This window comes from Pteropus medius, unplaced genomic scaffold (assembly GCF_902729225.1).
Source record: "Pteropus medius unplaced genomic scaffold, Ma_sr-lr_union100, whole genome shotgun sequence".
Classification (NCBI taxonomy): Eukaryota; Metazoa; Chordata; class Mammalia; order Chiroptera; family Pteropodidae; genus Pteropus; species Pteropus medius.
In genome coordinates, this window is record NW_024349797.1 from 5,055,439 (window position 1) to 5,199,617 (window position 144,179).

General features: G+C 40.4%; 4 protein-coding genes, 1 long non-coding RNA gene, 1 other non-coding gene and 3 pseudogenes across 9 annotated transcripts in view; 4 read left to right on the forward strand and 5 right to left on the reverse strand.

Annotated features, from left to right (window-relative positions):
• Positions 1–383: 383 nt before the first annotated feature.
• LOC120619559 (translationally-controlled tumor protein-like) lies at positions 384–16,438 on the reverse strand (annotated as a pseudogene).
• A 4,549-nt stretch (positions 16,439–20,987) lies between these two features.
• Positions 20,988–21,106, reverse strand: LOC120619805 (5S ribosomal RNA). Its single transcript, XR_005657667.1, has one exon. It is a non-coding gene; the product is annotated as a 5S ribosomal RNA (ribosomal RNA).
• Positions 21,107–39,816: 18,710 nt separating this feature from the next.
• Positions 39,817–45,069, reverse strand: ALKBH1 (alkB homolog 1, histone H2A dioxygenase). Its single transcript, XM_039884348.1, has 4 exons — positions 45,062–45,069; positions 44,689–44,779; positions 41,902–42,095; positions 39,817–40,246 (listed from the first exon to the last, which is right to left on the reverse strand). Exons 1-4 carry the CDS (start codon positions 45,067–45,069, stop codon positions 39,817–39,819), a joined length of 723 nt encoding a protein of 240 aa, XP_039740282.1.
• A 14,512-nt stretch (positions 45,070–59,581) lies between these two features.
• SLIRP (SRA stem-loop interacting RNA binding protein) lies at positions 59,582–66,090 on the forward strand. The gene is made up of 4 exons (XM_039883930.1): positions 59,582–60,023; positions 62,736–62,794; positions 65,410–65,517; positions 65,983–66,090. The coding sequence occupies exons 1-4, from the start codon at positions 59,927–59,929 to the stop codon at positions 66,052–66,054; spliced, it is 336 nt and encodes a 111-aa protein (XP_039739864.1). The 5' UTR covers positions 59,582–59,926; the 3' UTR covers positions 66,055–66,090.
• Positions 66,087–92,978, reverse strand: SNW1 (SNW domain containing 1). Its single transcript, XM_039883929.1, has 14 exons — positions 92,876–92,978; positions 88,582–88,735; positions 85,016–85,177; positions 77,399–77,494; positions 77,201–77,307; positions 76,023–76,127; positions 75,167–75,236; positions 74,433–74,498; positions 72,565–72,681; positions 71,772–71,913; positions 69,367–69,463; positions 67,569–67,686; positions 66,841–67,004; positions 66,087–66,761 (listed from the first exon to the last, which is right to left on the reverse strand). The coding sequence occupies exons 1-14, from the start codon at positions 92,887–92,889 to the stop codon at positions 66,563–66,565; spliced, it is 1,611 nt and encodes a 536-aa protein (XP_039739863.1). The 5' UTR covers positions 92,890–92,978; the 3' UTR covers positions 66,087–66,562.
• On the reverse strand, positions 73,647–73,765 carry LOC120619899 (uncharacterized; annotated as a pseudogene).
• Positions 83,916–84,034, forward strand: LOC120619794 (uncharacterized; annotated as a pseudogene).
• LOC120619561 (uncharacterized) lies at positions 92,022–102,867 on the forward strand. Its single transcript, XR_005657551.1, has 4 exons — positions 92,022–92,878; positions 100,471–100,561; positions 101,206–101,253; positions 102,119–102,867. It is a non-coding gene; the product is annotated as an uncharacterized LOC120619561 (long non-coding RNA).
• Positions 102,868–115,959: 13,092 nt separating this feature from the next.
• ADCK1 (aarF domain containing kinase 1) overlaps positions 115,960–144,179 on the forward strand; it is a 104,375-nt gene continuing 76,155 nt past the window's right edge. For 2 of the 4 annotated variants that reach the window (XM_039883932.1, XM_039883935.1), the window contains exons 1-3: positions 115,960–116,073; positions 122,891–123,036; positions 125,076–125,159. In XM_039883932.1, coding sequence (XP_039739866.1) covers positions 122,902–123,036; positions 125,076–125,159 — 219 coding nt within the window. In that variant the 5' untranslated portion in view covers positions 115,960–116,073; positions 122,891–122,901. Of the gene's footprint in view, positions 116,074–116,228; positions 116,365–122,890; positions 123,037–125,075; positions 125,160–144,179 lie in introns of those variants that run through there. The other 2 variants (XM_039883934.1, XM_039883936.1) reach the window with 2 other exon arrangements.

The window sequence follows — 144,179 nt, forward strand, 5'->3', positions numbered from 1 at the left end:
ATAAGTGAAGTTTTGATTTTATATACAAAGAGCTAGCATTGTTTCTGCAGTAAGGTAGATGTCTATATCCTTCGCGAACGGACGGAAACACCGGCAGCACATGTTGAGGCCGAATTTCCAGATCAGACTGTGCTGGTTTGAGCAGATGCGGCAAGAACGAGGCCCCTGGATGAATTTTCTACGATGGCTCCAGTGGAGTTGCTGGTGACTCATCTTGCGCTCTTGGATGCAGTGAGGCAAAAGGGTAATTTTTATTATTATTTTTTCCAGCTGTATTAGTCTCTTTTTATTGTTTTGGTAATCTCTTTCAGAGTTAACTACTTCCACTTGTAAGTGATGCAATGTCTAAGGAATCCACTTCAAATGTTGGCTCTGCTGTGAGCATGGTCTTTCTCTTTACTTCAACTCAGGATTAAAACTTTTGATCCCTGTTTTTATATTCCAGTCCCAGAAGTAGCTTTCACCGTAGAAGTTATCTGAAGACAGTCTCATGCTTTATAGTAGTGGTCTACAACCAGGCTGTAGCTTCTCCAGGAACACTACACAGGATGGATTTAAATAGTATTAAACTAAGAGGTAGTCTCTCAACTGAGTTCACATGCATTTTATTTTCAGACAACCTGCATGACATGTTTTTCTTAAAAACAATGCCTCTTCTCCAAATAAACAAAGGTCAAAATAAATGAAGAGCTCAAGTGAACATCAGTCCCATTTGTCTTTGTCCGGGTGTGTGGATGAAAAGCAGCAGCCAGTTATGGTGACAGATGACAGATCCAAATTGCCAAATTTGTTAACATGTCTCAATTTCTAAACCATTCTTAAAGAAAATCATATGTGGGAGTCACACCATCCTCACAGTAGTCCAGCAGAGCTACCATGCCATTGGATTCATGTTTTCACCAATAAAGAATTGGTAGTTTTTTGAAATTAGCAAGGATGTGCTTGATTTGTCCTGCAGCCCATCATAAAAGGTTTTACTTTCTGTTCTCTGTTCTTCAAGTTTCCCTTTGATTGATTTCATGTAATCTTTGACGTACTTCTACTTCTCATAGGCTACTTTTGTGAAGCTTGTTTCCTGCAAACGATGGTTCATGACAACATCAACATCAGCGATTACTGTGCTTTCTGTACGTTCCCCCCGGGCACCTTCGGCGGAGGCATTTCCACCATCAAAGGAGTCATCAGTGTTGCTCTGTCCCGACCATCTTCCCCTCCACCTCCAGGCACAGCCCGAATGTGACCTCCCGGATCTTGCAGATGTTGGAAGACATCTCATTATGGCTGATGAGGTCCCAGTAGATTATCATGATGGCGGCTGGAAGGAGACAATGGCGGTGCTGGTTTAGCAGGAGCCCAGAGCTCTGAGCAATACAGCCTGCGAGATAGCCTGAGAAGTGCTGGGCGAGGTGGGAGGAGAGAGGCACAGAAAAGTCAGGATAGCATTTTTAAAAGGGACATGCAGAACTGCAGCCTAGGAATGAGCTCCAACCAGCTCTTCCATCCTTGAGTCACTTGCCCAAGAGTCAAAGTCCTGGGAGAGATCATCTGATTGGCTGAGTTTAGGTCACATTGATTTAAAGGGGAGATAGGAGGGGAGGTGGGGCAAACAAAAGGATGTGGTTTCTTCATCTTTCATAGTGGGAGGTGCTTAAGACTCACTATCTCAAAAAGAAAACACAAAATGAGGTGAGTATTTTCCCAAAAGGAAACTGGGGAACTTGTTAAAAAAGGAATGGACATTGGGCGTGCAAAAATGACAAATGTCCACAATATCAGTTAGACAGCAGAAGAAACATAAGGTAGAAAGGGCTTTCTAGAGGCAATCTGCTTCGGTACAAAACCCAGGGCTGGACAACCCAAAGCTCTTATGTGATCCTACTGTGAGAGCATCATTTCGTCTTCCCTTTTCAAACTTTCTTGCTTAGTTCATTTATCTCTTTGGCCAATCATTCAACAAATATTTTTTTGGGGGGAGGCATCATGTTAGGTACTGCAAATATAATGATAAGCAAAAAGAAACATAGTCTCTACTCTCATGGAGCTTACAGTCTTGATTTTTAAAAAATGGGTCTGCTATTTCTCTATATATTACTCCTAACCTAATACAATGAATGCAAAGAGTCCACTACTTCTCTCCCTGAGTTTCTGGCCCTAATCTTAGGTAATGTTTTTGGACCATTTTTCAGTGGCAATATTTGCCTCTACAAAACCGAGTAGGCCCTGGGACAAGAGTTTAGAATTGCATAATCATTGCGAGGCTTGAGCTGTTTAAAGGAATGATTGCATTCAAATATGAAGCTTTAAGAGGGATGATGGTTTCTGATTGGGTCAGGGTGCCTGTTAAGCATCCACTAGAATGACCTTAATCTGTGTCTAACAAGGTATTTGCAATTGAAGAGTGGAGATAAAACAGATGAGCACTCTAGGAATAGGCAGCTAGAGCCTGTCTCTCAACCGTAGGCCTCTGTTCTCATGTTTCCTTTGCACCAGACACACCTCGGAGCCTCCTACTCAAACCACTACGCCCCAAATTGCTGCCCTGGACTTCCTGTGTGTACTACTCACTTGGCTGATTTTTGCAATCATCTTAGCCTCTGCTTCAGGAAGTGGATTTTTATTTGACTCCAGGAAGGAGGAGAAGGGGTGGTGATAACGATAATGATGATGGTATGAGTCAAGGCTCTTTGAGTTGCAAGTTTTGAAATTGAATTCAAGTTAGATTAAGCATAGAGATTTATTGGTTCATATAACCAAAAAGGCTAGGGGTAGATCCGACTGGCTCCAGGTGCTCAACCCATGTCATCAGAAATCTGTTTCCATCCTTGATTTGGTGTCCCTCTGAGTTGAGTTCATTCTCAAATAGGGGGTCACCATGCGATGGTAAAGATGGCTCATGGCTGGCAAGCTTACATTCCAACAGTTTTAAAACCTCAGCTGAAGGAAAGTGCTTCTTTTCTGGAGTTCCAGTGAGAGTCCTAGCTAAGCTCCCATTGGCCCAGCTCAGGTCACAGGCCTCAGGCAGACATCGAATTACTTGGCCAGGTCTGAATCTTATACCCACCCACTTCCCCAATTCTGAGCCACAAGCTCTGAGAATAGGAGACCAACAATTTTCTAAATGAAAGAGATGGGTGCTGTTACCAGAAAAATGGGTGCTGAGCAGGTATAAACAATCAATGTCCATTATACTGCTCATGTTGAATATGTTAATGACAAGAAGCAGAAAGTAGGAATGCGTAGGTGATTCTCAACATTTTTAGAAGATGTTATATAAAATACTGGTTTTAGATTCCCTCCAAATTTAACCTCGAAAATTTACCCCAAATTTATGTTTACTTAAACTGATTGGAGTGACTGATATCTTATCATCTTCACCTAATCGTCATCCCAAAGCAATTAATAAATATCCTCTCTGTATGCAGTTTTATAAGAAAAGTAGAAATTTCATCTCTACGGACTGAGAATTAACTCTCTAAGAGAGCATTAATGATGACAAAGAACTCATAGACAGCCATACTAGCTCTAAATATATGTATTGTCAGTTTTAAATGCCATAAATCGAACTGTACTATATATAAAATATATATATAGTACCTCAATAAAACATAGTTAAAAGAAAAATGGCAAATAAGAAGTTTTATTCATTCCCAAGCAGTGTGGTCTCTGCAATCTATATGATGATGGGATTTGGTGAAGGTGACATTTCTTTTTCACTTCATTATAAAACACCTTTACTGTCTTCCCTATTACTCTCTTTATATTTACTTGGCAATGCTAGATATTCTTGGACAAAATAACTTCCTTTAAAATGACCTTTTGTGGCTCTTCTCCCTATTCTTAATATTTCCTAACTTTTTCTCACATTTCTTCCTATTTTGTACCACCCCCCAAAACAATAATTTCTGATGCTGGATGTCTAGGAGAGCCATTCTAAGTTTTATGTCTGAATGCTATTTTATCGTTTATGGTCTCAGGGTATCTTCAAAGCCACATGACAAGTTCTCTTAATAGTAAGCCTTGAAAAGCACAGGAATTAGAACGGGCAGTAGGGATGCAACAGGGTTGCCCAAACAGTTGAGGAAAAGGAACTTTCTGGTACCTATTTTAAGATCCTGACACTCCAGTATTTCAAACTGTAGTACACTTGTTTTATATCAATAACACCTTTTAAAACAGAAACAACAACATGAGAGTCACCTTCTATTTCAATCCAAACCTGCCTTTCTCCATGCTGACCATCCCACGCTAATTCGCCAATCGATAACTCAATTTCAGCCAGTGGCTTCTCCATCCTCCATTCCACTCTTCCTTCACTGGTCAGTAGTCACATATTGAGACGTGGGCTAACTACTGTCCAGCGCTTGCCACAGTAATTAATTCAGGGACAGGCACAGGGGCTTGGTTGATTCAATCATGGAAAGTAAGAGTAGAGATTTTGGTTCGATGTCTGGGGGAAGGAAACCTATCTGTTCTCCTGGAAGGTGTGCTATATGAATGTGAAGCCTACAACTACTACAGCCATTTTGCTACCACAGGAAAACCCAAGTAAGGATGAAGCCAACATCAGGAAATGAACAGAGTGGCTCACAGACGTAAGGAGGTGGTTCTCTTATCAAACTATGCCTGAGACCTACCTATAGACAGTTATACTGAGTCAAGGAATTTTCTTTAATTGTTTATGCCAGTTGAATTATTTTTAAATTGGAACTTAAAGCACCTTATTATAGTCCTTCAGCAGAATCTTTCTTTACATTATTGGGGTAGAACTGACGTCAGGTAAACTGCATATATTTAAGTGTAAAATTTGATGAGTTCTGACGTATGTACATGCCTAAATGTTCTCCCCAAATTCATATGTCAAAATCCTAACCAGCAAGGCGATGGTTTTAGGAGGTGAGGCCTTTGAGAGGTGATTAGGTCATGAAGGTGGAGCTACCATGAATAAGATTAGTGCCCTTATAAAAGAGGCCCCAGAGAAGTCCTTGTCCTTTTGGGCATGTGAACTTACAGTGAAAAGATATGTTTGTACCAGACACCAAATTTGCTAGTGCCTTGACTTTGGATTTCCCAGTCTCCGGAACTGTGAGAAATAAATTTCTGTTGTTTATAAGCCACTCGATTTACAGTATTTTGTTATAGCAGCCTGAATGGAGACAGAAAGTTGATACCAAGAAGTAGGGTGCTGCTATAATAAATATCTAAAGTGTGGGGGTGGCTTTGGAACTGATAATGAGTAGAGGTTGTCAGGTTTTGAGGTGCAAGCTAGAAAAGGTCTACATTGTCATTCTGATGAGAGCCCAGAGGGTAAAGAGGAGAGCTGCAAAGAAAGTCTCAGTCTTCTTAAAGAATACTTCAGTCATCCTGAACAGAACGTTCAGATAAAAATATGGATGATTCTAAGGAAGTCTCACAGAAATGAGTAACTTACTATTGGGCAATGCAGGAAAGGCCATCCTTGTTATAAAGTGGCAAAGACCTTGGCTGAATTCTGTCCGTGTCCTAGTGTTTTGTGGAAAGTAAAATTTGCAAGTGATGAAATTAGATATTTGGATGAGGAAATATCTAAGCAAAGTGTTGAAGGAGTAACCTGGTTCCTCTTGGCTGCTTATAGTAAAATGCGAGAAATGGAATTGTTAAATAAAAAGGAAGCAGAACATAAAGATCTGAAAAAATATCCCAGCCTCTCCATATTATAAAGAATGAGAAAATATGTTCGGGAGAGAACACAAGGGGTGGAGCCAAGCGGGCAGATGAGTCAGCTCTCTCAACAGACACCCTGAGCTACTGGTCACGACGATGGAAGAGTGCACAGGAGGGACCACCGTGCACTGAGAGATGTCAGTGCACTGCTTTGTCTCCAGTCACAGGCTCTGCTACTTGCATTCTGGCACCTAGCTCCTTGGCCATTCCAGGCACACCCCCAACGGGCCCCCAAGTGGAGGAGTTTTTTTTTTTTAAGTAATTTTCATTTTTTTTTTTTTAATTACGAAAGCAACATACACTAATGTAGGAAAGTTAGAATGTAATACAGGCCAAAAAAGGAAAGAAATTAAAACTACTAATAGTATATCTTGATGTATGTCCTTTAAGGAATAATAAGCAGGGAAAAAAGTAATAAAAGAAAGAAGGGAAGAAAATTTGGGGGAAAATGGACAGCATGAGCAGCCACTAAGATACAAAATAGCCTAGAGTGTGGGCGGACAACACAGCCGCTTGTTATTTCTGCAGCAGAGTGCTAGGGGAGCAGTCTCCATTCTGCAGCCCCATAATGACACAGAGCACTCAGTATGTGCCATTTTATATCCAGGGTATTTGTGCACCAATCTGTGTTTTTTTTCTCATCCACTAAATAGGAACTAGTGAAACATGCTCCGTTAGTTTGTAGGGTTATTTATGCATCTTTTCTGTTTATGCATTTGTATTCCAAAGAATCAAGCCCAAGAATTCTGTGTTCAGGTTTTGGATGATTCAATGTCTTCCTACTTTTCAGCTTTAAAAATAATGAATCTATTTATAATTATAATAATTACAAATCTAATGACAGTGAGACTACACGATTGCTTTAATATTCAGAAAGATTAACTTAATATACCATATTAAAAGAAAAAAAGACAAAACCTACACGGTCATTTTAAAGGATGCAAAAAAAAAATAGCATTTGACAAAATCTAACACTTTTATGATAAAAACACTAGGAACGGAACAAGAATAAGAAACTAGAAATAGAATAGAATTTATTCAATCTGATAAAGGGCTTTTATCAAAAAACCCTACAGTTAACATCATTAACATCATTCTAAGTGGTGAAATTGCTTTCTTTCTAAGACCAGGAATAAGACAAGAATGACCATTTTTACCAGTTCTATTCAACATTGTACTGGAGCTTCTAGCAAGGGCAATTAAGAAAGAAAATGAAATAAGACATCCAGACTAGAAAGGAAGGAGTAAAATAATCTGTATTTGCAGGTGACATGATCTTATACACACAAAATCCCAAAGAATCCACTAATGAATTATCAGAACTAATAAATAAGTTAAATGGGTCACAGGATACAAGATTAACATACAAAAATCAATTGTATTTCTATATTCTAGCAATAAACATTCTGAAAATGAAGTTAGAAAAACAATTTCATTAAGAATAGCATCAAAAAGACTTAAATCTTTAGGAAAAATTAACAAAAGAGGTGTAAGACTTGAACATTGAAAATTACAAATATTGTTGAAAAAGATTATGATCTAAATAATAAAAAGATACCCCACATTCAGGAGTTGAAAGACTTAATATTGTCAAAATGGTAATGCTTCCTAATTTCATCTATAGACTCATGCAATCTCTAAGTCTCAGCTGGCTTTTTTGAAGAGAAGCTAATCCTGAAATTCATATGGAAATGCAAGGGATCCAGAATAGTCGAAACAGTGTTGATGAAAAACAGCGTTAGAGGGCTCATACTTCTTGATTTCAAAACTCACTATACAGCTGCAGTAATCAAGACAATATGCTAGCATAAGGATAGGCATATAGATAGATCAATGGAATAGAATTTAGAATCCAAGAATAAACCCTGGTATTTATGATCAATTGATTTTCAGTAAGAGTACCCAGACAATTGGGGCAGGAGTGAAGAGGAATTTTCCACTCCAATGGCTAACCTTGTAATTAGCTCTTTGTTCTGCTTCTGTAAACATGCTTGCTGCATAGGCCAAAGGGCAGAGTAATCTCAAAATCAACTGAAGACTCGCCCTCCCCTTTGATTGTTCTGTCCAGATAACAAATGCATCGCCTAAATTCTTGTTTGAAAATCTCCTGCTCTGTAACTGCCGGTAACGCATAGCAACTCTTGAGGTCTGTAACCAGCTGAAGACAGATCAACCAATCAGCCCATGCCAACTGTAACAGCTGTAACAGCACAGATATAAAAGCAAAATTGTCCCTAAGCCTCAGGGCCCAGATCTTCAGAGTGCTAGCTCTTCTGGGACCCTCGGCGTAATAAACCTGAGTTCTCCAACTCTCCGAATGCTGCTTGGTTTCTTGCCATTCTGACTTCTGCAATTTTTTCTGCAACAGAAGGGGGCCGGGACAATGGTCTTTTCAACAGCCCCATGAATCATAATTGTTCTAATCATAGCAATCCAATTCTCTTTCACCTGGAACTTACTTTTCCAAACTCTCTTGCAGCTAGAGTAAATATGTGACACAGTTCTAGCTAATAAGATAAAGAGGAAGTCTACTGTGGAAACGGAAAAGAGGGATTTTTCTTTATTAACAAATATTAAGTCTTTTTCCCATGGCTCCCTTCCTTTTTACTTGATGTAATGAAGTGAGGACACAATGTCTGGAGCCATGATAGCCATCTTGAGACCATAAAGCAATCAGCACAGAATGAAAAGTCAACATGCTCAGAGGCATAGCCAAAAGATGGAATGAGCCTGGGGCTTTGATAACATAGTAAACCGCACACATCCGGCTCTGCCTGCCTCCAGACTTCTTAAGGAAACAATGTGTTCTAATGGTTCAATGGTTCTTACTTGCAATCAAATACATTTTAACTCACAGAGTTATACCACATTTATAGTGAATATGAAGAAACCTGAGGACAGCTGCTCTCAAAACGTCAGGAACTGGAAAGCTGTCACATCCCTAGGCAATTACTCTCTTCCAGCCTTCTTTTTGCTTGTCTCTGAGAAGTTGGGTCCTTCTTTATTCTCTAAAGACCAGTTTCACTGATTCAACATCCACACAGAAAGCTCACTCCACCTTGTCTGCATTTCCTGCATCTAAGAGACTAGCTCTGGCTGCAACTAACATCTTCAAAGCCTAGAAGAGAGAATAGGCTTGACCCAGTCGTAAGTTGTGTATATCCCTGGCCCAATTAACACCATAGGGGCAAGGTCACATTAAGCTGCATAGCTGTCAAGGGCCCATTGTGTGTGTGTGTGTGTGTGTGGAGAGAGAGAGACAAATTCTCAGAGAAAGGGAGGCAGGATAGTTAGCTTCAGGCAAGTTCCCCCTCCTCTGCAGGATGCAGCTCTGGACTGTTTCCTCATTCCCTACTCAGTTCTCTTCCTGCAGCTCTGGAATTTCTCCTTTGTCCCTTACTCAGTCCTCTCCCTGTTTTGATTCCAAGCATGAGCCTCCAGCATGAGACACAAGCCAAGGCCAGGAGACAAGACAGACCAGGAGAAAAGACAGACAGCCTTGAGCTGCCATCTCCAGGTGGCATGGGGAACAAGGCAAGACAGGGAGGCAGGCTGGATAGCCTTGGGACACTCCCCCACCTCCAAGAAAACAAAAGCCCATAATTCAGACAGCTCTGGACAGACTTCCTCTCTGAGCTGCCTGCACTTTTCTCTTAAGTGTGTACTTTTGCTTTAATACAACTTGTGCTTTCCTGCTTGCTGTTTTCTGTGTCCTTGAATCCTTTCTTGAGGTATAAGACAAGAACCTCGCTCCAGGGTTGGGGTCTCTCTTTGAACTCACACCCTATTGAGCTCTCCAGCATCAAAAGGGGAGGCGTGGGCGAAAACGATATCCCCAAGGGTTTCCTGGGGTCTATTCCTCACTGTACTGGGTGAAGATGAAAGGAAATGAGAAAAAAAGTCAGGTTAAGCATGTTAGGGAGTGGATGGGAAGGGCCCATCCAGCCTGCAAGAGATGGACAGATTCCAACAGCAGGGGGAAAAGATGAGAGAGGCAAAGCCATGCCAGAGAGTAGCTGAAAAATTTCGCAGGAAAAAAAGTCAAAATTTAATTTTCCAAGGACTTTTCTTGAATGAGGAGTGAGGAAAAGAAGTGGGTAGAGAAATAGCAATGAAGGAAAGGAGTGGCCCTAGAGAAGAAAAAAGTTGTCACTGAGAAAATAAAGGGTAGAATTAGACATCAGTCTAACCTTACCACCCCTCCCCCAACTCCCACAAAAAAATAAAAGTGAAAGCCAGTTCTGGTTATTTTAGGCTTAAGTCCCACAGAGTATGTTTGTGTGTGTATCCTGACAATCACTGGCAGCAACTTTTCTCTTTAGCAAAGGTCACTGAAATAGATTGGGGTCACCCTTAACACCGTTTCCCCACAGCGATAAGAACACTTTGTAGAGGACAGCATACTGCTCCTGAGCGTCCCCATGTTCCCGCATGGTCTCCCTTGATAAGGGCAATGATCAGAGGGAGGCCAGGGGTGGGGCAGGGAGCAATTCTGAGAAGGGAGAACTGGGAAGGGACATGCGCTAGGGACATGCAGGGGAGAAGGGTGTGATTTCCAAGCTCTTTCCCGCTCCCCTGTGTGCTAGGAAGGGTTGGGGCGGAAAGGATGAACTGGCACAGGCGCTGGCCTGGACAACTAAAGGACATGTTTAGAGAAAGCACCGAAAGGAAGTCAGGGAGGCGAGATAACAGAGACCCTGGAGCAAGAGTTGGACAATTCTGGGAACACAGAAGGGGTCAGTTTGGATTCTGCTCTTCCGTCCTCTCTCTCTCTCTCTCTCCCTCCCTTTTTCTCTGCATTCCTACATAGTTCATCTGCACAGCGCTTGGTCCCTGCACGTGTGCCTTCCACGGCTCCTCTGGGAGAGACCATGCCTGTTTTGTTCACTATAGAACATCCAGTGCAGTGCTCTGCACATAGGCGGTGCTCAACAAGTATTTCTTTAATGACTAATTGGATGGAACTTTGTAACTAGAAGAAAGGACCTAAAACATAAACAAATGCATTGATTGTCTAAGAAGGGAAGAGGCAGAGGGGAAAGAAACTTTTACATTTCGGCTCTACCCTATGACGTGTTACTGTTGATTTGTTTTGTGTTGGTAAAGAATAAGGAGGCAGGAACCACTGGACCAATTAGTGATTTCCCAGACTAATTCGTAGGAGGGGAACTTTTACCTGGAGGCCTAAACAAACAAAAGATTAAAAACCAGTAACCACAAAACCACCAGTTGCTCTCCTGCACCGTCCTCACTGAAGAGCTGATTTTCACAAACACACACTGGCTGCTACTCCAGGGTTACTGGTGAGGAAATGAGGCCCAGACGGGTGCGCACTAGAACTCCTAGAATTACTGCTGTGATCATTTCATAGTATGTGCGCGTCGTCATTACATTGTGCACCTTACACTTATAAAGGGTTGCGTGTCAATTATATCACAATAAAACAAACCAGTTAATTTAATTAAAAAAAAAAAAAACCCAGAACTTGGAAGAGAACCTGGAGGTGAACACTCAAGTATTTACACAGCAAAGAAAGAAAGAAGCTAAAAGAGCACAGGAACTTGAGTAAAAGCCAGCAGAAAACTATGGCTTGCTGGCCAAATTCTGCCTGCTGCCTGTTTACTTTGTGCAGCCTGAGGGCTAAGAATGTTTTTCACATTCTTAAATAGTTGGAAAAAAATCAAGACAAAAAATAGTTTTATTGTGTCCATAAAACATTTTATTGGTACACAGCCACACCCATTCATTCACTGTTTTAAGTAAAGTATAAGAACACTTCTGTAATTGTGGCCAACAATGTCTGCTTCTCGCCAGGCCCTGTTCTCCTTCGTATGTTAGCTAACACTTATTGAACACTTTCTCTGCGTTAGGCCCTGTGCTAAGTATCTTTCATGCATTACTTCCTTATGGGATAGACTTTAGTATCTTTATCCCCATTTTGCAGATGAGGAAACTGAGGCTTAGAGAGACTATGACAACTGAACTAGGAAGTGGGTGGGGTCAGGATTCAAACTCAGGGCAGCCTAATTTAATAGTGTATTTCTCAAGCAGCGCACTCTATTGCCAGTGAAGGGAGTTGGATGTTTCCTAGTCCATGTAATGTCTGTAAGAATGATTTAGTGAATCATTCAGGTAATTATAAGGAAAAAAGAAACCATCCTGAGTATTTGAAACAGAGGGAGCTTAATGAGGAGAATTGGTGATAGAAAAGTGTCTTCATCTGTGGGTGGCTTAAAACAGCAGAAAATTATTTCTTACAGTTCTGGAAGCTGTAAGTCTAAGATCAAGGTGCCACCAAGGTAGGTTTCATTCTGAGGCCTCTTCTCTTGGCTCGTAGGTGGTTGCCGTCTCATGTGATCTCTTCTCTGTGCGTGAGTGGAGAGAGCCAGTGATCTCTCTGGTCTCTTCTTACATGGGCACTGATCTCATTGGATCAGGACCCCATCCTGATGACCTCTTTTAACCTTAATTACCTCCATAAAGGTCCTAACTCCAAATATAGTCACTTTGAGGGGTGGGGCTTCAACATATGAATTTGGGGGAGACATAAATATGGAGTCCATAATGAAGGGTAAAGAAGGGAGGTGGTGTTAGGGAGCCTAGGGATGGGGGTCCACTGGTTTAAGTTAGAATTGTGGTAAACCTGTCCAGCAGGAGCTGGAGGCACAGAAAAGCAGCAGCAGCTGCTGAAGATGCTGCCGAAGGCAGAGAGAGAAGGGAGGAAATACTCTGGCCTTCCCTTTTCTCCCGCCTTCTAATCTCCTGTCCTCCATTGGGTAAGATGAGCAGGAAGCCAGCTGACTTGGGAAGTCCTGGGAAATGCAGTCTATAGGATGCAATTCCACTTTGACACAGAGCAGGAGAAGGAAGGAAATAAACGCGGGGGCTTGGATTGCCCCAAAGAGCTTCATGGAAGTTCTCCTGCTCTATGCTTGACGCAGATGGTTTAGGCTGTCATTATTCAAGGGCTGTGGCGAGTTGCCTACCAAATACAATGAGTTACACTATAAATCCAACATAAATATGATAAAACGTTTATAAAATGTTTTTTTAAAAGTGCAAAAGGCACATATGGTATGATCTCATTCATGTGTGTCCTACTAGTTATAATAAACAGCTCCAAAGTTTCCATAGCTTGACAGAATAGCAGATTATTTTTCACTAACATCATGGTCTAACATGAGTTAGGGGTTCTCCCAAGAGGTTCCCCTTTAAATGGTGACTCAAGGATCTAGGATCTTCCTATCATGTGGCTGTGCTGTCTCAGAGTCATTTATTCCTGTGCAAACATAGAAAACCATACAAACAGTAAAAGGATTGTGCAGAAGATTGGGCAGGTGTCATTAGAGGATCCTTCTGGAAGTGGTCAATGGTCCCCCAACCGTTTTGGCACCAGGGACTGGTGCTCCTATAAGAATCTAATGCCTGCTGATCTGAGGTGGAGCTGAGGCGGTGATGCTAGTGCTGGGGAGCGGCTGCAAATACAGATGAAGCTTCGTTTGCTGGCCCGCAGCTCACCTCCTGCTGTGTGGCCTGGTTTCTAACAGGCCATGGACCCTACCAGTACTATCTGCGGCCCAGGAGTTGGGGACCCCTGGTATATATCACTTTGCCCACCTTCCCATGGCCAGAACCCAGTCAGAGTTCCAACTTAATTGTAAGAGAGGCTGATATGTAATCCTTCTACAGGCCCAGGAAGAAGAAAAGGGGTTGGTGAGCACAGAGTCACTGTGTTAAACCATAAGCAGACATGCTTGTATGTGCATAAAAATGTTTCTGGAAGGATACATAAGAAGCAGGACCAGTAACATAGTTTTGGGGTCTAGTGCAAAATGAAGATGAAAATGCTAGGCTTATTAAGAATTTCAGGCTAAAAAAAAAATTTAAGATGACAGTGACAGAGCATTAAACCAAGTGCAGAGGCATTCTAAGCACGGGGGCCTGGGTGACTGCAGAGGTAGTACACCCACGAAGCTGGTCCTGATAAGAAATTCCTAAAATGATTACTTTTGTGGGCATTGGGGAAAGGAAAGAGAATTTACTTATATTATATTCTGGTATACTTTTTTTTTTTTTTGCCAGGTACATGTACTACTGTATTAATTTTAAAATATTTTACTCAAAAGGGATTTAAGCCAAGATATATACAACCACCATAAAAAGGCAGAATGCTTTTCAGATTAGCAGAGCTTGATACAGTAGCCTGATTGAAGCCATTGATCTACCTCAAGAAAGAATGTCTGTTGGAAAGGGTTAGTAATGGGTGCTTAGAAAAGGAGAGGCAAAAAACAAATATCGACAGTTCCCATAAGATTTATCCTGGGAGGGTGATCTTCTTATATATACATACATATATATAACTTTATGTATCAGATCATATAGAGAGAGCATTTTATTAGTATGTAATTATTTTATAAGTTTAAATTTATGACATTTACTTCTCAGTGAAGAAATGTAGAACATTTTGATAAATAGAAAAAATTGAGATTATTACAATCTATTGGGCTATCAGCCTCTGCGTCAGAGTTAGTATTTTTGGTCTGTTTGCATGTCTTAGTCAGAACAGGTTAGGTTATGCTGCCATAACAAATAATCCCAACACTTCAGTGGTTTGTGACAAAGCTTGGTTTCTCAACCAGGCTCTGTCTCCAGCCAGGGGCAGGCTGCACTGCATGTTACCATCACTGCAGGGCTTGGCTGTCCTCGTTGTGGCTGAGGGAAGAGAGTACCATGGTGAATATGTGCTATCTCTTAGAGCTCTGGCTCTGAAGTGACAGACATCACTTCCACTCACATTTTATTGGCCCAAAGAAATCACAGGGTCAAGCCTAATGTCAACGAGGGAAGGAAATAGAACCCTATACGAGAAGAAACCATGAATTCTCATAAACAACAATACAGCCTACCGTAGCAAAAATACTGTAGAAATCAATTAATGGAAAGATTGTTAAAATGATAAAAGCTCACCTGGCATTCTCGAGGACTAATTAAATGAACCCCCAAGCTTGCCATAAAAATGAAAAAGTTTGTTGCAAAGCTGAATCGCTAAGCACTAAACTTATTACTTGTCATAAATATAAAAATCAGACTAGTACCCATCTTAGAACAAGCATTAAACTATACTATATCACCACCACCACGTGATATGTTAAGCATTCACCTTTTATTGCCCAACTGATTCTTATCCTGTGATAAAAACATGTTTCTAGAAGATACACCTGACCTTGGCTCCTGCATTCAACTGAGTACAGAGGGCACGGGCTCCAGGGGTGCACCCACCTGGATAAGGTGCATGGGCCTGGAATTTTCCATAAGAACTAGTGCAGAACTGCTGTCTTCCTAATCAGTCAAGAAAATCACAGCAGGAAAATGTACTCCAACGACTGTCCCAAAGCCTGGCTGGCTAGTTATCATGTCCTGGTATCCAAAATAAAAATAGAGAGGGCTTGGAAATTCCAATACCTAGAGGTCAGGCCGATAAGGTAAGTGGTAAAAAGGGTGACAAAGGGCAATTGACTCTCAAATTCATGATCAGCAAGTTGCAGGGAAGGGAGGAGACTGATAAACATGAAGAATCTGCAGTACTTGTAAAAGGAAGAGCTGATGTTCATCTCCAACCAGCTGCTGCTATGTAGGAAAAAAAAAAAGTTTTGAAAGTTGCAAATCAAATTTGTATGTGAAATCTGCTGGATTTAAATACTAGCACTAATTCAAAATTCTGAAATACAATGTAGGCTAAACAAAACACTTTTTGTAAGCTGTGCTTGGGCCGTAACCTCTGAGATGGGTGACCACAGTAAAGATCTTGGAGGCAGGAGGAGAAATCTGGACAGGAGTAGAGGAGGGGTCCCAAAAGAAGAAACTGGGGTGGGGCAGAGAGGGAGGAGGAAATGCACGTGGACAGCTGCTAGAGGGAGAGGAACCTGGAGGGGAAAAGGCAGGCGTTGAGGTGGTACATTTAGACAATGTTGTGCTCTGTAATCTCTTCACTGTTCTTAAAACCTTCAGGAAAACAGACTTTCAGCACTGGTGCTTTGGAGTCAGATTTGTGCTTTCTTAGTAGTATATTTTTTTGCGACGAGACCGGCTCCAAAGAGACCCAGTTACTTCTGAGTTGTGTTTGAGTCTCCACCTAACGCCACCTGTTCTGAGTCCAGATTGCAATCTGGTTTCCCAGATGGGAGAGGAGGCAGGATAGGTGGGAAATTCAGAGCTTGGGTCTTGGAGGCAGGCAGAACTGGGTGTGAATCCTGGGTCCCTCAATTATTTGCGCTAAACATTTCCGAACCCCATTTCAAAGTGGGGATAAAAATAGTACCCCCTGCACAGCAATGTCGAGACTTACATGAGAAAATGAAGACAAAATGCTTTAGCACATAACATGCACTCAACAAAGAGTAATCGTCATTGTTATCATTAATATTTATATATTATTATTCTTTTCATTTGTAATCATAAGCCCACAGGGAGAGATGCTGATCAGCAAACACAAACAGCTGGTCAATCAATTAATTTTTTTAAATTTCTTATTAGAAAATGATTAAACTGCTCTCCTGGTTTATCTGTATCAATCTCTCCTCTTTGGTAGTGTGAACCAGCCCATCATAATTACTGCTTTACACATCTGGCATCTTACCTTTTGTAGAGTGATTTGCTCAGGGTGCCTCTGACATGCTAAGGAGGAGAGGGACTGTTCCCAGAGCCTGTGAGCTCCTCTGAAGTAAGGACCTTGTATTAGCTTCTCAGTCAGCACCTGTGGAATGAACGAATGCCTGCTGCCTGCTGAAGTGACTTCCTCTTTTCCTCTCTCCCCCCAATACTGTGCCATCCTTTTCTTTGTCCCCCCCAAAACTAGCAAATTACCCGAGAGCATTATTTCATTATTGTGGGGGGAAATATCATGGCAATGGGGGCTCCCTTAGTTTTGGTAATCTGAGTAATGAAGAGCCTTGCTCTGAAGAAATAACAAAAGACCTTCCTATAGCTTAGTAAAGGCCTCTTTATACATGGACCTTTTATGATCAGTTGGTATCAGGACCTCGGGAATCTTCTGGAACCAAAGGTTCCAATATCTCGTATTCTTAGCCACCCCTACCCCCAAATGAAGTTAGGGAATTCTGTTGTGGTGAATCTGGATGGTTCTTGACCAGGACCTTGTAGTAGCATTATCATTTCAAACTAGGACTGCTGGAATAAAATTACGGAGAGACATTTTCATTTATGATTCAGATTATAAATCACACACACACACACACATACACACACACACACACACACCCCGAGAATGCTATAAACCAAATTGAAAACGGTGGTTATCTTGTTGCACAAGCAGGACTGGCAACTTTCATTTTCTAGTTTAAACGTTTGTGTGTTTACATTTTTTATAAGACGTATTACTTCCATAATCAGGAAGAAAAAATAATATTCTATATTTCTATTTTGAAGAAAAAAAGAAAGAAATGGATACAGTCTAGTAGCTTGGGCACTCCAGGTAGACAAAAAAGTGGTTAGTTAATGCTCGTTGACTAAATTAGAGAACAGTACAGAAGGACGGTGGAAAGGCAGGGAGAAAGGAAGGAGGGCAAGGGCTGGTGGCTGGTCCCAACAGGGGAGGAGGGACAGAAGGGACTGTGAACCTGGGCTGGGGAGGCAGCCTTCCGCGGGCGGACAGTTCTGCAGGAGCAGCTGGGTGTGTCAGCACAAACCCTGCCAATCCTGGCTAGTTTAGGGTGATTAATTTATTGGTTGTTTCGGCCACCAGCATGAAGTTATACACTATTTCTTACTCTTAGTTTGTCTTTACACTGCAAACTATGCCCACAGCTTCTGTCCTCACTTGTTAAGAATTGTGTGACTGGCTCCAAGTTGGGAGCGAGATTTTTAGCTTTAAAGGGGAGATTTAGAATCAGGGTTCAGACCCAAAGGACCTGAGAGAAAGTGTAGGATGCGAAGCCCGCCCTTCCTGTTTGCCATTCAGTTCAGGAAACAGACTGTACCAGTCGCGGGGTGGGCGGGGCGGGGAGAGGCCATCATGTGCCATGCTGGGGTCTCAGAGACAAGAGGACAGGCTTCCCTCATGAGCTCTCGGGCAGGAAATGAGGGTGTCTCTAAGAGCTGCAGTTGAGGAGATGGTTTGGTCAAGAGAAAGCTCTTGTGACCGCAATGCTCTTTCATTTGTCGATGTGACTGTGGGCACGTGACTAACCCCTCTCTTTTCAGTTTCCTCATTTGTAAAATGGGGACGATAACAGTACCTGGTTTTCAAGGTTATCAGGACGATTAAATGAGATAATGCCTCTAGAGCCCTCAGCTGAGGGACTGGCACTAAGCACTCAATCAGAGTAGCTGTCGTTCTGTACAAAGTGGTCAGGGGAACCCTGAGAGTGGCCACGGATCCTCCCACAGGGGGCCAGAGAAACCCACAAAGAAGCATGGAGTATATTATGGAGAAGAGTTTGTTTGTTGGACAAAAGTGGGAAGTTTATTGCCAGCGAAAGAAGAGAGGTCAAATATATGGTGTGTTGGTGAAGAGCGAAAAGAGCACAGGTGTGTGTCCTGTAGGGAAGAAGAGGGGATGGAGGGAGGCAGTGGCTGTGCATGTGTTCATGTGTGTGTCTGCGTGTGCGTGTCAGAGGCTGGCTCTGAGTGGCCCTGGAAATGTTGGCTGGCTTTGTTTTTGAGGTTCCTAAGCAATGGGCAATGAAATCAGATATGTGTTTTGGAAAGTAGGTTCTGGAAGAAGTGTCCATTTGGGAGAGTGTCCAGGAGCCTCTGGCTGTTGTCCCCGGACTGGTCGCTAGAGGGAGGCCTGGGCTCAGAAGTGCACCACACTGCACGTTGCTGAGGGGCTGGTGAGAAGGGGCGCCACGGAGGCAGCCAAATCCCCTCTCATCAGCCCCTGAGACAGACTTGCGAGATTATGGACAAAGGCACTGGCAAGTTAGGAAAATAAAGCCCTTGATGTCCTGTGGGAACCTTGACCTCCAAGTGTATAACAAGTGACCTCTTCAACTTCATCCTAGCTCATCCTCCTCTCCCTATCCCTTCCTCTGACCCACACCAGGTGTGTGGACACCCCAGTCTCCACTGGCAAGTTTTCTCTAAACACCCACGAATAGCCACCACGGGCATAGGGGGACGTACACTGGTGGGAAGATGAACCTGAAGATGAGGACCCCACTGGCCCAGGGAGCAGGCTGGGCCATTGGGAAGAGAATTCTGGGGTCCTGGGTACTCAGAGCACAGTCTAGAAGGGGGTTGAGGGCTCTGGGTAGGCACTTCGCTTGGGCCTATGGACAAATTGCCTTGAGGGGAGAAACGAGGTTAAAAGAGAGACCTAAGGATGTGTCCCCTTTCACCCAGATCTTGAGGGAAAGGATCTTGCATTATTTCTATCTTTACATGCAACATCCGGCATGAAGCCTAGCAGTTAGCGGGTTTTCAATAAGAGCCGTCTGAAAGAATGTGTTCCTCTCCAACTCCTGACTGGCTTCTCGTATGAGAGAGCCCAGTCACTTCTCCTTTGTTGAGGGCACTGTGGTTTTAAGAAAGACCCACGTTCTTTGATAAACTCCTGGAGAGATGGAGCCTAATTCCCGCCCTGGGCTGGACTTGCTTGCTTCTAAAGAATAAAATCAATGATCTCTGTGGTCTTATCCCATGTATGTGACCTCTGCCTTCCCTGTGGAGTTGGCACCCCATGTGACTTCTCCACCTCTGGCATTTTCCTAATAGTCTCATTCTTCTGACTCTCCCCATGTCCCGAGAACTCTCTGTTAACTTGGTGCTTTGCACAGTGTTCTGCACATACCAGGCCCTTCCTCCTCAGGACAGACTGGGAATCGCGATGCTCCACACTTGTCATTTTGAGAATGAGGTTTTATTTTCTCTTTAGCAGGCCTTCTTTTTCCTAGCCTTTGAGGTACTGTTTTGTTAAATCAACAATGCCAATGGACCAAACCATCCTTACAGGAATATTTTATAAATGTGAAATCATCACTCTTTTTTTCACAAAGACTGTATCAGGAAGAATCATTTTATTGGTAAGAATGTGGTTGGATATGACTTAATGACCAGCAAGCGATAGCAGAGAGCCATTGAGAATAGAAAATCCTGTCATCTATTTTGATAGCTCAGTAATAAAATATATAAATATTTGATATGTCTGGCTATTTAAAAGTCTGATTACATTTATTTCCTATCATTAGGAACCTAGTGAAATACTTATACTTTTTCTTATGCTCTTTCTCTAATATTCATACTTCTTGCCCACTGACTCACTAGTTAATATTGTCACATCTCTAGTCTTGGACATTCCAATCTCCATTTCCTCATAGTTGATTAAAAAAACAGCTCGTCACAATTTAGTACTCCAGACTAGTAACCTTGTGGTCATCTTTGACTTTTCTGAATTAGGTGTTGACAAAGTCCCATCATTCTTTCATATGTCTCTCCCATCCAAGTACTAACCAGGCCTGACCCTCCTTAGCTTCCGAGATCAGATAAGATTGGGCATGTTCAGGGTGGTGTGGCCGTAGACTCATATGTCTCTTAGATTCACCCTTTCGTTTACTTTTTTAAGTTTTCTCAAGTAACACATGAACACAAATTATAGAATTATACAGAGTAAACAGTGAAAGTTCTCTATGGTCGTTTGTGTAAAGGCTACAAATTCTTCCCATCCCAATACATACGCCCTTTGCAATGTAACTTGGCCATTCATCTCATCAAGAGGTAGAGTCTACTTCCTCCTCCCTTGAATCTGGGCTGACCTTTGACTTGCTCTGACCAATAGAATGTGGCAGGCATGGTGTGGTGGAGTTCCAAAGCTTCAGCCTTCAGAGGTCTTGCTGCTTCTGCTTTCATCACCTTGGAATGCTGCCTAGGACACCACATAAGGAAGCCAGTCTAGCACACTGGAGTAAGAGGCCAGGTAGACTGAGGCAGCCCAGCCGGCAGCCATCGCCAATTGAATGCAGCTGCATCAGCGAGCTCTGGGGAACCAGGAGAGGAGTTACCTAGTCAACCTAGTCAGGAAGAATACTACTGTTTTCATTGTTTTAAGTCAGTAGTTTTAGGGTGGTTTGTTACGCAGTAAAGGATAACTGAAAGAGCCCCCATCACCCCTCTCTTGATCTCACTCTTCTCAGACTTTTCCCCACACATTATAAATATCCATGTGTATATAACTACATGAAGGTAAAACACATAAGTGGGATCACACTTTATATACTGACATATTTTCATGTGACTACATACGAATTACATAACTCTTTTTTTTTTTTTAAAGCCTACAGCACCTGGTCTTCCTAGGTGGTCTTCCATCCGAGTACTAACCAGGCCCGACCCTGCTTAGCTTCTGAGATCAGATGAGATCGGGTGTGTTTAGGGTGGCATGGCCGTAGACTACATAACTCTTTTAAATCTCTACAGAGTACTTCATTGCGCAGATGTACCACGATTTACTGACCTATTCCTTGTTATTAGATATTTAGGCTATTTCCAGTTTTTCACTGCTACAAATAATGTTGCAACAAACATCCTGTGCCTTCAATGTCTCCCGGCTCTAATCCACACTGTCCACCACTGCCTGAGTTAAGGGAGGGGCAGAAACACATCAGTAGGGGCCTAGGGACCGTTAGTAAGCACCTGCAGGGTTTTAGCCTAACCCCTATCCTCTCAAGAAAACGAGAAGCATTTGTTCATCAGGACCACCATTGTTTCTCTCCTATTCTCCTGGGCATTATTAAAGGCTGGAGAACACAGACCAGGGAAATTTACATAAAAAGATGAAGATACGGCTGTGTTAGGAATGTTGGAAGAAACATATGGACCCCGGCAGGCTTCTACGTGGGCCTGTCACAGGGTTTGCATGCAAATAGCATTCTCAATTCCCTGGGGTGCTGTGCTGTCTGGGGGTGCTCTTGAAATCTACATGATTGGCCAAGGTGTTGCAGGAAAGGGGATAAGAGTGGGTGTCTGTGATGGGGAGGAGGGTGCAGGGAATGAGCTTTGCTTCTGCAGAAATTTCTGCCAGAAGTACGTATGTGTGCAATGTGGGGGCTGCTGACAGGATGCTATATGTGCCTGAGTGTGGATGTGACCAAACTCAGGGATATGCTGCTGTTAAATGAAGCGAGGCATTGTCATGGCAACACAGCTCTCTGCTTCCAGCCAGATGCCAAGCCCTTAAATTATATTTTTTCTGGCTGAAAGCGCCTCAATTGCTTCTGATCTCCAAAGCAATGGGACTGTGGGGGCACCAGATGCCTCACTCCCAATCTCCAATCTTTCCATAAAGCCCAAGAGGTGATAAGCAGGGGAGATATTACTGGAACACTAATGAATTTTGTTTGGGGGAGGGTCTGGGAGTAGCCTCTGGTGAAGGGGGTTGGGGAGAGCTATGGGCAGGCCCCACTCTATTATCTCCTGGTCCAGGGATTTGGGGTTGACATTCTCCAGCACTTCATTCTGGAAGGAAAATTGTACAATGAATACTGATAGAGACACTAATCATTTTCTCCACTAATCATTTTCTTTCTTTCTACCGTCTTTCCTTTGATTTTGAAGAGGAAAGTATCCTTGTCTTCCTGGTCACAGCTGAGTGGACCAGGGTAGACAAGAGACCCAAAGAATACCAAGCTGATTCTCTTCTAGCAATTTGGATTGGGGTTAATTACCTATACACAACCAACTTGGAAGGTCAGAGAATGAAGGTGCCACTTGGGGGCAGCCCTGTGTTAGAGAAATCAACAGAAGGGCTAAACTTAGAAGGAAGCAGATAGAGGGAAGCCAAGACCAGAGAGAGAGGGGAGGTGAGAGAGGGAAATATGGTAGTTGCTGTGGTCCTATTGTCTTTCCTGATTCTAGTTCACAGGGAGGCTGGATGCACGTCCTTCTTTGGTTGTTTTTTGTAATTTGATAGGTTTCTGTCTTGGAATGGAATGATCCCTGGTTACCAAGGCATGAGGAGTACTTGGATGGGGTTTGGCTGATGATGCTGAAAGTGCCTTTTCTAGCCACATTCCCACTCAGGATATGCTGTGAATCCCTCAGAAAAAGCTGCTTGGACATGCCTATATGCAAAATGATGCGGCTACCTTTCTGCGATTATTTGCAAAGGACTTTTGTGATGTGCAATGCCACACTGAGTATGACAGAAAATGTTCTTCAATTATTCAACAATGTTTTATTGAGCAGTTACTTTGTACCAAGCTGTATTCTAAGTATCAAGGAAATATCAGTGAACAAGACAGAAAAAAGCCTGCCCTCAGGGAGTGTATTCTTTGGAGGATAATAGAGTGAACAAGAGATATAACAGCAGACATTGCTAAGAGCTTTGAACAAAATAGTGAATCTCTCAGTGTGCGTCATGCAGAATCATAAACTATTAAGGTTTGAAAAAGTCTTCAAAACTTTCCAGATGCTTTTATTCCCACAAGACCAATGAAACAATAGAGATAATAAATGGCGTGAAGCTAACTCTAGCTCATTCCTTGTCAGCTTTTATGTCACTCACTTCCTATGGAAAGCCTTCCCTGCCAGCTCTGGGTTAAGTGCCCCTCCCATCACACCTTGTACTTGGCCCATCATAGCCTTACTTTACTGCCTGTTTATGTAGGTGTTTTCCCCACTCACTGTAACACCTGCCCTGCAGGCAGAAACAATGCCTGTCGCATTCACACAACACAGTGACTCACACTTGATAGATGCTCCATAGTAGCTGGATGAATAAATAACAAGAGCTGTTGCTTGACAGGCAGCATGAGGCAATTCACCCCTGTAGGCAATTCTTCCACCATGTGACCCCTCCAAAGGCAGAAGCAGTTGGTTAATGACACAGGCATGGCATGATTGTCTTCAGTGATGAGAAAAATCTTCCACAGCCAGAAACCCGGGAGAGATGGTTTGTTCACTCTTTCCTAGCTGTTGAGACTGAGCCTTGGTGTTGAGTACCTTTTAAAATTAAGCAGCAAAGTCTGTGGGGCCTGGACGTGGTGGCTCTCAGGAAGTGCTTGATTACTGCTGATGGGAACAAGGGAAGCAGCCAGCCAATGACTGGGCACACACGCAGGCCTAATCTCACTTTGGGGTCAGACAGTTACCACCTAACAAAAGGGAACACACAGTGCACCCAGGAAATGTACATATGTACAAACACCCACCAGTGTGCTGAAAACTGATTTTACCTCTCCTCTCTCTTGCCCTTACCACAGAGCTAACAGAAATAATAAATCCTAGGGCCATATGGACTTCAATGCTATCTGCCTAGCCACGTCCCTATAATAGTGATTCTTCTCAGGGGACTGTGGCCATCACAAACTGGTTCAGCCTTAAGGTTGACCATTTATTGCCCTAGCAACCAGAGCCCACAGTTGGTATATTCATGGTGGAGGTAAAACAGGGTTTCTAGACACAGCAAGCTACCTGAGCTTAGGACACGCAAAGACATGATGGAGACTGATCCTGTTGCCTGGATAGGTATAATCACACATTCCGTAGCCAGCCCCTGGAGAAGTCAACCCAGAAACCACAACCTGAGCCTTTGCAGTAGCTGCTGAACCGGCTACTTTCTGTATCATTTAATACAGTACCAGATCTTATTTACAATAGAAAACTTCCAGAGAATTTGAAGAAAGATAAAATTTCCTCCATTTGTTTTATTACTGCATGATTCTTTATAGGATTTGCTGTGTATAATTTAAAAAATTTATATAAGTAACACATAAATATGTTCTTATAAAAAAATCAGACAACAGAAAAGCATAGGATAAAAAATCCCTCCCACTCTCTCTTCCCCACTATTATATGTGGATGTATCTTTTCCTCTGTGTATTTACAAACATATATGTACATATACAGATAACAGTCTTATTTAGTTTTTACATTAGTGTGTTATATATATACAATAGTTTTACATAGTAGTTTTTACACCATACATATAGTTTTACAGTTTCTTGTCTTTCAATAACCAATATATCCTGAGCCCTTTTCATGTCACTGCATTCTTGTAAAGGGCTGCATAGTTATTAATATTACAGTATGTATGGACCATAACTCAATGAGCTCTTTCCCTACTGATTAACATTTGGGTTGTATCCAGTTCTCCACTATTATGAACAACACTGTAATAAACATCTTTTTACACATATCATTGTGTCCCTGTTTACGGGATATCTAGAAGTACAATTGCTGGGCCAAAATTTGGCTAAACACTGATAATATAATAGCTTTATCAATTTACATTCTCACAGTAGTAAGTGCCCATTTTCACACATCCCAATACTGGATATTCATTCATTCAACAAAAACATATTGAGCAACTACTATGTGCCAGGCACTGTTCTGGAAACCAGGGCACGCCTTGTGGCACTCACAGTCTAGTGAGTAAAACAATTAACAATTATTTTTCATTTATGTTTTTTTAAAAAAGCATTATTTCCTTAGTAAATTATGTAGAGTTTTGTCATAAACGCTTTAAAAAAATAGACCATGGTAAAGAAAATTAGGAATGCCAGTGAGATTGAGATTTGGAATAGAGTAGTCAAGGAAGGCCTTACCCAGGAGATATTTGAGCTTTCTTTGAAGGAAGCGAGAATGTGAATTTTGAGGAAAGTTCTAGGTAAGGGAAACCAAACAGTCCAGTGCCAAGGCTTGGAGTGGGTGTGTACTTGGTCTACTCAGAGGTGCAGCAAAGATGCCAGTGTAGCTTGTACAGAGTTGGTCAGAGTGATAAGGAATTTTCATTCAAAAGGCTAATCAGCTCTCTGTTCTGTTTCTGTAAATATGCTTGCTGCATGGGCTGGGCTGTACCCAAAATTGACTAAAGACTCACCTTTCCTTTGCTTGTTCTAAGCAACAAATGTAACTGTGTAACTGTTTGTACCCCCTAGCAACTCCCCTGCTTTCTAACAATTTGTAACTCACTTTGTAGCCCATAGTAACTCCCACCCTTGTAATGCAATGTAACTACCTGCTACCATAGCAACTCCTGCCTCTTTGTAGCAGCCTGAGTTCAAATTACCCAATCAGGCAGTGCCAAAAAGGGTCTCTATAAAGAATGTTGCAACAGAGCTCTTGGCCCAGATGTCAGAACACTAGCTCCTCTGGGACCGCCCGCCGGCATAATAAATCTGAGTTTTCCAACTCTCCGGATACTGCTTGGTTTCTTGCCAGTCTGATTTTGGATCTTTTCTGTAACATTTCTGGAGGCCCCAGCGAGATTCCAACCATGCTGGCCATTTTAGCTGCCAAACTGGTGGCTCCGCCAAGCTAGGGCGGAGGGGCTCCGAGACGAACAAGGAAGAGCGCCACCTGATGAGTATTCCAGGTTCTCTTTCGGACCAGCGCCCCGACTCCCGGGACGGCTGAGCCCCCAACTGGACTCATAGGAGGGATGGCCCAACTCACCAGGAATGACCACAGGATAAGGTAAGGTCCCAGGATCAGCCCGCAGTCAGGTCCCGTCTCTGGATGGAAAAGGAGCTTGATCACCTCCTAGTCTTCAGTAAGAAGACATTGGTCAGGGTCTTCCCAATGGGAAAAGACATTGGGATCTCCAAAACGGGGGTGGAGACATCAGGGTCTCCCCAGTGAGGGAGATGTCAGGTTTGGGCTAGGGCCTTCCAAAAAAGGGGAAGGCAATGTTTTAACCTGATGTATGAATGAGTGAATGAGTGAGTGGCTTTGTCGACTTGATCGGTCAGGTACGAGCTTTTGGCTCCCTGGCTGGGCACCTTTAAAGTCCCCTAAAGGCTATGGAGTCCATGTGCGCTCATTCTGCGGTTCCGTGGTTATGGCATACGGTCCAGGGCAGCAATGAACTAGTGTTTGATCGTTAAGTCACAAAGCTGAGTCCGCTACGGCTAAGCATTACCTAGCCTCTTTTGGACATGGCCAGATGAGCATTTGAATGGTCTCCTCTTTGGAAAGGATAGCCACCCTTGTTTGTCTTTGTGTCACTGTCACAAGGTGGAATGTGTTTGATTAACACTAGGCAAAAGGAGACCCAACTACCCTCCAGAGATTGACCAAGTGTCCTCCACAAGTTAAGAGGAGCGACTGTTTACTCTTCACAGGACAGGTTAAGGAATGGTGGGAGTTGCATGAAAGAGAGTGATTGCTGAATGACTGAGATGCGGCCTTGCCACGAAGCAAGAGATGAGCCCCAATCCAAGGTTCCATGGTGAATCTCATATGGCTTAAGGTGGTATCACTGGATCTCCGTGAGGAGTCTACTCTAGTGATCCGGGTTGGGGGTTTATACTGACCTACCAATGCTGAGAGGTGCCTGAAATGTCACCCCGAGGGGTGTGGCCGGAGACGGGATAAGTGAGTGACGACCCCTCCAAAATTTCCCTGACCCTGTCCCCTAACCCTCCGTGTGGCGTGACTGTTGTCTGTTGCGGGAGGAGTTGGGGGTACAGAGGGAACGCCATGATGGTCAAGAACTTCGAGGTAAGAGATAAAATGGCCTTTTTGACATAAGGGCCCTCTGTCAAATTATTTTCTTGAAAATTTTAAGGTCTATTTTCCTCCTCCACTAGGGAATTCCTTAAGGCAGATATGGGGTGAAGTTCCTCTAAGTCAACGGTCTTAAATTGTATGTTGAAAAATTTTAAGAAAGGTTTCTCAGAAGATTATGGGGTCAAGCTGACCCCGGGAAAGCGCCTTACTCTTTGTGAGCTTGAATGGCCTGCCTTTGGGATAGGATAGCCCTCGGAAGGGACCCTAGACCTCCCCACTGTGAGAGCTGTGTACTGGGCAGTGACAAGGACCCCTGGACATCCAGACCAGCTTCTGTACATAGACTCATGGTTGCAAATCATTACTATAGTGCCCCCTTTAGTCCAGTTCTGCACGAATAGGCAGGGACAGAGTAAGGTACTTGTGGCCCGACTGACTCAGGGAAAGGACAAGGAAGAGCCAGCAAAAATCATCCACTGAGTAGATCCTGAGGAAGAACCTATTTTCCCACTGCCGTACATCCCAGCAGTTCTACCAGCTAGCCACTCTACCCGCGATGGCCAACCAGCCCTCCACCATCAGCGCCTTCGCCGCCCCAACAGCCTGAGCAACCACCAAGCACGAGTCCATGGTGCCTTTGCTCAGCCACGCAACCAGCTCAGGAATCTACGGCCCTTCAGATGCCCCTCCGAGAAGCACGAGGTCCTTTTGAGATTGGAGAAGATGGCACACTCTAGCTGGACTGCCCTGTCCTCTACTATCAGCCATTCAGCACAAACAATTGTTAGCAGCACACCCCACCCTATTCAGAGAAACCCCAGGCGATGATTGATCTGCTTGAGTCCATCTTCCAAACTCATCAGCCTACCTGGGACGACTTCTATCAACTCCTCCTAACTCTCTTCAACACTGAAGAACGATGCTGGATTCTGTCAGGAACGCGAGAATGGCTTCAAGGTCAAACACCAGATGGTGTACTAGACCCTGCAGCATGGGCCTCAGGGGCTGCAACTGACACCAGGCCCAAATGGGACTTCAAAGTACCACACAGAAGAGAGTCTTTCAACAGGTACTGGTAGGCCATACTGCAAGGGGTGAAAGTTGGGGCTAGGAAGCTGATAAATAGGTCAAAAATGGCAGAGATTCTCCAGAGGCCAGAGGATCGCCCACAGAGTTCTATGAGAGGCTACGAGAGGCGTTCCAGGTGTATATACCCCTTTTGACCCCGAAGCATGAGACAACCAGCACATGGTCAATGCAGCATTTGTGGCTCAATCCTTCACTGACATCCACCGCAAGCTTCATAATTAGAGGGCTTTGCTGGGATGAACGCCACTCAGCTACTGGAGGTCGCAAACACGGTGTTTGTAAACCTCGACCGGGAGGCCCAAAAGGTAGGTGACAAATGGATGAAACAAAAGATGTTCCTACTGGCAGCTGCATTAGGGAACCCAGGTCCAGTACAACAGACTGCTGCTCCTTCACGGACGAGAGAAACCAAAAGGAGACCCCCACTTCACTACGACCAATGCGTCTACTGAAAGAGACCAGCCATTGGAGGAACGAGTGCTCTCATTATAGGAAAACGCCTGGAAGGCCAAAGAAGTTCAATCAACCTTGTAAGGGAAAATACCAGCCTGAACCAGCCGTCCAAGAGCTCATCGGCCAGGCTGAAGAACACTCAGAGCTGGAACAACCGAGATCCCCAATCCTAAGCCCCCGGGAGCCTACGGTTGCAATAGAAGTAGGGGGCCAACCAATGACTTTTATGGTGGACACTGGGGCTGAATACTCTGTGGTAACTAAGCCTGATGGGCCATGGGGGACCGAGTTGTCCGCTTGTTCTGTAAAGCCTGCTCATGCCAGTTAGGGGGCCACCTAGTGACTCATGAGTTCTCGTACCCACCAGAGTGCCCTATCCCCTTTTGGGTAGAGACTTATTAACAAAGCTTGGAGCACAAATCACCTTTACCCTAGGGAAGCCTATCAGCCTCACACAGGAGCCAGCCTGCTCTAATGATGGCTGTGACTGTGCCCAGGGAGGACGAATGGCGTCTTTATTCTCTAGGAGAAAAACAAACAAATCCAACCAGTCTGCTAGAAGAGTTTCCTACTGTCTGGGCAGAAAAGGGGGCCCCAGGTCTCGCCAAAAATCACATACCCATCATGGTAGACCTGAGACCAGGGGCCATCCCTGTCACACAAAGGCAATATCCAGTGTCACGGGAAGCATACCTAGGAATTTGAGACCACATCCAGCGGGCGCGCAATGCCGGAATTCTAGTTGAGTGTCAGTCACCTTTGAACGTTCCACTCTTGCCTGTTAAGAAGCCTGGAAGGAATGAGTACCACCCTGTCCAGGACCTCCGCGCCATCAACAATGCAGTGGTCACTATCCATCTGGTGGTCTCGAACCCGTACACCCTCCTGAGTCTGTTCCCTGCACAAGCAAGATGGTTTACATGCCTTGACCTTAAAGATGCCTTCTTCAGTCTCTGGTTATCCCTGGCCAGTCAGCCTTTGTTTGCCTTTGAATAAGAAGACCCACACACCGTGAGGAAAACACAAATGACCTGGACTCGACTGCCACAGGGCTTCAAGAACTCACCCACCCTGTTTGGCGAGGCGCTGGCTGCAGATCTTGCTGCCTTCCCTGGAGAGACTTTGAACTGCACATTACTTCAGTATGTAGATGACCTGCCGCTGGCTAGCCCCACCCAAGGAGACTGTTGTCAAAGTACTAGAGCCTTACTGGTCCTACTCTCTACCATGGGCTACAAGGTATCATGGAAAAAGGCTCAAATCTGCAAATAGGAGGTCAGATACCTTGGGTTCATAATCTCGGAAAGACATTGGGCACTTGGACACGAAAGGAAAACTGGCCATCTACTCAATACCTTGGCCAAATATCAAGAAAGGGGTCTGTGAATTCCTAGGGGCTGCCGGATTCTGTCGTATCTGGATACCAGGTTTCTCTGAGACTGCCAAGCCACTGTATGAGGCCACAGCGGGGTCTGGTAAAGACTCCCTGGAATGGGGCTCTAGACAAGAAAAAGCTTTCAGAGGAATAAAGAGACTCTTAACTAGCGCCCCAGCATTAGGACTGCCGGATGTGACACGGGACTTTAACCTCTTCGTACATAAGAAGAATCACACTGCACTGAGGGTCCTCACACAAACATTCAGGCCATGGCAATGCCCAATTGCATATCTGTCCAAACGGCTAGAGCCGGTGGCTGCGGGATGGCCGCCATGCCTCTAGGCCTTAGCTGCCATGGTAATCCTGGTCAGAGAAGCGGACAAGCTTCCGCTGGGACAAAATATGAATGTAAAGGTCCCCCATGCTGTAACTGCATTAATGAATAATCAAGGACAAAAGTGGCTGACCAATGCCAGAATAACTCATCAGGGACTGCTTTATGAAAATCCACGAGTCTGCCTCGAAACTGTATGAACATTAAACCCCACCACGTTTCTGCCCACTGAGGAGGGGCCTCCCGACCACAACTGTGATGAGGTCACGGATGAAGTTTACTCAAGTAGGCTGGACCTGACAGATGTTCCTCTTCAGAACCTAGAGCTAGTATTGTTCACCAATGGGAGCAGCTTCATCTATGAAAGACAGTGCAAAGCCGTAACGCGGTAACAACTACCGATGAGGTAATCAGAGCGGAGGCTCTGCTGCAGGGCTGGTCAGCACAGTGGGCCAGACTACGGGCACTCATCCAGGCGCTACAGCAGGCTGAAGGGAAACAGGCCAATCAATATCTCCACCGACTCAAGGTATGCCTACCTTGCACATACATGGGGCCATTTATAAAGAGAGGGGATTACTGATGGTGGGAGGAAAAGAAATCAAGAACAAAGAAGAAATCCTCCAACTGTTAGAGGCAGTTTGGACGCCTTCTAAAGTGGCAGTCATTCACTGCAAGGCCACCAGAGAAGAACCGATCCTGTCAGTAGGGGAAACTGCCTAGCAGACCAAGCAGCTAAGGAAACTGCCCACCAACCGAGTGCCACAACAGGTCCTAAGCCAATCTCCAAGGTTCTTCCGGCACCAGAATTTCCTCTATCCCCAAAATACACTAAAGCAGAAGAACAATGGGCTTCAAGTGAAGAGGGAACCAGGAGGAAGGAGGTGGGAGCTTCCAGATCAGAGACTCTTTATTCCCACTGCGCTGGCAGTTCAGCTAGTAAAACAACACCATGAATTAACTCACCTGGGGAAGACTTCTTTAGAAAGCCTGTTGGGCCGCTACTACCTAACTCAAACTACTACTCAAACTCCCAACCCTGTGCGCCCAGATCAGTGCTAGGTGTCTGGCTTGTGCATGAAACAATGCTGGCCAAAGACCAAGGTCTAATTCAGGGGTGCGAACAATTGGAGCTATGCTATTTGAAGACCCAGAAGCGGACTTTACTGAGGTCAAACCCTGCAGGGGCCATAGATATTTGCTTGTGTTAGTTTGCACCTACTCCAGATGGGTTGAAACTTTTCCTACACGCACTGAACGGACCATAGAAGTAGCTAAAGCCTTATTAAGGGAAATTGTTCCAAGATACAGGCTACTTCTTTCTATAGGACCAGACAATGGACCTGCCTTTGTGTCCAAGATAGTTCAGCCCTGTCCAAAGCTCTAGGAATCAAATGGAAGCTCCAAACAGCCTACAGGCCACAGAGTTCAGGAAAAGTTGAACACATGAACCAGACCGTCAAAACCACTCTAGCTAAGCTTTGTCAGGAAACCTAGTTACCTGGGATTGATTCGCTGCTTTTGGCTCTACTCTGAATGCGATGCACCCCAAGGACTTCAGGCTACTCGCCTTTCAAAATCCTTTACGGGGGGACCTCCCCCAGGGATAGGGAAGTTAAAAAGAGACCCTCGATTAATGGCTGACCTAGAGGTGTCCCAACACCTTCAAGCCTTAGGGAAGATCATCCTCCGCATTGCTCAGGAAACTTTAGAAAGGGACCCTATCTGTTTAGGGAATTGGGTCTACCCTTTTTAGTCAGGAGATGAAGTAAGAGTTAAAGATTGGAAAAAAGAGCTGCTCCAGCCAAGCTACTGCTATTAAAGTTGCAGGTATCGCCCCATGGATCCACCACACACAGGTAAAGAGAGCAGCACCTCTGGGAAAACTGGGAGACTTGGATTGCAGAGCCTATTCCTGATCAGCCACTCCGAGTCACGTTCCAGAGGCAGCAGAAATCCACCTGAGATCTTCGACCTTGCTCTGCCCACTCCTGTACGCTGGCCACTCTACGCACGGCAGAAGCCTGAGGAATCTCATCGTGGGGCTCCTTATAATTGGACCCTGGTGAGGGAGGGAAATTAGGGCAGAGAACTGTGAACCATGTATCCATGTCACCAAGAAAGGTCAAAGAATTTCTACTACCTTACTTTTCTATAGCTACTGTGAATGCCAGGGAACTTGGAAAGGGACCTTTATCTACGTCCAGACTCAATATTCAGTATGTGACCCAGGAAATAACCATCCTTATGTATGTCATAACCCAAATGACCCTCCCACTGAAATAGTTTCTGAAATAAGGGTAGCTTTAGGGGACTGAGGGAGATGGACAGATGGACCCGCATTGGCCCAGGCTAGAGTAAAAGGAAACCCCAGTCAGATTACCCTAAAGTTTGATGCTTGTGCTGCTGTGAGTCAGGGCCAATGGGTGGAAGGGAGATCCTGCGGATCTCTCAGCTGGGAAAAAAAAGCTACAGGACAGAAGAAAAGTGTATATATCCTCACAGCTTTGCATGTAAAAGAAGCTGTGCCTATTGGTCATGTGTCCTATGGGTTACTTGGGAAAAAGACACCACCAATAAGAGGTGTATTTAAAAAAAGAGGGGGAACTCTATCAAATTGCACCACACATGAGTGCAATCCATTAGAACTAATCACAACCAACCCCCTGAACCCCCGTTGGAGGTCTGGACAAGTATTAACACTTGGCATTGACGGGACAGGGCTAAATCCCTATGTTCAAATTCGTATCAAAGGTCAAGTACTAGACCATCCAGCTTGAGCCTTTTAGGCTTATAAGTTCTTCTACAAGGAAGTAACGAACCCCTCACGGCCCCCCCACCCCCACAATCAACTAAAAACTTATTTCTCAAAATGGCTGAAGGAATAGCTCACTCACTGAATGCCACTTCCTGCTATGTGAGGGAACTCTAATGGGGGATAGGTGGTTGTGGAAAGCTACAGAATTAGTTACCACCAAGGCAATACCAAATATAACGGTCCCACGCATCTCTGATGATGGTCAATGGATTTTACAACATACTATTATAAGGCCTGGCTACTATAATACTGCCTGGTTAGAGGTGTAAGAAATCTCACAGAGTCAATCGGAAACTTAATTTGCCTAGGCCAACGATATTATAATGCCACCTCCAAACAAAGCGTGTGGTGGGGAAACAGGACAGAAAGAAATTGGTTGGCCAGATTCCCAGAGCTGACTAGAGCCTGGCAGGACCCAGACACGGTCCAAGACTTGATAGCCCCACGTGAGCTTTACTGGATTTGTGGAAACAAGGCCACATTCACCTCCCCAGTAATTGGGAAGGGAGCGGTATAATTGGCATGATAAAGCCTTCCTTTTTCCTCTTACCTCTGAAGACAGGGGAACTGCTTGGTTATCCAGTACCACTATCCTTACAATGGGTAAAAAGAGAGCTCCAAATAGGGGACTGGAAGGACGATGAATGGCTCCCAGAGCGAATAATCTAATACTATGGACCTGCCACTTGGGCAGAAGATGGATCTTGGGGATACTGTACCCCCATTTACATGTTAAACGGGATTATCTGACTGCAGGTGGTCTTAGAAATCATTACTAACGAGACTGGGAGAGCCCTGACCCTCTTTGCACATCAAGACTCAGATAAGGAATGCCATCTACCAAAACCGGTTAGCATTAGACTATCTTTTAGCAGCAGCAGGAGGCGTGTATGGAAAATTCAGTCGCACCAACTGTTGCCTACAGATGACCAGGGCCAGGCAGCTGAGAATCTTGTTGGAATAATGACAAAACTGGCACATGTGCCCGTGCAAGTATGGCACGGATGGAACCCCAATAGCCTTTTGGGGGGATGGTTCTCTACCTTCCGAGGCTTTAAAATCTTAATTGGGATAGTACTCCTCCTCCTCGGGGCCGTCTTCTTCTGCCTTGTCTGTTGCCTCTTGTTGTTGGGTTGATTACCTCCCTCACAGAGGCTATAGTAGAAAGACTGCAGCAAAGATCCTTATGCTGTGGAATTACCAGCCCTTGGCCCAAGGAGATCAAGAGGGAGATCAAAAGGATTATGCCCGATAAGAATTTAAATGGGCATCAAAAGGGGGGATTGATGAGGAATTTTCATTCAAAAGGCTAACCAGCTCTCTATTCTGCTTCTGTAAATATGCTTGCTGCATGGGCTGGGCTGTACTCAAAACTGACTAAAGACTCACTTTCCCTTTGCTTGTTCTAAGCAACAAATGTAACTGTAATTGTTTGTACCCCCTAGCAACTCCCTCGCTTTGTAACTGCTGGTAGGCCATAGCAACGCCTGCCCTTGTAAGGCAATGTAACTACCTGCAACCATACCAACTCCCACCACTTTGTAGCAGCCTGAGTTCAAATTACCCAATCAGGCCATGCCTAAAAGGGTCTCTAAAAGAATGTTGCAACTGAACCCTTGGCCCAGATCTTCAGAGCGCTAGCTCCTCAGGGACTGCCAGCGTAATAAACCTGAGTTCTCCAACTCTCCGGGTGCTGCTTCGTTTCTCACTGGTCTGATTTTGGATCTTCTCCACAATAAGATGACCAAGTGGAAAGGGGGGTCAGACTGGGTTGGAATTTGTAGCCAACTGAAAGGACTTTGGCTTTAACTTGGTGAAGAGTGACATCAAAGTTTTGAGCACAAGAGTGACAGGATCTGCCTTAGGTGTCCACAGCCTCACTCTGGCTATGTTAAGAATAAACTATGGGGTAAGGGGTGGGGACAGCAGGGAAGGAGTCAGGAGTCTGTTGCAATAATCTGGTTGAGAGATGACTAATAGCGGCTTGGGCCAGGGCAGTAACAGTGAGTGAGGTGAAGAGAAGTGTTTAGATTGTGGCTACTTTGAAGGTAGTGCCAATATTTACTGTGAGATTACAAGTAGGGTGTGAGTGAGAGGAGTCGATTATAATCTCTTTAATTTTGCCAAATTCAAGAGTACAAATTTACATCTCATTGCTTTAATTTGCATTTCTCTAACTACTAGTGAGATCAGCATCTTTTCACATGTTTACTGGCTATTCGTATTGTTTTCTTGAGTGGTTTCAGTTTTGTTTTCCTTTCCTTTGGTTAATGCTTAAGTTCCTTACCAAAAATCTTGCCCATGGGGTAGCTTTGCTTGCTGTTTATCCAAACTCTGAGATTTCTCATTTTAGAAATACAGTATTGTAGGGCTGGTGGTTACACAGGATTACTTGGTCAAACCTCCTTACAGATGAGCAAATGGGCTCCAAAAGCTTAACTGAGGCTTAGTTGAGTGACTTATTCAAGGTCACACAGGCAAGTATTGGCACTGTTATTAAAATTTAGCTTTCCTGATAACCACTCTATTTCACTTTTCATCTACTATATCATTTTATCTTATAAAGAAATCTGCTTAACTAATAAAACAAATTGAGAGCCAACAACCTCATCTCCATGAGGGCTCAAATTTGGATAGGACAGTTGATTAAAAAGAATTCAATAAAAAATTTATGACCCAGGCTAAGAAACTACATTTGCATTGCTTTTTTTCCACTGCAACCTTTGAAACAGAAGAAAACAGGCAAGGTGTCTTTCCTGCCCAGCTCCTCCAGCCCTAGTCATACTGAGATCAATAATCATTTCCCAGCTCCTTTCCGCCTCATTACCATTCTAATTTGCCTTAGTCGAATCTACCTAGGGTATTGGGGTTTTTTTCTCCCCTCCTGTAATAAACCAACCTTTTAGATTAAGGGAAAAGAGAAAAGGGATAAGACCAGCTTGTCTTAGTGAAAAAGGAACTGGGAGAACTAGAACATGGCAAGCCAAATCCTGCTCTCTGCTGTTAGCAGTCCATCCGTGTCTCACTGAGGGCGTGGGGTCCTTCTAGGAAAACCCCCATGCAGGGTGCTGAAAGAAGGCAAAAGGCTCTACTGAAATAATAAGCAAGACGCTGGACTGGAACTGATGAGGGCACACATTTAGAGAGGTGAGTAGACACTTTACAAACTGCTGCTGAGCTTAGCGTGTGCCTGACTTGCCCCCTTTCAAAAACATCACAAAGACCTTTTTCAAAAGAGCAATTTATATTCGCTGTAGAAAATGTGGAAGATATCAGATTATAACTCTCCAGCCTTTTCTGTGCACGAATACACTGTGCCTACAAAAACATTGGTAAAATGCTGTGCATGCTGTTTTTAAGCAGTTTTTCTCAGTTAACATATTGAGCATTTCCTCCAATTATTAAATATATATCCAAAATATGACTGATAGTGGCTATATAGTATTTTACTACATAAAATAAGTTCATCACGAAAGCCCTTTTTGTTGAACAATGTTGATGTTCCTAGATTTGCATCATTATTCTCATTGTGGTATACATATCCTTCCAGTTTTCAAAAAAAATGTAAACATTCTATACAATATTAGGTTATTATGCAGTTTCATATTTGGATTTTTTCCTTTAATGCTGTGCATTTTCTTATCTACCTTTCTTCCAAAATATGACTTATTGGCTTACAGTGTTCCACTGCACGTTTATGTCATGTCATACCCAGTAAGATATAAGCGCTACAAAGGCAGGTACTTTGTGTAGTCAAAGAATAATGCTTCTTACAAAGAAGAGTGCTCAATAACCATTTATTGAATGAATACATGAATTTAATCAACCAACTCCTTGTTGCTGGATATTGAGCTTATCTCAACATTTAACTATTACAAACAAGCTTACACAAAAATCTTGTGGACAGCTCTAATTACCTCTTTAGACTCAACTCCTAGAAGCGAAATTTATTGGGTCAAATGGCACACATTTTAAAACATAATTAGGATAACCGTATAATTTATCATCAAAACCAGTTCACTTCTGAGGGGAAAAGGGGACATAATTTGGGACTTCCCTGGCCAAACTGGGATGTAGTATTATACATTAACATACCAAACTATGCTTTAGAGGTTACAGCAATGCACATTCCCACAAGCAGAATACTAGGGTGCTGATATCCCCAGGCCTAAGTTATGACTCCACTCTTGATAGCATAAACATCCTAGATCATAATGAATATACTCTGGCATTTTGGATATAAAATAATAAAGAAAAAAAAGAAAATCTTACCCTTAGTCCCTTCTCCTGTTTTGAGGTTCCTTTCTAGGGGGTTTAGTTTTCTTTCTAGGTGTCGGTGAATGTTTTCTGTAAGAGGCCAGATGGTATCTTTTAGGCTTTGTAGGCTACATGGTCTCTGTTGAAATTACTCAACTCTGTCATTCTAGCATGAAAGCAACCACAGATAATCTGTAAATGAGTAAGTGTGGCTGTGTTCCAATGAAACTTTATTTATAGACACAAATTTGAATTTCATGTAATTTTTATGTGTTACAAAATATTTTTTTTTTTTCCTCCAACCATTTAGAAATGTATAAATTATTCTTAGTCTATGGGCAGTACAAAAACAGGAGGCAGGTCATAGTCTGCTGACCCAACTTAGAAAATGTTTGGTAGACACTAAAACAAACCTGGGGGGATCATCCTCACGTAAATGTAGAAAAGTGATCAATTTTTCCTTTTCCCTGAACTGCATAATTTTCTTACTGTTAGAGTTGCACAATATACATCTTTAACTACATGTGCTTCATGAAAATAAATATAAATAATTTAATTGTGCAAACAATTCCGCTCATCCCCCCACTCAATGAGCACATCGATAGAGGAAGCCTAGGCTGTGAGAGGAATCTGCTAATCTTTGGGCTGGCCTCTGTTTCCACACAGCATAAACATCTTGCTTCACGGAGTTTGAGTTACGGTTTGGATTCATATTTTTTGGACAACATTGCCCCTAAACATAAACCAACACCTTTATATGATAGTCCACCGAATATAGAGAACAATCTGCTCTAATGATGAAGGATAAGCTGCCTCTTTGGATTTATTAAACAACACTATGATGATTGCCAGTGGGTCACATATAATGTGCACTACAAAAAACTTAAGAGATTTTTTTCTAGTGGTAATTTATATAAAATTTCTGTCATGTACTAATTTTAGAGCCTAAGGGATGACTTTTATTTTTCCTTAAAAAAACCCAACCTACCAAAGATTACAATAGGAACTCAATATTCAATGTTCATATTAAAAAAAAAAAAAAAGGCAGGACAGAAGAGAAATGAAAATTTAGCAAATCATGTCGCAAGCAGTAGGTATCAAAGTAAGTGGCTTCCACCAGTCACCCACACAAGTGACCCGGGATGTTTCATGTTTCTAGAAAGTAGCATTAAATTCCCATTATCTTTTAAAACAGCAATATCCTTCTAGGAAGATGGTAGTAAATATTAAGATTTTATGGATGAGGAAACTGAAGTCTAGAGAAATATAAGCCCTGGCTCAGGATATAGTGAGTTGAGTTGGTGGGAGTGCAAAGATTAAAACTCAGTGCTTCATGCATTTTACAACCTGTCTACAATAAAAATAAAAATTAAAAAAAGTAGTGACTAGGATATCAAGACATATTCTCTCTTGTGAGATAACCACAAAGAATACTTAGGGTAGAGCAGGATAGGGTAGGGCGGAAACAGCAAGAGGGCTTCAATAGCAAGAATAATAAAATGAGTAGAAATAGGAAAAAACCTAATCCCAGATACACTAACTCACAAAGACTGATACAGATCTTTAATTTAAAATCAAGTAAGTTTATTCGTGGAGAGCAATTACAGAACATCCTTAGGACTTTTTTAGTCCAATAATTAAAATTGCATTAAAAAGACAATAGCAAGAGTCTAGAGACCCTAAAAGACATTTGGAGAAACTACTGTTCCCTTTCCTTGAGTGCAAGAGAGATGGCTGTGATCAATTTCTTTTTTAGGGGATGAGAGTTCCAGTTCTACAGTCTTAATGTGTATAGGATTCTGTGAAGGCCAGAAAAGATGAAAGAGAAGATCAAAAGATTTGATGCTGACTGAAAGAATTAAGGTGGACCTAATGGTTGGTTCGTGGAACCACAATTTTATCACAAAATCACTAATTGGGGTGGTGGGAGGGGTATTAGCTTTTCCATTAATAAAATATGAGGTATTTAAAGACTCCACAGACACAGAAACTCACTTCTACCTCCCGCAGAGGTAATGGCAGAGACTGAGAAGGCTACTGTGGAATGTCATACTTTCTTGGACTTCTCACATACATTAGTGTCTAAGCAATACTGAACCATGTCAAATGCTTCTCTGGTCCAGTCCTGGTTAGGAACTAATGTATGTGAGAAGTCAGTTTATTCTTTATCAGTTATTCTTCAAAATAGCTTCCAAGGCAACAGTGTGATTAATGATGAGTTTTTCCCTGTCTGTTTTTGGCTTTCTTGGTGCTAAAGTCTATGGCAATACAAAACAGCATGGTCATTTGGTATAAGACCTGCCTGAGTAAAAGTCTCAAATTTCAGCTGTCAGAGTTTAACCTAGGTCGTTTTACTTGGCTATTCTTGTCATCCAGATGACAGAAACCTTCTGTGGTGAAGTCTCTTTTATTCTCCTCCACTGGTTCCAAAGGAAAGTCCTGGTCTGTGGCCAGTACTTGTCGGACAGTCATGTTAACACGAGCAGTTTCCAAGTAGCTGGCACACACCTGCCAGTCCTCCGCAGAACAGGGCTCTACCACCGAATCTCTGGGGAGAATGGCTGGGAGAGGTGTCTCTAGGCAGCAAGGCAGACTTTCCCCCTCGGGACCTGGGAGGACCTTCGGGACTGCATGGTTCAACAGGCGGCTGAAACCTGACATTACCATGATGTCACCACTGTGCATAAACATGGCTGTCGGGGCTTCATCTCTTTTGAGACCACCCAAGAGAAAGATGGCAGACTGTCCGAAGCTACAAAAAAAATAGGCAAAACAATACACAACAGTAAGAGTCTGTTACTAAACGTGGCTGGGAAAGTTACTGCTAACTGCATTATTTTCTAATTTCAACCTGATACTATTGCTCCTAAATCCTCCTTTATAAACTATTCTAAGTTCCTCCTCTTTTGTCTTTTGTCTAACAAACCTATGCTCTGCTACTTAAATTTATCAAAGCCCACAGGACTGTGGCAAAAATATTTGACGAGTTAAATAAGCAAAAGAAAAATTTAGTCTCAACATTACCCATATGTTTTATTGATGCATCTTTAAGATTTGTCTTCCAATGAAATTACAGTAGCTCCCTGCCATCCACGGTTTGCTTTCTGCAATTTCAGTTACCATTGAAAATATTAAAAATTCCAGAAATAAACAATTCAATAAATAATCCATAAGTTTTAAATTGTGCACTGTTATGAGTAGCATCATGAAATCTCGCACTGTCCTGCTCTGTCCTGCCTGGACATGAATCATACCTTTGTCTAACGAACCCACGCTGTATGTGCTATACTCGCTTGTTAGTCACTTAGTGGCCATCTCAGTTATCAGATTGACTGTAATCATATTGCAGTGCTCGTGGTCAAGTAACTGTTATTTTACTTAATAATGTCCCCAGTATAAAAGTAGTGATGCTGGCAATTTGGATATGCCAAAGAGAAGCCATAATGTGCTTCCTTTAAATGAAATGGTGAAAGTTTTTGACTTAAAAAGAAAAAACTATGTAGTGAAGTTGCCAAGATCCACAGTAAGAACGAAATATTCTAACTGTGAACTTGTGAAGAAAGAAAAAGATGATATTTGTGCTAGTTTGTTGTTGCTCTTGAAACTGCGAAAGTTATGGCCACAGTGCACGATAAGTGCTTAGTTAAGATGGAAAAGGCATTAAATATGTGGAGGTGGAAGACATGAACAGAAAATGTGTTCCGACCAATGGCAATGTATTGCACCAGAAAGCACTGAGCCTTTATGGAGAGAGACTTCAGCGAAGGATCCTCTAAAATTAGTGACCACATTCACATAACTTTTATTATGGCATATGTTATAACTATTCTATTTTATTATTGTTATCTCTTACTGTACCTAATTTATAAATTAAAATTTATTATAGGTATGTACATATGGGAAAAAGCATGGTTTGCTATTTTCTGTGGTTTCAGGTATACCTTGTGGATAAGGGGGACTGCTTTATCTTATTTATCATTCCTGTTCATTTTACAGATAAGGCAATTAATAAAAGATTCTGTTCGGGCACTTTGTCACATACAGATGGAGACAAGGAGAGTAGAATATTCAGGCTTTTGTGCTTTGCTCTACTCTATTCCAAAACATGCTCACTTTGCTGTATGGCCTTGTCCACCTGCCTATTCCAGACACTGACAATACCTTTCATTACAAAAAGCAGACTCCATGCATCTTAAACAGAAATATTAACTATAATTTCGTCATTACTCTTAAAGGATTATGCTAATTTTATTTACTTATGATACATTAAGATGCCTAGAAGTGAAAGATTATAGAGTCCAGCCATTTTTTAAAGTTTAATGTTTTTATTTTAGTTTAATTCAAAAATGTTTTAAAAAATGGAATGAGATGATAAAATGTAATCCAAAATCCCTAGAACTAACTTACCTGAATGACAGCAGGGGTTTGGAGTGATCTAGTTCAGATCTGTCTATGTGAATTCCCAGGGTGGAGTCTAATCGGTAGTAATTCAGGATACCTGCTTCAGCTCGGAAACCTTGAAACCCACAGGCAGCAGCTACTTGCTCTGAGAGGAAAGCCAGGTCAGAAGGGAAAGGTGTATAATGATCTGCTGAGTATTTCTTTAATAAAAGTAGGAAAAATAAGAAAAATAAACAATGATCTCAGGAAAATAACAAACTGCGGTATAAGATTAATTACCACTTAAAAATCATCTAACTTATGTGTAGCATTTACATTGCATGATTTATCCAACCATTTTTTGAGGCATCTAATCAAATAACGAGCCATTCAAAATACAGAGCGGCTATAATATGGCAGACACTATGCTAAGTGGTGATAAATTACACAAGTTCACCCTGAAGGCAATCTACACACGAAGCAATTACTACACATCTCTCTAGTACACTTTAATCTCAAACATGATAGTTCTCTTAGGCTATAAAGGAAACCCCCAAGCTGTCACTGCCAAGAAGTGCCTAAGGAAACATAACATCTACATATAATGTGGTATCCTAGAACAGAAAAAGGACAGTTAAAAACTAAGAAAATCTGAATGAGGTATAGACTTTACTATTATAATAATGTATTACTATTGGTTTGCTAATTGAGACAAAGGTACCACACTAATGTAAGGTGTTAATAATAAGTAGAACTAGGTGTGGGGTTTATGGGAACTCTCTGTACATTTCAACTTTTCTATAAATCTAAAACTATCCTATAGTACAAAGATTATAAAGATTATTTAAAAAAAAAAAAAAAGACAACTCAAATACTATTGCCAGTTTGGTTTTGGACTCAGCCTGCAACATGGTTTAGTGCTGAAAACATTGGTCAAACTTATGGGATGACATGCTCAGAACATCTGCACTGAAACTGACTTTATGCTGTGGTCATGGCAGGAACTTAATATGGAAGTAATTTACAGCGCTTTCCTGAACCGCCTCTACTTTTAGCACCTAAGGGTCACAAATATCCTTTTTCTCTAAAACAAACAAACAAAAACAAAAATAAAACACACACATACAAAGGCTAGCACACTCACTCTCTCTACAAAACGTGTATATTTCTCGAGAATGACAAGGCAGTGTCCGGTGCAGATGAGCTGCAGAGCTCTGGGCTATGTAAGCCTGCAGCAGCCTGACACTCTTCCTTCGTCTTGACGCTCCCCTCTCACTTCTCCTTTTGCTCAACCAACCTTAAACTGAGTAGAAAATCCACTTTTGTCTCGCATCTCCACCAGTGTCCTGATATATTCTAGCTGGAGCAACGGTGTCACAGCTCTGGACAGAAGGTATTTACTTTGGCCAGAAGTGAGCTTTAACCTCAGGGTAAGGAAGACTTTTTTGAAGTCTCTGATGGGTGGCCAAGCCTCTTCAGTTGGAATCTGTTTTATTTTTTTCCTCTCCTTTTCTTGATTGCAAATCAGAGTTCCTATTTAATTTCCCAAAACTATGGGTGTAGTTAGAGAATTTTAAGGTTTTCTCTACCAATTTTAAGTTTTAGTCCTTCAGAATATCAAGCCACTCAGATCTGGCTCTTCTAGCACTACCTCGCCTCTGCTCTCATGAAGTAATTACCTTTTTGGGCTATCAACCCTATTCCTGCTGTTTATGCACTACTTTCTTAATTCTCTTTCACTGTTCTCTGATTACTCATTCAGAGTTTTAGACAATTTTCATTCCACATTTCTTAGTAAATGAGGCTAACTCTGAGGTCATTGGAAAATAACAATGTCAACAAATAAAAAAATTCCTAAAAAACAATAAGTTAACATGTATTGTGCTACTGCCTTTAACTGCTTAGAATAGCCAGGCACTGTTGTAATCACTTATGTAGACATTGGTCATTTCATTCTCAACACTAACTTATAAGGTTCTTATTGAAGGCCAAATTCAGACGTAGGCTGTCTGACCCAAAGAAAATCCATGGCCATTTTCCCAAAAACGATATCTAGTTTTCCATTAAATCAGTATCACTGAAAATAAGAATTATATCATGAATATTTCTGAGTAACATCATTATTTTGATCAGTTCATATTCTTGTTAATAAGCTCAGCTGACTGAAATCATAGAGCTTTTAAAAAGTGACTGGTTAGAAGAAATGTTTTATTCAGTTTACTCTCAGAATTAGTCCTTTTACATGGTGGCAAACATCTCATTGAGACAAGAGGCACTGCACTGCCAGTGAGAAAGGAGGCATTTTCTGAAGTGCAGAGGTCCAGAAAGAAGAAGCTGTGCCTCCAGAAAACATGGAACTTTGTTAACTGTACAACATTCCTTCCCATCTCTCTCCTGCTCAGAACTTATCTAGAAAGCAAAGGTATCTAATCTAGATCTTGAAAGTTTTTTTATTAGTCATATATACACCAGAAATATATGGAGCTTCAACAAACACTAAACAATAATGGAAATAAAGATCATTACTGAGAATTGCTCTTGAATGCAGTAAAAATGTTTCTGAAACCTACTTAGAGAAAGCACTATAACTTCTGATGAAATAATATAATCTGAGGGCACATGAAGAAAGTTTCTCTTAATAAATTATCCATGCCTCTTGAGATACTGAGAGGATTTTAAGAGGGAATAAACAAAAGAGCTCCTCCACAAATAGATAATATGATATTGCAAATTTGGCAAGGAAGAAATCCCACTACCTGGGCCCAAGAAGCATAAAAATAGAAAACAATGGAATTAGCAAGAAAATCTGAATACCTTACTGTCCCAGTTATAATGGTAGCCTAGGGTCACCCACCGCAGTTTCTCTAGTAAGCTTCGGGGTCTCCGTTTATTCATGTCTTTATATCTGCAAAGATTGGAGACAAAAGAGGACTTATTCATCTCAAATGGCAGCAATAGCTCTTTGCATGGACACTACAGTCTAAATTTGTGATATAAGCTGTGAAGCAAGATCTTGATAGGGAAAATTAGATCAGATAAATGAGTTGACCAAGAATAAAATAATACTAAAAACATGTTAGCATTACTAATTTCTTGTCCTTAGTTCCAAATCCTCTGCTCAATCATTTTTAAATGGCAAGTCTTCAGCATCTCAATAATAATAAAACAAGAATGACAAATATCTTACCTGTCCATCTTAAATGAGACCAAGAGCAATATGGGTAATTGAAAATTTGTCTAACAGAACATGTTCAATTTGGTGGGGTATATGATTAATCACAGCTATCACTCTGTCTATGATCATGGTGACTTCCCAGAATTACAGGTTGGGTAAAGTCTGGCAAAATATTGTGTACAATCAATAAGTGGATTAACATGACTTCTTTAACTCTGCATACACAGCTTAGATGACTGGGGCTTAGCTAACAATTAAGGACCACTGTAATCTGGTTTCTGATATCCCTCGATCAAACTATAGGAGGTTCCTGTAAAATAGAGAGGTGCCCTTTCTGCAATTAATATCTTATCTGATCAAATCTATGGAATTAACTATTCTTTTTCTAAAGCAGAAGCTTGTTTGACATACCTCTACATCTAAAAATACAAGAATGCTAGGCCTAATCATTTTATTTTTTCTATGTAATTTATACCATTAATCGATTAATTTTTTAAAAAATTCAAGAACCACTACTGTTTAAAAAAGACTAAATTAAGGAGTTTGTATTCTGACAAAATGACAGGTTAGCATAAGAAATAAGGGAAAATTCAAGGTAGTATACAATCTAGAACTAAACTAAATAGCACATGACTTTGAGGGCCACTAAAATTAAGAAAAAGGAGAGCTCAAAGTCAGCTATCTAATCAGTTAAGTCTTCATCACAGAGTTGGGAGTTGAGCATGGCACTGAAAAATGGCTGGCATTTAAACAGGGAGTGATGCAGTAGGCAATGCAGGCATACAGCATGAGCATAAGTGAAGGATTTATTAGAGGCTCGCACTGTTAAGTAGCACTCATCTCAATGTCTGACAATACATGCTATCTGTCCTCACAGAGTTTATATTCTAAGGACATTGTGGCACAGGCATATATCAAGACCAGTAGCTAAAAAAAATAAAACACTGATTTATTTAGGACAGCTGTGCAGAAAAGAGGCGTACCATATCTGATTGCTATCCTTTGAAAGACTTGTTTATTAGGTTCTCTCTAGGTGGGCATCTGGAACTTGGATTTTGGGGGTTCACTCCATTCCCCAAACTGTAGCTCATTGTGCCTAAACTGTCTGTCCAAACAATACAGTTTATGATGAAGACCTGCTTTCCTTCTGGGAGTCTGGAATTTTGGTACCTGTTAGGCAGAGACCGCCTAAGTGACTAGAGCCTAGGAAAAACCTGGGCACTGAGCTTCCCTGGTAGACATTTCACACATGTTGCCACAACTCATCGCTGGGGAAATTAAGTACATCTGTGTGATTTAACTGGGAGCGTACCCTGGAAACTTAAGCCTGATTTTCCCAGGACTTTGCTCCATACTCCTTTTCCCTTCACTAATTTTGCTTTGTATTCTTTCACTGTAATAAATCTTTTCCATGAGTACAATTATATATGCTGAGTCCTGTGTCTTCCTGGCTAATCATTAAACTTGGGTGTGGTCTTGGGGAACGCCTGGCACACCAGGAGATAGACAACGATTAATGAATTAGGGGAAAAGTTATGTAGACTTGGCCAGTGACTGCAACTAGCTGATGTGAACAGTTATTATACATAACCGTCATTCATTAAATTTTATGTGTAAAAACTTTAAAAAAATGCAACATAGTTATTAACATAACCTGAGTTCTACCAATGTTTCTTCAGCTAAAAGTACAAATAAAGAGATCTCTCGAAGAACATATTCTATTTTGGTACCCTTGGGACAGAAAAATAAGTATGACCTCTTATATCTGGACTCATGTGAACCTTGTGGTTAATAGTAATATAAATGTAGTCCCAGAGTTATGTAACTACCCAACAGAGGTAATCCAGTCTATTTATTTCTCTTTCCTAGATACCATTTGGTACCCAATGCTTTATTTAAAGATATTCTCAAAGAGGAAATGCTACTGAAGAAAAGGATGATGATTTCATGGATACTGAAGTTATGTGTTTTCGAGGAGAGAGAAAATGAAGATGCTGAAGTCAGTAGTATAAATGGAATATAGAACACAAAATAGATGGTGTCCTGAGTATCTAGATGGGAAGAGAAGGGCTGTATAGAAAGCTTTTATGGAACTTGTGTGTACTCTGCCCCTAGCTTCTGCCGAGTGGTTTTCAATCTTCAATGCTCATCAGAATCACGTGATGGGCCCAGTCCTACAAATTCTGATTCAGCACATCTAGGGTGAGGTCTAAGAATCTACATTTTTAATACGATCCCAAGTGATGCTGATGCTGCTGGTCCCAGGATCACATTTTAAGAAACACTATTCTAGATAAAATTAAAAAGACAAAACAAAATGTTTCCATCTCTTTCTAGCTCAATAAGATATCACTTTATTCTTGATGAAGAACCCATACTATTATATTGAAACCAGATCAATCTAAACAAAATAAATAACAATGCAGCTCTGGAAATAATTCAGAAGGTGATGGCATTTTAGACATTTGATATGGCACTAACAAGCTGCCTTTCCAGCAAAAGATTCAGTCTAATGTTCTTTAAGAACAGAGTATACAGTATTAATACAAGTTTATGGTATTAACAATAAAATTACCAAAATTATAGTAATGACCAAACACAAATAGAACCATCCTATAATATACCTTTGTAAATTTAGTTCCTTTTTTAAAAAACAAAAAGAACATCATCTCTTCTCTATCTTAACTAAATCATTATAACAAAAGCTTTGGGCTTTGCCTTATTTTATAAAGGGGGATTGGTCCAAGGATGTAAAAGAAGCCAAAGAGTCTTAACTTTTAAAAGCATTAAATCCAGTCCTCACGACAAAAAGAAAAAGCTTAAAGGACTTGCTTAGTGAAAGAATGTTTGTGATCATTCAGTGTCTGTGCCATTTTGAGAATTTTATATTTTTGTGTAATGTGTTAGATCCATGTAGGTATGAGATTCCTCATTCCATATTCTCTTCTGAGAACTCAATTTCAATTCTTGCCTCTTTATAGAATTTCTGGAAGGAAAGTAGCAATAATTGTTATAACACTTGCCTTCCAGATATGAGCGCAAGACTGGCCAACACTAGACATTTCTTGTCTGAGTACTACTTAGGGACCCTTATGGTCCCCATGGGCTTCTTGGGTAACAAAGATTCCAAAAAATTCACTCCGAAACATTGTGAATAGTGTAAGGCCAAAACCAAGTTTAACAAGTTCCCAGATCATTTTCAAGCAGAAAATACGGAGAACATGAAGGGGGTGGGCTGTTCTCTTTTTAAACCCAACTTCTCCAAAAGGAGGCCAAGAAGGCTCAGTGCCAAAGAAGCATTCCCTAAGGAATGCAGGGAATAACCTAACTCTAAATCTTTCTAATATCCAAAAAAATGTTTTCAAGCATTTATGCCCCTCATTATTGGTTCTCACTGCCAAAAGAAATATGCTATTCTCCCTACCCTGCTGCTCCTCTAGGCACTAGCAAGAGGATAATGGATGGTGGGCTGGTTACCCTCTCCCCCGGTAAATGTGCTCATACAGCAGTTTGCTCGCTCTCTGTCATGGGTAAATGCTTTGTGTGTAAGTGTGGCATTTCTCTCAGCAATCATGTTCTATAGCACTGTGTTCAACCAAACCCTAAGTAGGTAGAAATGAACTCCTGTCCACTGCTTGTCCACTTTCAGTGCGGTGGGTAATTTGGGAGTCATAATTAAGTATTGGTATTTTCTTCTTATTGCCTCAAGAGACATTAATAAATCATGAAAGCAAAAGTACTCACTCAGATCAGAAAGTCTAAAGATTGTTTACAATAAAAAAAAAACCTTCAAAATCTTATTGACAGTGTTTGTTTATTCACTCTTAAAGGCTTGAGAATTGCATCTTTCACAACTGAAATTTCCCTCCACAATCACAGCTTTCTGTCCTCCCTTTCCTGGCCATTCATTTCCATTAAACCTAAAGTCCCATCTCTTGCCTCTGGAACTCCATTTTTTCAGTATTTGAGTGCTTCCAGCTTTGTCTCCTTTCTCACCTGAACCTCTCAGTCAACTACTACAAATGGACATCAAATTCCACCATAATTGCTAACATCCTTTTGCTATCTTGCAATTATTTAGTCTTACTTAATCATCTACCTACTGTTCTAAACCTTAGCCATTCATCTCAAGTCCTCAGTCCTGCTGTTATTCCCTTCTAGGACAATGAGAATAGAAGCCTGATTAAATGATCCAGTGAACGATTTCGATTCTCCTCCCCAACACCTCTAAACTTTTCAAAATCTTTACCCCATCCTTCCCTCCTGGTTTCAACAGTGGTCCGACTTCTTTCCACTAGTTCTCTACCTATACTATATCTCATTTCCCTGACATAGCCTCTGAGGCCTTTCTCCATCAATCACCTTTCTTCTGATACTTTCAGTTCTTCCTCTGCACTTGTTTCTTCTTCTGGACCTGCAAAAATGTTTAACACTTCCACATACTTAAGAAAAAACTACAAAAATAATTTCCCCAACTTGACTTCTCACTCAAGTCTCCTGCCTATGATCTGCTTCCCTCTGCCCTATACCTCTCCAGTTCCTTTCAATCAAACCTTCCTAAAAGGACTCAATATTTGCCTCCCTCACTGTTTCCTCTCAGTGCAATCTGACTTTTGCTAACACCTTTCTACCAAAACCAGTTTCTTAGTTTCCATTAAGTGGTTATTGTCAAATCCTAGGCCTAATGACATGGTTGGTCCTTCTTATTCTAGAAACATTTTCCTGTCTTGACTTCTAATAGCCCATTTTATTGTTGCTGTTGTTTTGTTTCCCCAGAGCTGATGCTTCCTAGGGCAACGGCCTTTTTTTGTTTTCCAGATGACTGGATTCACTATGATAAATGTTACAATAGCACCATAACAAAGTCTTAAAGGAGTAGAAAAAGGAAAGAATTTTGCTTCCACACTAAGGATATCAACAATAATAAAAAAGCTTTCACATATACAAAGATGGATAGAAAGCATTTCATAAGCTAATTTATGGAATATATAAAACTAAGTTGATTTATTTAAATTTATATTTCCCCTTCACTTATTCTTAAAGTTATTTTTGGATAACACATTCACAAAATTCAAAAAGTACAATTATCCACTAACTAATTAACTCCACTAATATTTAGTAACTACCAAGCACTGAAGAGTAAAATCATAGGGCAATGGGATAGCAGTGAGGGGGAAGAGAGGACTACTGTTAATTGAATAAGGGGATAATCTCTCATAATATCAGAATAAAGACCTAAACGAAGGCCACTGGTTTTCTAAAGGAAGAGCTTTCCAAAGAATAAATGAAAAGGAATGGCAGGAGATGAGGTTGGAGAAGTGGCTGGGGGCCAGATCATCTAGGCCTTAAAGACCATGGTAAAGACTTCTGATTTTATTCTAAGTGTGATGGGGTTGTATAACAAAGAATTTGGCCTTTGTCCCTGGTTTTCGGAAGAGAACTTTTAAGCCCAAGGAAGACAAGAGAGTCTTTGTTACTCACTGTGGGCCCTAGGACCACACCTGAGTATAGGCTAAAATGACTCATGATGTAGGCTTGTCAAGCTAGAAAGACCAACCATGTGATTAGAGGATTAAGCTTTTGAGTCAAGTGATATTAGCAGGATCTCTGGGGATAGGTGGGCAGCTAGCGACTGAGTTTAATTATATGACTAATGATTCAATCAATCATGCTTAATAAAAACTCTGAACACTAAGGCCTGAAAGAGTGTCTGGGAGGGCAACATGTCTTGGTTCCATGGGAGGAAGACATGGAAGTTCTGCATTTGGGATCCTCCCAGACATTGCACCATGTGTCTCTTCATTGGGCAATCCTGATTTGTAACCTTTATAATAAAACTGTAATTATTAAGTATGTTTTCTTGATTTGCAAGTGACTCTAGTGAGTTACTGAACCTGAGGGAGTCATGGGAACGCCTCTAAATTTGTAACCAGTTTGTCAGAAGTGTGGGTAGTCTGGAGATCTCCCAAACTTGTGGCTGGTGTCTGAAGTGAGAGTAGTTTGGTTGGGACCATGCTCTTAACTTTTGATGCCTGAGCCAACTCTGGATGGTCTGCATCAGAACTGAACTGTGGTATTGCAGGTAAGAAACTATATAAGAGATGACATGGTTTCTCTACTCTATGTAGAAAACAGACTGAAGAGGCACAAGAACAGACACAAGGGAAACTGGTTAGGAGGCTTCTGTAGTAACTGATGGTGGCTTAGATTAAGGTGGTTGTGATGGAGATGCTGAGAAATGATTTTATTTATTATGACTGTAGACCCTACTATATTTGCTAGAGGGTTTGGACTTAAGATTTTTTAATGGCTGCATAGTGGCTGCACTCTACATCTGGGGTATGTCATGCCTGATTTATCTGATCTGCTGACAGACACTTAGGTTGTTTCTCATTTTTTCCCCCATTATAAACAATGCTGTAACGGAGATGCTTATATTTAACTATTATACTCTTGCACAAAATCTCTAGCCGCACTATTCACTGACAATAAACTTTGAAGGAAACAAAATTGAGGTGCCCTAATTTTGTGAACAGACCTATTTTTGCTTCTAAGTTCAAGTATTTCTTAGTCTAGTCTTCTTCCTTGACCAGAGAAACCGAGAAAGTTAAAACTGAAAGGATCCTTAGAGGTCATATAGTTCAGTGGTTCTCCATGTGGATGTATGGTAGATAGAATCTCCAGAGGAATATATTTGAACCACAGACTCTCCCCCTTTCTGATATGCTCTGGGAACGTGGAAAGCGCTGGCACATACTGTCCAGCTGGCATGTACTCTAACTGACCATGATTCAACCACCCTGAATGGCTTATCCAGTCCAATCCCTCTGTTTCCCAGATGAGGAAACTGGAACACATATCACCCGGTGACAGAACTTGGGCCCTAATCAATTTTCAATGTTGCCAGCAATGTCTGAGTATATCAGTTTTTTCTAACCCTGACAACAGGAGGTACGACTATCACATTTTTAAATTTTTGATAATTAGAGAAAAAAAGTATCTCACCACTATTTACTGGACAACTTATTAAATAGATTTGTCTGATCTACCTTAGAAGATGACAACTAGGATTTCTACAGTCACTGCCAGAAGGAAAAAAAATCAATTACTTGAAAACACAGGTTGGTTTAATAACAAACTCTAAGATTTCTTTGACTAATTTCACTCAACCACGATCTTCCTTTACTTTGCTCTCAGTTCTATCGACACTAAAAGCTTAAAGAACAGTATTTTCCTACAGACCATAACCTACAGACCAAGAAAGCTTTAAAGGGAAACTGATAACCTACACCATAACCTACAGACCAAGAAAGCTTTAAAGGGAAACCAATGAATTTTCATTTTCCTTTCCTCTTTGAACTTAAGAGAATCTTCTATTTCTCTTGTTAGAGTAAGCATGATGCAGTTTCTGAAAATTCCACCATTATAGCTAGTAAGTCCAAATAGAAGACACAAAGCTGGTATAATGGTTTTAAGAGGCTGCTCTGAGGATTTCTCACATAAGCCTTGTTTAATCCTCACACTATCAAATGAGGAAAGGACTACTATGAGGCATAAAAAGGTTAAGAAACTTGCTTTAGTTAACAGCTATTTAAGTGGCAGAGTCGGGATTTGAATCCAGGCAATCTGACTCTAGAACTAGTGCTCTACACATCACAAAACTCTTTATAATCTGGCCCTAACCTATCTTTCCCACTTCATCTCTTGCCAATTCTATCCATGGCTTCCGGGAAGCATTTTCCATAATATACCTCTAATATAGCCACCTAAGGACCATTCCCATAATATCTTATCAATTCTATGCTTGTATCTGTCAAAATATATTTAATTATATGGTTATATTTCTCTATCCTTTACTAGCCTACAAATTCCTAGAAGGCATGAACTGTATCTTATCCGTCTTCAAATCTCTAACACTCAAATAGTATTTGACTCACAGCAGAAACTCAATAGTAATTTGTTGAATAAACACATGAATGCACATATCCTGTGCTCCTATCTCAAAGAAAAACTCACTCTATTTTAAATATTACCTCTTTGTTCAGGCTTTCTCTACTCAAAACAGCTTCTTGCTTTTCTGACTGGAAAACAACTTATCGCTTTTGAAGACTTAATTTAAATGACAGAGAAAAAAAAGAAGATAATGGACTCAATTAAAAAATCATTTTTTCTTCTTTGACACCTCCTTCCTGCCTGGAAGAATTATTTCTTCCTCTGGCTCTGACACCGTTTTTCTTGCTGAGCTCTATTATCATTATTCCTGTTGATATTGAGTTCCTGCCACAGGCGATACACTTCTGAGAGCAGGAATAGTGTCCCACTTATCTTTGTATCTCCAATGCTTAGCATCATGCCTGGTACACAACTGACCTCAATAAGTATTCGTGGAATGAATGGATGTTGAAACAATATCAAGGTACAAACATTAGTTCTCACAAAGGACAGTTGACCTGCCATAAAACAGCTAGTAACACAGACTTCATTTAGGAGAGAGGTAAGGAGCTTTCAGTGTTGCTTTTTGCCAGGATACCACTAGTCTCCAAAGGAAATCACTTTAAGTAGGAAAAAAAGGGCTGAAGCTGAATGAGAATGAATCATCTGATGATTAATAAGGATGAACTTGATATCTAAGCTATGATAAGCAAATCTTTAAAATGGATCTCAATTTAATAAAACTGTTAAAGCATCTGTCCAAATGCTCCTGGAGGAAAAGAATGTAACTGTGCTGCACTTGTGTAGAAATGAGGGAAACATAAACAGGTCAGTTACTTTCACTGCATTGTTATAGAGTAGTTCCTTTAAAGATCTGTGATGACCTGACCCGAATACTGGCACTTTCTTATGATTGATAAAACCTACCTCAGAGACTCTTTGCTCTGTTCCCATAGATCTCGGGTCTCTTCTTTAGTCATGTGTTTGTCCAGGTTACATACATTAGGTTTCTGGGAATATAACTTAAGGCATTGCTTCACCCAGTGCCACTGGTAACCTGGGAGGAAGGGATTCGGGATGAAAATAAATCCTATACAAAAAATAGGTGAGAAAAAAAGGAAAGGAGGAAATTCTCCATCAGTTATTCAGATTATTTATTCCTGTTGTCATCATTATAACCACTACTTTATTTACTCTCCATCTCCTTGTGCTTATGCTTCCAGTGGCTTCTACAGTTATAAGCAAATGTTCTCATTCCTATCCTCCAATCCGAGAGGAGGAGAAGTTCCTTTAAGATAGTTAGTAAAAAGTTAAATTTTGATGAACACTAGACATCCATCACTATGCAAATATTTCTGGCTTTGGGGATTATTCTCAAAAGAAACAAACATTCCATAACTATCAATTGTGTTACTCCAAAGCAAACTTTAGAACTGAAACTGTCAAAAGCCACCCCTCAAATTTTCACCTGGTGTGATCATTTACAGAGGTGGTAGCTGCTCCCTGCCATTATGTTTGTGAAATCTTATGTTCCCTTTTTGCCTTTTCTGTTTTCTACTTTCTGGCTCATGATTCTGTAAATTATTTCAGTTAAAATAGTGTGATTTCTGCCTCCTGAAGATGGTATATATATCTGCTCAATATGGCACAATGCAAAACCTACAGTATGTATGTTGAAAAGATCATTGTGACCTTGAAAGTCATCTAACCTTTTTTTTTCCTTTGTAAGTGAAGTAATATGTAACTGGAATTCTGTGCATGGTTAAGAATTAATTCATCAAACATTCAAGAAACACACACTATGTACTTTCTAAAGAATAAGAGATAAAGAGATGAAAAACTTTGTCCTCAGTGAAGTACCTGGAGATAGGACAGCAGAGACAATCATCCAGATAATGCCTTTTAAAAGCCTGGGTATGAAAGGAAACAAGGCTGAGGCATAGTCAAAGAAGAAAGAAATAAGGCAGGAGTTTATGGTTTTTAGGGTTTAAAAAGACCTAAGCACGAGAAAAGAGAAAGCAAGGAGAAACTGGTTGAAAATAGAAGAGAGAAAAGGGATAGGTCTTAAAAGTTGGAAGAGGTGAAAGAAGGTGGGAACAAAAAGACGAAGGGCTTTGAACTGAAGGAACTCCTAAAGTTGGAGGATAAAAATGAGAATATTTGCTGCTAAGTGCGGAGGCCACTTTTGCATTTCATGTATCAGTAAAAATCAAGTAATTTAGGAGAGTGACAGGACTGTCAGTATTTGGGGGAAATAAAAAGATATGAAAAAAAACTAACAACTTACCATCTGCTATCACCATTATTTCACAAAATAAAGATTATAACACCCCTCAAAATATTAGATTAAAGGAAGCATACCTCTGATCTACTTCATGCTTGAACGGTGACAGGAAATTTAACACTTTTTTAGGCAGTCCATTCCAGACAACTGTTGTCTTCCTTTTACTGAGTTAAAATTTGCCTCTTTTTAATTTTCATTCATTGGCTTAGGTTCAGTCACATACAGCAACCCCAAATTAGTTTTTAATTCTTCTTGATAAATACTTCTAGCTTTACAGCTAACATTTATTGACTCTTACTAAGTGCTAGGCACTGACGGAAGTACTTTACATGTATACTCGCATTTAATCCTCATAATAACCTTATGAAGTGGGTTTTATTTTTATACGCATTTTACAAATGAGGAAACTGAGGCGAAGAGAGATTAAGAAACTTGCCTCTTAGTAGAGGGTGGTGATGACATGAATTCAGGCAGCCTGGTATCAGCGCAGCTAGGCCTTAACCACTGGTATGCACACTTCCTGTCCCTTTTCTTGTGTACAAAACTTTTCAAATGTTTGATGTTACCATGTTCCCCCTGAAGTCCACTCTTCCTCAGACTTAGTTTCTGGTCTTCAGACTGGTCCATCACTCTCCTGTTCACTCTCATTAAGGACAGACTGTGGTATACTCAGGTTGCTTCAAAATAAGCAGAATCCATGTTTTGGGCATTATACTTCTATTAATGCTGTTTACAATGGTGGAGAAAACAGAATAAAGTCTCTAGGGACATAGTGAGGTGGCTTAAGTATGAAATCCTAGAAAACCTCAAAAAGTAAGTACACCAATTTGGACAAAAGAAAACCAAACTGGGGTTGATAACTTTGTTGTCTGAACAATCTGTTAAGAGAAGGAAGAGCTACAGGGAAACAAGGCCTTGAAAACAGGAGCTAGGCCTTAAAGGTAGAGAGAGGGCAGCCTTCAAGAACAAAAAGTGATTGAAAGACTGCTGGTGATGCATGCTCCTCGTTTACCTAAACTTGTGAAGACCAAGGTTTTGTATGTAAAAGCCATCATTCTACTGTTCTTTAGTTCTTTAATACAGAGCTAAAGTGCACGAGGCCTTTTATAGGAAATACTAAAGCTGTTACGCCTTTCCATGTTATTAATACTTCAGTGGTCATAATGTATTAAGAGCTGTAACACAGACCTGGCCCTTAGCACAACAAAAATTAACATTTCTTTTTAGGGGTATCTCTTGCTTTAACCCATATTTGAAATCACAAATGCGATGTTAACTTTATGTCCTCTAGAAAGAAACAGGATGACAGATATAACTATTTGGCCAAATAAGGCATTTCCATTTTTTCTAATTGTTAATCTTATTAAAACATTAACATTATGTTTTACATTAAAGTATATATTTTAAATATTGAATGTTAATATTTTATGTTATCTAATAATTACAATAGCTCCATGATCCTAAAAAAATCGTTAATAACATTACCTACTCTTCATTATTATCTTAATCTATCTGTACAGAGAGCTACTCAACATCACTAAAATGAAAAAATACTAGATTATTTATTCTATTAGGACTTTTGACCTCATTAACTAATTTTTTTCAAATGTTCAGCCTTGATGATAGCAACAATTTTTAAGGTTGTTGTGATGCCATTTGGAATGTAGGGATTTTGTGATTTGAGTGACCATTATGAATTACTGTCACCCAAAGTGGTTCTTCTGCCAGAGCAGGTGTTCAGACAGTTGTGGCGGGGAGTCCAGGGTCTGTGTCCTAGTTCTTGATTTGTATTTGGTGTGCCACTTTCTGCAATATAAGCAGGCATTACTGACTCCTCTTCTATCCTTTGGGAGGGCTAAGTAAATGAAAATCTTAGATGAGGCAGAATTTAGGAGGGGTTTGGGAGTGGAACACTTCTTTGTGTTTACTTTTCTTCTTTTTCTATTTACTAGCTTACAGTTCCTCCTCTGAAATTAGACGAATGATTGATTTCACCTTCTGAGGTCAATGGTACTCACCAGGATAGCCTCTGAGTCCATAGGCTTGCCACTTGCTGACTGGCTGAAGTCCTGCTCTATGTGCATCATGGTCACTCACTGAGGACACACTTAGCTGAGATCTTACCACCTGGCAGGAAGGAAAGAGAAGTCAGAGGGTTAATGCTATTTTCATTTCTGAGAACCTCAAACCTCTAAAAAACATTTCTGGTATGGGGCAAAGTTCAGAGTCATATGTTTGGGTTCCTAAACTAAGCTTCACCACTTACTTGAAATAAGACATATAAGTCACTTAACTTCTTAGAGCCTCAGTTTCTTCGTCTATATACTAGAGAGCTATATAAATTAAGGTAAGTAGTAATGAGAAGCAGGCCGATTTTGACTTTCAAGACTACCTTTTCCTATGATACTGCACCTCTGTGATTTCTTACAGGACTCTGATCATGAATGGAATACCTTGAGTCACAATGCTGTTTACTTCAGTTAGGGCTAATAATAATGTTTCTGAGGGACTTGTACACAGCTGGTGTTTAAACAGAGCTATAAGGAAAACCAAGCTGGGGAGGGTGAGCGTACAGAACAAGAGTACTCTAACCATACAGAAAAAATGTACCAACAAAACATTGGGAACCCTGTTTGCTTAAAGTACACTATTTGCTCTCTTTCAGATGAAACTTCAAAGTGAAACTCCGAACTTTTTGCCTTTGTGAATAAGGAATTATGTTTTTCAGGGGCTCATGAAGTTTTCTTTGCATGTAAGAGCATCTTACAGATGCTCTTTATGAAACTGGTTAAGAGATCAAATATGCAGTCGTTAAAATAAAGGCATTTAGGGAAAAAAACCCAACTTTATTCTTCCATGAATAAACTTAGGGTCTGGCTTGCCTTAGAACATCAAATGTTCTCTTCCAAAGAGACGTGATCTCTTATTTTATTAACTCTGCCAAGTGTGGCGATTTCCAGACAAAATACCAATTAGTGGCTGGTGTATAACCTGTGGGTATAATACAATGGCTATCTGGAACTCTCCGAGTCCTGACCAAGCTAACTTTCCAAGTACCTAGGGGCTGATAAAATGTTTTTAAACATTTTGTGATGATTTAAGTAGAAAATACTTAATATTGCTCTGTAATTCAGCAATACTCTCAGATCTGAAGTAAATTTGTGGACCTCATCTATTATATGCTAAGGTGAACCAAACTCTGAACTCTGAGTTTTTCTGTTGCCCTCCTTGCCAAACTGTAGCCATCACTTTCTCCACTGCTCTCATCAGGTGTCTTGTTATGGTAATGTTTTTCTTCTCTTAACTTGCTACTTTCAATCTGTTTTGAGGTGGGGAACTAAATACCTAAGTTTTTATGTACTCAGTAGTGTTTTATTGAATGCTCACTGTTTTAGGTACTGTGCCAAATATAACATCGCCTTCTCAGATGGCTTACATTCTAAAAGTATGAAAGTATTAGGGTAAAATATGGGCAAAAAGAGCTGAAAGAGGGTCTGAGAGACTCTCCCATGAGTCAAGTATATTATTCTTGGGGTGCAGACTTTCTGTATGTTATTTTAAAAACTCTAAGAACATATCTGCTAGCAAATGAAGTTTCTAAGAAGCTGAATTCTAGACAAATATGGTGTTATTACAGCATTTCAATTTTACTGAGAGCTATTACTAACCTTGGAAAGTATGCCTCATGCTGGCATCTGTGGACAATACAACAGGCAAATTAAGGGATTAGGTATCCTCAGCACTAAAGTGATTGTAAAGAAAATATACATAACACTATAGTCGTGCTTCTCCATATCCCCTGCTTCACCATATGTTACTTTTCTTAATGTCCATGGGTAAAGGCAGAAATAATGAACAGTGCTTGGATTCGTTTGCCCTTTACTTTCAAATTGGAGAGACTATCTCAGAACCTTTCAAAGCCCTCTTTCTAGAAGACTCAGAGAAGACAGGGACCAGTTTTATGTACAAGGGTTTAACTAACAGCATCGATCCCTCTCAGTTCTGGGATTACTCGGGTAGTTGGTTTTTTAAAGCTGCAGAGCACTAGCCCAACGTCTACGAATACAGATTACGGGTTTTTACATAAATCGAAGTAAAAATGCAAATGGACAGTCAAAGGAAGGAAGAAACACCAAGCCTCAGGCATTTTTTGACCGAGGGCGCAGCCCCGAATGGCCGCATGGAGAAATAAGCACCAGTTCTCCGTTGCCGAAGTGTGACGTTTCGTAGGCAGTTCGACTCCGCGCCCACAGAGGGCGGGGATCGTTCAGTTTCAAGCAGTCTGGAAGCAGCAAGAAGTTAGGAGGACATTGAAACCCCTCCAAGAAACGAGGCGAGACTGGGGAGGCGCGCGCCACTCCTCTCTCCCTACCTTGTGGGCACCAGGTCCTGTGCCGTGGGCTGCTTGGGCCGCCGAGAAGTCGATGACCCCTCCCAGGTCTGCGGTCCCGGGGCGGCTCTGCCGGTAGAAGCGGAAAAGCTTTCGAAAGGCATCTTCCCCCGGCTCTGTCGCTAGCGTAGCCACAGAGCTCACGGCCGCCGCCATCTTCCCCATCTCACCGCCCAACTCCCTCTGGCCCGGATGCAGATTCCCGTGCCCCGGATCATGCAGGTTTTTCCGGGGCCGCGACCGTAGGTCACGGAGGTCCCTTAACTTAAAGATGGCGGCTTCGGCAGTGAGGGGCGCTATGGCTCTGCGGACGAGTACCGGCCGGCCCATTGCCTTTGTCAGAAAAATTCCTTGGACCGCGGCCTCGAGTGAGTGAGACGTAGCAGGGGCGGCATTTTTAGGTCCAAGCGATCCACAAGCGTTCTGCTTTCCGCGGAGCATTTAAATCAGCGTGTGGCTGGATCAGGAGGCTGAGTTTGCTCTTGAGCTCACCGATCAGCAGCGAGGAATTTTGTTTGTAATTAACCCTGTGGGGATGTTCCTTGAGCTTTTGGGGCACGTATGCACGGTCTTCCATCTTCCGAGGTGATTTGGTGGAAAGGCTGATTACTTGGAAACTTTAAGATTTACGATTTAGGGAGTATTTATATGCTTGCAGGGAGGAGGATGAATTGGAGGCGAGGAGACGAGCTAAAAGGCAGTTTCAGTAATTTACTTCAAAGGTGAGAACTTGAACTAGGTAATGGTAAAAGGGAGATCAGATACACTTACGTTAACAGAGTCGACAGTTTTTCGTGTTGAGGGAAGAGCACAGAGTGACGGAAAGGGAGGAATGACTTCCAGGTTTTTAGCGTTGGTGAATTTCGTGGTTAGAATGTAGGAGAAGCAGGTCGAAAGAAGATGAAGAGTAAAGTTTAAATATATTGAGTTCGAGAAACCTGTGAGGTCTCCGCCAGGCAGTTGGACAGAGGAAATTGTATATCATTCATTGAGAAGTACACTCTGAAGCCCTACTGCTTGGGTTAGAATTCCAACTTGGCCATTTAATAGTTGTATAACCTAATAGAAGGTAATTTGGCAAAGGGTTCACCACTGTCCTTCAATTTCATCCTCTATAAAATTGAGTCAGTAACATTCCTCGTAGGATTGTTGATTGGATTAAACGAGTTTATGTGTAAACTGCTTATACTTGTGCTAGATACCGAAAGTACTCAATAAATGATAGTTATTTTCTTGAGCACTAAAATTGAAGCTCATAGGAGAAGCCAACACAGGAGATAGAGGATTAGGAGTAATCAGTACTGAAGTCTCTCACGAACATTGATTTTTGTCAGCTGCTCTTTTGAGATAAGGTTTTTACATTTGTTTTCCAAAATTTTGGTGATGTTAAAATTTAAATTTTTACAATTTACAATTTTACATTTGCTTATGGTCACTTTTGTAGATAATCCAGATATCAGATCAGCCTCCTTAATCAAAAGAATAGAACAGAGATGATTTAGTTTTTGTGGCCCAGGTATGATAGTAGGATGGGAAACAGATTGGTTTGTGCCTGTTTCCCATCCTACCATCATATTTGGTCCACAAATACTAAGAGTAACCTCTGTTCTATTCTTTATATGTGATGGGTGAAGAACAAGCCCAGTAAAATGTCTTGCTTAGGCCCTATGAAACTATGGAAAGTCTAAGAGGTTTCTCCAACATCTTGCAATTGTGAGATTCCAGACCATAACAGGCTGGTTTAAAACCCTTCTAAAGAGTTTGTATAACATTCACCTTGAAACAGCTTCTCAGTCGATTCATTCATTCAGAAAGTATTTAAGGAGTATCTGTTATGTGGTGGGCATTGTTCTTGGTGTTTGCAGCTGGTTTTCCATAAAAATTGTAGGTAATTTGAGAAAAGGGTTACCTTCCAGAGCTAGTTTGTTTTGGAAGTGAATGTGTTCTAAAACTTTTAGTACCTGGTTTAAAACATGCATATTAACACTTTTGTTTATCCTTCAGTAACATGTTATGTGAGATCAGATCTTGCCAACTGGTTTGACCAACTATTAGAGCTCCTCAGAAATTTAGTCCCTGTGGGTTGTCGAAAGATTACTAGACATTTGTTTAGCAAATATCTATCAATCACTGTGGGCATAGAGGACTCAACACTCAGGAAGCTTACACTGTAGTGGTAGGGATGCGGAGACTTACCAACTACAAATGTAGGCTGCTGTTGAACCAATGAGGTTAAGTGAACTAGGGGAAATAAGCAAGTAATATGAAATGTAAATCAGTGAAAGTACAGGCACTATAGTTCAGAAGAGAAAGATGTTTTTGATGTAAGATTACCGATAGTCCCTCCTCGAGGCCTCATAGTGCTAATACATTGTCTTATAAAATAATATTTGACCTGGGTCTTGAAAAATAGTTGTTTAGGCAGGGCCAGATAGGATTACCACATTATCAAGAGAAAAGAATGATGTGCAAAGATGGGAATCCACAAGTTGGATACATAGAATCTCATTTGCTCTAATGGAGAGTAACTATGAGCCTGCCATGGGAAATAAGTCAGGAAGAGTAGGTAAGGTCAACCTAACAAATTTTAGAAAACCAACTGTTTAACCAAGTGCAAATTTTAAATTATGAAAGGCAAGTAAATTGAGATTTTATTTGAAAATCTCTAATGTAGCTAGCAACACTCTGTAATTGTCTTCTGTGTGATCTTCTCATAGGGATTATAATCCATGCACCTAGTATAGTACCTGGTATGATGAACACACTCAATATTTGGTGGGGATGAAGACTACAGTCAACTCAGCAATTTATCCATATCCCCAACCCATCACCTCCCCAAATCTGGTACATTGCAGCTTTATAGTCAATACCAGGGTGCCTCCTAAATCTTAAGGCTTTAGGAAATGCAAAGTAGCTCTTGTTCACAAGTTTGAGGCTCTAGGACCCCTTTTTGTTTCTATCTACAATCTAGGATGGAGGATACAAAATCTGTTATCTACTTTTGGCCTGGGACTTGAAGAAGAATAGTTGCAGTTTAGGCAGGGGCAGATAAAATTACTGACATGTTTTCTCCTATACAGGTGAGCTGAGAGAACACTTTGCACAATTTGGCCATGTACGAAAGTGCACTCTACCTTTTGTGAGTATTAGTTTATATTTTTAAAAAGTATTAATGTTATCCTCTAATTTTTAATTTTGTCAAAGCATATCAACTTATCTGAATGTCTAATGGAGTGAAGCTATTCAGAGTTTTAAAATTTCTAAATTCTAAAAGATTTCTAAAATTATGGATGATACTGATTAAAAGGTAAAAAAAACCCTTATCTTAGTCATTTGTGTTAGTTTTTTATTGTCGCATAACAAATTACTACACACTTAATGACTCAAGACAACACACCTATATTCTTTCACAGTTTCTGCCGATCAGGAGTCTGGGAACTACCTGGCTGGGTCCTCACTCAGCCGGGGCTTTGGTCTTATCAGAGGCACAACTGGCAAAGATTGATTTTCACGCTCCTACAGGTTGTTGGCAGAATTTTCTTTCAGCTGTAGTACTGAGGTGTCTGCTTTCTTGCTGGCTTTCAGCTGGAGGCTGCTCTCAGATCCTAGGGACTGCCCACAGTTCCTTGTTACCTGGCTTCTCTGTAGGCTATTTCCCAGCATGGCGGCTTGCTTCCTCAAAATCGGCAAGGGAGTTTCTTTCTCCAGTCTGCTAAGGCAGTCTTATAATGCGGTCATGGGAGTGACACCCCATCACCATCCTTTATAACCTGATCAAGGGAGTAACATCCCATCACTTTCACCATCTTCTTTTGGTTAGCATGTCACAGGTCCCTTCCACACTCAGGGGAGGGGTTATACAGGGGGTAATACAATGGCACATGTGGAGACCATGGGGCCGTTTTACAGTTCTGCTTACTACAGTGTTATAATGGTTGAGATAGTGAAGGATAGTTTTATCATAAAACTTATTGATGGAGAATATGCATTTTAACCTTTATCTTCATTGAGTCCTTTTTTAAAAGTATTTTCATGTTTAAATGTAATAAATGTGCTTTCTCGTGAAGGTTTAGAAATCAATATAGAATTTGTTCTACTTTATCCCAGGCTGTATTTTCTGTGGGCTTTCTAGAATTACTGATTTTTTGGGGGTGGGATGTGAGTACACATAGTTTACACACCCTTCACTAATACTACCCCTTTTTTCCTTATGGACTGAAAAGGCTGTGGTAAAATATCAACCCAAATTATCTTAAGTTCTTAATTCTTGGTTTAATGTTACTTGCCTTCCAAAATCTAACAGATTACTCATCTCTAATGCCAGTGAAGGTGTAGGGAAACTGACATTTAATGGGTATCTTCATTTTTGAATTTGCATTTGCTTTGATTTGCATTTGCAATTCCATTTCTAGGAATTTATTCTACAGAAATGTGTGGTCAAAACATTCAAAGCAGCGTTAATAATTTCATAACTGGAAAGAACCTAACTTCATTAGTGGGATTATATATTCATTGATACAGTGGAATTTTATACTGTTGACTAAAAGAATGAGGCATGTGTATTATGGACATGAAAATATTTCTATATGCTTAAAAACTATAATTTTACAAAGAGTATGAAATTGGTATTTCTTGAAAAGTTTCTACAAAAAAAAATTAACAGCTGTTTCTTGGTTGTCATTTCACTCTTAAAAGTATAAACAAAATAATTTAGGTCCTGGAGTTAACAGATCTTAAAAATAGGCTTTGATTCTTGGTAAAACAAAATATAACAGGAAAAAAATTAGTTTCTAGTTAAGTTCATTGTACTCAAATTGGAAATCCAGATCCCTGTCTTAGATGTAGCATGTCTAAGTTTTAACACAAATTTTTAAGGCTTTTACTCATGGAAATGGTCATATGGAGGTAGAAAGTGCTTTAGAAATTGTCTTGTTGCCTGAGGTAAGGAGTGAATCACTAGCATATTACCAGAAACTTTCCTTGTTATCAGTTAATACTTATTAAGTTACCTTTGAAATATAGGGGCACTCTAAGAATTTTTTAGGGGTGCAGAGCAGAACATAAATTTGTAATAAGACTGATGATGTGCACTGAATAGTGACATCTTGTCATTTGTCGTTTACATATTAGGGCTGGTGGGGAGGGTAGGGGGGCAGTTGCATGCAAGCACACTAGAATTTTTTCTACATATGCTGATGTATAAGCTTGACTGATATATGCACTCTGCCTTTTGCACAAGTTAAAGTAGCAAGATTGCTTAAATTAACCACAGGTCTGGAACTAGGTAAATAAGGATAATAGATATATTTTTCCTGTTTTTCATTAGGAACATGTGATAATGGTAATGGTGGTGATGAGGGTGGTCATAGAAATTGCCAGAAATGCAACTAGGTTTTAAAGTTTAGTTTTCTAGTGTCTAGAAGTGAGAAAGTTAGAAACGAGAGTACTTTTTTATGGGATTAAAATTTCCCTTGACTACTGCTGTTAGTGCGGTTTGTATCGAGAATGACACAGAAAGCTCATTCCGATATTTTACTTCAATGGCAGCAGAAAAGCAAAGAGAATGTTAAGAATAATGTAGAGATTAAGCTTTGGGTAACTAGGAGGGTGAATACATATTAAAGCAAGGTTATGGACAGTAAAATGTCTTTTATCCCATTTTGGGCAGATGAGAAAGTTGGTAGTTTGATTTGGAGCTCATGGGAAACATTTTCAGGTTCATGATTCAAGTTTTCTTAAATTTTGAATTTTTAGGACAAAGAGACTGGCTTTCATAGAGGTATGGGCTGGATTCATTTTTCTTCAGAAGAAGAACTTCAGAATGCACTACAACAGGAAAACCATGTTATTGATGGAGTAAAGGTAAATATTTTTCTATATCATATCATGAATTTTCTGCATATCAATTAGGTCAGAAGTGTGGAATGACAGAGACTTTAGGATTTGTAACTGAGGCTGCCTTAATGTTTGTTAAGGAATGGTGGTAGCAGTAGAGTGCCCAGTTCTGAGAGGTCTGGGGAGGGAAGTACAAGAAGATTGTAATGGTTATTAGCAAGCTTATGTAACACGGAGCAGTGGAAACAGCAGTCTGCTTACAAGTCAGGGAGACTGGAGTTGAAATCCTGGCTTTTCTACTTTGTGACCTTGGGTCAAACTGATTTACAATTTGTAATTGAAGTTCAGGGAGTCTTAAGAACAAAGAACAAAATTCTCTTGACTTATTGGTGCTGACTCCCTAATAAAAAGGCAGTCTTAAAGTGGCAGTTTTCAGTTTTAATGTTTTTGCAGACCTTGCCTTTCTTTACAGTGCTTATTTGATTTTTTCAGCTCCACGTTCAAGCTCAAAGACCAAAAGTTTTGCAAGGGGATCAAACATCTGATGAAGAGAAATATTTTTGAGACTATTACTGCCTATTAAAAAAAACTGAAAATTTTGTCTAAATGTTTTTATTTGAAACAAATAGTTGCACCAAGCAAGAGCTTATTTTCTCCACTCCAAATTAAAATAGAACACAATGGGGCAAACATCATTTGGCAGGACAGTTCCAATATGTGAACATCCTTCTCACTGTGGTTGGGATAACTATTCATAAGCAGTTGTTCTTACACAAAATATTAACCCCAAAGTACTAAGGTCACACAAAAGGAAGTGGTCTTAAATCATGTGTGGGGCACTATGTTCTATAAATGCCACAAGGTGAGAGAAGCATAAACAACCCACTCTTTAAAAAAAACTAAATAGTTCAAAGTAGAATTTTCCATCCCGCCCTTTCTCCCGTAATAAAAAGCGCTGGGGTCTAACACCCAGATTTGGTTTTTATCCTGACCATTTACAAAGTGTTCCCCCATATGAACTACATCATTAGGGTTATGGATAATAGTCCATTCACTCTGAAGAGAGGTATATCTACTCCTTCCTCCTCTTCTTGCCTTCATGCTCATGTTCCTTGGGGCGGCTGCTATCTGAGGGTCTTTTAGAGCCACCATGTTGTTTGGCTTCTTCCAAAAACTTGTCCAAACCAAAAGGATCTTCCTCAAACTGAACTGGTCCTTCTCGACCTCTTTGCCTACGGTCTGAACCAGAAAACTCCTTATCGGGAACAAACCTATGGAAAAAGAGAAAGGACTATGAACCACTTGTTTTCACTGGCGTGAATACTGAAACTGAGCTATGTGCCTTGGTACCTGTTGGTCTTTATTCTGGCTTCTAGGTCATCACCATACATGTCCTTGTCCAGATTTTTACTGGGCCTGTAAATATTCTGGGCCATATCTTTACCACCTCTCCAGGCTTGATCGTAAACATTGTAAATTTCATCTTCTCCACCAGCAAAACCACTGTCCATACCCTAGTGAAAAACAGGACATAAAAAAAATATATACATTATTATTTATTAAAAGTTGAATCTGAATATATTCATGTGAAGAGTAAGTGCTTGCTCATTTATAGCTCACATTTTCAACAACCTAAACTGCAAATTAAAAAGATGTTCATTAAAAAAACTCACAAAGCCCATAAACTTGTTCATATCACCTTTGGGACCTTAGGTTAAATAACATTTATTAACAAGTATGACTACTTTAGTGACTTGTCTTTAAAATTGAGGGATATTAGTATAAGCAGGTACTAGACAATTTCCATTTGTATAGACATAGTGGCAAAAAGATGAAAGAAATGTAAAGTTTTATAACCTAATTTCTTTCATTTGCACTAGTGTCTCAAATCTTAGCCAGCTGTAACAAGTCAAAAATCAGAGTTGTTTTATCTGACTTGTCTTTTAAATTACAACATGCAACTTCCAATTTTTTTGGCATCATGCTAGCATACCTTAGGCTAATCCAAATCTATGATATGATTATCTTTTCTCTGAGGATCAGTATTCATAACACCTAAGATGCTATTTCTGCTGTACCTTGGACTGGTTGAAGAGCCTTTGGTCATACTGAACTTCAGTGGAAGTCCGAGGATTGGGCACACCAAGAGCAATGACCTCACTGATATCTCGATTTTCATTTCTCTGAAGTTTCGACCTGTTTTGGAATACAATGCCACTAACTGAAAACTCTTCACAGATGAGCTGAATTTCAACTTAACTTAAAAATACAATCAATCTCGGAAGCAAAGGAAATGACTATGTCCTGTTAACACCTTGTGAATATATATTCCCCGGTAATGCATAAGTGGGTTAGCATTTCAGATATGTGATTATTAGAATAGGTAGTTTTATAATTAGACCCTCCTGTTAGCTGAGAACTGTTGAGAGACTCATTCTTGACACAGAAATCTTTAATACAAGCAATCACCTTACAATGCATGCTGAGATAGGAAATTGCTATGGTCTATATTTGCTATTATATGAGGATTGGGGGGCCTGGATACAAATTAGATGTATCATATGAATCATTTTCGATAAGCTAGAATCAGTTTTTCTACCTAACCACATTTAGTAATTTTATCCTATTAGAATTGTGAGGAAAAACATGTCAATGACTGGATTACTCAGCATGATTTTCAACAGATTAATTTCCCTGATGTTTCAGTATGTATGCAATCAAACTGCAATGAAACCATGGTAACTGTCATCATTTATTTTACTAGAAGCTCAGGTCTTAAAATGATTCTACAGACAATTTGATTTTCATCCAATCACAAGTTTACTGCTTTTCTATGTTATCAATTCTCACAGCCACTTTACCGGTTTTAAGGGCCCAATTTATCTACTTTGATTTTTATAGCTTAGGAATTTCAGACCAAAAGTGTCATTAACTGCATACTGTCAGACTTCATTCCTCTCTCTTTTATACTGTACATTTACCCACAACTCTAAACTCAGGTTTTCTGCTTCCCCATGACATCTCTTATCCCGGGAGATGAAATATGCCATTAAACAACAAAGACCACTACCAAGAATCTTTTTCATGTTTAAAATATAAATTGAAAAAATAGATTGTATCAGCTCATAGAATGATGAGAGTATGCAAAACTGCTCATTTGGGAAGAAAATGTTTTATATTTGCATTTAACCCTCATTCAGAATTTTACCTCCATATTACAGCATTTCCTCATTTCAGCAATTTCAGTCCTCAACCTTTGCTGAACCACAAACTTCACCAATCTCTACTTTATTCCAAGTCCCCGTACATGTATTTAGTTTGTTCTACACAAGTTTGTACTTATTAAGAGTGCGTTGTCTGTATGCCAACTATATTTTGATTTTTAAAAAAGTGCTTTGTCAATTTTCCCAATTTTATATAATAGCTCTTTCTGAATTTTAAATGAAACTGCTCATGAGAAGTCAATTTTCACCTCTTAGAAAACCTGCTTTTCTCCTCCATTGTACTCTGTATAGTGCTCCGCATGGAAAAGGGTCTCAATAGAGGCACTGCTGCTTATTACTTGTCTAGAGGAACATTTGAAATTAGAACAGACCAGAACAGTTCTATCCACTGTTGTCTTTTCATAAAAATGACCTGAATTTCCTTTTCTGGCTGACTCTACGAGGTGATGGAAGAAAGATTACTTTCAGAGATAGTCAATTCTTTTGCCAAGACAGGTAGTTAAGTGCAAGAAAATAAGTGCTAATTTATTAAGTTATCAAACTAAAGAGGAAGGGAGAGAAGCAAACCTGGTCTTAGTGGACAAAACCTCTTCTCTAAAAGGTTCACAAAGGCCAGTCTTCACAGTTTGTATTTATGTCAAACAGCACCTACCTTTTATCAGGAGCTGCCCTGGAAAGATTCCGGTCATGCTGTCTCTCTTTTCGCCTGTCATGCCGGATTTCATCCCTCTCACGTGCCTCCCCGTCCTCTGTGTTGAAATGAAGTTGAATCATATATGACTGAGTTGAAAATTACTTCATTGCTATATTACTCATTAATACTTTGAACAAGAGAATAATCTTTAACCTTAAAAATTTCCATGAATTAATTTAAATCCAATAGTACTGTTTTAATTTTTGAATGTGAATTCCAAAATCATGCGTGCAACTTAATGGTTTGGGATAAAGTATACTGATGTTTTCAACCTACTTTGAAATGTATCATAGTGAGGTGGACTGAAAGATGATGAATAAAGACGGTACAAACATGATAAAACAAATTTAGCTGTATTAATCATTTTAAGAAATGTTAACTATAGAATCTAGGTGGTCAAGATATGGGTGTTCACTGTATAATTTAACTTTTCTATGTGTTGTAAATTTTCATAATAAAATATCAAGGAAAAAGAATTATCCATAAATTTACCCTTATAATATTCAAAGGTTGCCTTTGAATAAAGAACTTTTTACTTATGGTCCACAGGAGCTGGTTGTATCTTCATCTCTATCTATTGTGTTTGTGTCTAACTTCGTTTTTTCTATCCTCTCCAGCCTGAAGGAATAGTGTAGTTAAGAGCATGAGCTTTAGAGCCAGTCTGTTTAGATTCAAATACTATTTCTATGACAGATTACCAAATACTATTTCTATGACAGATTACCAATTTGACCTTGTGCAGATTACTTAAGCACTCTGAGCCTTGCTCTCCTCTTCTGTAAAAACAGTGACAATAATAGTACCACTACATCAGACTGCTGCAGAATTATAGGAAGTGATCCATGTAAAGTGGTGCTTACCATAGTACTCAACTCAATAAATGTTAGTTTTTATTAATATATGCAAAATTTTATTAATATATGCAAAATATTTTTCAAAATTTTAATTCATTTAAGAACCACTCTTTTTTTAAAAATCAGTTTAGAGAACTTAGCTATAGGGAAGTTTTACTTCTAATTACCTTCAGTGGTTAGGTGTCCAATAGGCAGGTATTTGTATTTTGTCTCAAGTCATTCATATATGATTCAAGAACTGGATCATTACTTATAACCCTAGTTACTTCTCTGTAGTTGAACTCTAGACTCCTATAACCAACTGCCTGCCGACACCTTTATTTTAAATTTAACATGTCCACAACTAAACTCCTAATCTTTCCCTCCAAAACCTCTTTATCTTGTAGTCTTCCCAATATTAATAAATGGTGACTCAATCCTTCCCACCTGCTCAGGTCAAAAGTTCTGGAGGCATTCTTGACTCCTCCTTTTCTCTAATACTTTGACCTAAATCATAAGCAAATTTTGTCAGCTCTACCTCCAAAATACATCCAGTATCTGACCCTGTTTTCACTACCACTCATTATCATCTCTCACTGGATTATTGCCAATAGCGTTCCAGTTTCCCTGCCCATTCCATGGCCTTCTAATAGGTCAGATCATGTCACTCTGCTTAAAACCCTTCAACTGCTACCGTCATTACTTGAAGTAAAAGCCATGTCCTTACAATGGCTAAAAAGCCATACATCATCCAGACACTACTCTTATTTGCCCTAATCGCTTTTATTTGTTACTCTCCTTTCTCACTCTAATCCAGCCATATTGGCCTCCCTGCTTTTCCTTGGACACACCAGGCATCTTTCCAACTCAGGGTGTTTGCACTCGCTCTTCCTTCTATCTGGAACATTCTTCTCCAGATATCTACAGGGCTCACTTCCTTCAAGTTTTTGTGCTAAAGTTACCATCTCAGAAGTGAGGCCTACTCTGACAAGCCTTTCTTTTTGGCACTTTTATCCCACTTCTGTTTTATTTTTTTCCATAGAAGATTATTACTCCATGATTAACTTTTTTTGGTTTGTCTACACTCTCTTAAATGTTCACTATTATATGCCCCCTTCCACCTGTCTAGTAGACCTTGCATCTAGAAGAGAACCTTGCACAAAGTAGGTGTTCAATATGAACTGAATGAATAAAATTGTACTAGTCTAGGACTTAAGTTTCAAGAAAAATAAAACGAGAAAATCAAGCCTGTTTTTAATATGTCATTTTTTAAAAGTATATGGCTCAGAACTTTAAAAACTTCCCGTGTAGTTCCCATACTGAAGGATGCATTTAAATATATATTCTTCATTTTCTTCTGCTTCATATGGCAGAAGTTTCTCTTTCTACATTTCTGAAATAGTTATATTTTCTTCATATGTATGTGCTACTTTTGTATACAGTAAAAGACAACAGAGATTTTCTAAAATGAGATATATTTTAGGTAATTGACAAGGTAAAGTCAATTCATTAATGAGAATGTCATAATACCTTTTTCCACGTGGGTTTTTATCCCAGCTCTTCTCTCCCTGGCTTTCTGGGCCATTTCTCTAAGTTTCTCTTCATGTTTCTCCTTTTCTTTTTGAGCCATCTTTCTCTCTACTTGAGCACGCATTTCCACAGCTTCACGAGCCTGTTAGTAAAGTCAGATGTCAAATAAGACACTATTGGGATAAATAATTATAGCTACCGTTTAATTCCTGGACTAAAGTCTGGCTTGAAAGAGCAGTTATAAAGAATTCAGAGTTGTTAATGCTGATTAAAACAAAGATTAATGCCCAGTAAAAGATAGTTTGACTGAAAGACACTGCAAATTTAGCTTTTTCACTATGGGAAATGCCTTAATAGCTAAAACTAAAATGATCCCAATAAACCTTGAAAGTCATGGGTTTTGCTAATGTTTTCTTAGAAACAATCTAAAAAATTTGTCAAAATGTTTACTTGCTCTTCCCTGCTACTGACCTTTTGGGGGACATCTACATCAAAATAGAGGAAAATCATGAAACCTAGTAACAGCAGCTGGCAATTTTCACAAAATGGGATCAGCCTAGTAAGCCATTATTCTGGAATGTTGAAAGGAAGCTACATTGCCAGTGGTGGGGTGTGTGCATGAGTATACAAAGGCTGAGACCAGGTAAGGAGCTGCAACTAGCACCTCCCATCTCTGGAACACATACCACAGGTGAGAGGCTCTCTAGGTACTCAGTACAGTAGCTAAAGTAACGGTAACTTAGGTAACCAAGAATAGATTTACAAATTATCCAAGAGCATTAAACAATTAAACCTTCCGATCAGCAATGTAGAGGGCTTCAGCCAGTTTGGCAAAATTTTCATTGATGTGAACTGTCTGCAGTCCTCGTCCATCGGCAGCCAGACGTTTGTCTAATGGAATCGTATAACCCTGTTGTGGAAGCAGACAGAAAATAACAGTTACAAAAGAGCAACAACAGATTCCTAAAATTGGATTTAAATATGTCCATTCTGACAACCACTTGGTTGAAGTTCTTTTTCTTACATCTTTCTTCACAATTATGCAACAACAACAGTGGCTAACACTGAGTGCTTTGTATGGAGGACTGTTAAAGCACTTTACAGGTTTATGGTCTCATAACCTTCACAGTAAATCTATAAGGCTGGTAACACTATTGTTTCCATTTTACAGGTAAAGATACTAAGGCAGAGAGCTTAGGTAATGTCCCCAAGGACATATAGTTAATAAATGGATGAGCTAGGATCTAAACTCAGGCAGTATGACTTCAGAGCTCATGTTCTGGGAAAACAGATTCTCATGTTAACAACTGTGGATTGTAATAAAAGGAAATGACTATCAAATAGCTAAATAGTTGTTCTTCAAGTAAGTGTAACAGTTATAGAAAGGTGAAACAAATCACTAAAATAATAGTATTTACAGGTAGTTTAGTCTGTACAGTTTTAATGAGTTGTCAGATTCTTAGAACCTTGTTAGTTTTAGTAAATGGAAAAAAGATAAAACTTTGAGAGACAACTGAGATTCTGTGTTCTGAAGTTTTGCATACTATTTCAATAATTCAAGAAATATGATTGAATATCCATGCAACTTTCTGGCTTAGCTTTATTTTTGCAGATTTCTGACTAGACTCCCAAATGCTGATCTCAAGTCCATGGCCTTTATTCCTAATGCAAAGAACTGTTACACAATAAGTTCAAGCAACCACATAGTTTACCTACATATTCATCAACCCAAATCAGATCACCCAACAATCTTTTTGTTTTATTTTTTAATTATTATTATTTTTTATATATTTTTTAGGCGAGGTAACCCTTGGTTGACCTCACAGATTGCAAGGACCTTGTCAGTTTACAATCTCTTATTTTTTTTATTTTTTACACCTATAGCACCTGTTCTTCCTCGGTGGTCTCCCATCCAAGTACTAACCAGGCCCGACACTGCTTAGCTTCCGAGATCAGGCAAGATCGGGCTTGTTCAGGGTAGCATGGCTGTAGATCAATCTTTTTATTTTACGATAAGTACGTAACTTCCTTTAAGGATTACTTTATATTTAATCCATGGGTTAAAGTGGCCTTCACCCATCAAAAACAGAATCATGAAATATGATTTGGGGGAAAAGAGGAAATAGTGATTAGGAAATTTATTCCACATCATTTTCAGATTCTTCATGACTTCTAGAAAGCTTTGGAAATTAGTAGATATATAGGATTTAAATAGCTCATTCATGCAATGTTATATATAAAATCAAATAGTTTAAAAATTAAAGCACTAAATATATCCAAACATTTACTCTTTTGTTATACAATTATTTAAATAGTTTAATTTCTTTCAAAAATACTATTAGATATAAATTTGAGTTTTTCTAAAAAATACTATCATTTGCTGATATGTTGTTACTGTATTCTACCTATTCCTTCACTATGTGCTTCCAATAACTACAAGTCACTAAAAGAATCTCTGTGGTATTCATGTGCCCAGCATACTAACATTTCTATTCCATTTTTTAAAAAAGAAAAGTCATATATGTTGGGTGTTCTTTTTGAAAATATTCAGCTCAGTGAGATACTGATGTTTTAACTAAAGTTCCCAGGCTGAAGTTCCTTCCTGGTTGTTTTCCAGTAGGTTCTAATACTAAGAGACTGATTCTATGACAACTTAATTACCTTTGCATTTTTCCAGTTTGAAATACAAGGAGGAATCTTCCACTCCTGTTGTTCCTTCACAGTCATCTGAGTTGAGGAGAGTGGAAAAGACATTTTTAGATTTATAGTGTAGCTAAAATCCCAAGCACGATCTTTTTCTTCAAAGGCAGAAATATGGATAAATGTAATCAAAGGCTTAAATTCCATTTGTTTGGTAGTACTATATACTAATGTTTCTCTTACCATGAATTTTAGAAATAACTTTAATATAAAAAATGAAAAGTAATCTATAAATTATTTTTGACATTTATAAATGCTGGCTAATATTTTTCCATATTTAAATTGATGTGTGACCTCTTTGAGATGAAAACTTGTCCTTTAGTCGGTAATAAAACATAATTAAAAAAAGCCACTCAAATTATCAGAGACCTAATGATCCCAGGTACTCACTTCCTATAACTGTGACAACATCCTTCATGTCAAATAGCAAACCCTGTTCATTCCGTTAAAAGCAGGGGTTAGGGTAATAATAAACTTATAGCTAATATTTTACATACATTTTCACAAGCACTCTGGAACTACACATTATAGTCTTGAGTGGGTCCCTATTTGATCTTGAAAAACAAATTGAAAAAGAAAACAATAAGCAAGTAATGGTGAAATATACTTGTACAGGCATCTAGACTTTATGGGAGATTATTTATAAAATTAATAATCCTGAGTACAAATATGATTTTACACTACAGCAAAATTACCTTTCGGCTAGGAGAATGCATGACAGGTGCAGGAGGAGAAGGTGGTCCTCGGGGAATTTTCTTATTAATCCTGAAGCATAAATCAAAGCACAACTAGAGAGATATACTTTTTTCTTTTTAGTTATTAAGTCTCAAGTCTCCCTTCTTCATTTTTTATTATGTAAAGCTTCAAACATATACAAAAACAGAGATTGTATAATGAATGCCCATCTATCATACACTAATTGCTCAGCTTCGGCAATTATTAAAACATGGCCAAAATTGTCATCATCACCACCCAACTCATCTCCACAATACTGTTATCATTTCATTGAGCAATATATTTTTTTCCTATTTAAGAAACAGCTTTATTGAGGTATAACTGACATGCAATTAACTATATTGGGTATTTAAAGCATATAATTTGATTAAATTTTGACATGAGTATTTACCTGTGAAACTATCATCACAATCAAAAAAATGAACACACTCATCACTTCCAAAAGTCTGTGTGCCCCTTACCTACCCCCACTTGTCCCCTCATGAGCCGTCTTCCCCTCCTTCCCCACAGGCAACCATTGATTTATTTCCTGTCATTACAGATTTGTTTGCATTTTCTAGGGTTTCATATAAATGGAATCATACAGTATGTACTTCTTTTTGTCTGGCTTCTTTCACTTGGTATAATTATTTTGATATTCATCCATGGTATTGAGTATATTAAAATTTTATTTCTTTTTACTGCTCAACAGTATTCTATGTATAGATGTTGCATAATTTGTTTATCCATTCACCTGATGATAACATTTGGGACATTTTTATCCTCTGATATCTTTTTTAAGAAGAGTGGTTCACTCTCATGAAGCCATCTACTTACTTAAACCTTGGAGGCTCCATTGGATCTTTCTGCATTTCCACCATCCGAATAACCCTCTGTTTTGCTCCAGAGTTGAAAGCCACTCCTTGCTGAGATGGTGTATATCTGAAGAACGCAGATGAAACTAAAGGTGTAACTAGTCCTTTTTAGTTAGTAAGTCTCAAGTCTCCTCTCCTCACCTTTTATTACATAAAGCTTCAAACATATACAAAAACAGAGAGTGTGCAATGAATGCCCATCTATCATATACCAATTGCACAGCTTTAGCAATTATTAAAACATGGCTAAATTTGTCATCATCACCAACAGGTACTCATCTTTTTACAATCCTAAGCTAGACTGCATTGGACAATGTAGTCCTTTCACAAAGTATTAATAGAAAACTGCAAAATATTTAGGCCAAGCAGATAGCAACGGAGATAAGAGAACAGTAATTATGAGTTACTAGCAAAATGTAAACTAAAATCATATTAGTTTGCAAGTAATCCATCTCTGTCCATTTTCCACCATGGAAGGCAGTGTTCAATTTCATAGATAAGAAGTCTAGAAAATAGTACCTATTTTGTAAGTCTGCATTTGGGGAAAAAACGCTCCATAATATTCGCAGCAGGCAATTTATAGTATCTTTTGACTAATTACAGGTAGTAAAACAGAGAAAGAACAATGGTAGCAGCCTTAACAGCTCTGAATTTCCCTTTAATATCTACATGAGTATCCCTCCACACAAAGATTTAGAGTGAAACCCCTTAAAATTTAGAAGTATTAGAAGGAGGTCTATTATATAAATGATATTAATACATTATTAATTATCAACATTATACATTATCATTCTATTTTAATTATTATGTAAATTACATCATATAATATTGCCAATATGTTAACATTCACAGTAAATATTATATAATGCCTATTATATGTAAATGAAAACTATAAATAAAAATTGTGGTTTGGATCACATATAGTAAATGTTAATTTCTAAAAAAAAAGAAAAATATTTTGAAAATAGCATATCTTAAAAATCGATCTTAAAATTTTTTTCTGCCTTTAATTATCTGCACAGAGTTAACAGTCTTTCAAGTCATTATTTAAAAACCAGATTTACAATTGTGAAAGAATACCAAGATTCCCAACCCCAGTTAAGTCTGACACGAAACCAAGATTCCCAGGCAGGTTCATACCGGATATACTGAGCAGGAGCCAGTTTATCAGCTGCTCGAACTGGCATGGCCGCAGCAACCTTCTGTGATACAGACTTTTCTAAGGCTACCCTTGTCTTTTCTGTTATCTGAAATAAGAAACACCACATTAAATGGTTTGGAAGTTAATAAAGATGTAAAAAGTCATCTAAAATAATTATATATAGAATTCCCAGTTACCTCTTTAATAGCTTCTTCGTCAGGTCTTTGCAGGTCTGGGTCATCTGCATTCATGACTTCCTTGGGAACCAGGTCAGTGTACTTGCTATAAATGACCTAAAATGTTCAAACATAAGCAGACTTAAGAAAAATAGAGAATGGAAAGAAGCAACCTCCTTAAGTCATTTCAGAAATCAACATTTCCTCTCAGCAAACTTATAAATTTAGGACACAGATTTTGTCTTTTAGATTTTAAAGCCCAGGAACCTTAAAATATATATACAAATTGCTGCCCTGACTATATAAGTTCATAATTTTCTTTTGACCGCATGCATATAAATTATTTGAGATCTTCTAATCAAGTCAGTATCTGAATAAATTGTGCCAACAAAATCTTATGCATCAGTGATTCCTATTTTTGAGGCTCGTTATGACTTGAAATTAATGATGATATAAATTGCCTATAATACCATTATCTTGGGTTACAAGCTCATCAGAATTTAAGTCAGGTTTCCAAATAATTTACAAATTCACTGGGCATGGACAATTTCATTGACCTCAATCTACTTAGAATGTTTGACTTTTCTGGCATGCACTCTATTCATAGATTAAGAAAAGGAACATGTGCCATTGTCAAAAAAACCGGAACACTTTCTTCCATGAAAAACAAACAAACAAACAAACAAAAAACCTTTGCAAAATACATTCTATATACACAACTTATTTTACACTCATTGTCCAAATTTAGGACTGCTATCTGATTTCTACTAGGCTCAACATGGTTTCTATTAGGCTAACACTGATGTGGTAGGCCCCTGAAAAAAAAATAGAATATTACTTACTTTCATGCCCATCTATACTTCTCGAATACTTTCACAAAAACTTACATGGCAGATATTATAGAAAAGAGATACTTGAAATTTAACAAATAAGCAGTCTTCTAGATTTTGCTACCTGAGTTAGGACTTCTTTAGTACACATAGGATAATTCATGAACATAAAAGAAAATGAAATTCTTGGGCAAGTGAGAGCTTCAAAAATTTTCCGAAGAAAATCATTTACTACTGTAAACTAAAGTCTTATGTCAATAATTGCATTCCACCATGACATTCCCTAAAATCGCTTAAAGGAAATACATGCTATTTTAATTTCTTACCTCAAACAACAGAGCAGAAAACACTTTATGGCCTACTCGACCTGACCTGGCTTGGCTTACAGCTTTAAACTCCCCTTGTACCTCATGTTCCCTCATTCACTGTGCCTTAGTCACATCGGTTCTTCTGGTTTTTGAATACAACATGCTTTTCTCCAATTCTGGGCCTTTACAGTGTTGTTCCCAGTTCTTCAGTGAGTTCTCAACTTCTGAGTCTCAGTTTAAAGCTCCTGCATGCACTGATGAGGCCTCTGCTGGATACTCACACTAAAGCAGTAACCCTTCCCCGCTCAATCATTCAGAGTCACAGCACTCTGTTTACTGTCTTCAAAACACCACTCACAGTAATAAATTTACCTATTTTACTTGTTTATCTGTGTCCCCTATAAACATAACAACAGTAATAATAGCTAACATTAAGCACTTATTTTGTGCCACTGTTCTTTTGCTTTACAGATATTAACTAATTTAAATTTCATATCAATCCTATGAAGTGTGCACAGTGACTATACCTATTTTTCTGATAAGGAATCTCTTATTCATTAAAGTATCTACAGTGCCTATAACAATGCCTGGTCCATAGGAGACATTCGGTCAATATTTTTTGTACAAATGAATGAATATAAGAATTTTAGAGATGCTCTATTCCATGGTAAAGATAATTATATTTTAGGTCATGCAGAACATTCTACATAAGCTGTTGATTTCCCAGGAAAAAAGCTATCTCATGGTTACAGGCTGAAATTCATAGCTTGTTTTTCGCAGAAATTAGAAAGAGAAAAAGTAAGAAAGTGTAGATGATTTACCACAAAACATGTACTATTGACATGTAGGCTACTAGTGTCACCATCCTCTTAGGGTGTTCGTTTTGGAAGGAACCCTGAAGCTCACTCTAGTGAGAAGAGTGAGGCTCAGTGCATTAAGATCTCACAGCTAGTAATTGATCTCAAAAGTCTTATTTCCTTTTAGAATGGAAAAATCTACATCACAAGTATTTATTATATAACAATTCTCTAGAAAATAATACCAAGACTACAAAGAGTTAATTACTTTTACACAGCAATCGGTACAGGAAGGAATTCCAAGTAAATGGCTCACTGGTAGTCATACATGCTCAACATAAAGTCTCAATACTAATTTAGCATACAAGAGCCATTTGCTGCTCCTTAGTTGGGTATTCCAAAGTTAATAACCCTTTAAATGAGCATCAATAAGATTCTAGTATCTCACAAAGCTGAGTGAAGGACATATGAAGAGCAAGATTCCCCCATGGTAATTAACTATAAAATCCCCAAGTTTTATTGCCTGAGAACCAAATGTGAAGAAATTCAGTATATCCCAGGAGGCAAAGGGGCTGGGAAAGGTTATCTGAAAAATACAATATACCGTCGAAGGTATTAGGAGAACAAATAAGCTTTGTGAGCAAGATAAAGCAATAATTCATATATGAAACAAGTGTTTTTTGTTTTTTTTTTAATTACTAAAAACTGGCAAGAAATGGACTGGCTTAAAGGACAGCTTATCAGCATATGCACTATTTCAGAGGTAGAAAGAAAACACTATTTTTAGGCTTAGCTAGTTCATGAAATCATACAAACGAGGTAGTAACATACGAAATTATCTCGGGGTTAGTTTTAAAGTTGTTGGAGGTTTTTTGGGGGGGCAAGGGAAAGGCTAAAGGCATTCTTTTAGGTAATATCATGTAACATTTCCTATGAAACTATTTCAGAAGGAAAAATGTGAACACCAACACTTTATTTTAAGATTATCAAGATTTAAGAAATTTTTTTCCCTCTTGATTTTGTATTACCAACAAGTTTTGTACACAGTATTTACTTTACATGCAGAGACCAATGACCTTAGACTTGCCCTTGGAATACTGCCTCATTCTTCACCACTTACACCTAAAGCTAGCATTTTCCATTCTTGCTCTTTCACTATTAATATTTCAGTGAGAACTCTTTGGTTTCTAAAGAATACCAGATCCTTCTGATATACATAAGAAACCCTACATTTAGTAGACAATTACTACTTTTAAAACAGGAAAATCTGATTTTAAAACAAGGCATTGCTTGCCATTTCCAATTCCTCTCCTGGGGCCTTTGTAAGTATGTGAGGTGTTTCTGGTTATGACAACAGGTGGAAGGGAGGGCACCATGGCATTTAATAGGTAATGCCAGTTATGTTAAACGTTATACAATGCTCAAGACAGTCCCAAACAATCAAGTGTCCCTCTGACCCAAATGCCAATGCCTAATGGGGACTCAGTTAACACTGAATTATTAAATGCATTCAAAAACTCCATGTGTTAATCTATTCACTTTTTAAAAAATTAAAGTACATATTGATTAAATTTGTATAAGGGATTTAAATGTATATTCCAGGGTATAAAGTTCAGTAAGGAAATATATCCAACAGAAACAATGTTAACAGTCCAACTGGTCTCTCCATTCACTCTTTCTTGTAAATTCACTGAATGCCTTATTCATTTAAAAAAAAAAACTTTGCTGTGCTTATTTTTTTGTTGTTTTTAAGACTTTATGTTTTTATGACAGTTTTAGGTTCATGGCCAAATTAAGAGAAGGGTAGAGATTTCCTACATAGCCCCTGCCCCTACACGTGCATAGATTCTCCCATTAGGGTTAAGGTGAATATGAACCTGAGAGTGGTACCTCTCTATAAACTATTAGTTTGGGTTCCATTTCTGGTGGCTGCATTATAGACAAAATGTAAGGTTTTTACTGTATAAAGGAATAATAGAGACTAAAATCTAAAACAGTTCGGTTTTATCATTTTTACTCTATTTTCAATATGATCACCAATATACATGATTGTAAGAAAGAAAAAACTTTCAGAAATTCTCTAGAAATCAGATAAAATTCATGGTTTCCAGTCTTGAAATATAATGCAAAATGGGCTAAAACTGTATTTCATTCAAAATTACACAACCTGCCAATGACAGATTATTGCCCTAAAATGTTGCTTTTTCCTAACAAATAAGAGAGGCAGCACATACCAGTAAAGAATAGTGATTATTTCAAAGAACAAAACAAAGGAATCTAGAGCCAGGTTAAGGTCTCCACGGCATAGGGTAAATTTCTAGTATATTCCCTGCGTGTTATCGGGACCTATTTTCCTTCTGCAGGAGTGAACTATTCTTCCTTACTGGCTTCAGAAGTGGTTTTCTGTTATTCAATGAAAGCTGCTATCATTCCTCCAACAAACACTGGTGAATGCCCATGTGTCAAGTTGTCTGGGACTCAATTGGGTGCCTAAGAGGAAAATATAAAGATATAATCTCTGACCTCGAAGAGCATATAATCAAATGACACAGATTATTAGTGAATGGATAAATACAACAAAGGTGATGACAGTCACGACAGAGTAAACATAGGGAACAGGGAGGAAAGATACCCAATCTCTCCAGGGAAGATCAGGATGCGTGTCCTGGAATAGTGACAAGCGAGTTGCTGCGACTGAAAGCAACAGGATTTAGTCGGACAAAAAATAGAAGGCGGGCTTTCCCTGGCATAGGATGGCACCCATGGAAAGTCTCCAAGAGAAAAAGTGCCATGTTAGCGTTGCTGCAAGTAGCTCCTCATGGCATACACTTACAGAGAATGCCTGCAAGTTTTTCTTCTTTAATAACCACTTACAATGGTGATTATTTTGTACTGAAAATAAACAGAATGGCTAAAACTGAACTTTTTATTTTTTGATTTTGGTATTCTGGTCATGAGAGTTGACACTAGGCTAGAAAAGTAAACAAGGAGTTGAATATGGCATAAGAGCTTGATTGGTTCTTATGCTAAAAGCCATGGAAAGATTTTAAGTGTGTGTGTATATGTAGGAGAAAGAGAAAGATAAACAGATAAACATGGATGTATTTGTTTTTTTCAGGTAGACAAGAAAAATGCCAGAGATTCTGCTGTAGTAAATCAAGCAGGAAATGATAAGGGCTTGAACTTATCATTAAGCAGCAGAGAAGGGAATATACGTGAGAAATGTTAGGGAAATATGATAGAGCATGGTGACTACATGGATGGAGGGTCTGAGGAAAAGTAAAAAGAATGGAATGATCGTTAAAAAAAAGGCTTTTTAGAAAATATACTGGTATTATGTGTCACACCTGAAATTTGAATATCATTTGACCGAGTAAGTCCACTACCAAGAATTTATTTTACACAAATACTCATGTGCAAAAGGATGTTTGTATATGGATCTTGAGTAAAGTAGTTTGCAAAACTAAAGAACTAGAAACCACCAATGCTTATAAAAAAATTAGGGCACAATGCACATGGAATTTTACGTATTTTTTTTTTTTTTAATAAATGAAGTTGACCTACACATACCAACAAAAATTTTCAAAACATATTAAGTAAAAAAAGCAAGTCTATGGAAGCTATGGGCATTAAAATCTCATGTTAGAAAAAGGTATATATGTTTGTGTGTATGTAAATTACACATATACATAAATAACTAAATCCATAACAAAGGTCTGAAAAGATATATATCATTGTAGTAATAGTAGTTATTTCTGGGAATTAAAGTGGGAAAAGCAGGTAGGTAGGACTATATATACTTATGTAATATTGCTATCTTTTACAATAAAATATTAGCGTAATTTTAAAAAATCAATAAAATGAGAAGAAAAAAGGACTCCTGGGCTTTTAGCAGTCAGGGAGATATCACTGCCAATCACTGAGTTAGAGTTATAGAAAAAATAGGCTAGGAGGAAAATTATGCATTTAGTTCCAGATTTGATTGAGCAGTACTTTTGGGAAATCTAGATAGATGTCCTTGTAGACAGTAAGATGTAAGGACTTAAGGCCCAGAAGAGAAAACTGGCCTGGAGACACAGATCTGACAGTCATCAACATATGAGTGGCATTTCAGCCAAGGGAATAAATTAAAGAGAATGCACTATGAGAGAAGTCTTAGAGACCTTCTCCAGAGAGCTATCTCAGATTGTTTGAGGTGAAGCCATATTACAGTGAAATGAAGAGTGAAAGGGAGGTGAAGAAGTAGAGAGCAGAAAACAACTCTTGCAAGAAGCTTGAAAAAAAATAAAGAAAATTAGGTGGAAATTTGGTGGTAGCTAGAGAGAGCCTAGAAGGTAGTCAGGGAAAAACTATTCTTTCAAAATACTAGAAAGACAAGCATATTCAAATACTAACAGGAAGGAGCCAGTAAAAGAGGAGAGGTGAAAGGCATAATGTTGAAAAGGAAAAAAAAAAAAGAATAAAGAAAGAAAAGGTAATGTTATAAAGGAAAGAGGAAGGGATGAGATTTGGAAAACACTAAAGTAAATACATGTGACAAGATTAGATTTAGGTAGGAGAGATTTCTTATAGAGAAGAAAGGTAAAGTCAAGACAAAAAGACGGTCTATGGCCACGCCACCCTGAACATGCCTGACCCCGTCTGATCTCGGAAGCTAAGCAGGGTCAGGCCTGGTTAGTACTTGGATGGGAGACCACCTAGGAATACCAGGTGCTATAGGCGTGTAAAAAAAAAGGACAAAAAGACAAGTGCAGGATAAAGAAAGCTGACAATTTTCTTATAGCCTTTTTATGCAAATAGATGGGGAGTCACCTGTTGAGAGGAAGAGTTAAATCCTGGAGGAACGCCAAGGGAACCCAGTAGAACCGTGAGATAAAACTGCATGACTGCATAATTGTTTTCCCCAAAATTCATCAGCCATGAAGTAGGAACAAAGGATGGGTTAGAATCAGTGCTATTTCAGAGAGTAAAATGAAACTGGGAGAGAGAGAGAAAGCCAGGTACTGAAGGCTCTCAAGTATTTTTCCCAACACCTTCAATTCTAAAGAGATCTTTTACTTCTATTTGGAGTATTTATTTATAAGAAAAAAAATTAGGTCTTCTTAACAATAGTTCTTTGGCTCTTAAGTGTAGCTTCTCTGTAATGATATTAAGTAAATTTTATTTTTCGTCTTTGGATTACTTTATAAGCAGGGCTATCTTAAATCTGGATAGCAAATGCCCATTTTATACTTAATCAAGGGTAAAGTTTGTGTAAAATTATAGTCAAATGAATTATTAAAATAATTATTTATGTAAGTACTTTTTAAGTACATGGAGAAGAGTTAGAAGATGCTACAGATGAAATTAAATTTTGATTTTTTTTTAGGGTGCTAGGGTTGTAATCTTTAAAAATTTGCCTGTATTTAGAAAGGTATTAGTACTACAAAATAATTGTTTTTAAAATTTAAAACAAATAAGTAAAAACCTGAAGCATATATAAGCTATCAACTTGGAAAATTTCAAAGGAAAAAGCCATTGCTGTTATGAAGTCATAATGTAATGTTCATTCTGTTAGTAAGTCATATCTTCAATTAGCCTAAGCATATTTCACTGTTACTTTTAACATAAACTAAACACACAGAGATTTAGTATTTCCACTAAATTAAAAAAACCTCTTCACAAAATAACTATCAACGGGGAACAAATGAACGAGAGGATTACCTTGTCTTTTGACTGTCCCTGTCGAGCAATTGCATCGTATTTAATTTTTCCTTCAGCATCCACCTGAATGGCCAGTGCATTTGACATTTTTTTCTTTCGTCCCATATCCAGTGGATACTGGGCCACGTGGATCTCTGGAAAAGCACCTCCATCTCCAAAATCCTATATATTAAAAAGAAAATAAAAAGAATATTTAATAGTAATTTGAGATTCAAGACATATTCATTCATTCAATAAATAATTATTGAGTCCTTATTATGCAAGATGCTACAGATATGGCAATAAATAAAACAGGAATCTTATGGAGTGTGCATTGCAGTGGGCAAAGATATCAAAAAGATATTTCTGGCTTGTGGTAAATGCCTTGAAAGTAATAAAGGGACTAGAAAGGGGCTACTTTCGATAGTGTGGCTGGGATGACCCTTGTGAAGCGGTAATGTGCGCTAAAGCCTGAACGATGAGAAATTAGTCATGGGAAGATCTAAAGGTTGCATTTTCCAGGCAGATCAAATAGCAAGTGTGAAGGCCCTGATGCAAGAATGAGTTTAGCATGTTCTAGAAAACAAGAGTCCAGTGGGGCTGTAGCTTATTGAAGACAGAGGAGCAGATACATAGGAGATAAGGCTGCATGTGTAGACAAACACTAAATTATGAAAGGGATTCTAGACCATGGCAAGGCATGTGGTTTTTACATATGTGGCAGGAAAAAAATTAAGCAAAATGCTTAAGACAAGGAAAAGATGTTCAGTTTTAGCATAAATAATTTCCTTATTGATGAACAGGTCAAGCTACAGTTAGGGCAGAAATGCAAAGATTTTTTTCTTGGAATAAGGTTTTAGTAACATGACATCAGTATTGGGTATTCCATGAGAAGCAAACAAATAGAATAGGAAAAACCTCAAAATAAGTTTACCATATTTCTAATGGTGATTAATTATTCAGAAGAGAGAACTAAGACTTCTAAAGTAGAACAAGCAAAGTTAAGTCTGTCAATGAATTGTAATAATTACAAAAGAAGATCATCAAATAAACATGAATATTAAATATAATTTTTAAACAGTTTTATTAAATTTAGTAATACGTGCTTAGTATTTTAATACAATTTACAAAATACAAACTACTCTTATATTGTTTAATTCTTTTAATTCTTCAACACCTCCTATTTTCATATGGAAAAAATTCAAGTTTAGAAAAGTTAAGTAATTTTCCCACGGTCTCACGGCTAGCATATGCAGGACTTGAATGCAGATCTTTTGACTTCAAAAACTTTCTATTTCCAATTAAATCGAAATACCTTTTAGTGCAAAAAAGGCAATGCAATACTAAGAAATGATAGGAAAAACGTATTAAAATTAATCACTTAAAGGGGATTTGATGGAAAATAATTTATGAAAATAACCACTTTTATATGACCTCCTTCAAAAAAATATCCCATTAGATCATGGATATGTGATTTCCTAGGTACTTGCAAAAGAAAGGTTTGACATTTTTTAAAGTAAATAATAAAGCTGAGAGAGACATTTTCTTGTAAATCAGGCAAAAATAGTTAAAGTTCCAAGAAATGTGCTACCTGTACCCAGGCCATCAATCTGACACATGCTCAGATGTGCTAGAGTTCAACTATAATAAGCACTTCAGAATTGTACATGTGGCATCATGTGGTCATTTAACTTGCCAGAAAATCACAGCTTTTTCTTTAAAAACTAGAACACAATGCTTTCTTCCGCAAAGCATTCACTCCCCTCAAGAAGCAGTCATGGTTATTTCCAGATTAGCTGGCCATTTTGGTTTGATTTTCAAATAAACTGTTCTGTTCCACCCGGATATAGGAAACATTTAATAGTCAAGTAAGATTTTAAAAAGCTAATAGTGCCTCAATGTCAAAATGTGGAAATGGAAGCAAAGCTGTTGTATATAAAATGCCTGCCACCCCCAACTCCATAATCTACTGAGGTCAAATGAAGACTATCTATAATCCCTCAGAAGAGACACTCAAGTCCTCTTTCCAGCAGTTCCCGACCTTTTTGGCACCAGAGACCAGTGCTCCTATGAAAATCTAATGCCTGATGATCTGAAGTAGAGCTGAGGCGGTGATGCTAGCACTGGGGAGCAGCTGCAAATACAGATGAAGTTTCGCTTGGTTGCTCACTGCTCACCTCTGGCTGTGAGACCTGGTTCCTAACAGGCCACAGACCTGTATTGGTCCATGGCCCAGGGATGGGGACCCCTGCTCTATTCGATAATGCCAATCACTACCTCTTGACCCAGATCAGAGAGCATTACAGCCTCTGTGATGATATTTTATATTGCTGTTTCTCATAAATTATACTATCAACAAAAACAAAAGCAACAACAAAAATCCCTTAATAACTGAAAGACTTGCCTTTGCCCTCTACAATAAGCACCAGAGGATAGCTGAGGAAAAAAAATCACACAAACAGGGAATATTTAGGAGAAGACATGATCTAGTTGGGTATTTGTTTTCCAGGCTCTATAAAAAGTTCTGGTAGGTAGGGGAAATGACAAACAGGACAGGCTGAGAATATAGATGGCTTCTTACAGGGTGCTATGTAACAAATTTCAATATAATGAATACTTAGTTCTTTCACTATGATTACCACTTGGAGGCATATGAAAAAAAGCTAAGGGCATGAACTTCACATTTATAAAGAAAAAATCATAACCATAGGACAAAATATAACGAAGTGATAAAATGGAAATAACGGGGTGCAAAATAAATGGTACAGGCATTTAAAAGTTTTTAATAGGGCAGGTATATTCCTTGGGATGTGAAGAAAGAAAATTTACAGGTGTCAGAATGAATATTGGGAGGAGAAAAAAAAGGCTTGATGAAACATTCCAGATTCTTTCCTTCTCCTTCACTGCCTCCAAGTCAATTATCAAATTTTCTCTCTTACATCTCCTAAAAATTTATCTAATATGTATATTAGGCATATATTAACATTATCAAATTGAAGACAAGAAAACAAATGAATAGAAGTTAGGATTTGCCCAGGGTCATGCAAATAGTAAGAAGCACAGTTATGATCCAAAACCAGTTTGTTTTTTAAACTCCTTGTCAGCTCTTTCCACTATACCCAACAGGAATCAAAAAAAGAAATGCTGCTAGAGCTTTCCCTGGAGGAAGGTTGTCTCTTCAGGGTTGTGTGGTATTGTGCATGCAGGGAGGAGGCAAAAAAAAGTACCCAAATATAAACTCTTTTATTTTTCCTTCTTACTTTCCCATTATTTTCCATATGCTATAATCCCTAGATTTATAAAAGGTAAATTTGTTTCTTTCGTATGTTTAATAATTTGACATAAGAAGACGCATAAAGTAGTATAATTCTCCAGTGATTGCAAAGCAGTGATAATAAGCAAGAAGAAAAAGATTAATTTTCTGAGGGGAGTATATGTCTTGAGAGCTCACAATTAGAATTTCTATCACGTCGACATTTGTATGTGGAGATTCCAGTGTTCAAACTTATTTTACAAAGGTGTTATAAAAAGTTTCAGCGCATTTTATGCTGTAAAACTATAAATCCAAACTGAAGATCCTTATTTACCTCTAACAACCGAGGTATCCAGCCTTTCCGGTACCCGTATGGGGGTGGTTCTCTCCGGGAGGAGACCAGTGAGGTCTGTCGCGATCTTTGGGATCTTGCTTTTTCTTCAGCCTCAAGCTGGTCTTGAGATAGTTGAGTAGGTGCAGGTAAAAAGCTATAAGCAAAGACAATAAAAGTCAGAATTTTTAAAACTCTTAATTAATTTGATTACTGCAATTTGGCCACCAGAGACTATTTTCCTATAAGACTTTTTCCTTTGAGCAAAAAAGCAAATTTTTCAATGATTTATTGCAGTATTCTATATCTGTTATTTTGTTATGTCTGGAAAGAAATCAGTAATCAGAGACGTACAGTAAAAACATTTTAATAGAATGTAGGCAAACGGTGCCCAGCATCAAAAATTAACAGATATTTCACATAAAAGACAAACAACATATTGAGTTTTTATGCTTTCATATTTCTTTTCTGGTAACAAGCAAGTAAACATTCTTAATGACTCGGGGCCAACTGTCCAGTATATAGTTTTCTTAAGTGTCTTTGCTATTCTTATACTCCTCATTTTTAACTATTTTACTCTTGTGCTTCTAACTTTTAACTATTTTAGTGTCAATACAAAGGAACAAGGATTAGAACTGAATGTAATAAAAATGTGGATAAGAGAAACATAAGTTGCATATTTAAGTGCACTTTCTCAAGGGTATCTAGTTTAGAATGCAATTTACAATTTAAGAGGTCAAAGATTTAAAGCCTAAAGATGTAATCTGTTATTTGTTATTTAAAACAGTCTTTCTACTAAATAAACTATTCTTAACAACCTTTAAGTATGATAAATGTTATTACAGAGCTATTCCAAATTACCACAAAAGGATTCCAGTAGATGAATGTTTAATGGAAAAGTTAAGGTTCCTTTGTGATTCTTGTTTAGTAAGCACATTTGAATAAACAGTAGAGCTTATTTAATCAAAAATATTTATTGATCACTTGGGTGTAGGCACTATACTAGGTAGGCAGTGAGACTATAAACCGAGAAATACGGCTTACAGTATTGCAGGGGAGACAATCAAATAATCACACAAATCTGTAACTACAAATTATTTTAAGCAATGAAGGAAAAGTACAGAGTGCTATGACAGCACACAGCACAGGGATCTAATCCAGTGTGGGGGTAGGTGGGTGGTAGTGAGGTAACATGATGGCTAAGAGCTCAGAGTTTAAATCCTATGTCATTTACTAACCTGGAAAAGTTATTTACCTTCTCTAAACCTCAGTTTTCTCATCTGTAATGACAGATCAAAAGACTACCTACTTTATAAGATTGTTATAAATATTAAATGAGAAAATCCACGAACCACTTGCAGTGTCTAGATACCATTCAACATGTGTTCCATAAATATCTGGTTATCTGGAGCTGTTCTGATTTCCTCAGTTTGGGTTAGTTGCCCCCTATATGTATTTCCACAAGACCCTCTGTGTACTAACCACTACTATAACATCTACCTTACTGTACTGCAATCATCTTTCCATTTACCTTTTTCTCTCTCACTAGACTATGAACAACCTGAGGGCAGGAATCATGCCTTCTTTCATCCCTAACTCTCCAGGCATTGGCTAGCTCATAGCAAGGGCTACTTAAATGTTTGCAGGAGAAATAAGTTCACTCTACCTTTCACACTCACCATCTTTATGTCACTATAGCCTTCTTGCCTTTCCTTAAACAAGCCATTTCAGGATATTTATATTTGCTATTCCCACTGCCATAAAATATTCTATTTACTAACTAGAACATTTTTTCCTGTAGTGCTTTTATAGAAAACTCCTGCCCAGATTTTTGAGGGCCCGCTTCTCGGCATTCATGTATCTGCTTAATTATAACTTCCTAGAGCTATTTTTTGAGGATTTTATCCAAAATAGCACTCCATCTCACATCTTCATTTTATTCCTAGTACTTACTACCTAAAATTGCATATTGATTTATTAACTTATATATAGTCTGTCTCTCCTAAAATGTAAGCTCTATGAGGACAAGGAGTTGGCCTGATTCAATACTGTAAAACCTTCACTAAAGTAGTGCCTGGCACATGGCAGACCTTTAACAAACAACAGAATGAGTGAATGAATGGATAAATGGAGTCCAAAGTTTTGGGCTTCTACCATAGTTATTTTCAGTAAACCATATATATCCAACACATAAGAGGGATACAAATACAGTTACAAAAAAGCCAAATTAGTTATGTTTCATTTTTCTTTCCCTTCTAATGAAAAAACTGGTTGCTAAAATGATCAAAAAGCAGGTAGCCTGGCAAAGCAGAGTTTGAACAATTCAGTAAACAGGTAAACTGGTCTGGATTAAGGTCAGAACATATTCTAGCCTTTCAGAGTGTCTTAACTTTGTTGTTCCCTGTAAGGATGAAATTCCCACAAAGAAGCAAACTCCTACAGTAGAGCGGAGGAGAGGTGGTATATAGCAGGCTGCACATGCAAGCTGAGAGTCTACCTCAGTGGTTTTCAACTGGTGGCAAAATCTACAATGCAGATATGTGACAATGCCTGAAGACATTCTGATTGTCAAGATTTGGGGGCTGGGGGATAAAGAGGGGGTAGGGATGCCACCAGTATTTAGTGGGTAGAGGCCAAAGATGCTGCTAAACATGCACAGGACAGCCCCATACAAGAATGAATTATCCAGTCCAAATATCAATATTGCCATTGTTGAGATATCTTAGTGCATCCCCTTTTACTAAAGAAAGCATACTAAATGCAAGTGATATTATTAGATATATAACCTAAAACACACTTGAATTTAGACAATTAAACCAGCACAATTTAAAGTCTTTGGTTGCTAACAATCACTGGTGAAAATAAGACTGTAACACATCAGTATGTCAAGTTCCTGCTATTAAGAATCCCTGGTAGATCCTGGAAATAACATTTCACCTGAAAACGAGACCATCTCTAAAAATCAAATCAGCTAGAAGTCACTCAAAAAAAATCAGAAAGCTATGTTGCCCCCAAGTTACTTAAAGACGGCACTCTGCTACTGCAATACCCACAATATCTCTGGTATTTTTCCTGTGTGTCCTTTTCAAATTTTACCTTTTCCACAAAAGCTTTCCTGTAACTCCACTAGTCTTTGTTACAGTGCCTTCCACCTAGGGGGCACTCAATTAAATGTTTGATGCCTGAAACATTTACTAAAGGAAACTCTCCAGTCCATTCAGCTCATTCCATTTAATTATTTTTGCACTTAAGTACTACCCAAATAAGCATTCTGTTGATTCTTATCTGTATGCCTTGTTCGCCATCTTCCCTGCAGCTAGACTGTCATATTTCCTTCTGTATATACACAGGCTTCAGGATAGAGCAAGGCACCCGAAAGTAATTCCCAAAAGAAATTTCTGATTCACACATTTTTAGGATTCAGCCAGGAAATATGTGTGAGGAGAATGAAGTGTGTTTACGGAGTTTCGAGAGAATGTCCTAAAATGATTACTTTCTTTTCAACATTTCTTTGACACTCAACTTCTACTGCGTTCGCACGGAAAGTTTTGGGGCAGCAAGATCGTGGACCAGTAAGAGTTACATAATTCCTTGGAATCTCCCACTTAAGCATCTTTTTCTTACAGGCGGGGACCACGTTACATGCGGTTACCAAGACAACCGAGAACAGCAAAAATCTGAAGCGGTTCTATCCACAGAAGAAATTCTAAGGTCCAAAGTTAAAGTGCGGGCCGGCAGCGCGAATTAATAGACACCGGCCACTACTGTGGCTAATTTAAAATCTCTGTTCGGTGCCGCGCTCCCCCCACCCCTTTCTTTTTTTTCAGGAGTCCTTGTTTCGGGATAGAGACCGAAGAGAGCGCTCGGCAGACAAACGGCCGTAAGCCAGGCAGTCGCCTCCCGCCCACTTCACTCCGCCCAAAGAAGCCACTGCCCTCCACAACCCCATCGCGCCCACCCAAGCCGCGGACCTGAGGGAGCTCTGTCCACAACCCCAAGATGCTTAAGCGAAGAAAACGTGTGCTTCCTCGGCATCTGAGGTCAGAGATCTACTTACTACCCCTCTGCTTTAGGCCCTGCTGAGAGGGCGAACTCAATCCGGGAAGCCACTCAGGAAAGACCCCAGCTTCGGCGAGGCCTAGTCCCCACAGTGGGAGGCGGAAGGGCCTAGCCGTCGTCTCAGCCCACGTCGCTCTGTGCCCTGGGCCCGGTCACCGCCCCGAAGAGTGTGGGCAGAGAAATGAAAAAAGGGTACTTCCAGACCCTTCCGTATCGAGGACCCGAATCAACAACCCACCTGGTGAGCGCCATCTTCTTCCGCTTGCTTCCAGCGCGAGCGACAGCACCGCGGGGCGGGCCTTTCCCGGAGACAAGTTGAGGAAAGGAAGGAGCGCGCGATGCGCAGGCGCCTTGGCCGAATAGCCTTCTGGGATTTGTAGTTCTTTGAACGACTGCAATTTAGGTCTACTCTAAGCGGACCAAGCTGATATCTTGGGATAAACGCTTAAGTTAAGGAAAGAAAATGCATCACTCGTACACTGTGACATGACAGGGCGTTCCCTAGGCAAAATAACGAAGTCGTGATGCCTTTTAAGCTGCTTTATTTTGTTTTCCACTCAGAATCATTTTCCTTGTGGGAGTCCCAAATAAAAAGAGCCTTCCGGGTATAGCAACGTTAAGTAAAAGAGTGACAGGGTTTTAAAACAACAGAAAATAGAACGGAGAATGGAGAGTTATTGGATGGTCTGAAAATTCTAGTCACACTCAAAATTTTTCTTTAAACTCTATCCCTTACCCCCAGATCCCACCCCCAAACACTCTCCTAAGGAGGTATTGTGTTATCTTTAGTTAGCTTTAAAACACGGATGTATATTATGTATGCATGTTTTATGTATGTATGTATGTGTTTTAGATTGTGTTTTACATAGATTATGTATTAAACATAATGAACTACAAACCCCAGTAGGCTCTTTGATGAAGTGGTAAGATAAATGGCATGTGCTTCAAAAAACATTAAGAGAGGAAAATGGATGGAGTATAGTTGAAAGGAGATTAGCCCTGAGTTTTGCTCATATTGAAGCTGGACAAGGAAATGGATGTTCATTATAGTATTCTCCACTTTTGTATACATTTGAAATTTTCCATGATAAAAAGAAGAAACAAACTTTTAATTGCAGTATAGCACACATATAGGAATATGCATGCATACACTCTAAGTGTACTGCTCTTTGAATTTTTCCAAACCAAATGCACTAGTTTGAGCAGCAGCAGCGGAAGTAACCCATATCCAGGATGAATTTATTTTTGGTGTGACAAGACGTTCTCAGCTCATATAATACTTTTTCTGCCTTAGACCTGGAATCAATCATTTCTCCAAGGAGCCCTTCTTTTAGTGGGATAGTAATATTTAGAGAAATAACCTGGATGCTACAAGTGCCCGTTACCGGGTTGATTATTGCTTCTAAGTCTTTTTAGTGGACAAAGCTAAAAAATTTACATACATATTGTTTGAGAAAATGCATTGTGCATTTATACCAGTATTTCCAAAATTGCAAATTTAGAGTTACACAGATTTTACTTAACTTTGATTTTATATGGGTATCTCTTTTGAAAATCTATATGCCTAATGGTATAACATAATTATGAATGTGAAACTGTGGATGAGGGGGGACTACTGTAACAAAACACAATCGGGACTGATCTCATATTCACAGCCTCAGGGATTATGCAGGCCATGTACATGGTGGAAAGGGAGGGGAGAGATCTTAGAATCCTGCCTGACACAGAGTATAAGCCACAAGAGAAAAAGACTTATTTGGTAAATTGAAGATCGGTGTAACAAGCGTGATCTGAGACTTTGAAGATATAAATTCAAGCTATAGCTTCACCAATGAGCTGTGTTATCACTGTCAAGACACTTAACTTATTTGGCCCCAATTTTATCAGACTTAGAATGCTGATCATGTTACCTGTTATATATTATAGAGTGATTATGAGACTTAATTGAGGTAATGTAGGTGAATATGTTTTACTCAACTATAAAGTACTATGTAAATATATTAGTTATTACAGTTAATGTTTTGGGTGACAGAGATCCACTTTAATGTGTAATTTCCAAATAGAGAATAAAAGAGGAGCAAATTAGAGAAGGTCCCAGAAGCCAAGATCAAGGGGCTTAGATTTAATTCAGCAGGTGATTTGGAGCTGAAGGAGGACTTAAATAGAGGGCCTGGGTCCAAGAAACTGGCAAGAAAGATTATTCTTAAGGCAGAATGAGTTTCTATGGCGATGAGAGACAAAGGAACACACTGAGGACAAGGTTAAAATAATTAACATGGGAAATCAGTAAGAAACAGACCAAGACCTGGGATGTAGAGTTGAAAGAAAGGGATGGAGAAGAGCTTTTACAGTCTACTTTCGTTTTTCACAGAGGCACATCCATGTGAAGCATTTCTATCAGACATGGTCCCTCGCTGTCCTTGGGGTGTATAGAGAATAGCAACTGATTTTAATAGCAATAAGAAGGCAAATCTACTGCACTAGTAATATGATATCATACCCTAAGGCTAAGTACTTTATTCACATTTGTGGGGTGAGGAGTTTTGTGTTCAGCTGTGCTGGAACTTTCTTGCAGCATCCATCCTCTTTATCACAGGTAATTAGCAGCTGCCTGCTCATAACAGAAAAGCTCAGCGCAGCCACAATTGGTGCTGCGCCAGGTTGCAAGGAATAATCAATTTACTCTATTCTTGATATTCCAGATAGAGGGTGGAATTTGTCTTCAGAGAACCTAGAGCCTAACTTGATTCCTAACTAGCTGTGGCTTTGTAGCCGCAAGTGACACAACTAGTAGTAGTAGGATATAGTAGTTAAACACATAGATTCTGGAGTCAGCTTTCCTGTGTTTCCATCCCAGCTTCTTAATTTACTAGTTGTACATCCTAGGAAAACTTAACTTCTCTCTCAGTTTTCTTACTGGGAAAAAAAAAAAAAAAAGGCGGGGGGAGTAATTATAACCTAATATCATAAAGTTTTTGGGACAATTAATTGATTGTTAATCATGTAAAGTGCTTAGAACAATGTTAAGCACTCAAAAAATAGTTATTCTCTGGCTTTAACAACATTTATTTAGCTTCCTGAACTTCAGGTTTTATATTTGTAAAGTAAGGCAGTTGAACTCAATCTTATTTTTAGGGTATCTTCCAACTAACATTCTTTTCTCTAATATGATGCATGTTTTTATTTATTGTAATGCCAGTATTTTATGCTCTGATGTCATTATGCTTTAATTATTGCTGCTTTATTTAAATTCATTCTCTGGTGAATAGTGGTACTGTCCCCACTTCACTGTTCTTCCTTGTTAGAAGTCGTTCGTATGCCTTCACAATCTTTAAAAGAAATTTTAAAAGCAATGTGTTGTTTTGCATTAAAGTATAGTTAAAAAGGCTGGACTTACAGGTTACTTAGTGACTGCAAAAGAAAAAGTGTACTTTTATAATGGAGATATTTGGCTATCATTACTTTAGTATCACTAATAGAAGGACATTCTGACATTGAGTGCTTCTGTATGGAAGTTCTCTAATTACTTGATCAAGTCAGACTTAACTTTCAGTTCATAAGAGATTCAGGAGACAGAGGAACAAGTTAAACAGCACAAGGAAACAATCAGAAAAATCCAGAATGTGAGACATTTTACAAGATTCTTCAAAATGTCAATGTTATACATATAAAAAAGTAATAGAATAGATTAAAAGAGACTTAAGAGATATACCAAATGCAATGAGTAAAAGTCTTGATTGCATTCTGGTTCAATTCAGGGGAAAATATAAAAGATTTTGGGACATTTGGAGAAATTCGAATATGGATTGGTAGTAGACTACATTATGGAATTTTTGCTAATTTTCATAGAAGTATTAACGACATTGTGGTTAATTAGGAAAATGTTCTTTTTTATATATACAAAATGTGTTTATTGGGATGTTTCCTCAACTTATTTTGATTCAGGGTGCATTTAGTGCTGCTTCTTTCTGAAGGAGCATCCTTCTGTAAGCCTTGCTTTTCCTCCTGTAGGCTGACAGAGGACATAAAATTTAGGGAAGAAGCAAAGTTAGAGGACTCACATTTCCTAATTTCAAAACATATTACAAATCTACAGTAATCAAGACAGTGTAGTATTGGTATAAGGACAGACATATAGATCAATGGAATAAAATTGAGAGTCCAGAAATAAACCCACATGTGTGTGGTCAGCTGATTTTTGACAAGGGTGCTGTTATGGTATGAACACATCTCCCTTAAATTCATATGTTGAAACCTAACCCCCAATGCGATAGTGTTAAGAGGTGGGGCCTTTGAGAGGTGATTAGGTAATGAGGGTGAAACCTTCACGAATGGGATTAGTGGCCTTATAAAAGAGACCCAGACCCCTCTCTTTCCCCTTTCATCATGTGAGGACACCGAAGAAGGTGCCATCTGTGAACCAGAAAGCAGACCTTCACTAGACACTAAATCTGCTGGCACCTTGATCTTGGACTTCCTGGTCTCCGAAGCTGTGAGAAATAAATGTCCGTTCTTTATAAGCTAGTTTATGGTATTTTGTTATAGCAGCACAAATGAACTAAGACAAGTACCAGGCCCATCTGATGAGAAAAGAATAATCTTTTCAACAAATGGTACTGGGAAACTGAATATCCAAATGCCAAAGAATGAAGTTGGATCCTTACTGCACATCTTTTATAAACATTAACTAAAAGACTTAAATGTAAGAGCTAAAACTATAAAACTCTTCAAAGAAAACTTATGAGTAAATGTTCATGATCTTGGATTTGGCAAAGGATTCTTAGATATAATACTCAAAGCATGAGCTGTTAATAAAAGAAAAAAATAGATAAATTTCATCAAAATTGAAAGCTTTTTCCTTCACAGGACACCATCAAGACAATTAAAAGACAAGCTACAGAATGAGAGACAGTATTTGCAAATCATACATCTGATAAGGAGCTTATGGCCAGAATATGTAAAGAACTCTGACATTTCATCGACAAAAAGACGATCCAATTAAAAGAATGGACAAAAGATTTAAACAGATGTTTCTTCAAAGAAGATATATGAATGGACAAATAATCACATGAAAGGTTGTTTAACACCATTTGCAATCAGGGAAATGCAAATCAAAGCTACAATGAGATGCCAATCATATTCACCAGGATGGGTGAAATAAAAAAGATAGACAATAACAAGTACTGATGAGGATGTGGAGAAATTGGAACACTCATACACTGCTAGTGGTATTGTACAATGGTATAGCCACTTTGGAAAAAGAGTTTGGTAGTTTCTCAAAAAGTTAAACTTAGAGTTACCATATGAGCCAGCAATTCCAACCTTTGGTATATATCTAAGAGAATTAAAAACATGTCTAACTCAAAACTTGAATACAAATATTCATAGCATAATTCATAATAACCCTAAAGTAGAAACAACCCAAATGTGTATCAACTGATGAATGAATAAATAGAATGTGACATATCCACATAATGTACTATTATTTGGCAATAAAAAAGAACGTAGTATTGATATGTGTGAAAACATGAATGACTCTTGAGCGTGTGTAGACAACTTGCCAAGTTGGAGGGAGCCATCTACAAGAGATTACCTTTACTTTTAACATCAGTTGCAAGTTTGGGGGTTCCTAAAGCCACTCTTTGATTTGATAATTCTTTAGAAGGACACACAGAACTCCATGAGTGGTACTATTACAGGGAAAGGATATAGATTAAAATTAGCTAAAGGAAGAAGTGCATAGGGCAGAGTCCAGGAGGATCCAAACGTGGAGCATCTACTTATCCTCTCCCTGTGTAGCCAGGACAGCATTACTCTCCCAGCACCAGTGTGTGACAGTAGGCAGGGAGTATTGTTAACCAGGGAAGCTCACCTCAGCCTCGGTGTCCAGATTTTTTATTGGGCCTCTATCATATAGGCATGACTGATTGCCTGTGTGGTTGATCTCAGTCTCCAGCCCCTCTAGACATTTACTGATACTGTGTGACTTATAGCCCCCACCTTATATCACATTGCTGGTCTTCCTGGCCAGCCCCCACCCTAAGGCTATTTGATGCGGCCAGCCCCCACACTAAATCAAAAATTTAAGACTACCTGGTGACCCATGGCTCCCAGGCAAACAAAGGCACTCCTATTAGCCATGACATTTCAAGAGCTTAGAGATTACTTCCCAGAACCTGAGGATAAAGGCCAGATCTCTGGGCAAGGTTAAATTCTTTGCTATAGAAACCTTGAAAACATGTTGCTTAGTGAAAGGAGCCAGTCAAAAAAAGGCTAGATGTTGTCTAATTCCATTTATATAAAATTTCCAGAATAGACAAATTCTTAGAGACAAAGATTAATAGTTACCTGAGGCTGGGTTGAGTAGGGATGAGAGATGGGAAAAGTGAGTGACTGCTAATGGGTACAGGGTTTCTTTCTGGAGTGCTGAAAAATTACGTAGTGCTGATGGCACCACAACTCCATAAATATACTAAAAACCATTGATCTGTACACTGAACAAGGTGAATTTAATGGAATGTGAAATATATCAAACCTATAAAAGCAAAGTCAAGCAAAATGTAGAATTTATAAAATGAATAAATGAAGAAAAAGTATGATATAATATCCTTTCATTCATTTTTTTCCAAATGAGCATTAGAATTATTTTGTTGAGTCTTTTATTAAAAAGTCTGTAGAAACATCATCATTGACTTGACCATAAATTAACTTAGAAAGATGATATCTTTACAACTTTATGTCTCAGGAACACTTTAGGTTTTGACATATTAAAATCTTTCATATCTTCCAATAACATTTGAAGTTTTCTTTACATAGATTGTACACATCTCTCAGAATATTGATTTTTAGGTATTTCACTTCTTTGTTATCGTGAATGCAATCTGTTTTCATAAGATTACTAAATATAACAGTAATTTTTAGTAAGCAAGCCGAGTGTTCTGAAATGCCTTAGTTTATGAGTAAAATCAATTTTTTTTTATTGTATATTACTTAAAGTTAGGATCAACTTGTATTTGGAGAAATTTGCTCCTGTATCTTCTTCCTGGGACTGAGTAATTCTTTGGGTTGATGCATAAGAAAGCAGCTTTGCTCTCAGCTCCTTCCCTTCTCTAGCTCTGAGATTTCCTGTTTAAAAGCACCGTGAGACCTCTTGACCCCATTTCTTTCCAGATTTAATTATTCTTTTTGAAAGTTGGCTGTAACCTTAAGGGGATTTGAAACACAGGGCTCCAGTGGAGATGAAGCTTTAGACCCAAGATAACTATCCTTTTTTCTATTGAACAGCTTGGAAGGGGAACAATTTGCCCCTTGCCCTGAGCACTGTCATTTGTTTTGATCATGTTCATTTCTATCAAGTGTGCTGCTGGCTCAGAAAACAGCCATCTGATACCTGAAGTGACTCCTTACATGACTCCCTTGTCTTTTCTCTAGTGACGAGATATTCCACCAGAAAGTGCCTGTTCGTGGACTAAGGAGCTACAGTGTATGCAGATGGCTATGATTTAATAACTCTAATGGGAAAAATACTGGAACGATAAGAATAGCTATTGTTTGTTGATGTACTCTTCTATACCTATTTATCTTATTTAACTCTTACAACAATCCGATAAGTAGTTAACTCTTATTATCCCATTTTACAGATAGAAAATGGAGGCTTAGAGAGGTTATGTAAGTTGCCCCAAATGACAAATGGAAAATGACTAATCTGGAACTTATACCCAAAGAATTGGTTCTTAACCACTATTCCATACTGGCTCTCAAGTGAAAGATTTTTTCTAAGAAATCTGGAATCAAACAGACTTGAATTTGAGTCCTGCCTCCTTTGCTTCCTAGCTCTGTAAACTTCAGCAAGTCTATCTACTTCACAAGGCTGTGAGGATGACATGAGATAATGAATGTCAAGTGCTTAAGTGCTTGGCTCACAGTGAGTACTAAATAAATATTAGCTGTTAGTCTTCAAAAATGTATCAAAAATTTATCAAGTGCTTTTTCAGTACCAAACCGTGTGCTCATTTGGGAAGGGGTGGGAGTACGCACAAAGTTAAATACTGCATAGCCCGTCCTACAGACCTCTTAGGGGGTTGATAGATCTGGGGTTTGTGGGCTGAATCTGGCCCTCAGAAGTGTTCTATATGTCCTACACATGCTTTAAAACTTTTGAATTATTTGCAGACATTTAAAAATGGGGAGATTTTAAGATTTTAATTTTAGTAAAAATCTGGATTTCCAACTTCTTTTGAAAACCAGTAGAACTGGCAACACTGGGCCTGCATTCTCGCATGGCAGCAATGATCTAGAATGCAGTTTGCCATGTGGGAATGTAGGCCACAGTCCCCACCACTCCCTATTGGATCAAAAGCTGAGGGAGTCATTGGCCATTCATTGTTGCAGTCTCTTATGAAGAAATAAACTGCTTCATGTACCTATGATGCTCTTATAAGAAAATAAAAGGTAGGTCAAGGGAACTGCATGACTTAAGAAAAATGGACAATGTTTTTGTTTTTAAACGCCAGGATTATTCTCATGTCTGACATGCTTCACTTATTTTTTATTATCTTGCTTCCGTAGGCATTTGAGTTTGCAGCCCCTGGTATAAAAAGATAATCTCAGAATGTGGTAAGTGTCATGCTGGAGGCAAGCCCAAAATGCTTTAGAAGTACCAGGGAGAGGCACATAAACAGGTCTGGGAGTCGGAGTATGCTTTCTCTATTGTCACTTGACCAAGATTATGTGCCATTAATAGGTGAGGCCCAGAAAGACAGTGGCAGAGGTTTGGGCGGTGGGCAGAGTTGGGGAGCTGTTTAAGTAGATGGAACAGCATGAGAAAGGGCTCAGAGGTAGCAGCAGAAGCCTCTGTCTTTAATCTATTGACCTGCCTTTGACCTTCCTACTCAGACTGCCACCCAAGGTGGGTAGTGTCTTTGGCTCTTTCATCCCTAGGAGAGAAAAGATGACTGAACTTAGTCAATGGCTGTGCCCTTCTGGCTCCACATACCAGCCACACTCACATCCCTAGGTTCTACTGACTCCCCAGACACACAGATAAGCTTGGAGACCACCCCTCAAAATCCTATCCATACAGGCTCCTAATAGGAATCTTTATACCCATTACCCAGTTATGCACCAACAATGATATAGGGCTATTCCTTCAGAGAAGAGGCTGAGAATATTTTAGTATTTACATAATAGAAGTCAGAGTCTGTGTGGCCGGTGGAATTTCTACCCTTTCCCTATAAAATAAACCACCCCTAAATACTTGTTCCTGAAAAGGCAAGTTAAATTCCTCCTAGGGCAATAAGAGAAACCTCCAGTGGTGAGAGAGTTTTTCTGGGAGGAATCCAGAATAGTGGAGAGAAGGAATCTTTTCTCAACATGAGAACGGAAGCCTTTTAGAATGGGCAGGGCCAGGCTCAGCCCAAAGGTAAAGTAACTTTTTTCATAATGGGTAGACTTTGATAATTTTTTTTTTAAATTGATTTAGGGCATCCATCCAGCAAGGGAACTAGCAGGCCTAGATGTGACTGATGAGAAGGTTGACTGAAAGTGAAGGATGTAAGCCTATCCTTGCTGATAGGCAGAAACACATTCCTACCAGGAGTCTGAGAGACTTGGCAGAGGCTGGGTAATGGCTGAGGGTGGGTGAAAACTGAGGATGGAAGATTTCCCTTGTGGAGTTCAAGGTCAAGTTCAACCTACAGTTAAGAACTCTTCTCCAAACCATAATAAGATATCACTCACACCCACTAGGATAGCTATCTTTAAAAAGAGAGACAATAACAAGTATTAGTGAAGATGTGGAAAAATTGGAACCCTTGTACATTGCTGGTAATAAAATGTGGTATATCCATACAACAGAATATTATTTGGCAATAAGAAGAAGTAAACTACCAATATATGAATCAACATATATGAACCTCAAAAACATTAAAAGAAAGAAGCCAAAAAAGACCAGATAGTATATTATTCCATTTATATTAAATGTCCAGAATAGGCATATCCATACTGAATGTGGATAGTGGTTGCCTGGGGTTGGGCCAGGGAGAGAGGAGCAGAGGGGAGGACTGAGAAAGAGAAGCGACTGCTAATAGCTATGGGTTTCTTTTTGGAGTGTTGAAAACATCCTAAAATATTTGGTGGTAATGGTTGTGCAACTCTATGAATATTATAGAAAGCACTGAATTGTATACTTTGAAGGGATGAATTTTATGATATGTGAATTATATCTCAATAAAGCTGTTATTAAAAAGAAAATCTCTGCTCCAAGTTTCCTCTGACTTCCTCTGAGATAATTAGTATCCACGATGGACTTTGCCTCTTATCCTATTTTTATTTTTTAATTCCTGAGCCTCCCTTTACTGATTAACTCCTTAGCTGATGGTTTTACTTAAGGTTCAGCCTTTTCTAGTGGTTATGCCCCATGAAGGTAGACTCTCAACTTCACCACTACTTGTATGATCTTGAGCAAGTTAATTAGCTTCTTGATGTCAATTTCCTCATTTGAAAAAATGGGGATAATAATTGTACCTCTTTAAAGGTTAAGTGTGAAGATAAAATGACTATAAATAAAGCCTATTTAGAACAGTACCCAATATAGTGCATAGTAAATTCTATATAGTATTTGTAATGATTATTTGTATATTAAATCTTAGAATAGTGTTGAGTAACATAGAGTGCTCTATAAGTATTAGCTATTGTTATTATTATTAATAATTTATTTTTATTAGAGTAATGGCTAACTTGCCCAAGACTTTATTGTTCTGCTGTTGATGAACATCTGAGCTGTTTCCAGTTTGGGGTTATTCATGAATGATGCAGCTTTGAATATTTTTTTATCACTTTCTCTAGAGTATACCTTAGGAGCAGATTGCACATTTACAGGTAGGTGGATCTTTCTATTCCCAGATAATGCCAAACCATTTTCCAGAGCAGTTGTTTCAGTTTATAATCCCACCTCCAACACTTGATATGCTTGTAGTGTAAAATTTACATCAGCTACGTAATGATGGCATCGATTTTAATTTGCATTTTCCTGATTACTAATGAAGACATACCTTTGATTTTCTCTTTTGTGAAATTCCTGTTCAAGTCTCTTGTCCATTTCTTACTGAGTTATATGTCCTTTTTTGTGTTGATTTGTGAGAATTCTTCATGTGATTTGGAAACTAGTCCTCCGTCTATGGCATCTTCTACTGCTCTGCTTGTCTTTATGCTCCAACAATGTGGTACATTTTAATGAACAGAAAGTTTTAATTCTTAAGTAAAAAAAGTATGAATCTATTTTATTATAGATAGTGCTATTTGTTTCTTGATTAAGAAATTCTTCCTCGTTCCAAAGTCTTGAACATGCTTTCCTGTATTATCTTGTAAAGTTTTTATAGTTTTTCCTTTGATACTTAGGTCAATTCCATCTAGAATCGACTATTGTACAATGTGAGATAGGAGTGCAGTTTCTATTTTTTCTACTTGGATGCTCAATTTTATCAGATCATTTATTTTAAAGTCTGTTCTTTTCTCACTGATGTGCAGGCCACCTCTGTGATATACAAGTGTCCATATATGTAGATCTGTTTGAGGCATCTTCATTATACCTCTTGTATAGCAAGTCCTACCCTGTTCTTATGTGTTTAATTGTGGCCTTTACTTTGAAAACCAGCTTATCAGTTTCAACCAACCAACCAACCAACCAACCAACCAACCAATAATAGACAAACAGAGAGACAGACAGATACATACATACATACATACATACATACATACATACATACATACATACATACAAACAAAATAGTTTTTCCAATTGGTATACATCTCAAGATCTAATTGGAAGGTAGTGGGCAGGGACTTTTTCATTTCCGTCTGGAAGTAAGTGAAGAAGCATAGATTTAGTTGCTGCTCAAAATTGCCTTATTCTAGGGACATCAGTATGGGATTGAAAACAACAGCCAGAGAAGGGCAGAGCCCAGAGAATCACTGAGCATAAAGTCAGAACGTGTCTTCTCAGTCCTTTTTTACCTCTGGGTGCTGCACCTCCATCAATTTGACTTGGGTTTTCTGTTACTTGCAACCAAAAGCATCCTAACATTAATAAAATATCTTAAATACAGACTTGAATACAGAAGCAAGTAAAAAGGTATCTTAGTAGAAAGGAAAACAGCTGTCACAAAAACTATGAATTTTATTCTATAGGAATATGCAATCATAATGATAACGATGACAATTATAGCTAACATTTACTGTGATAAGAAATGTACATTTATGATCTTATTGAATGGCCGTAACCTCCCAGTGTTGTTCTTTTTCCAGACCCAGAGATGGTAAGTAACTCTTACAATGTCACACAGCAATTAGGATTCAGATAGTCTGTCTGAATCCAAGACACTAATCGGTTGCTGTTTCAACTTAGAATTCTTTATTAAATAGAGAAAATGAAACACTTTGAGAAGAGCAAGAGTAAGGTTTTTAGGAAAAGGGTAGTTCTACCTCACTACTAGTAGGGACATAAATGGCTATAACCTTTCTAAAGAGCAGTTTGAAAGTATATATTAAAATGTTTACATTCTGAAAATGTTTATAGAAGTATTCTTTTAACTGCTAATTCTACTTTTAAAAAATGAATAGTGCCCCATAATGAAGATTTTTTAAGGATGTTCATAGCAGCAAAATTTTTAGTAGCAAAAATAGATTAAATAAATGTTGGGAACTAAAATACTAATGCAACTATTAAGAATAATGTTTTAGAATTTTTAATGACAAGAAAAATATACTATCTTCAGTGAAAAAAGCAGATTACAAAACAATATTCACAGCAGGATTTCTATTACATATATTATTTAAAAGACTAGAAGGATATACTGTAAAACAATAGTAGTGATTATCTCTGCAAGGTACGATTATGGATAATTTAAATTTTCTTCTTTGACTTTTCTAAAATTTTCAAGTTTTAACCATAAACTTGCAGAACATTTTATTTATGAAAATTTCAAACATATTCAAAAGTAGAGAGAATAGAAAAATGAACCTGATGTATTCACCACCAGCTTTAACAATTTTCCACACAGGGTCAATCTTGCCCATCATATTCTTTCCCACTCCCTCCCCTGGATCATTTTGAAACAAATCTCAAACATCATATTTCCTTTGTGAAAATTTCAGCATGTCTGTCTAAAAGATAAGGACTCCTTTTTAATAAACCACAACCACAGTACCATCATCACATCCAAATTTAAAAAATAATTAATTCCTTCAGATCACAATATCATCAAATATCCAGTCAGTGTCAGCGTTTCCCTGATTGTCTTAAAATTTGTATGCATTTTATATTTTTTATGTTTTATTGGTTTTGCTTTTCAGTATATGTGGTTCATTTGAGTCGAGAGCCAAATAAGTTTTATCTGTTGTGATTGGTTGATATGTCTCATATCTTACTTATAGGTTCCCCTCCACCTCTATTTTTTTCATGCAGTATTTATCAAAGAAACTGGGTCATTTTTCTTGTAGCGTTTTCCATAGCCTCTATTTTATATCTTCACGATGTTGTTCCTCCTCTGTCTCCTGTAAATTCTTCATTAAATCTAAAAGCTTGATCAGATTCAAATTTCTGTTCTGCTTTGTTTTTTTGTGGTGGGGTGGAGGGAGGGATAAAGGAACTTCAGAGATGGTGGTGTTTACTTCTATTAGGAAGATCTAAATTCTGGTGGTCATTCTTGTGATGTTAGCAGCCATTTATGATCATTGCTACACACATAAATCATTAGGAATTGCAAATTGGTGATGTTCTATCATTCCTTTTCCATTTATTAGCTGGAACACTTCTGTAAAAGAGAATTTTCTCTTCATCGACTATTTAATTATCCTTCAGAACAGATCACAAAGAGGATGAAGGCCCAATCCGTTCTCTTTAATGACCAGTTTTTAAAATAATTAGGTGGTTTCCTAGCATTCTTCAAAGGTGACCTAATTTTTTTTTTTCCTGGAGTATCATTATAAACTCACTGACTTAAAAATACTTGATGTGCTTCAATCCATTGATGTTTTTAGCTGATTAATGATCATATCGTCCCACCTTTAGCAAGTAGAAGACTCTTTCTGTTGACTTCTGAGTCTTTTTGACCCAACCCCAGTAATTTTTGATAACTTCCATGCTTTCTTTTATGACAAGATATTCCAGGATCATTGAATTCATTTCCATCCCCAGATGTGGAATGAGTTATTTCTCTAAGTAGCCTCATTTTCTTTTAGTGGGACAATCTGTGTACCAGGAGGTGGTGAATAAATGACTTTTTAAATAAAAGGAATAACAGACACTGGACGGTGAATGACAGTATAAAGTAGATAGAACTATAAAAGCGTTACAGTCTAAGATTCCTTTAGAGATAGGGACATAGTCCCCTACAACTCAACAGGAATGCCCACTCCACATCATGGACATGACCCCCAGTCATCAAGAAGACTTAAACAAATGGTTCAGCAAACTTATGTAACAAAGATGTGTAAAACTTTTAAAAAGGTATATACGTGGATAAGTCCTAGTTATCTGGAAAATTAATATAAATAGAATGCTTCATTCACCGGAACCGTGGTTCTTAGGCTTATGGTGCAGAAAAGAATCATTTAAGGAGCTTGTCAAAATACAGATTTCTGCGTCCCCCTCCAGGCCCTCTGAACCTAGGAATAGGGCTTGGAATTTGTATTTTAATAAGACTTTCAAGTGGTTTTGAAGCAGGTGTTCCTATCAACTACCCTTTGAGGAACACTGTTAGATAGATAGATAAATAGATAGATAGATAGGTAGATAGATAGATAGATAGATAGATAGATAGATAGATAAATAGATAGATAGATAAATAGATAGATAGATAGATAGATGATGATAGATAGATAGATAGATAGATAGATGATAGGTAGGTAGATAGATAGATAGACAGACAAAGAACATAGGGGGAAGAGGGGATATGCCTCAAAAGAGTGCAACTTGGAGCATACTTCTGAGAACGAAACCACATTTTAAAAATTTTAGCAATTCTCTTTTTCTGATTTCAAAAGGATTTTACTCTCTGTGGAAAATTTTTTTAAAAATAGAAAAGCAAACAGAAGAAAACAAAAACCACCTGCAATCCTGTCACCCAGAGACGATGTCCACTAAGCTGATGTACATGATCCCAGACTTCTAAAGGACATTTCCATTGCTCTGTTTTTGCCTGCAGACACCCTCAGTGATTTGCCTGGGGTCTCTCAGCATTAAGTGGGGGAGTCCACACTGGAATCCAACTGCTAGCCCCTGAACTTCATTATGCTCAGGAACAGAGGAGCTCCTCCTTCCCTTAGTATTACTTTACGCATATGTATATACGGCGCTTCTAAAATTAAATTGTAAAATTAAAAAAAAATGATCTGTGTCACCGCCAGACTGTGAGCTTCTCAGCAGGGCAGGAATGGCATCTTATTAGTATCTGTGCCCTCCAAACAAGGCCTGGCTCTTAGCAGTGCCTCCACACCTGGAATGTAGTAGACACCCCAAAACTGTTCTTTCCTGTGGGGAGTGGGAGACAGCTAGGTGTCCACAGCCTCTCATAGAACTGAACTGCAGGTGTCCTAGATTTTCCAAGACTAATCTAGTTTTCTCCCTCCAAAACAATTTGTAGCACCCCAGTGTTCAAGAGACAGAGTATCTTCCTAAAAGCACGGTGTGGAAATGTGCGAGGGTGTGACTGTCCAGACAGTCCCTTCAGTCTCATCAATTTTCTGGAAAATGGGGCAGCTGTGAGCTGTTCGCAGCCAACACGGCAGCTGAGTGATGGGGGTACTGGCCTGGTAAAGGGGACGTGGGCAGGACACTAGTTGTGTGTATCACAACGCCTAAAATTATCTAGTGTACCACCACGGGCACTTGTACCATAGTTTAGAAAGTCCCTGTGTAGAGACTGATACTGTAGATGTAATGTTTTAGGTGGTGTTTTATGGGATGTTTTGAGGGGGTGGATCCTGGAGGAAGAGGGACTGGATGAAAGTCGGAGGGGAAAGTCTAGACATGGATGTGTGGGAAACTTGACAACGTTCATGGTGATAGGAATGGGGAGGAAGGAAAACAAGGGGCGAGTATATAGAAGGAAGTGTCAATAGCCTGAGTTAGGGAAAAGGGACTGAGAAGAATGAAAAGGATGACCCAGTTTGGAACCTGGGGCCGTGGAAGGATAGCAGTACCTGGGCAGGCACAGAGATTCCAGGCCAACAAGCTACCTTGGTCCTTCTGACAAGATCAAGAGAGCAATTCTCTAGCACTAATGCTTGTGGGAATGTCTTTTTCTTTTTTTGTCTAGATTATCCATTGCTAAAGATAAGGATTTGCTCCTCCTCCGATTTTAGCAAAAGGGATGTGATAGTAGATGCCAAATCCTCCTCTTTCTACAGAAATGCAAGCCTACCCACCTGCCCCATCAGCAGGGCCAGGGTGTCTGTCAGTAGCTCTCAGGGGAAGTTGTAAGATCCTTTTCTCTTTCAGAATTGAATTAGCTCTTGACATGAATCACATTTCCTATTGCCTTTCTTTTCTGATGAGAGGGTCCTCATTGCCTCTTCTGCCCTCTTTTCTTGGCAACAGAGGAGTGATGTGAGATTTAATTTCTTAAGAAAACTAAAAAAGACACAAAGATCCCGTCTCCATCTCACGTGAGCCAAGACCTTCTTTGGGTGTGGAGGGTCAGTGCAGACAAAGGCGCTGTGATCACTTGCCCATGGTTTCTCTAATTATAGAAAGTATTTAGCTATTGTTCTCTAATTGCTTGCTGCAGTTGGTTTTGGGCATTGTTTTTTGTGGTGTTTTTTTTTGTGTGTCTGTGTGTGTGTTTTTTTTTTTTTTACAAAAGCCTGGTTTCTGATGAGTTGTTCTTTTCTTTTCTTCTGCTTTGGTTCATTGCCATACAAGCCCCTGGCTATTCCATTGGAGAACTGAAGGAGGTGGTGTGGTATTTCTGCAGAAGCCACTTTACCTCTGACTGTTCTCACGGCTCCCTATCCCCTCCTCCCAGTTGCCTAATAGAGAAAGGGAATTAACATTTACTGAGCATCTGTTTAGTATGTGTCAGGCACCGTACTAAGCCCTCACATAGGTTGTCTTATTCAATTCTTGCAGCAAGCCTGAGAGACAGATATTATTATCCCCAATTTACAGATGAGGAATCTAAGGCACAGGGAGGTCTCACTGAGCCAACAAGTAGCTGACCCAGGATTTAAACCCAGTGAATTTGAGCCAGGATTCAAACCCAAGTCTGTCTGACTACCTGTTGCCTCTCTTAAAAGAGCTTGAGAGTTTTTGTAGATTTTGGCTAATAGAACATTGATGTTGATGCTCCCACCACTGTGGGAGATTTGGGGAATCCTGCTCCCTCACCCTGAAAGTGCCTATTTTTAGGTCTGCTGCTGGAGGCCTGGGACTCCAGTGTTGGTTCATGACACGCAGAGAGATTTCCAATGTCCTGATAGCAAGAGCAAGGAAAGCCACTCCACCACCAGGAGGCTGGGGCAGTCAGGATCCTATAGGAAACAGATGGCACATTCGAGGGTTTAAATGCAGAGCGATGAATGAATGAATGGACTGTGTGCAAGAGGTATGGCCATTGAGGGAACCAACAAGTGGTGGGAAAGCAACTGGGCACTAACATCGCAGGAAGCCATCACCACCCCTAGGTCTAAGGGGGCACTGTGAGGGAATGGTGTTCCTGAGCCCAGCAAGAACTGGGGCTAGGGCAAGCGTACCCCAATAGGAGCTATGGCAGAAGAGGAACCCAGCCACTGCTGCAATGCAGACAGGAAGGGCTGGAGGTCACACAGGAAGTTCTGTGTGTATGTGTATGTTTGTGCGTGTGTGTGAACAAACATCTAGACTTCTCTCTCCTTCAGCTTCCTTGTCTCCTGCTCATGCTTACCACTGGCAAAACCCAAATAGAAGACAGAGGGCAGGGGAGCCCTGGGGAAGCAGCCAGTTCTGGTCGGCATCTTGGGGCACAGGGCAAGGCAGAGAAGGGTGGAGAGAGTACTTGGGGAGGATACTCAGCATAGGGGCTAACTCACGTGTGCCCTCCACGTCAGTGCATAGGAGGTAGAACATTGCTTACAGACTCAAAGAATCATGGAATGATTCGAGTTCTGCTCATGAAATCTCTATATTTTGTAAATGAGGATCCTGAGGCCCAGAGAAGGAAAATGACTGGCAGGTCCAAGGTCCAAGGCTGGCAGCCAATTAGTAGCATAGGCAAACTGGAATCCAGCTCACCTATCTCCCAGTCCATCCTTGCCTCTTAATTCGAAAGCTGTGGTCAATTAATAGTTGGAAATAAAGGATTATTGCTGAGCCAGCTTGCCTGTTTCCTGTAAAACTGCTCAGAACCTTAGAGCATAGTTTACTTCGGCCCCAGATACTTGCCTTAAATGATTCCCTCTCTAAATACATCTATGATCAGAGTGGGTTGCCCATTCCAGAATGTGGAATCTAGAGTCAGAATCATGGGGTGCAATCCCAACCTGCCCACACAGAGTGATCTTGGACAAGTTACTTAACTCGCTGTGCCTTAGTATGCTCAACTATAAAATGGGAATAAAAAAGATATCTATCTTATACCTCATACGAATTTTATGAGAAAATATACTTAAAGCACTTAAACTAGCATCTGGCAATAAGTGCTTGATAAATGATAGCATATATATCTATATTTAAATAAATATATAAATGATAAATGATAGCATGTATATTGAAGATATATCTATCTATCTATCTATCTCCAATAAGTTGATTTAGAATTCTGGTTAAGAATTCATATGGTTTTTATCCTTACTAAAATATATCAGCTGTTTTTCACGAGGATTTTTTCCTCTCCCTTATGACAGTTAAGAAAACTGAAGAGTATGTCAGTTTTATCTCAATAAAGTTGAAAAAAAAGAAAAAAAAAAAGAAACTGAAGGGCCTGGGTGATATACCTTTTTGGGATTCCTCAACCAGTCAGAGCAGATAAAAATTCCCTGTTGTCCATGTCACTCTAGCCCTGCATTGGAAATGAATTCCAGATAACTCACCTTGACTTACTTCTTCCCGGGCATTAAAAAAATTCCCTTTATCAAGTGCAGGCCAGTCTGACCACCTCATGGGGCAGACCAAGCAGGATTTCCATGTCATGGTCACTGAAACCTAGAAGTGTCCAGAACCAGCAGACCCCAACTTCTGCTCTTTCACCCCAGCACACAAATGTATATGGGCCGGCCTGCTGATTCCTTGACAAATGCTAAACAGTCCTCTGGGGGTAGTAGGGCTCTGAACTTCTGGCTCTGGGTCTGGGTTGACTGACTTTGTCCTGCTGGGACATTCTCTGTCCTGGGCAGGCGCTAACACAAGCTCCCTGGTCTGCAGCTCATGCTTCCTCTGCTGCTGCTTCTATGGATGCAACCCCTGCAGGGCTTTGCTTGCTTTTGGGCTGCTGCTGGGAACCAAATGAAGTTTTCCTGCTTCCCCTACCACAGGCCTCAGGCTTTTCCCTCCCACATAGAAGACAGTTCCTTTATTACTTCCTCTGCAGTGGGCTTTTCTCCTTGCCTTAAGAAGCTCATGTTTTAGTTTCCCTTGCTTTTCTTCTGGTTGGCTGCTGTGTGACGCTTTCTCCCAGATGGTCCACTTCTGGGACAAGATGTACAGCATCCTGCATGAAAACCTCTCTTGGACAGCATTTCAGATACTCAATTTAGCAACCCCAGGCCTTGCTGACCCAGAAACACAAATGGGACATTGGCAGGTTCTGAAATAAGTTAGCTGTTTCCCTTTATGGCTTTGGTTGTTCAGTGTATTTTCTATTTAACTTCTCTGGTCATATCCCATCGCAATTTAAAACCCTTCAGCTTCCTAGTACACGTGGGCTAAAATCCAAACTGATGAGTCCTCCGATGCCCTGTGTGGCTCAGACCCTAGTTGTATCTCTTACCTCCTCCCATACCATTCTCTCTGTTTCAGTCACACTGGGTTCCTTTCTGTTCCTCAAACATGCCAAACTCTTTCTGACCCCTGGGCCTTTGAGTTTGCTGTTCCCTCTATGAGGAACATGCTTCCTTGTCTTCCTCATGGCTGACTTCCTTATCTATCAGGTTACAGCGGCCTCAAAGAGGCCTTGCCTGACTACTTTGTCCAAAGATGCTATCTGGCCTCTGTCCAGTTCCCCTTTACCACACACTCCTTGATACTTTCCTTCACAGGGTTTATTACATTGTGTAACTACCCTATTATTTCTTTGCTTGTCTATTGTCTGTCTCCTCCTCCTTCACCTTAGCCAAATGACACTCTGCAATATCGGTGACCTTGCCTGTTTTGCTCATCATTGTATCCTCAGCACCTAGTACCAACTGTGTGCCAGGTACAGTTCTAGGCACTGTGGTTCTAAATCCCTGCTCTCATGGAGCTTATATTCTAGTGGAGACAGATAAAAGTCATATAAACAAATGAATATATAATTTCGAATATCGATGGCTACTATGATCAGTAAAGTGGTATAAGGAGATAGAGTGTGTCTCAGGGAATGTGGAGGAGTTGTGGTGGTTAGATAAGGGTGATCAGGAATGGCCTCTCTGGAGGGGTGACATTGGAACAGAGAATATAGATTGCCAGGACAAAGCAGACTTTAAAGTTATGAGGGAACGGCAAGTGTAAGGGCCTCAAGGCAGCAGCCAGCTTGGCAAGTTGAGGAACAGAAAGAACACTGGTGTGGCTGGAGTGGCGTGAGCCGGGGAAGGGGAGAGTGGGAAATGAGGCTGGAGACAGAGGGAGTGGGTACAGGCCATGAGGATCTGCCTGGGTTGGATAAAGTTTGACTTTTCTTCTAAGTAGGATGGGACATATCCATATGGTAATATTCAGTTTCCAAAGCACATACACCATCTTACTTGATCCTCACAAGAACCTCTGAGGTAGGTAGGACAGATAATAGGTAATACCTTTGATCATGAAGGAAACTACCATTTTATCATTTTATCAAGAAGGAAACTAAAGCTCTGTTCAATTAGAAAAGTTGCTTTAACTCATACAGTTCAAACAAGATTCTTTGACTCTAAATCAGTGGTGTTTAACCTTGGCTGTGCATTGAAATTTTGGGGAGAGCTCTACAAAATACTTATATCTGGGTCCCACCCCCAGAAAATGAGTTTCAGAGGTTCAGGGTGTGGCCCAGGAGGCTCGCTAAAGCTCTCCAGGTGATTCTAACGTGGCCGTGACCCACTGCTCTCAGTCCACCTGCTTTTCACTACAGGAATTCCTCCTCAACAGAGCCTTCCCACTAAGCTGCCCATTAAAATCACCAGGGGAGTGTTCTACGAATTATGGAGGCCCAGACTCCAAGTTAGAGTCTAAAATCAGAATTTCTGGGCCTGGGGCTCAGGCACTGGCTTGTTTGAAAGCGCCAAATCATTTGCTTATCGGCTTTAGAGCTTCCCACATTTATTTTTTCTATTTTCGTATCTGTTGTCTCCTCTCTTGTTTCCTTTGAGATTTATGCCTTTTTTATTCCTTTCCTGTCATTTGCATGTGATTTCAGGAAGCAGTGGATTTAAATGAGTACACTCCACATACCATGTTGAACTGGAGGTCTGCAAAATAATTAAATTTTAATTATAAAAGTTATACACATATTAACTGTACAAAAATCCAAATATTATAAAAGGGCATAGAGTGTTAACTGAAAGTACTCCAGCCCCACTTCCCCCATTCCCATTCCTCAGAATTAACCGCTAGCCTGCTAATAACAATTTCATAAATGTAAGGTTTAATTAGAGATATCACATTAAAATTTTAATATATTTACTCTTCTCTTTCTGTGGTTTTAAATCACCCACTTTAAATTTAAATAACTTCATGTCTTTTATTGCATTCTACTGCATCTTTATGCTTTTTTATATGACTTTTCCTGTGCCTTGTCTGCTCCCCCACACTCTTCTTCTGGGGAGCCCCTATTAAACCTTTAATTTCCAGCCCACACATCAGTTCTTAATTTATGGAGGACTTCAAAATCTCCTAGGCAAAATTAATGCTCCCTTCTTTGTGTTCCTATACCACTTTGTTCATACCGCTATCCTAACACATCTCTCACAACTTGGACATTATTTTCTTATCTTAACATCTATACATTGCAAACCTGAGATGGCAGAGGCTGTATTATGCAACTCTATACTACTGCTATTTCTGTACCGCAATTGTCTTCTCCCAGTTTGTGGCTTTTCTTTTCTTTTTCTTATGCCTTTCGATGAAGAGTTCTTGATTTTAATGCAGTTCAAATTTATCAAAGTTTTCTTATGTCATTTAATAAACATCACCTTGAGTTTGTGCTTATGTCACTTAATAAACATCATCCTGAGATCATAGGATGTTTTCCTTGATTTTCATTCAAAAGTTTTGATTTTGCTTTTCCTCTTAAAGTCTTTAATCTACCTGGAATTAGTTTTCGGGTGTGGGTGAGTTAGGGATCCAACAGATAACTAGTTCTTCCAGCTCATATACTGAATAGGTTATCTTCCTCCATTAGTCCATAATGCCAGCTCTGTCATATATCAAGATTCTATACATGTGTGGACCTGTCTCTGGGTTCTTTAGGTTGTTTTACCTCCCCTTCACCCCCCGGCCCCTTCTATCCCTATGCTAATACCACATGCCTTAATCTTTGTAACTTTATAATAAATATCTATATATGGAAAGGCAAGTCCTCAAAACATGTTATTCTTCCTCAAGAGTGTTTTTGCTATGCTTTGCTCTTTGTTTTTTTGCATATAAATTAAAGATTACCTTGTGACGGTCCAGAAAAGTCCTGTTGGAAAATAGAACTGCATTGAATCAATAGGTGAACCTCACTCTCCATCCGTCCCCTCAGCTCAAGAGATGTTTGTAGAATAAACGTCTGATGATTGTCTCTCCAAAGTACATCTTATATATAAACAAACATTCGATAGAGGTTAGTGAATGAATGCATGAGGACAAAAGATAACTAACATTAACCAGCATATTCTTACTATTCAGCAACTATTCAGCCAGTATATTTTTTCCTCACCTTATTTCAAATACACAAACCCACAACTCCATCCTCCACAGAACACGAATCTATGACCTACTTAGAAAGCTTCTTGAAAACAAATTTTAAGGAAAATTTAGTGTCCAGGGCCCAGGTAAAGAAACAAGGCCATCTGCCAGGTGAAGTGTCTGTGACCCCTTCTGCCTCTCCAGGTGGAGCAGTCCACCGGGGCCGCGGTGGTTCTTGTCCTGCATCCCGGCGGCTTGGAGAACCAAGAACTACAAGTCCCGGCAGGCCGCGCGGCACCTCGGTTTAACTAAGCGCAATTAGGGTTGGTGGCGAGCGACGTTCCCGAACTCTCGCCACTGGGCTGCGGCGGGAAGCCGGGCGCCACGGCTCTGCTTCCCACAGGGTGAGTAGGGGCGGCCCCTCGGAAGCGGGCGTAGAGCCCGGGCCGCCGGGTCGCACGGCACAAGGAGCGCCGGGAGCCCGTGTGCGCGCGCCGGCGCCCGCTCTTGCTTGGGCCCCATGCAGCCACCTGCGGAACCAGGAGAAAATCCCAGCTGGTGACCTTGTCACCCTGGACGCGGGCACGTGGCTCGGCTGACTGGCAGTGCCCCGCCCCCTCTGCGGCGACTCTCCAGCCTGGCTCACCGCGGGTGCTGAAGCGTGGACTGGCTCCTTCGGTGGCGCAGTCTTGCTTGTAGGTAGAGCTGGAGCTGGAGGAGGGCAGCAGGTGGCTCATCCATAAGTCCTGACCCCCAGGTTGTCTGTGAGGTCCAAGGTGCTGGGGGCTAGGGCTGGAGCGTGGCCTGGACCAGAGCAGGGGGTGACGCATACGTCCCCGCCCTCCCCCGGGACGTTTGGTTTGCCTTAGAGCGGTTCCTTATCTCCAGTAACTTGCAGGGCCCTGCGCTTCCAGGTCGCACAATAAATGTGTGCCTATGGCAGACCTAGTATAGCTCTCTCCAGGTTAAGTGGGCTTTACTTTCTATTAACTAGGAAGTCATTCAATTCAACAAGTTTTTATTGATCACCTCCATGATGTGTGGCATTTTGTGGGTGCTCAAGAAAGATTTGACCAGTTGAAAGTGAATTAGAGTTTGTGCCTCACACGTTTTCTTTAAGCATTTTCTTATTGCAGTGGTTCTCAAACTTTAGTGAGAATCACCCGGAGGGCTTGTTACAGCATGGGATAATGGACCTAATCCCCAAGATTCCGATTCTGCAGGTCTGGGGATGAAGAATTCACATTTCTAACATTCTTCTAGGAGATGGGGATGCTGCTGGTCTGGGGGCATACCTCTGAGTTCTACTGTTTAATAGGAAAAAATCCTATGAATTTAAAGCACCATCTCTTCACAACTGATTGTGGGCTTTTCCATCCTTGTTTGCCAGTTTAACTTTGTAGTTATAGGAAACATGGGCATGGTACTCTGTTAATTCCCCCCCACATTACTTTATAGACAGATTTTCACGTATCTACACTTCCTAGATTACATCATATTCTATCTCATGGTGTCATTACTGGCTTGGCTATTTCTCAACAGCCTTCAGGGATGTAAGGTTTGACTTCTGCTGGGAGAGTTTGCATTTCATTTCTGATATATACATTTCTTGCCAGACAAGGGACCTATAAGGTAAGAATAGTGCTTTGTTCAGGCATTCATTCCCTCCCTTTTCTCTCCCCCACAACTCACTGAATAAACCTAGGTTTATGTTTCCATGCCAGAGGGACTCCAGTGATCCACCTCAGGGCCCAGCAATCTACTTGTTCTCATTTGCCTTGTGCTCTCTTGGTTGGAGCAGACACACCTGAACTTGAATAAGTTCAGGCTCCATCACTTACTAGCTTCCCTGCCGAGTTTCTTAATTCAACTAGAATGAGATTCTAATAGTATGAACCTCTGAATGTAGTTGTGGAAGCTCACTCACTTTTCTTAACTTGCTGCTCACTCTTTGCACTTGGTTTTCTACTGTTCTGAGTCCTCCTTTCCCAGGATGAACTGAATGGAGAATTTCTATTCCTTGCCTAGGTGAGATTTATTTTCCCTGTCTACTCTAGGACTCTGGCATCATTCAGGGATTCCTTTATTTCATCAATATTGATTCAGCCACCTTCTGGGTATCAAACACTAGGAAGAGGGTATGGTGCAGGACAGATTGTAAACATGCAGGACAGTGCAGGACAGTGCAGGACAGATTGTAAACATGCTCAGTCCAACTAGATGGTCCCTGGGCATTGACTCAGCATCTTTCCAGACGACATATGATGGTACCATTCACCTTGATTGCTTTTTATCCTAGTCAGTAACCAGGTTTCCCTGAATACCTGATCACTCCCTCCAAGGGTATTATTGGGTCTTTTCCAGTCTTGAGAGCAGAACAGAAACAATAATGCTCATTTGTCTAATAACCTGTCTAGGAAATGGGAGGAGGTTGTGATCATTTTACGGGATTAACGGAATTAGAGCCTGCCTTTCCTCTGTTACCATTCTCACCTGTGCAACAAGCAGGGCGAGGCAATTCTAGGCTTATTGTCTCAGAATGTTTCATGGAGAGGGAGTTGCAGATGGATGATAACTGAAAAAGCCTAGCCACTTACTGGCCCATGAATAGTAAATGTTTGGTTCCCATTTGGTTCTGTCCAGGGAATGGACATATCATTTGACCATCAACTTCTCATTTGTAGAACTTTCCAGACTCTCCTGTTGCCTCATTTTATCACCACTGAGGTGTTCCCTATGGTCTCGTGAGATGGAGTCCCTTCTTACCATAGATTTGACAATAACACAGCTCTCCTAAATACTTCACAGACTGGAATCGATTGTTTCTAGGTGCTTTTGTTGCTCTTGTGACATGTCAATTTCCAGGGTTCCAAGCAACGTCTTCCACATGCCTGGCTGGTTAGGGTGTGGTACAGGGTCAGAGATCATAGTCCCTGCCTGCAGTGACTAACACAGATACTTGTGAATGGAGGTCTGGGGGTGTCTGTTAAGGAGGTCATGTGCCATGAAGAGAAGGCCCCAGCTCTTACTCTGCCATTTACTAGCTGAGCCACCTGGTGCTAATCACTCACCCTCTGCAGCTTGGTTTCCTTGCTTATACCTGGTGCTGGTAATAATATTTGTCTCACCTCACTGGGTTGTGTAGAATATCTAATGAGATGAGTGCAAAGGGCTTTGTAAAAGTTAGTTATTGCTAATATTATCTAATGATTAGGTTTTAGGGTCTTGGTGGCTTCGCTTCGCCCTCCCCCCCTCGCCCCTTATTCCCCAAGGGTATGCTGGTATGAGAAATAACTTAGGTGAAAGTCAAAAAGGCAAGTAAACAGAAGAGGGCAGGTGATTCATTAGCAAAGGGTTTAATAATGAAAGGTGTTTTTCATCCATAGACATATTTCATGGCTGACAGGGTCTTTTAAAATATCCCGAGGGAAGCAACTCATTTGCATGTTAAAGACTCACTGACACCTTATGGAAAACTCCAGCTCCAGTCTATTTAGACACAGTTTGGCTCCTATATCATCTATTTGATGTTTTTCAATTTCCATCTCTTATTAAGGACATTTGCATGAAAACCAGGTCTTGGGAGTTGTATCTGCTTAGATGTTGCTTCCCCACCCAGAGGTGGTGTCAAGGCTAGGGGTGGCTTCATTGCCTACAGGGACAGATGTGGAGGATGGTGCACCAGGAGAATGGGATCTTGAGGAGACAAGGGCTGAGAGCTGGTGCTAGGGGTGATTGGGGAGGATGGCTATTGAATTGTCAGCCCTGGGTATGTGATTCTCATCTGGGGACCTGTGTTGTTACTGGGTCTGCACAGTTTGCATGGAGCATAGTTTATTCATTCATTGATTCATTCATTAAATTCAGTAAATACTTATGGAACACCTACTATGTATGAGCGAAGCCAGGGTTTGGTAAACTAACGCTTGAGGACCAAATCAGGCCATACCCATTACTTTATATATCATCTAAGCTGCCTTTTGCCTTGCACTACAATGCAGAGTTAAATAGTTGTGACAGAGATGGTATAGCCTGCAAAGCCAAAAATATTTATTATATGGCACTTTACAGAGATAGTTTGCTGACCTCCGTTCTAGGCAGAGGGATCAGCAAGTGCAAAAGCTCTGAGGCCAGAATATGCCAGGCATATTTGAGGAAGAGCAAGGAAGTCATTGCCATTGGAGTGGAGTGAGCAAGGGGGAAGGTGGAAAGGCCTGAGACCCTGGAGGAAATCGGGAAGTCAAGTCAGGTAGGGTCTTATAAGTCATGCCAAGGTCTTGGCTCTTCATATCAGTGAGGTGGGGACCATTGGAGAGTTGAGATCCGAGGAATGCACAGTTGGACTTAAGTTTGTTTCCACACTGATACTAGACTGGGAAAAAATTCGCTCACTCATTCCTTCAATCATTTATTTTTATTAGAGGACTTATTTATTAGCAAATTCTGCCCTTTGTATCTAGTGAAAGAGGCAAATATAGGATCAAATCAATAGAGATTAAAACTTCATAGAGGGATAATGGGGAATTGAATGTGGAGAGATATTCCGAGAGATGAAGCTGGAAAGGTGGTTTGGGATGAGAGTGTGGTGGGGGTCCTGAAGGCCTTGCTAGAGAATTTAGACTTTGGTAGGTTGAGGGGAGTAGGAGTTATATAAATGTACTTGTAGGTTAGGAGGATAACTTGAGTGGCAGAGAAGGTTAGGTGGAATGTGGGAAAGTATTTGGAATAGGGAATGGTTGAGTGGTTCAGGAAAGATGTGATGGCCTTCTTCCTCTCCTTTATTAATTGTACAAGGTTGTGCCAAATCCTAGACCCTGAGGAGTTCTGTGTAAGTTCTTCAGCTTTTCAGAGAAGAAATGACAGTATGGAAGTCTCATTTACTGAGCATGTTAGGCATTATGTTAAAGCAGCTTTTCATTTAATTCTCACAATGACCCTGTGACGTAGGTACTATCAAGAGCTCCCTTTTGCAGATGATTACTTGGGGACTCCGAGATGTTGTGGCTTGGTCAAGGTCACATAACTGGTGAGCAGCAGAGGCAGGACTTCCCCGCTCATACTACCTTCTCAACATGGGCTTCTCTGCATACCCCACAAGCAAGGTCCCTGGATCACCCCCATGGACCTTCTTACACTGATGATCTTGGAGAAAGGTGTATTAAGATGCTGAGGATACTCGGCCTAATTTAAGGCCTGCTTCTGGTTCATATTGGGAATGTGTGTCTTGGTAGAAAGAAGGTAGGGGGTGAACCGAGTGTGCTGCTCCTTTCGATAGAGAATACTACAGGCTGAGGGTGTAGAGAACAAGGTGAAAAGGTAGGATTAGGTGGGGGTCTACTGGGATGTTAGAAGTGGGGCATGCAGAAGTCCCCTGGAAGCTGACAGGCAGGGGAATGAGATCCTTTACCAAAGCCTGGCATTGGATGAAGAGCTAACAACAACAATGTACAGTAGTTGTTACTGTGTTCTTACTGTGTAGGTGGCACCTTGCTGAACATTTTCCATGATTTCCTTGTTCTTCATCGCCTGTCAAGTAGGGACTGCTGTCATCATCCCCCCTTTATAGACAAGGTCACGGGATTTGGAGAGAGTTAGCATTTTGCCCCTGCTCACCTGATTTGTTAGTGACTGTGTCTGGACTCGAACCTGGGCCTGTCTGACTCTGGAGTGCATGTTCTCAACCATCAAGTTCTCCCGTCTGAAAGGAACTCTTGGCTTATAAAAATGTTGGCAGAATGATAAGGTAATAGGGAGGTTTTCATAAATAAAGAGAATATAAAGAAAATAAAGGGCACACTATTATAAAAAATGCCGAGTCTAGAAAGAGTCAAGAAAGAAGAGAAAAAGAAACAAAATTAGGAAAAATAGAAAGCAAGAAGATGGTAAAACTAAATCCAAATATATGTTATTATATTAAATGCAAACAGAAAAAATGAACTATATGCTGTTTAGAGAAACAGTATAAAATGTAAGTTGAAAGTGAAAGAATGGAAAAAGATATACTGGTGAGTACTTTAAAAAAATCTGTGAGGCACGAGTCAAAATAGACTTTAAAAAAATGAAGACAAGGCTATTAGTAGCAACAGTTTTCATACAAAGGGGAAACAGAGGCACAGAGCAGGGAGGTGATGTCCACAGACCGAGTCCAGAGCAGAAGCAAACAAGGCGATGACCTGAAGCTTCCTGCGCGTCTGTGCAGGGTTGCTCCTGCAGGTGGCTTGGCGATATGCTTCTCCTGGGCGTACTTCTCCCTTGGGGGCTGCAGCTGTGGCCAACGACTTCTGTCTGATAGAATTCCCAGGAATTAAAGAGTAAGCAGCTCATTGGGTATTGCGGCCCCAAAGAGTGACTGTGCAGCCACCTGGTGGACTGAGCAGGTACAAGTAGGGCGGGAAAAGATATCAGGGAGCTGGGAGCCCACTTGACCGGGAGCGTGACTTTGGTTAAATGGATCAGATCAGCAGGTGGACATTGAATCTCTAACCGTAAAGCACCCTGCAGGACTGTGATCAGATAGAATAGTAATAGTCATGGCGTTTGCACCTCAAGGAGCTCACGGTCTAGACAAGGGGCAGTGTAACCGCTAATCAGCCAAATGGGGAGGGCTTGCCTGGCTGCTTCTGACCAGCTACCATTTTGGCTGTGGCCTGACCACTTATGACCTGGGTCTAGAAGGCTAATGATGCTGGTGTGTGGGTGGTGGTATCATAATAGTTACAAGTAATGATGATTAACATGCTCAGCCGCTTTTCCTATCTAAAATAACATTCTTCGTCACCTGTTTGTCATCTTTCCTTTTACCCTCTTTGATTTTCTTCCCAGCATCTAATACCAGCTGACATTCTAATATGTTATATGTCTGTTTGCTTATGATCTGTCATCCTATCTAGAGTGTAAGCGCCATGTGGGCAAGAACTTTGTTTTGTTCACGTTGTCCCCAGTGCTTAGAACAGTGCCTGGTACTGCTGAATATAGACTGACTTTGAGAGTTGCTTTGTGCTGGGTACTATGCTAAGCATTTTATATACACGATCTTAGGGTAACCCAACAACTATCGAGGTAGGTATCATCCCATTTTATAAATGAGGAAATTGAAGTGCAATGAGATTAAGAAAATGACCCAGGTCATTCAATCTATCTAGTGGCAGAGCCTGGATTTGAATCCTAGTCTGACTAACTATGAAACTCCCCTGTTGCTCTTTCTTTTCTTTCTTTCTGCAGGGTCTGGGGACATGGCCAGAAGGGCTCTCAAGCTCACTTCGTGGACCAGCGTGGCCCTTGCAGCCTCTGGCTTCTACCTTTACAATAACAAGTACTTGGATCCTAATGACTTTGGTGCTGTCAGGGTGGGCAGAGCAGTTGCTACGGTAGGTTTTTCTCATTTTGGGGGTAGAGAGGAACTACAGTATTACTTGAAGGTGAACATACATGCAGCAGTGGATACACTGGTCACACATGTGGAGATACACGTGTACTCTTATGTGTGCAAAGCTCTCTCTTTACAGTTGTACAGGCATATAGATTTATTCCTCATGCACCTGTATTCTCGTATGTACAACCTCTGCTGTCCTGAAGTTTAATAGAATGGAACTGCACAGGAGCTCTGTTGTGAAGCCTTTACATTTTAGGTTCCATATCTTATTTTAGCAACAGACTCAAGGCAGTGTTTCTCAGCAGATGCTTGGAAGAAAGACTTTGTAGCTTTGATTAAATTCTAGCAGAAAACTTGATCTCTCCACAGTGAGCTAGTGTGGATGACTCTTGATGCGGGGCTCATACTCAGAGCATCTAGGCCTCAGATAGCTTTGAGAATCTCCTCCAGTCCCTAAACTAACAGATAATCTGAGTTGACAATGTGACCATTGGTGGTTTTTCTCCAGTGGCTCAGGAACATTGTTCTGGTGTGATCGTGTCCTCTTAACTCTGTGGAAAGCAACTTTCCCAGATGTGCCGTAACTGTCCCATTTGCATGTGGGTAGATCGTCACATGCTCCCTTTGTGTGCTGTGGGATGAGCTCATCCTTTTTTCCCCTGTGGCGTAGATGTTCTCTGATACACGGTCTGCTTGGGTTGTTGTCTAACCATTTCCTTAACACTCGGTGTTGTCAAGTCTTTTCTCTGGCCTTGCTCAGAAGAGTGCCGGCCCCTAGGGGAAGGTGAGTCATAGACTCAAGACAGACAAATGGGTAAACAGGCTATGGACTATGAAAGGATTCCCAAGTGTTTACCAAGTGCCTTTTTTGGGCCTAGCATTATCTCATATATTTGAAGAGTAGAAACAAACTGTCCCACCTAGGCACAGCTTTGAAGGAGCTTCTGGCTGAGAAGTGCTCACGTGAATGGGTCAAATCAATCTAAAACCATATGCTGGCTCAAGATGTGTGATTCAGATAATTGCTGTTGGGGGACCTCAGACCCAGGAGTGAGCCCTCGGGCTGGGAGTCAGGATGAGTGCCAGAGGGGAAGCGGGGTTTGATGAGACCTTGGAGATCTGAATAGTTGGGTAGAAGGGAGGAAGGTTTTTTTCAGTGCTTTATAAATCAGCCACGAGGCTGTGCATTCCATAAAGGCCAGAGTTCTGGCCTTGACCAGCCATCTGCACTGCTTCATGACCAGGTCTTGCTTGTGGTTGGCATTCAACAAGTGTATGTCAAATGGAATAAAGCTTTGGGAGTGCAGGCAAAGAAACAGACTCCTTTCTATGTCAGCCATGGGAGACTCTTAAATTCTGTGGGCCTCAGTCTCTCAATTCTGAAAGGGAAGGTTTGGGCTAGGTAATTTCCACAGCTCACCCACGCCTGAAATATCTAAGAGCCTGAAATCTTCTGATTCACAAATGATAAGTGGACTTCTCCTGGAGTTCTGGCTAAGGGACTGAGAATCCAAACTCATGCTGTTAGAGCAATCCTACATATAAAATGATGTGTATTTTTGATACAGAGAGGTGGGATAAGTTTATCCAGTAGCACTCATTCAGCTAGTATTTACTGAGCATTTACCTTTATGGCTGGCACTGTAAAAGGTACAGAGGATATGATGATGAACAGGAAGGACAAGCCCCTGTGCCTGTAGAGCTGGAATTCTAGCAAAGGAGAGACAGTCCATGTACAAGGAAACAAATGAGCAATGTAATTTTAGAGAGTGATTTGTTATGGAAATTGAGAGTTCTTGGTAGGTGGGGACAACTTTAGATTGGGACTCTCTGTAGAAGTGGCATTTGTACAGAGCCCTGGCTGACGGAAGAAGCCAGTCAAACAAGATCTAGGGACAGAGCATCTTAGGAATGGGACTGTGTACTTCTCCAAACACACTACCTGTGTCAGGGGCCTGCAGCTGCAGCACTTGGGCAGAGGAGTAAGTAACATTTGATGTCTGGTGCTAAGCTTTTCCCTTCCTTGTTTCACAGACAGCTGTCATCAGTTATGACTATCTCACCTCCCTGAGGAGTGTCCCCTATGGCTCAGAGGAGTACTTGCAGCTTCGATCCCAGGTAAGGGACCCGTGGGACCCATCTGAGCCAGGCCAGGACTGAGTAAGTCCTGAAGTGGCTGCAAAGCGACAAGCTTCCTGTGTGCAGCTGGAGGTGGGCAGGGGACAGTGTGGGGATTGAGACTGGGGAGGGAGTAGGGGAGGACTATCTCCTCATTGGAGGAGTTCCAATGCTGATGGGCTGGACTGTTAGGCCAACATCAAGCTGGATCCCGTGGAATCAAGGCTATGAATCTACAATCAGGGAGGCTGGTGTGTGTGGATGACTCTGGAGGGAGGAAGGCTCTATGATAGCTTAGCTGGCTTCCAAACTGCTTTGTCAGGCAAAACCCAATTGAAAGAGGTTAATTATTTTCCTGTCCTCTGAAGGCGACACTGGGGCCTCATGTAGGGCTCCGAGTGGAACTGTCAACCCCGTACACTGTCCTCATTTGGAATAGGGGAGTTGATTTCGATGCTATGACTAGAAGTCCCAGAGAGTTGGGGCATCAAGCAAGAGGGCACTTTTGTGGATCTACGTTGAATTTGGGGTCGATATATTGGTGTAGATATATTTGGTTCCTCCAGAGGGAAGTTTGTAATAGATCTGTGTGTCTTTGCTTAGCCTGGAATGCCCTATGCCCCATAGAAAAGTCCTACTCATTCTTCTAGGCTCAACTCAAACATCTCCCTTTCTCAATCATCCTAGGTGGATAGAATAATTAATTTTTAAAGATTTTATTTAAACTTTTTGTTATGGAAATTTCAACTATCGACAAGAATAGAGAGAGTAGTAGAATGAACCCCTATGGAACTGTCATTCAGCTTCAGAAGTTATCACTATTTCGCCAATCTTGTTTCATCTACTACCCCTTTATTTATTCATTCCTTAGTTTATTTTTTACTCATGCATTCATTATTTTTGCTGAAATAATTAAAAGCAAATCTCAGGCATTGTATTATTTCATCTATAAGTAACTCAGTATGTTTTTTTCATAGATAAGGACCTTTAAAAAAACAAATACAATACCATGACCATGGTCATACTTAATAAAATTAACAATAGTTTCTTAATAAACTCTAGTAGCTAGCCCATATTTAAGTCTCCTTTGTTGTTCCATAAATGTCTTTTTAAAGTCGAAATCTGGATCCAAACAAGGTACATACATACATTGTGTTCGGTTGATGTTTTCTAAATCTTTTAAAAGCTATAGTACTTTCCCTTCCTTCCTCCTCCCCGTGGCCCTGCCTTTCTTTTTTTTCTTTCTCTCTCTCTCTCTCTCTCTCTCTTTTCCCCTGAGCTATTTGCTTGTTGAAGAAACCAGATCATTTATCTTGTAGAATTGCCCACATTCAGGATTTGGCTGATTGCATCCTCAAAGTGTCATATAATGGGAAATAGATTCACCTGGTGCACAATTCAAACTATGTAATATTTGAACATACAAAATGATTCTCCTATCCTTGTTCCTCAGGTACCAAATTTTCCTGCCTGGAGGCAATCATTATTTCCTGTGTATAATTCCAGAGATAACCTTTCTATTTGAATTAATTACTCTTTTTTTTAAATTCCTGCTACAGATGATGGTTACGTCTTTCTCTCTCTTTAGACTATACATTCCTTTCAATTGGGGATTGGGTCATTTTTTTTATATCTTCTACCTCTAGCAGTGATGTGTAGGACTGAGTTGATTTAATGGCTGTTTTAATGCCAAATTGCATCTTGCTAGCTCTTTGCATTGGGAGAGGCCCCAGAAAGAGAATCAGGTTTAGAATCAGAAGACCTGAGTTTGTGCCATGACTTTGGGGAGGTCGTTTAACCTTTAGGAGCTGCCATTTCCTTGTCTGTAGGCTAGAGATTGTTATAACACTCACTAAGGATTATTTTGTGAAATGTAAATATAAAGCAGGTGTCAGAAATAAGTTAGGTGTCTACTAGAAGATCTGTTCTGTGAACACCAAGGCTTGGACTGTGTTGTGTATTTCCATGTCTGCAGTACCTACAACTGGACCCAGAACACGGTAGGTCCGGAATAAAGGTTTGTTGAATGAATGAATAATGAAATGTTAGTTCGTATTGGAAGATCTCAAAGGCCCTGTCTCTGAGACTTCATGCCCCTCTTCTGCTTTTTTTTCTGACCACTTTTCTCCATTTAACCAATGCTATGGGCTTTGGAGCCCTCGACACTGACATTTTGCAGAGAGGTCCAGGCCAGGGCCCAGGGGCAGAGCAGGCAGGAGGATGGGTGGTGTGGAGACAATTGCCCTTCATGTGTAAGTCATCTGAAAGGCAGTGATGCCGCAGCTCCTGGAGAAGTTGACAGCTTTGGGGATGGAGTAAGGAAAGTGCAGCCTGGCATTTGACAAGAGGGCAGCACGTGTTAGCTGGCAGCAGATAACGGGGTGTAGGCTGGTCCCCAGGAATTGTGCCTGGGATGGGGGAGCCGGCTGGCACTAAAGACCATCAGTAAATACTGCAGGAGTGTGTTCTTCCATCGGAACACTTATCTGTTCTCATCCGTGTGACTGATAAAGGAGTGAGTGAAGGATAAAACATAATTATTTCACCTGTCAAGCCGGTATCCCCAGGTCCCAGAGTATGCCAGAGCCAGGAGATGAGCTTGGCAGGCAGTGACTTCAAGAAGCACTTTCAAGGTTGGTGCTCAGCTGGCTTGGATCTCAGTGACTCAGCTCCGCATCAAGATAGGGTGGGAGCCAAAATGAAAGAGCGTTTTCTAGGGGTGCAGTGGCCCTTTGCTAGGTAGCGTGGGACAGGGCCCAGATGCTTTGGAGAATGAGACTCCTGGTGCCCAGGATACTTATAAACAGAGACGACATGTGTGAACTGGCTTGTCCACAGTGCAGTGGAAGTCTTGGCTGATGCATACCTTAAAACAATGGGCTGGAGGAAGTAGGACTGAGATTATTCTGACCAAGAGGTTAGAGGATAGTGGACAGCTCAGGAACCATTCTCACTGAGGAGAGCATCCAGACTTTCCTTTGAGGAACCATTCATATCTCAGGTACTTACCATGAGATTTGAGTGGGGCTCACCCCACCCTCAGCTCCAAGGCGGGCATGTGACTTAGGCCCGTTTCTCTGGCCCTAGAGGTTGATTCAGGGAGAGCAACTGAGCCAGTGCTGGTTAGTGAGCATCAGATCCAGGACTTTTGGTGTTGTCCCCCATAGGACACTCTTTTCTGCTGGGTAAACTGAGAATATAGGATGTTGGCTTAGGGCTGCTGGCAGCCATCTTGTCACTATCTGTGAATTGAGCCAGTATTGTGGAGAGATGTGTCATTTGAATCCCTAGATCTAGCTGAGCCTGAAGCCAGACTACCAGTAGACTTTTCAATTATGTGGGCCAGGAAATTCTCTCTTTGCTTAAGATAGTTTAAGTTCAGTTTTCCGTTATTTGCAACCAAGTGAGTCATGATACACTGGGGAATCTTGGAGAAGCATGTTGGATCTCAAAGCACAATCAGGATTTTGATAGGTTGCAGAAGGACTGGTAACTCAAAGGAAGAAACGAAATTCAGAAATTCCAAGGCCTAAACAGAGTGAGGAGAGGTTTGGGTGGTGCTGGGTAGAATTTGAGCCAATTTGGACTTGGAGCCAGATCCCCAGGCTCCTGGTCTACCACCAAGCACCTCTACTTCCTTATCTGTAAAGTGGTGGCAATGGCCTTTGCCCCAGCTGAGTTTGTAAGAACAGACGTGAGAAGACTTACTTAAACACTCAGATTATTTAATCCAGCCAGGGAGGAGATCCAAAAGCAAAGGGTTTGCCTCGTTGACTCCTTATCATTTTAATGAACAAGTTAATGATTTCCTTATTTCTACATTTATTAATTGGAATTCTTCTATAAGGAAAAGGTATCCTTTCTCCCTCAGTTTGTTGAATTATTTTTGTAAGTACGAACTCATGGATATTTATGTTATTGTATGGGTTACAATCCAAAACAATTATTGTTTATTTTATTGCACAAATTGTTCCAACTTTGGCCACTGGGAGCTCCTTCAGGTTGTCTCCTGTGTCTTTTTGATATGCCTCATCATTTTTTGAGCACTATCTTAACTTTTTGGTAGCACAAGATGCCCCAGGCTCGTCTTATATTTTCCTTGCCCCAGCCTTGTAATCAGTCACTTCTCTAAGGAGTCTTGGTTCCTTTTATTGGAAAATGCTATTTAGAAACCAAGCTGTGGATGCATATTGCTATTGGGGTGTTATGGTTTCCAGGCTCTCCCAGCAGACCAAGCCAGGAAATGTATGTATTAATACTTACATGCATATACACCTCTATTTACTTATTAAAAAACCGTGAGTTCGTACTGATATCTTTTGTTTCAGTCTGACATCACAGAGTTCATTTATCCTTCTCCCTTATATGTAACTTATTTCTCTGAGAGTGAGAAACCTGCCTCTTATTATCTATAATATATTTACTTATTTGTTCAACCTTAGTATACCCCAATGTAGTTAAGACACCCAGGCATACAGGAGCAGGGAGAGTGGCCTAAAATGGGTGAGACTGAATGAATTAAGGGGGTATTTGAGCTGGGTTTGGAAAGATGGGTTAGACTGAAACCTGTACCATTGGGGACAAGGTGATTTTGGTTGATAGGTAAAATTTTGGAGATTGTCTTTAAGAAATAGATTAGTTCAGTGTCTGGAGACTAGGTTAGGGGTGAGTGAAAGGACATATTGGTAAACAGAATTAGAGCTAGATCACAGAGGGAAAAAAGGCCATGTTTTATACCAAAAATAGTAGGGAGCCATAGAAAATTTTAGAGCCAAGTTTTATTAAGCCCTTAATGAGAATGCCTAAAGTTTTCAGTTACTGAATATTTTTTGAGCCTCTACTCTGTGCTAGACAATGAGTAGAAGAGTGAGCATATATATATGTGTGTGTGTGGAGTGGGGTAGAGAAAAAGAGGGGGCGAGGGATGGCATGTACATTTTCTTTTCTTAATCAGAGTCCTAATTTAGGAGGGAACTCGATTGCTACTGTGACTGGGAAGCTTTTTAGCCGAATTCAATATCTTATTATTGAGGTCACTGGGCTCCTGAGATATGAGATGCTTCAGGTCAGCAGTATGTGTATGTCGTGTTAGTTGCTATAGTACTTAATATTTGGGCTTGAAGAGGTAATGATAAATGCTCTTTTTCTCCTTGCCTGAGAAGTAGAATTAAGAAGTTGCAAGACTCTGCCAGATAGAGATAAATATGCCAGCCTTATTACTGATAAATCCTGGGCTGGAGCATGTGGCCTGGGTCTGTGAGCAAATGGGCTTGTTAAACTTCACTCCTGAATTTAATAGATTTACCTGTTAGGCACAGACATGGCAGGACCAGCCTCTCAGATGGGGCCTGCCTCCTAGAGCAAGGAGAATTTAAATACCAGCGCTCTGCATAAATGCAGATCTCAAAAGGGGAAGAAAGGGAAAGGGGTGAGCTGACCATGCTGTTTCTTCTTCCACCTCACCAACCAACTGGCAATTCCTCCTCCCAAAAGGGAGCAGTCAGGAGCATTCCACTTCTAATGGGACTTCTTCCACGTGCTTGCATGAAACTCAGGGATAGGAGGTTCCCCTGCAATATTTACTCTCTGGATGGAAGAGAGCTTTAAATTTGCTGTGAGAACCTTTTGTGCCTACTAATTTCAGCTAACCTTTATACTTGACCTTGTTTAGGGACACAGGCTGCTTTGGGCTTGAGTATGAGATAGCAATTTTGGCATTAGTGAAATCTGCATTTAGAAGGAGGGGTCATTTGCTGTCAACTTTTAGAACCATGGCATGTGGTAGGGTGTTTTGAGGGGAAAGGGACTCCATTTCTGACCAGTGGATATTGGTCAGAGAAGTGGAGTAAAGGGCTAAGGTGGGATGATGACTCTTTAAAATTATTCCATTGAACTTGAGAAAGACACCTCGGCATCAGCTAGCTCAAGCCTGTTATGTACAGATGCGGAACTAGAAATCAGAGGCATGTTGTGGTTTTTTAGGCCCCTTCAGGTTTGTGGCAGATCATGAACTTGGTCTTGGACATCCAGGTCTTATCTAATCTCATGTTCTTCGCATTTTATACTCAGTTGTCTCCATTTATCCATTTCCAACTTGGGGGAAAGCACCAAGTTGGATAGAAAGTGGAACCAAGGATGCTTATGCAGCTGCTCTTGCCAGCTAGCTGCTGCTGTTGGATTTCTTCTGCTGGTTTGTCCCTCCCCGGCATGAGCCCTCAGGCTGTGGTGCTGCCTGGCATAGGTTTGGGAAACACAGGATAGGAGGAAGAAGGGCAATAGAGCCTCCTCTCTGGAACTCCTTTACTTGGTCACTCAGTTAACCAAACAGTTAATTTAACAAATATTTGGAATTTGCACTCACTGGTGGAAGGGAGTGTAGACCCTCCAGAGGAATCGGTAGATGCTCTCTGTGCTTTGGGAAAGCTTTTCAAGTATTAAGCTGTTGAACAACTGCCGATTTGGAGGGTAACCCTGCCACAAGCTTAGCGAAGGTATGGTAAATCAGTAAGCGTTTTAAAGATCGTATTGCTCTGCAAGGGGAACTGTAGCAGTGTCTGGCTCTTTAGGAATACTCTCGGGAAGCTGGCGACTGTCCTGGCTACACCATGACGTGTCTCCACCATTCTTCCATCCATTTTAACAAACGTAAACAGCTTGCTGTGTGAGGCTCAGGCTCAGAGGATATAAAGGATGTAAAGTTGCTCAGTCTAGTGGGGGAAGCAGGTGTGAAATCACCAGTTGCAGGATTAATTTGCCTTCATTCCAGCTCTGGCCCCTGACATCACTCCCAGCCACGACGAGCTGGGACAGCAGCCCTGCACAAGAGGGGCTCCTAACCCAGCCTGGGGGTTGGGAGTTGTGGTGGGGGTGGTGCATGCTCAGGAAGGCCTCCTTCAGAATTGGGATGTCTAATTGTGCCACAGTGGTTGTGCATGTGCGGTGTCTGTCAACCTGGTGTGGAAGCTTTTCAGTGAGTTTTCATGCACTTTGTCCCCTTTTGCTGCTTTTGCGGGTCATCCTGGAACATCTGCCTGAGATTGTTCTGCATAGAGGATGAGGAAGGTTGAATCCTTGCTTTCTTGGTGACTGGCTTTTTCAGAGTTTGTGATAATTTCTGCAGGAGCATGAGCTGCATTTAATTTGCTCTGGTTGGGTCATCTAAGGACCAGGCGTCTGGAATAGGGAGACAGCCTGCGATTGCATCTAGCACCTCCTTTTTGGTTTTCTGTGTACTCAAATCTCTCTGAATACTGCATTGCAAACCTGCACAACTTTCTGCAGTGGCCTTGACCCCAACACCTTCTAATTTGAAGAGAATTCCATAGAAGTGGGTTCTAGGGCTGTGGTGTTGTCTGGGGAGAGACTTAGGAGCTCCACTCCCATCAGTGGGGACCTTGGAGGAAACTTTGGCATGGCACCAACTATCTTTGGAGGTTGGGTGCACTGTGCAGTGGCTTCTCTGTAGCTCTCAGGCAGGCCACGCAAAGCCAAGTTACTCTCTTAATTGCTCTAGACTTGTCAGTGACCTATGGACCATGACCAATAACAGTATCCCATCTCACCATGTCTCCATAGCTTTTTAAAAACGTGAAATATATAAGATCTAAGAAGAGGTATAAAAAACAATTTAGTAATTACCCTTGTGCTCACTGGCCTATTTCAGAAATAATACCTTACCCAGCCTCCTCTTAGACAACCAGAAGTGAGCACTATCTTGCATTGTTTATCATTCCCATGCACTTTCTTATAAACAACAATTCATGTGTTTGTATGATATTTTTTATTTTGTTGACTCTTTTCCCATTACTTGGTTTTGCTCTAAGGAAAAATATCTGTCAAATTATAAATTGGATAGGCTAACTATCTCTTTTTTGGGGGGTGGATCTAATGCATATGCAAATAAGCATTTTGGGTACCATCCGAAACTACCTCTTGTACCACATTTTTGCACAGCATCACTGGTGCCAGTCACACTTTCAGAAGCACAGGCTGCACCGTTTGTAGCAGACACTGGGCCAGACTCTGGCTTGTACCCACTGTTGCTTTGGTCTTTCCCCTGTTGGGTTTGGTCACTTTCTTTCTGGGTCTTCTCTTCTTCCTCACCTGGGGCTGTTTCGGGCTTAAAGCTGCCTGATGGGATGATGTTTGCTGTCACTGCTGCTCGGAAGTGGTGATCCCTTTCCAAAATCCATAGCTGAAATAAAACAAAATAAGCCCCTGGGTTTCTGGTAATGGAAGGCTGTTGCCGTGAGTGCGGTGTTTCTCCATTCTCATCAGCGTGATTGTCACATTAGCCAGTTTCTCACTTGCTCATGTCTTCAGTTCTCTTGCCTACACGGGCTGCCTGGACAGACAGGGTTGGCTTCCTGCTGCTGCAGAGCTGTTCTCCAACTGCTCTGCCGCCTGATTCTTGGGTGGGTGGCAGAGTGCCATGCTCCCCAGCAATGGTGCTGTGTTGAGGTACTGCATTAGCTTGTAACTAATGGGGCAGGAGCTGGAGAAACTCCAGCTTCTGCCTGTTCTTATCCATCTCGGACCCCACCCAGACTAACCATGACTAGGCTTCCCGTTGCTGATTGCTTTTCTCATTGAAAAGTTCCTGCAGAATCCTTTCTTGCCGTGGACTGGGTGGTTCCACCACATCTGAGCAGTTTCTGGCCCTGCTGTGAGTAGCGAAGGGAAATGGGATGAAGCTACGTGATGAGGGATTCGGGATAGGCATAAGCTGGGGTTTCCTTACTGCTGAAGCAGTTCAGTACTAGAATAGTTTACCAAGGACACTCGTGAAATCTGTATCTGCAAGGGCAGCTTTTCAGAAACAAGGGATTCATGTCTATCTGTCATGGAGGTGGGAATGTGACAACGGACTGGTAGTTTCCAACCTGTCAGACAGCCAAAGTCATCTGAGGAGCCATAAAGTACAGATTCCTAGATCGTATACTCCAAAGATTTGTTTTCAATGATCCCAATGGGGAGGGCTCTAGAAAACCATATTTTTAATGAGTTCCCCAGGTATGCTTCTGATGCTAACAAGTGTTCGCATTGACTGAACGCTATGGGACAGGTGCTGTACTATGAGCTTTCTCTCTATTTTCTCCTTTTACTTCACAGCATCCCTATGAGGTAGATACTATTGTTATCATCCCTATTTTACAGGTGAAGAAACTGAGGTAGACAGATTAAGTGACTTGTCCAAGGGCCCACAGCTAATAAGCAGGGGTATTAGTTTCCTGTGATTGCCATAACAAATCACCACAAATTGGGTGGCCAACAACAAAAAAAACTTATTCTCTCTTTTTTTTTCCCCTCTTTAATCCCCGCCCCCCTCCACCTATGGATGTTGCAGTTTCCCCTTAAGAACTGGATCTCTGAAGGTGGGGCGTCTCCTCCCACATGCTTGGGGCGTGTACCCAGGGCCTGGCGCCCCTGTGATACGGTCCGAGGCTCCACCTGGGGCGCGAACCCAGGACCTTCTGCGTATAAAGCAGATGTGCTAACCTCTACACTATGAAGCCACTCCAGAAACTTATTCTCTTGCAGTTTTGGAGACCAGAGGTCAAAAATCAAGGTGCCAACAGGGCTATGCTCCTTCCGGAGGTCTAGGGAAGGATCCTTCCTTGCTACGTCTGGCTTCTAGTGGCTTCAGGCACCCCTTATGGCTGCATCACTCCGATCTCTGCTTCCATCTTCTCTTATAGGTACACTTGTCGTTGGATTTTGGGCCTACCTGGGCAATTCAGGATGATCTCTTCTTAAGATTCTAAATAAGGTCACAATCACCAGTTCTGGGGGTTAGGACATGGGTATATCTTTTGGGGTGCCACCATGCAACCTACCATAGGGTCTTGGATTTATCCCCAGTAGTGTGGCTCCTAAGCTTGTGCCTGTAACAATTTGACTTCCTGGCTCTCTCCTCTGGACTGGATGAGCTCTCAGGGTTCCTCTAGGCTAGCACGTGGAGTGTGGATTTCCTTGCTGTATCAGGGTGTTTGAGTCATTTGTCAAGCCTTGAGAAACCAGCATTTTCCGCCACCTCTCTCCCATTCCCTCAGCCTCTGCCAATTCTCCCCAAACCCTTTGGGCTGTTCACATCAGACTCCAAAATTCTCACACCTTACTGTGCTCAGGAGGTTAGGCCACAGGGGCTATGAGGCCAAACTCATACTGCCTTGGGCGAGGTGCATTTCTCTTGCCTCAGTGGCCACTTCTTCAAAATAGGAATTGCTAGAATAGCAAGCATAGAGGAAAGGGCGGGCTAGAACTAATGAAGTTGATGGAAGGCCCTCTGAAGCTGTAAGAGTGATCGACGCGCTTGTTAACAACAGTCATAATCTAATAGCCTGTTCTCGATTTCTTGCTTCTTACTGTCTTGGCCCCAAGCAGCTATTTTCTTACAAATTAAAATCTACTCAGCTCCCTCCCTGTCCCTGAATAAAACTACCCTCAAAGCTCTTGCCTGTTACAGCGAGCCTTTTTAATAGACTTTTCCGTGTAGAGCTGTGAGACATATGTCCAATTAGCAGAGTAACTGCACTTAAATATACAAATAAACTGTTGACTGATAATGGCAAGATATATGTGAAGCTAATTCAAGGCAGTGTGGTTCAGGAACTGGGGCCCTGCCCCCTCCCGCTCCCTAGTCCCTCTCCATGCCTCTCCTTCCGTTCAGTTTCTTGCTAGTGGGACAGATCTTCATGTCCCACATTCTGGAGAACAAAGAGAGATATCTTCATGCTGTCCCTGGTCACAGTGCAGACTGCCTAAGCCACTCACTATTCAGTCACTTGTGCAGCAAATATTTATTGAGCACCTACTATGTGGCAGGCACTGTGTAAGATGCTGGGTATGCAATAGTCTGTTCTTGAGGGGACAAGAGGTAATTATCATTTGACGGAACTCATAGAATATCTACTCTAGGAGGGCAAGGACTCAGTCTGATTGCTTGCTGCTGTATCCATAACAATAGCACTTGGCACACACCAGGTTCGCTAAATACTTTTTAGAGGATCAATGAAGTAAGTAAACAAGATAATGACAGCTCTTGCTGAGTGCCCTAAAAGAGATAATATGTGGGATCAAAAGTGACTGTAGCTGGGCTGGGGAAGGGCTCTCTGACAGGGGAGTTTTCAGCTGAAACTGAAAAGTGATGAAAGAACCAGCAGGTAAAGAATGTAGGGCGTCCTGGCGTGGGGTGTGGGGAGGACTGATAGAGGAAGAGGCAGGGCGGACGACGAAATTTTATTTTCAGGGCCCACTGCAAAATGCAAATGTGGAGCTCTGGCTGGGAGTAGGGAAGTTAATCTCCTCTTCCTGTGGCCCTGAGCCCCAACCTGTAGTGCATGGGCAACTAACTCCCAAGAGACTGTCCTGAGGACCTGGATTGGGGATAGGGGAGAGGTTTTTTGCCATGTCACTTGCTGAACTTGCTGTGGTGATGCTTGTCTGGGATGGGGAGGGGTACTGTGTGACATGGGTGTAATCTCGACCCTCCTATGCCTACACCCAGGCTCCCAGTTGTGAGGAAGGGCAATGGCAGAATGCAGGCCTAGGCATCTGGTCGCCACCCTAGGTGAAGAGCAGCTATGACTGTGGGGTGGAGGTGGGGAGCCAGGTGGAGCCAGGGAACATGAGGGGTGGGCAGCCAAGAACCCACTGGGGATTTGGGACTGTGTGTGAGATGAATTCCCCAGCACGTGCTCTGTTGTCCCATCAGGCTTCACTTGCTAAACACATATTCAAAGATAAAATTAAGAATTTCAAGACAGCTACGGTTTTAGTTTCCTATTGCTGCTGTAAAAAACTATCACTGACTTAGTGGCTTGAAACAAGGCAGATTTATTCTCTTACAGTTCTGGAGGTCAGAAGTCTGAAATGGTTCTCACCGGATTAAAATGAACATGACAGCGGTGCTGCATTCTTTCTGGAAACTCAAGGGGAGATTCATTTCCTTGCCCTGTTCCTGCTTCTACAGGATACCTGCAATCCTTGGCTCATGGCACCCTTTCTCCATCTTTAAAGCCAGCAGTGTCTGGCCAAGTCCTCATGCTGCCGTCTTTCTGGTTCTCTTCTTGTGCCTTTCTCTTCCACTTAACAGAACCATCGTGATTACACTGGGTTCACCTGGATGATCTGAGATAATCTCTCTATCTCAAGGTCAGCTGAATAGTAGCCTTAATGCCATCTGTAACCTTAATTCCCCTTTGCCATGTTAGGAACATATTCACAGGTTCCATGTCGGGGGCATCTTTGTTGAGAGTGTATGTGTGTGTGTGGCGTTATTCTGTCTTCCATATTAAACCGCAAGTGTGGAGTTCTTCTGAGTGTGGGGCTCAGTGTGGCTACACTGTTTACATGCCCACGGAGTTGGCCCTGGGAAGAGGAAACTGCAAGCCTAAAAGCCCTGAGATGGGAATGAGCTCAGCTTGTTTAAGGACCCAAAAGGAGGCCAGCAAGGAGTAGAGTGAAGGACAGGACATGTAGAATAAAATGACCTGGCTAGGGTTGAGAACAGAGGGCGTTCTAGGCCACAGCAAAGGGTTAGGAACTCTGAGATCTGCCTTTGAATCTTTAAAAAAAAAAAAATCTCTGTATGAAAAATTTCAAATGCAATTAAAAAGTAGGGAGAATAATATGATGAACCATATACCTGGCACCTAGATCTAAAATATGTTGCTGTAATTCATTCATTCATTCCTGAAGAATTTTAAATTACAGAAATCATGGCATTTCATCAGTAATTTCAGTGTCCATCTCTAACAACTGATATTTTTCTAAGTATCCATGTCGTTATCACAATGAATGAAATTAGTAAGAGTTCTTTAACTTCATCTGATTCCTGTGTGTTCTGTTGTCCTCCAAATGTCCTGCCTGTTGATCTTCACATTGCGCCTGATCTTTGTACCTATTTCCTCTTTCTGAGGTTAGAGTGAGCCTCCTTCTCTGAATCTTTCTTAGTTTTGTTTTGTGATCCTTCCCACAAGCCTCCGAGATCCTAAGGCTGTGAGGAAATGAAAGAGACTCTTGTTTCACACCCAGGCCGTTGGCTGAACAGGGAAGATGAGGAAGGGAAGGGAGGCAGCCTGGCTGGATATGTTATTCTGCCTGTGGCCTAACATTGCTTTTTCTTGCCTGTAATTGACATTCCAGAAATGCCCTTACTCTTCTAGCCCGGAGTAATTGTTGCGAACAAATTAATTATGCATCTTCTCAGTGTGTGTGATTATGGGGCACATGGAGGGAAGGGTTCTCTGGCAGCTAGGTTTTCAAATGGGTGCTTTCCAGACCAAAGAATGTCTGTCCTGGGCTCCTGTGGGCATCTGGGTTTGTCTGTGTGGTGGCAGGCTTGCTCACTGGCAGACAGTCATAAGTTGCCAGTAGTATTATTAATCCTTTAAATCTGTAGCATGTTCGCTGTTTGATGAGGGCTTGCACCCTCACATCAGCTCATTTGGTGGGATTTCAGGAATGCTGGAACAACTTTCTTTCCTTAATACTTCCCTAAATCATTGCTGATGCTTGTAATTCCACCATTAGAGATTAAGTCCTTTGGCTCAAAACCCTGTTTATTAAAATACAAGTATTCTTGGCGGCTGTGTAGCATGTTTTATTCATTAAGCTTTCTCAGCCATTAGCAGCTGCCCTCCCCAAATGTCTCCTCCTGCTACTTTCTTTTTAGGATGGCCTTCTCTGAAACAGAACCTATATTTGGAAGCTATCTCATTCCATAGAACTCTGCTCTCAGTTGCTGAGGCTGGAAAACAGACAGGTAAAGAAACTCCTGCCAAGTCGACAATGACAGATAATAATTTCCTGTGTTACCACCTCTACGGAGTATTTGCATTTTAACTGGAATTTTCTGGAAACACAGTGCTTAATGCAAAAGAACCTGTATCTCTTCATTCTATCATGTCAGCGCCCTTAGCCTTAGATCTCCCCTTTATTGGGCCCCCTTATTGAGGGAGGGGATGGAGAGGGCCCTGGCAGGACCACGTCGAGAGCTGATCCAGCTCGTGTAACTCAGATTGGGCATTGGTCTGGAGTGGTGATCACTGTGGGTAGTGAAGAAAGTGGAGCTGGCCACAGGTAACATAATGTCCATTTTGTAGAAGGAAGACTGAGGTGTAAAGACAACTCTAGTTGGAACTGGGTTAGAATTAAAATTTTGTCTTTAGAACCTTAATAATACAGTTGTAGATTGTTAGAAGACACCTCAGAAACAACCTAACTCTGGGAAAGCAAATATATATTATTTGCCAACTCCAGTTGACAAGTAGTGGTTGTCTGAGTGCAGAATGGAGGAGACATGAGTCTCCACCTGGGCCCAGTGATCACATGTTGTGGTAGATTAGTGATGTCTGATGTGAGCCACAGTGTGGTAATGGAGAGGAGACTTGTATGCCACCCACTTGCTATTCCTGATTCTGTTCAATCTCTCACTTTACAAATGAGCCAACTGAGGTTCAGCAAGCTGGGACGATTTGTTCAGGTTTACATAAGTAGGGCACTAAGTTAGGAGCAGAATTGGCCCACACTCCAGATCTTTGAGTCCTGGTTCATAACCTTTTCTTCTGAAGTATCCAGGTACTCTAAGAAGCATTTCACTGTGGTCGAAGAGCATTGTGGTCTTGGAGTCCATGTCTGGGTTCAGGCCTCAGCTCTGCCACTACTTTTGCCTATGTGCCCTTGGCCAAGTTATTTAACCTTTCTGAGCCATAGCTTCTTTATCTGTAAAACGGGATAATAATTGTGCGTACCTTATAAGGTAGTTATGGAATTAAGTGAGCTAATGCACATATAAAGTGTTCAGATGAGGGCCTAACACATAGTAAGTGCTTAATAAATGTTAGAAACTTAATTAAAATGTTACATTTTTATTGCATTTTATTGCATTGTCCTTCTAAATTCTTGCTGCATACAGACACACACCGCCCCTCTCAGTATCCCTCAGAGTTACCCCATTAACACCTGCTTCACTTGCTTCCCTATTGAATGCTCTGGGGACTTCTGCTCCCAGAATTTGTAATTTGTGATGAGAAGTCCCACAGTATAATAACCCAGTGTGAGACAGTCCTGGATCTGTAAATGCCTCTGGTTCTGGGACAGCTTTTGCTGTCACATTCACACCCCACAGAATTTGGTTTTGGTTTGGGGTGTGCAATGCAGCCCTAGAGGCCTGGTGTGATTCCCCAAGGACAAGCTGCCAAGGGACCTTGGCAGCCGTTTTGCCTGGTCTCTCCTCTAATGGGAACTATAGCATCTCCCCGATACCATCCCTGCTCCCCTAAGCCAGCATGTTTCCCCCACACCTGACCTAGTTTGGGGACTGGACATTGATGCTCAGCTGGTGTCAGCCCCTTCCCCTTACCCCCACCTCTGCTGTGGGCTTAGAAAGCAGGGGCCAGTCAGAGCCCAGACCCAAAAGCCATGCTGTGGTCCTCTCCATGTCTCAGTCCAGCCATGCAGGGCCTCGGAAATGGTTCTCTTTGGATGGCCTTGAGAGGACTCCAGGGAAACTTTGAGAACCAGGTGTCAGCAATAGCCCTGGAAGTCTGGCCTAGGGTGAAGGGACTTTGAACTGGCTACTGCAGGATGAGTGGTTGCCCCTGCATTATTTGACTTCACCTCTTGGTAGAGTGTCATTTCCTCACAGAAGCAGTGCCAGCGGCCCCTTTTGGAGAGCATAGGGGAAGGGAGAGGTAGTGGTGGGGACAACTGTGTAGGTACTGTGTGGTGACGGACATGTGGCTTTTGTTGAGTGAATCATCCATGATTTCAGCCATCGCTGTTGTGGGGGAAAAGCTTCCGCTCCAGATCCTTAAACAGAGGCCCTCTTAGGATCTGCCCATCTGCTCCCTGCCAAGAAAGAGAGGAGACGTGGACCGCGAGGAGGCCGTCCTCATGGGAGATCACTCACACATTGTCCCCGATATTTGGAAAGTCTGTTGCTCTGGGCCTCTCACCTTAGGTCACAGTTTGGTTGCAGCCTGGCCATGTCTGGGGTTGCTTCCCTGCTTTTTGTTTTCCGTGCCCAGAGCAGAGCAGGTGTCACAGCCCCAGAGCTGCAGCACGAGTAGGAACCCAATTTTTCCAGTAGAGGCTCAGATAAAGGGAGGATTGAGAGCCATGCTGAGGTGGAACTCCTGACTCTGCTGTTAGTTCCGGACTGGTGGGAGGCAGTAGTATCCTCTGTGAGAGGGGGAGGAGGGAAGGGAGGAGAAGGGGCAAACTGGGACTAGGAAGAGGGGAGGGGAGCTCAGCTTTGGTCCAGGTTGAAGATTTTGACAGGTGAGAAAGAGAGAGCTGCCTGTGCAAAGGCCGAGAGGCAGAAGATGGCGCAGGGGGCGACTGACCACCGTTGGAGGTTATAGCCAGTGAGTGGGGAGGTGAGAGATGAGACCAAGGATGCCTGGGTTGCATCATGGGGGGCCTGGTAGGCACTGGTAGGAGTTTGAATTTCATACCGAAGGCAGTGGGGACTTTCGGAGGGTTGTCGTTGAAAACTGTTTCCCTTTTCCCACTGTGGCCAGCGTCCCCTCCCTGACCCACCTCCTTGGGCTGGCTGCACAGTCTGTGGCCTCGTCCAGTGTTTGCAGTGAGAGGTCTTATGCCTCCTGGGCCTCCCTCACTTCCTTCTCCCAACAACTCCCGATCTCAGTTTGTTTGTGCAACTGGTATTTTTCAGGCCCCTGTGTGTTCATGAATTTGTTCCTAATCTCGGTCTTGTTAGCCGACTTACTAGACCAGCTCCTGGGAGACCAGACATGGCCAGGCGCCATGGCGGCCATGTGGCCCAGCTGTGGGAAATAGCTGAGACTCAGCTGGGGCCAGAGTTGGGAGGTTGTGAGCATGTGGGGAGGGCAACACGGTGGGCCCATAGCAGGCACTGGTGTCTGGGTTTTTTTTTTTAATTCAGGAAGAATGTTTAACAGTGTTTTTGAAGGGACAGCAGAGGTTAGTAGAAAGGGACAGGTTTTGGTATCGGAAGATAATGACTTAAACCCTGTATCTACTAGTTATGGGCTGAGTAACACCTGCAAGGCCCCTAACTTTTTTGAGCCTCTATGTCCACATCTGTGCAATGGAGAGGATGCTAGTATCCACCTCAAGGCTCTTACCTGGATCAGGTGAAATCACGTCTGTGAATGTTTTCATGCACTGTAAGAAATGGTGCATTTACTACTGAGGACCATTATTACAGAATACGTGATGAACACTATTTGTTTCTCAGCAGCTTATATCGTATGCTGGTACAGTGAATCAACTCAAATAGGAACTAATGATTATGGAGAAGAGTATGTGAAAATTACAAATCAGAGACCTATTTGTACTTGCATTGTGCTGACAAGCCTTTTGGCAACTTAAGTTTGATCCTCATTTTAATATGAAATTATTAACTAAGCTGGAGTGTTAGTAAAACATGAGATGATGGGAAGCTCATACATACTTGGGCATTTACTTTATCATCTATTAGTGAGGACATATAAATTAAATGAAAACAGGAGTCTTTTTTTTTAAAGACTCAAGGTGGTTATTTATATGACATGTGACTAAAATAATTGATTTTAAAAAATAAAACAATTTATGTGTTCTTGAATTAGATGGTGTTGATAGTTGCATAACTTTGTGAATATAGTAAAAACTGTTGAATTATAGTCTTTAAAATGGTAAGTTTTATGGTATGTGAATTCTATCTCAATTTTAAAATTAAAAAATAAAATAATATTATAAAAAATTTAGAGTCAGGAAAAAATTACATATAATTTCAGAAATTTAAACGCATTATACTTTTGATATACACTCTTCTAGCCCCTTCCTGTTATTTCCATAGTGTTCTAACAATATAACGAACTGGTTTTCTCATTTCACATGTGATCCTTAGCATTTTTCCAGTCTTCATTTTAAATGACTACTTAGTGCTCCGTTGTGTTACTGTTGCATAATTTACTTAACTATTCCCCTTTCTGCTTTTAAATGCATCTATGTATGTGTTTTTCCATTATAATTAATACTATCTGAACATCTTTGTACATAGGGTTTTTTTTTTTTAATATCTTGGATTATTTCCTTAGGAGAAATTTCTAAAGTGATATATAAATCAAAACATTGCTGAGAGAAATTAAAGAAGACCTAATAAATGGAGGGATATATAATGTTAACGGGTTGGGAGACTCAATATTATTAAGATGCCTTTTCTCTCCAAATAAATCTATAGATTCATGGCAATCTCAGGCAAAATCCCAGGAGGCTTTTTTCTTTCTTTTTTTTTTTTAAGAAGCCAAGCTGCTTCTAAAATTCACATGGAAATGCAGAGGGTTTTGGAATCAGTGCTAGAAAATAACACTGAAAAAGAAGAATGAAGTTGGAGGAATAATACTATCTGATTTCAAGACTTACTATAAAACTATAGTAATCAAGACAGTGTGGTATTGGTGTCAAGATAGACAAACCGATCTATGGAACTGATTAGAGAGTCTAGAAATAGACCCACACATATATGAACCATTGTTTTCACAATGATGCAAAGGCAATTCAGTGTAGAAAGGTTTGTCTTTTCACCAAACAGCTGGGACAATTTAGATATTCATATGCAAAATTGAACTGTGAGCCACACCTCACACCATGTATAAAAATTGATTCCAAATAAACTACATACCCAAATGTAAAAGCCAAAACTATAAAACTTCTAGAAGAAAATATAGGAGAAAATAATCAATTTGGGTTAGGCGAATATTTCTTAGATACAACACCGAAAGCATGATCCATAAAAGAAAAAGTGACAAAGATTATTTTATCAAAATAAAAAGAACTTCTTTTTGAAAGATGTTGTTAAGAGAAAAGAAAGACAAGCTACAGACTGGGAGAAAATATTTGCAAATCGTATATCTGATAAAGTACTAATATATGAAATATAAAGAATTCCTATAATTCAATAATAAGAAAAGAAACAACCCATTAAAAAAATGGACAAAAGATTTGGACAGATTTCATTTCACCAAAAAAGATATAGAGATTGCAAATAAA

Excerpts from the sequence above, each read along its gene's own strand:
- SNW1 (XM_039883929.1), bottom strand. Across the intron at positions 77,495-85,015 it reads AGGGACAGTCAAAAGACAAG|GTCATTTATAGCAAGTACAC; the intron begins GTAATCCTCTCG and ends TGAACATTTTAG. Across the intron at positions 76,128-77,200 it reads GCTCCTGCTCAGTATATCCG|ATATACACCATCTCAGCAAG; the intron begins GTATGAACCTGC and ends TGCGTTCTTCAG.
- ALKBH1 (XM_039884348.1), bottom strand. Across the intron at positions 42,096-44,688 it reads ATTATAACTGGGACAGTAAG|AAATACTCAGCAGATCATTA; the intron begins GTATTCAGATTT and ends CTTTTATTAAAG. Across the intron at positions 40,247-41,901 it reads AAACCCCTGCTGTCATTCAG|CTTCGGACAGTCTGCCATCT; the intron begins GTAAGTTAGTTC and ends TTTTTTTTGTAG.
- SLIRP (XM_039883930.1), top strand. The coding sequence starts at position 59,927 with ATGGCGGCTTCGGCAGTGAGGGGCGCTATGGCTCTGCGGACGAGTACC. Across the intron at positions 60,024-62,735 it reads TCCTTGGACCGCGGCCTCGA|GTGAGCTGAGAGAACACTTT; the intron begins GTGAGTGAGACG and ends TCTCCTATACAG. Across the intron at positions 62,795-65,409 it reads GAAAGTGCACTCTACCTTTT|GACAAAGAGACTGGCTTTCA; the intron begins GTGAGTATTAGT and ends TTGAATTTTTAG.